Source organism: Vidua chalybeata, chromosome 6 (genome assembly GCF_026979565.1).
Source record: "Vidua chalybeata isolate OUT-0048 chromosome 6, bVidCha1 merged haplotype, whole genome shotgun sequence".
In the NCBI taxonomy this organism is placed as follows: Eukaryota; Metazoa; Chordata; class Aves; order Passeriformes; family Viduidae; genus Vidua; species Vidua chalybeata.
The window spans coordinates 59,330,918-59,475,096 of NC_071535.1; the positions used below are offsets into that span (position 1 = coordinate 59,330,918).

The following is a 144,179-nucleotide window of genomic DNA, read 5'->3' on the forward strand; positions in this document are numbered from 1 at the left end:
TAGTACTTAAGGGTAGGACAACAGCATCAATTGCAGGCATGTTTCACAAACAATTTCAAATTAATACAAATTGAGGCATTTCCTCCAAGCAATGTGTACATTCATAAACAGGCATGTGTCTACATAGTTCCTGTGCTTCTCTACAGCTACAAACAACAGCACAGTTCAGAAATTCACCTTTCTGGCATGCAAAAAGCTTGTGTTTCAACATGTAGAATTCCAACTTTCAGAAAGCAAATTTATGATTAATCTGAGAATACATGCACAAGATATATATCTGTATTAAATCAACTAGGCTTCTATTAGAAAGATTTACCTTAAAAATTTAATTAAAATGCTGATTCGTAAGGGATTTCCCCCAGATTAGTCAATAGGAATGAAAAACATCCAAAGCAGTAGTTCTTGTTCACTTACACTTCTGATATCATTACACAGGAGGGGAATGGCTACTGACTACATCAAACTTAATTTTTTTCCTCATAACTTATGGTAGAACATACCTTGAACTTAATGCTTTGCTTTCCTGTGTCTGTGTGTATTTCTCACAGGCTTTCACCTAAATTACCAAATGATCCAGGCTCATTTACTATTTGTATATTTGTCATTTTGCTTACAACAATGCAGAAGACCAGGATGTCTCTTCCTGCTTGATTAGAAGAGGATCAAATTATATTCTCATTTCTCTTCAAATACCTCACCTTGGCAGAAGTAACTTGAACAGATACGGAATGGTAAACAGTGAATTAATATCTAATTCCAGAGCAAAATTACGTATGCATTTGACAGAAAGAACATAAAATAACAGTAAAAAAGGAAAATAATTTTTAAATGTTTCTTTTTGTTAAAGATTACAGTTGTTAAAAGGTATTTTAGGGATTTAACGAAAATCTTCATAATGGGACAAATGAAATAACTAAGAATAAAAAGTAGATTTATATCCCAAATTATGAGGCCAAGAAGAAAACATGCCTGAGTGAATATCAATAAAGAGAGAAGAGGTAAAGTGCATCAAAAGTTTGATTCTTTTGAATTTATATACTCTATTTACATTGGGAGAAATTACCATATTTTATTTAATTAAAATATATTTCAAAAGATCAACAGAATGAAATACCAAAATTTTTCCTTAAGTTCTCTACAATGCAGTAATAAGCTAAAACCTCAGAAATTTAGTTAGAAAAAGTAGCCAAAATTAAAATTTTGATGGTAACTTTTCTTAAATGTTTGCACTATTTTACCAAGACTCATTTCTGTGTTTGAAGTATTTCTTTTCAGTTTTAAAATTAGATCCAGTCCCTCCTACTACAAACTTGCTGTAGAAGTTCTAGTTGAAATAAACAATTATTAAGTGAAATTAGCTTTAGAACAGCAGGAGTATGAAGAAAGAACTATTTCATTACCTGTAAATACCTTACATTGCAAAAGAAAAAAAAAACCAAAACAACAAAACAAAAAACAAGGGAGGTATTAATGTACTTTATTCCAAATAAGGTACAATTCAATGCACTTTTAAGTGCTGTAATATGATCACACATTTGGCAGATATGGCGTAAGATTTCCTAAGTTAATGTAATGTTTCCAGCTCTTGATAGCTAGGATAATTTCATTATTCTGCTGGTTCAACCTGTTGTGTGGCAAAAAATGCTGCTGCTTATTCCTAGTCTAATTCAGCCCTCAGGTGCTCAGAAAGGCAGGATAGCAAACAGTATCAATAGTAAATATTTTAATATTACAAATATGTCACTTGTTTGCAGAACACTTGGAGCCCAATACAGGGACAAGCTGCTGGGGCAAAAGACACAAAATCTTTGGAGCTTTACACTTTCTTAAACTTCTTAGCTGACAAAAGTTGATAAAAATGAAGACACCTATACCCTTATCTTCTATTCCCCTTTCCAAAACAATTTTTTTTTTTCTTTATATACAGTTCTAAACCACTTTTTTCTCCCACTGGACAAACTTTTCTGCTGGCCTCTGTTTAACTCTTATTTTGTCCAATACCTGCTCTTAATATCCACTACATAAAGTGCATTTGTATCATTACATGGGTTGAGCACAGTAGCTTTACAAATATTCAAAGAATAGATTAAAAAACTTACTGAGCTTTGTAACATGGCTTTTTGTTAAAAAAAAAAAAAATAAAGCAGATTATAGAGAAAGCCTCTCACCAGGGAACCCAGAAGAGGCCCTGTGGTGTTTCCACACCCAGTCAATTAAAGGATTACTACTATTAAAACACAAGTCTTTCTTTGGGACTGTAGGTTTAAGCGCATTATCCGAAATTGGTAGGGATCATCTTTGCTTGTAAAATGCCAGTAGCTTTACTGACAGCAAATTTTGAGTTAGGCATCTTGGAGAGCAGCACAAAAAGCCTCAGTGGCTTCTATAATAAACCAAACCAGACCTCATACCAGCTTCTACTAGAGCAGAAATATAATTCCTGTATTTTGAGTTGTCTTTTGATAGGATCGTTTATCAGCAAAAAAAACCCCTTCCATTTTCTCTTCAATGACTAAGGACTCGTGTCCTAACTGGAAAATAGATCTCATTTGTTGTGTGTAAGGCAATTGTTCCTTAAAAAAGAAGCATTTATTTGACTATCAAAACTATGTGGGCACAGTACAAAATACGGGTTGGTTTTGTGGTTTTTTTTTTTTGTTTTTTTTTTTTTTTTTTTTTTTCAGGTTTGATTTTACAAAGATCCAATACTGACACTAATTAAAGACCAGCAAGGTGTCCACTGTTTTTGTACTACAGAGTGGCGTAAGTGCTTTGGTAGCTAGAGGTCAATAGGCTGGAAAAAAATCAACCAGGTTTGTTAAGAACAGAACAAATAATGTGTGTATTGCAGAGTGTGATTTTAGGGCTGCATGGCTGTTGTCATCACTGAGGACTGGAAAAGGCAGAAAATAGGGGACACATTAGGACAGATTTTTATATAGAAAACATGTAAAAGATCAGTAACAGATGACACCTCAGGCCCAGCCTCTGCCCTAGGTGACATTAACCCAATCCACAACAACACTTTTGGGCTCAGTTTGACAACTGTGGCTCACAGATTGGCCAACCACAAACCAAAATTGCCCTGAAAGATGGTGCAATTTCTGTCTACAGCCACCTCTGGATTAAGTGCTGTTTTAGGGCTCTCACAGCCTTAATTTACTTAAGCACTATTGCAAAAGGTAACAAATATGGTTGGCATTTGGCCTCTAACTGTCTGCTATTCATTATTTCCTCACAAAGGTCAGAACTGAGGCTCTAAACCTAAAAACAGCTGCAAGCAAAACATTTTTTGGGGGTAGGAAGCTTCAGAGACAGGTTCTACAAGCTTTATCTGAATGAATGGGTCCTGCACTGCCTCTTGATTTCACCAGCTTGAGCAGAGACACTCAGCAATAGGTTGTCCTAAAGATACTCCCATGATATCGAGAAGGCAACAGGAAAGCAAAACAAAACATACTAAAACAAAGAGATCCACTTTGGGCAAAGAAATCAAGGGTCGAGAATTATTCATGAACATACCTCTCTCTCTGTTAAATGTGGTTCAGTAGCTGGCAGGATCAAAAGTAGCTGTGAGCTGGATAGGATATGCCTGCATTTTGAAAAGAAAAGGAAAAAAAAAAAAGAGCAGATGGATGAAACAAAGTATTTAAGCAGCTTACGTTACAGTAATACTAAAATTTTTCACTTGATGAGCAAATACTGGATTAGTTATGAGTCCTGCCATGGCAGGTGGCACCTACAGTTTTGACTAGCATAGAAAACATTTAACTATACCTGAAAAGCTTAGATAAAATAAAAAAGTCATTTACAAAGGCTGGGACATATTTAGAGCCACCTTTAACTACAGAAGTTAAAAAAAATGGGATGCATGTAGGCTTAACATTATTAAAAATTAGAATGATTTGATCAGAAAGGTATTGATTTTATATACAGAGGGGAAATATCTTAATGTTTATTATTAAACATAAGTTCTTCTTAGGATATATTTTATCATCCTTTATCCCATAGCAAGGTTCTTCTACTTGTGCTTTTGAAGTCCTTTTATCTTGATTACAGAATGTAGGAGCACACAGCAGGCTCCTTGCTCCAGAAATACACAATTTTAATGGAGTCTAAAGCAGTTAAAGTTCTCCAGTAAAGCTCACTGAAGAGAATTTTAATTTTGATGGAGGCTAAAGCAGTTAAAGTTCTCTAGTAAAGCTCACTGAAGAGAATTTTAATTTTAATGGAGGCTAAAGCAGTTAAAGTTCTCTAGTAAAGCTCACTGAAGAGAAGGAGATGTAAGGCAAGAGGTGGGGATTTAAAATTCTTCAATGACACACATAGTCCTAATACCTTTAATTTTCCTGATCAGCCTCAGACAGACAAGATCTAATAACATTCAGGAGAGTCCCTGGTCCTCATCATGCTGGACACAGTTGCTCATGCAAAAGACACAGGATCAAAGATTTCTGTGATGAGGAAATCTCACACCTTTACTAATGGCACAATTTTGGAACCTTTTCATCTAAAAATCGAAGAGTTCCTTACATGACTTGCCAATCTGCACGGGCAAAGCTCAGCAGTTAGGAAAGCACTACAATACCATATTGTTATTTCACCTAACCTGGGCTGAGTTCTGAATAAATGTCTTTGGTTTTGTCAGCAGTCTCATTTGTCAGCCACAGAAACAGGGTGGGCCATGAGGATATCCTGTGATGCTGACCTTGGCCAGGCCATCTGAAGCCCCCCAATCACCACTCAACCTTTTTCCTGATTTGTTCTCTCTGAAGTCATACACACACACAACCTGCTTTTCTTGGTTAAGGAATTGTTAAGAAGAATCTGAAAACCTCCCTGTAAAACAAAAATTGATGAAATAAACTGTATCTTCCTCTGCTAGTGCAAAATTAACCCCGAGGGTTTTCAGTGGCAAGAATTCTCCAGTTAAGCACTTGTCAGAGGTGCCTGGGCTCCACCACACAAAACTTTATGCCATGCACACTAATATAATCTCTGGGACAAAATGGTTTATGGTCACTTCTGGCTGTTACAAATCAGGTAAATTGCCTCAGGGTAACAAAGATATTTCCCACAGCATCCCTTCAGGCACTGTCAGAAACAAGGAGCAATGCAATGTCACTGTCTAGAAAGAAAGAATTTGTTTCTAACTTGGTGTCTCACTGACCCACGAGCACTGTTTCTGCTGCTTTTATCCAGCTTGCTCATGTTCCTGGCAAAAAGGCAATCTAAAATGATTTCTAACTTCTCTTCTCCACCCCCTGGAGCAGTACTCACTTTATCTGAAAAATTAGCTTATCATTAGATCTGTGGCAAATTCCCTCACAGATGGTCTTTCTTTAGCTTTTCAATGCCTTAATTGGATCTTTATTTTGTGGTGATCAAGCTTAATAAAGGTCCATTTCACAAGACATCCTTCTTACTGTTATCACATTGTCTACAAATTTTGTTTTCAATCCCAAATGTTCTTCCTGGAATGTTTCTTTCAATATTTTAAATTTATATCCAAACGCTTTCTAATGCAGTTGTGCATACTCTCAGAATACAATTAAATCTTTGCAGATCATTAACAGACTGCATTTGTTAGTGATTAAACACCTGGGAACGTTTATAGTCAGCCTTTATCCCACCATTTTTATTGCAGTGGTTTCCTTAATTTCTACTTTTTATACTAACTTTTCATCCACTACTTACCCGCACATTTCAATTTCAAATTAATTTTTTTCTGGGTTTTGTCACAATTATAAGTTATCATTATTAGTAGTTATACACTTGCAAATTAAATACATCAAAATTTGCTTTGCCATATTAGTGATTAAACAAAATTAGTTTCTATGATCATTTTGCCCAGATTAACAGAAATCTCAACTACATTGCTTAAGAGAATTTCAACGCAATTCCCTCTTCGAAATTAAATCAGAAGGGAAAGGTTAGGTTTACTGCATCTGGGAATAAATTTCTTGGATTATGCTGTCATTGGATGGAAAAATAAGTATGTACTTAGGAATCACAGAATCACAGGATGAGGAAGATTGGAAGGAACCACTGTGGGGCATCTGGTCCAATCTCCCTGCTCAAGCAGGGTAAAACCTAAACCAACAGAATCTAGGAAGTTGCCTTTAGCTTATTTGGGAAATTTACTTCAATACATTGCTATTTTGTGGTAGTATATGTGCTTCAAACAAAAATACTGCTATTTTCTGTAATAATGTGATCTCCTTGTGATCCCTAGGACAACATGGTTTCCTTCTCCCAGCTTGAAATGAAGATAATAAGAAATCTTTCACAGCAATCTAGGGCTATTAATGATTCCTTCCAGAAGCCTCCCACATTATCACATCCAAAGCTGTGTAACATACTAAATTCTAATAGGATTAACTGGGTATCAACTGTAACCTGAACTAATGAACACCTAATGAAGTAGCCCAGAGCCCCTGTGATACATAAGTAGATAATTAGATCAGTTTCCCTTCCACTTGCTCATCACCCAAATATTTTGCCTCTTACAAAATTGTGGGATTTCACAGGCAAGCAGAAAATGAGGAGAGGGACCTAGAAATCTGCATATTATATAAAAACTACATAGGCTGCTTATATTTCTTTGGAAATACTATTAGCTGCCTATCTTAATCATTGGATACTTCTAGATCCTCAAAAATATAACCCTAATTCTCTTTCTCAGATGAGATGTATGCCAGAATCTTCAAAAGGGCTTCATTCAGTATTGTTGCATCCAATGCTGATTTTAAGTGTCCTGCAATGCAATGGAAATCAGCACTCTGAGACAGGAAATTGCATTAGATGGACTGCTATGGATGAGACACAGCTGCAGCACTCTCCTGGTGAGTTTTAGTCCACAATACTGTAATGGATAAGTTTTATTTAAGGAGCATTACTGTAGTGTATTTAATAAAGCCATGTTTGAGTTCAGTGTTGGTTGAATTTAGTGCTGTTTGGTAGTAGCCAGGAATTCTCCCATGCTTTGTAAAGTATTATGAGGTTAGCACTGTTTATTATTATTATTATTATTATTATTATTATTATTATTATTATTATTATTATTATTACTATTGTACATAGTCAAACTGCAGCTGAATTCAGAGGGCCCAATTAAGGAGCAACGAGAGGAGAATGAAACAGCACTGGGGATTTTCAGTTAATACCACACATTAAATACCACAGGGGGAAATTTAAAGCTGCTTGCTGGAGACACATAAAAGGGCAATAAGGATTGGCACTGCAGATGCCAGATAGTCAGCAGTGCAAGCAAATAAGCAAATAAGGTGCGGTCTAGAAAGTTAAAGAAAATAATCCCACAGCACAAGAGAGGGAACAATGAAACATCAGCATAACAAGAGGAAAAATATTTTCAAAGATACACATGTTGCAAGCCAGTATTTGTTGAGACTAGAAGGAAGATGACTGGAGCTGTCAAGACACGAAATGATAAGGGCCCGAGTGAGAGTTCTGGTCATGTGAATGGAAAACAAAGGCTGAATCAGACTGAGACTGAGCAGAAAGGAGAAAAAGAAAGAAAAATTAACAGGCAATGAAGTCTGGTGTGGAATAACGTGCATGATCATGTATGCACTGCCCTGAGAGCGTGGCATTTCAGGTAAGAACATTTTGGATCCAGTTCTCATTGGACTGGCAGCTTCAGCTTCCTAATCAGATACCTTTGGCAAAGCCAGGCTGAGAATAAAGATGAGGTGCTGGAAGGAGGCTGTGCAGCTGGTGCTGCAGGCACAAGATATCTCCTCAAGCATTTCCTAAGAAAGTCTTTGATGCCACAGTCCTGCTAGAAATATACTCTTCATATTTCCCTTTTCTTTCTGTAGGTCCTTCCTGTATTGCTGACTAAAGTACATGCACCACTACGGGATGGAGAGTTCCAGTGCTTTATTGCAATCTTCCTCTAGACCATTCCTGGTATGATGTGCATTAAATCTTTTCAATCAGCTTAAAAAAATATATATTTCTGAGGTGTTTTTTTTTTCCTTGGACAAATAATTTCATATTTGATACAACTAAACAAAGCTTAATAATTTTATTTTAAAAAATAAATTATTTATAGAAGACAATTATTCTACATTTAATTTTCAGAAGTCCATTCTTTCTTCTTTTCTGACTAGAAAACTGTGTGCAGTTCAAAACAGTACTTTAATTCTTGACCCACTCTCAAATGACTCAGTGTTGTCCCATGGATTCATAAGAACATGTTAAAACTTGGAAGAATGAAAACCTTCATGTTAAAAAAACAGCCACTCCAAAGACTATATGTCATTAAAGACACCACCATTCTTCTGAAAGGAGAGATCTTTGACATTTTTCATCCAAAAAAAAAAAAAAAACCCAAACATAAAATCAGTCCAGGGTCATTTGTAAAACCTGACTGAGGCTGAATGCATTGGGATCAATTTTTCCCAGATTCTCCTGCATTAAGAAATGTGAAGGTACATCCCTGTTTCCTTTGCATCTTTACTGCTGGTGACCCTAAACTCATGTTTTGAGATGACTTTCACATATAACATCCCTACAGAAACTGTGCAAGGATTATATTGACTTATGTGACAGTGTCCCAGTCTTCGAAAGATTGCTGGGATAGGTTTGGCAATCATAAAGCTTGTTGTTAATGAGGAATTAGAGGCTGTGATATTTTAAAAGGGAGGTGAGCCCCAAACTGTTATTCATCAGCCAACCAGCTGGACAGGCAGTGGTGAGATAAATTTTTTAAGCAAAAAACAGGTTGCAGCACATTCTGAGTCAAGAATTTATGGAGCAGTTGTGCAATTTGGTTATACAGTAAACAGTCAACAGAAAATAAAAACAGAAGAGAGAAATATATAAAACCACTGAAACAGAGTGGCTCTTTAATTTTGTTATGTTTAAATGTTTTGTTCCTGAAATTTATAGCGTTATGCTCCCCACTTATAAAAATATAATGCGCAAAAGTGAAAGGAAAAAGGCATAACCTAAACCTAAACTAGCCAGGATTGTTTTACACAAATGTATCTAATTAAAAAAAAAAAAATCTGAGTTTTGTTGACTGCTCAAAATTTTGAAAAAAAAAAATGAAATCAAAATTTCAACCTGCCAAACACTACAGCAAAGGGAATTTAGAAGTCACAGCACAAAATTGAGCTGCTGGCAGTAGCTGCCACCAGCACTAAGACACTTTGGTGCTTTAGTAGCAGACTGAGCTATTTTTTTTTTTTCACTATGAAACACAATGGAATTGACATCATGTTGAACACACAAAATCCCCAGCATTTGGAGGGACAGGCTTCCAAGGACTGCGACATTTTGCAGCAGCCGCCTCCTCGTGACAGGAGCGAGCGTGCAAAGCCAGGAGCAGGTCTGATACAATTCAGATACACTGCACAGGACAGGCATTTCATTTAATCTGCTGACAATTACTGCTAAAGCTGCTTTTGTGCAGTGGGCTTTAATTCCTGGGCTGTGAAGTCATGAACTGGTGCTCAGTGGAGCAGAAAGGTGAGCAGCATCCTGCTCAGTGACAAAGAGGGCATTTTATGGATGGCTCCATAAGCTGGGGGCTGTGTCCCCAACAAAGGGCTCTGATTCCCAGCCACATTCCCTCCCAACACACCCCAATCCCCAGCTGGAAAGTAACCTCACACAAACAATGGTTAAGCCTCTGACTTGTGGCTTGAAGCGATTTCTTTGTCAGACTTTTGTCTGTGGACATAATTAGTTGTTGGCCAGGGAATTTCTTGGCACGGCCCATAGCCTAACACTTTTAAAACCAGCACGGATTTCCACCCATAGGGAAAAGGGGTCCAAAATACTTTATTGTGAGAAGCCATTAAATTGGGGTTATAATTAACTGGAGACAAAGTGTTGCTCGAAGGTATCGGTGCCATTTCTGGGGCACTCACAAGGGAGCTCTATAAAAACAGAAAAGAGGAAGTAGAGATGTTAACTATTTATTTGTACCTAACACCCCATTTAGCAAGGTTGCTCTAAGCCCTAGATTTGCACAATGATCTGTGGCACTGAGCCATGCCTGGTACCTGGAAAAGCTTGGTGACTTTCCTAGGCTTGCAGAAAGAGGAAAAGGAAGAGGGACACCTTCCACTGTCCCAGGCTGCTCCAAGCCTCAGTGTCCAGCCTGGCCTTGGACACTTCCAGGGATCCAGGAGCAGCCACAGCTGCTCTGGGCACCCTGTGCCAGGGCCTGCCCACTCTCACTGGGGAGAATTTCTTCCTAATGTCTCATCTAAACCCATTTCTTTCAGTTTGAAGCCATTTCACCTTGTCCTGTTCCCACAGTTCCCGACATGTACGTGTGATGCCAGCTGCACCCATTGGTAGTAAAACCACATTAGTCACTGATAAATACATCCAGGTGAGAAGGGAATCAAATTGGAAATACTGAAAGTAGTCAACCAAGGAGCATAGGATATGACCAGATTTCAAGCATAAGATCTATAGCTAATTATTATGGCAAAACCGAAATAATTTTATGATGATTCATATTTTTAACTTTAAGTAAAAAAAAAAAAAAGCTGGAATAATACCCTTTTAGTGAAATGTTTTAAAATAATGCCATAGAACTGTTTTTCAGTAAATATTACTAATCAGCACTACATGTGCCAATATTCAAGATCTGCATCTGGCAGTAAAATCAGATGTAGAAGCTGACTACGAAACTTCTGATTGCACAAATCCAATGAAGAAGCTGCTGTCCACATTTCTCAAGATAAAATCAGATATTAAAAAAATGCAAACATAGAGCATTCAGCATAACAAAGTTTCATATAAAATGCTTACATTCACAAAGTATTAAAAGCAATTCAATACTTCCCTCCAATCACTAGACTAGAAAAGATTGAACATTCCCAAAGAGTTAAAAGAATTCACATTATTCTGATAGAATAGAATTTTTTTATTCTGATAGACAGAATTTTATATCAGAATTTTTTTATTCTGATAGACAGAATTTTTAAAAATTACAATGTAAATAATACTTAATCAACCTTTAAAATAAAAATCATCAAAAAGCAAAAGCAAGGTCATTAATTTTTGAATCATATTTGAATAAGTATGAAAAACAGAGACAAGGGAACATCTTCAGCAGTTTGGAATCCAGCATCCATAAAATACACAATCCATACTTACAGCAATGATTACATTTGGCTTTATTTAAAGTAGATAACACTTGGTATAAAAATGCTACAGAATCCAGCTGAATATTTAATTATAAAAAAGTAATGGAATTATTTATCTTTAAAAAAAACATCAAAGTCAGAAAAGTTGTTTACTCTTTATAGGATAAATGGTTTATATGTTAAATAGTGTACATACTAGATAACTGAGTTTCAGTTCTTATTTTATTCATAGCCTTTAAAAATATGCTTCAATATTACAGTAAATATGAACTGCATGATTCATAGGAAATTATCTGAATTGCTAAAAAATATTGTGTAACTATTTCTAAGGTTTGGCCATCCCCAATCAGATGACAACACAACTTGGCTCTATTATTTTACCCTTAGTTTGAATGCCTGTACTTTCAAAGATGAAGAACTGACTCAAGGAAGTTACCCCAAAATTCAGACAAGAACAACTTGAAGGCAGTTTTATGAAACTATTAATTCTTCAAATACTGGTTCATGGGATTTTCAGAACAAAAAAAAAAACCCTCTTATCTTCCCAAAGAAGAAAATAATTGACATTTTCACGTGACAACGGACAACACCTGCTACTGTCTATTGTCCACTTATTTGAGTCAGCTCCTGAGAGTACTGATTCAGAAAGAAAAATCCACTCCAAATATAATCTGCATCAGGTTTGAAGCAGCATTCAATGTGATTGCTGTATTTGAGAATAAACCCTGCAATTTCCCCTCAGTCAAGAAGCATTTCCAGGCTCTTTTGGAAGGAGAGACTGGAAATTGGTCAGGGAATTGATAGTGGCTAGTAATGAAGTTTTTACCCTAGTGGAGAGACCAATGAGTTTTATAATTCATTGTAGTACAAATCTTGATAATTGTGAAAGAAACAGGGTCTCAGCAAGTTAATTTCTCTCAACTTTATTAGTTTACATGGCGATTTACCTGACAAAGGAGAACATGAGAAGAAATGCCTAAGGCAGTTCACAAGATGGTAAAATTCCAAACAGGTAATGGTCCAGATTTACAGGTGGAAGTAAATTGAATAAATCTACCATAATTCTTCATGGCTTCAAACATTATTCATTCACTAACCATTAATATTAGAATAGCATTTTAAATGAGACGTCATGAATGAAAATATTTACATAGGGATATCTTTAGTTGTATGTTACTAAAATTATAGTCAGACTGAAGGAGACTAAAAACCAAGAGAAGCTTGAATTTTATGCTTTTTCACTAAGAAAAGTGAAGCAGTATGTAGAAGATAAGACTAAAAAATTCATCAGATTCAATTCTCAAAACAATATTTTTAGGCAATTACAGCCTTGGCTTCATCTGTTGATCCAAATCATCCTGCAAGTTTATACTGACAAGTAAAGCTTGTATTTATTTGCATTTCAAACAACTAAAAATTAGCTCAAGATGCTCTATTTATCTGGATCCTTACATACAGATTTTAGTACAGGGCTATTTTGGCCTTCAGAACACAACTCCCTGTTGAAAATGTTACACAGGAAGTTGGAAGCTCTGTCAGATGAATTTGCCAAGGAACAGAGATAATATTAGAAGCACTTTTAAACTTTAGCTCAATGCTTTTGTTCAAGTGAGTTAAGTGAAAATGAATGTGGGCACAGGAATAGTGAGGTTTGGGCTGCCAAGTTCTCCTGCTGAGAACCAGGGGAGGATGTCCTTTCAAAACGTTTGGCTTGCAGATGCACAAACACAAATTGCATCAGTTCACACTTGGTTCAGGTTTTGAAGATTTGTCTCCCACACAATAACACTGTTGGAATGAGGAGCTGGATCCTGAGGCACAGTCCTACAGGAAAATGGGTATTCTGTGCCTGCAATATATGAAATATCTGAATTGTTTCCCACCACACAAGTGCTGGGTTTGTGCTTCATAGGCACACATGTTCTGTAATGGGGTTGGTATAAAAATACTGCACAACTTATATGAGTTTATCACGTGGATTTCAACAACAGAGGTCACATAACTCATAAAAAGTCAATTTATATTAAGAGGATGTAAGTCACAATGCCAGCAATCATTTTATATGTGGGAATTATGGCACTCCTCTAACTCCAAATGATTAGATGGTATCTAATAAAACAGCAAGGCAGTCAGAATTGCTCATACAGATGACACAATACTGGTCCAACAGCCCAGATGACAGGGTCTGAACTGAGAACACTTTGGGGACAGAGATTCTGGGAGATCAAACTGCCTTCCAGCTTGATGAAGAGACAGCCCTGTGTGATCTGCAAAGTGTGCTTCGTGCAAAGATTGCATTCCAGATCCACAGCTGTACACAAACACCAACCCTCTCCTAGTTCAGACAGAGGTCAGTATTGATTACAGCTCCTAAAACAGCACTTCTGCAATAATATTGGTATTTTTTGCCTGCAAAAATTGTTTTGCTTTTACTGTGAGTGATTTAAACATCCCCCCAAATCCTTCTGCCTACTTACCTCCAGACTATGATGACACCATTTTAACCATTTCATTTTGATGATCTGTTGAGCCAATTACACTTTATAAATCTCAAGAACCTGCTTAAGCACACTCCTGCCGTTTTTTAAATAAACAAAAGAAGGCTCAAACCCAACATTTATCGATTAGTTATAAAACAAGGTTTATTGCAGCTACTTATAATTAGCATGAATAATTTTTTATTGCAGCATAAATATTAGGATGCTTTGATTTTTTCTATCTAATTCCTAGTGGGAAAAAAAAAAAAGACAGAAAAGTTAGCAAAAGACCCTACAATAATAAAGCAAAAACTGTGTCACCTCAGTCATCCTTTACCCCCTCATTCTCCTCTTCCCCAAGTCCTGCTCTGGTTCTCTCACCCCTTCTCTTTATTCACCTGCAAACCACTGAGGAAAAAGGTTGGCTTTTGTTCTGAAAAAAACCCCACTTTATCAGCAGCCCAGTTTGCCCAAAGTACATTGATTGATGCAAATCACTCTGAGTGAGTGGCCTTTAAATCACGTTCTCTACAGAAAATTGAATTAATTCTCTCATTCCATTCAGGTTTTCAAGAGAAACACAGATTTTATTTTTATTTTTTATTGATTTTATTGATATTTTTTTTTTTTTTTTTTTTATTTTATTTTTAGGTGTTCTACACCTAACACAGCTAATATTTTACAGTAGATATTAAAAATAGGCACTTTGGTTTAGAACACTTTATTATAAACCTGAAGAAAGGAAAAAATATAATCAAATGATAAACCAGACTATAGTTAGGGGGGGGGAAAAGGAGGAAAAAGCAAAATAACCTGTATTTACACTAACAATGGTGAAAATTATAACAGATGGACTCTGAATAACAGTGCTGTTAATCCCAGAATTTTTTTCGTTCAGAAACGTTCCTTGGCAGCAGAGCAGCAATGAAACACTTAGGTAGAAAATACATAATTTCTGAATATCCGAGCAATTGATTTTAGGTGAGCATTAAACGACAACTGCCAGCAAAGCTGTTCACAGAGAGGCTCCCAATTCTCCTTTGAGCAGCCGGCACAGAGCCCGCGTCAGCGGCTACACCTGTGGAGCTCTGCCCTCTCCTGGTGCAGCCAGCAAACACTGAAAAAATAACACTGCAAACACACTGAAATAAAATAACACTGCAAACACACCGGAAAAATAACACTGCAAACACACCGAAATAAAATAACACTGCAAACACACCGGAAAAATAACACTGCAAACACACTGAAATAAATAACACTGCAAACACTCCGGAAAAATAACACTGCAAACACACCAAAATAAAATAACACTGCAAAGACACTGAAAAATAACACTGCAAACACACTGAAATAAAATAACACTGCAAACACACCAGAAAAATAACACTGCAAACACACTGGAATAAAATAACACTGCAAACACACTGAATAAAATAACACTGCAAACACACTGAAATAAAATAACACTGCAAACACACCGGAAAAATAACACTGCAAACACACTGAAATAAAATAACACTGCAAACACACCAGAAAAATAACACTGCAAACACACCTAAATAAAATAACACTGCAAACACACCGAAATAAAATAACACTGCAAACACACTGAAATAAATAACACTGCAAAGACACCGGAAAAATAACACTGCAAACACACCAGAATAAAATAACACTGCAAACACACTGAAATAAAATAACACTGTAAAAACACTGGAAAAATAACACTGCAAACACACCAAAATAAAATAACACTGCAAACACACTGAAATAAAATAACACTGCAAACACACCAAAATAAAATAACACTGCAAACACACTGAAAAATAACACTGCAAACACACCGAAATAAAATAACACTGCAAACACACTGAAATAAAATAACACTGCAAACACACCAAAATAAAATAACACTGCAAACACACTGAAAAATAACACTGCAAACACACCGAAATAAAATAACACTGCAAACACACCGGAAAAATAACACTGCAAACGCACCGGAAAAATAACACTGCAAACACACTGAAATAAAATAACACTGCAAACACACTGAAAAAATAACACTGCAAACACACTGGAAAAATAACACTGCAAACGCACCGGAAAAATAACACTGCAAACACACTGAAATAAAATAACACTGCAAACACACTGAAATAAATAACACTGCAAACACACCGGAATAAGATAACACTGCAAACACACTGAAATAAAATAACACTGCAAACACACCAGAAAAATAACACTGCAAACACACCTAAATAAAATAACACTGCAAAGACACCGGAAAAATAACACTGCAAACACACTGAAATAAAATAACACTGCAAACACACTGAAATAAAATAACACTGCAAACACACTGAAATAAATAACACTGCAAACACACCGGAAAAATAACACTGCAAACACACCAAAATAAAATAACACTGCAAACACACTGAAATAAAATAACACTGCAAACACACCAAAATAAAATAACACTGCAAACACACTGAAATAAAATAACACTGCAAACACACCAAAATAAAATAACACTGCAAACACACCAAAAACATAACACTGCAAACACACCAAAAAAAATCAATTATTGTGCAGCAACACCAAAGCAGCCAGACTGACCACAGGGGGAGAACACGTGCACTGAGCTGTCTTACATTCACTCCTCTGCCTTCTCACCTATCACTTGCTCAGTGCTGGTGGATAGAAAAGGATCTTTCCAAATGCAAGAGAAATTAAATCATTTATTTACGCAATAAAATAAAATGCAAATTTGGTTTTGCTCTCACTTCATTTGTAGAAAGGTCTTAATCAATGCTTACCTTTATAATTGCTAAATATTTTTTTCTCTTAATCCAAGCTAAGTTTCTCTGTATAAATATTTAGATAATGAGATAGTTTTGAGAGACATGCTCAGATCTGAGTGGTATCTCCTGATTAGGTGAGTTTAAAATCTGACATTTCATTTAATTTGGTATTTTCTTTTATCCCAGCACTATGATACTGCCTTGTCACGTTCGTTCTTTTAACTACTTCTTGTACCCATTTGACAAACTCTAGGCTTGCTACCCAAAAGTACAAACATACAAATATAAAAATGTTCCTCATGAGTCAAAAATCTTAAGAAAATTCGCCAAAAACATCCCTTGTGGCTTCTGTGATATCTTTTCCACCTTCAGCACCAGAACCAGCGTGTGTGGAGAAGGAAGAACTGCAGATTGTTTTGCACAGTTGGGTCCTGGGAAGCTCAGAATCTGCTTTAACAAACTGCATGAAACTCTTGGATAAGCACTTCAGGCGTTTTTAGGACATTTCTGCAGAGTGAACAATGGTAAGGGACACTTGACAAAACATCACAGAATGACAAGAAAGCTCTTACTTTAATTTTTTTTTTTCTATAAGAAAAGAATTCCTTATTTTCTGCTCCTGATTCCCTGAAAGTAACCCTACAAAGGGATCATTTTTGTGATCCAGTGATCCAAAGGTTGCAGCTGAATTCACAACCTCAACACGATTTTACAATAAAATAAACATCTGGCCCCCACTAAAAAGTTTGCTTTCCAAGCAATAATACCTGGAAAAGTGAAGAGAGATTAGAACAAACAGATGTTCTTGTGGGCACCAAAGAACAAATTTCTTCCAATTTGTAATGCAAGTACTCTAGTAAAAGGCTTATAAACAACAAAAGAGCTCTTCACAGAGAGACTTAGCCCAAAGTGCTGGTAGAATCAAAAACTCCAAGTCTGTAGACCCCAGGAAAGGATCAGCATAGTCTAGAAAGGAAAATTTTTCTTAAAAAAAAAAAAAAATTGTCAAGTAGAGGGTCAAGAATCTTTTCCAGGCAAATAGCAAAACTATTGCTCTGAGAGGAAAATGTATATTTATACATATATATTCACAAGCTACACAAAAGTTCTACTGCAGTCAATAATAGTTTTAGAAGCACTGATGTAACAATGTGTTATAAAATACTAGAATATTGTAACCAAATATTAGGATATTCTAGTTTCCTGATAGTAAGTTTATAATTACTTCAGTTCCCATTGAAATTCCAAAAGGGTGATTTTCTTATTCTGGAGACAGAAGAATTGGTTTGACATTTAATTTGCATTTATCATGCCAATTTACAGGATTCCAGAACGATTCCACACTAATTATTCATCTACCTAATATCTTCCTTTTCTAACTTTGTTACCTTGGCCATCACTGCCTGGAACACCCCGAGTATCCTGCACTGCTGTTCTTACAGATACACTCCCAAAGAGTTTGGACCAAACCACTCTGTTTCAATAAAAATACAGGCACAGAAAAGGTGAGAGGACATTCTCATCTCTTTGTGACTGCGCTGCTAGGAGGAGACTCTGCGATGAAGGGAGCAGCAGCCACCAACTTTAAAACATGTAACCCTTACTTGAAAAAGGCCCAAACACATCTTGGGAGCAAGCAAGCTCCTAAACCTGGCAGAAAGAAAATCCTGAGATCCAAGAGCTGCCATCTCCTGGCACCTGCTTCACCTGGTAAAGTCACAGGTGGATCTGAAATGTGCTGTCAAAATTCTCAGCAGCAAACCCTGCTCTTTGTGCTGTCATGCTCCTTTCTAGATGCTTGGTGGCACTTGTGGCATCCTGCCACAACGCTGTCAGGCAGGTTCAGATCCACCAACCCTGCTCCCTGGGCTCCCAGCTGGCCTGACTGGCAGGCTGGAAGCAGGATCTTGGCGTTTGCTCTGCCTAATTGCTGTTTCACACGTGTGTGAAATGGTCACTGGCACCCAAAACATCCCAGACACACACACGGCCTGACCATCTACCCTAAAAACTACAACAGTGTAGCTCAAACACCACTCCACAGGGTTTTTTATTCCATTTCCATGGCTCATACATGGGCCATGTTTCTGCTTGGAAGTGTTTAAGTCTGTTGCATAATAAAACATTCAGCATCTCTGACACATTATGTCTGAATATAACCTGTGTTCCAATGCACTCCGCTGCCATTCTGAACACTCACTAACATTCATCATTCACTTTGAGGATAAAGACTGTTCTGTTTTACTATTGTCTGTCTTCCAAGTGAATAGATAGAATGTAATAGGTATTTTTTGGTCCATTTCCCCCATTAATATACTTCTTTCTCCTATAGCTGTACTATTAAAACATCATTTTACTGTGCTACCTGCTACTTTACCATAAAATCAGCCTATGCTTCTACTGGCTTGGAGACTTGGCAGATACAGCACCTCCAGCTAAAAAGAAACCTGCCAAAAAGAAAGGAAGAAGGAGGCATTTTCTCCTCTTCAATCAGGAAGATTCTTTTGCTGTATGCATTGAAGCAATAACTGTACAGGTGATAACAGCCTCAGTCTCTCTCCTTGGCAGAGCTTTCCTTCACCCTTTCTCCAGTTCCAGACAATGCTTCTATCACTGTACAAAACCTCTTCAGTAGACAAGATATTCTCTTCCTATTAGAGACTTTTCTCCAGCTTTTTTTTTATCACCCCCTCTCACTTCTTTGCCCTCAGCAGCTCACTACCTGTTCTGTTCAGGGAAGATCCAGAAACCTCCCTTTGATTTAGAGCTCTTCAGCACAGGATATCATAATGAATCACAGCTACCTGAGTCTATTCCACAGGGAAAAAAAAACCCAAAAAACCTGCTACTGCTTCAGTCTGGGAAAACCTCAGAAAAAAACACTGCTCCTTCCAGCTGACTTCTCCTATTAAGGGTCTCTAACAGCCCTTTTCTACTCACAGAAGGTGCAGCTCTCTGCACTTGATTTCCTGGGAAGAATCTAGGCTTTACCAAGAGACCTGAAAGTCAGAAGGGACTTTCTGTCAGTCTTTTGTCAGAAAGAAATGCAGCAATTTGAGATCTGAAATTCTGATGTGGATGTGGCTACATCTGTGCTCTTCAGCAAGTTGAAGTGCTTCTAACCTCCACTTGTTCTCTTTTTAACAATAAGCAATAGCACACATAGTGATGGTTAGTGGTCACTGCTGATTATTTAGTCACAGCATAGCTCTGGACCTGCATTGTTTGCTTTAACTCACTGCCTTCAAAATGGGTTGTAAATCCAATCAGAATTAAAAGGGAAAGAAAAAAGATCCTTCAGGTTTTCAGGTAAAAACTCATCTTTACAAAAAGTGTGACATAGCCATAACTGTGGCAAAAGGCTCCAACACTTCTTGAGTGAGTGAAAATTAAAAGTTTTTATTGAAGTGTTTTAAACAATCTTTTCATAGCTATAGTCTAATTTGTTCATTTTATGCTTCTTATGACAAAAAAAAAAGACATAATCACTCTGCCTTTGGGGGTTAACAGAACCCTTGTGACTACTTGTAACCATGGAAATATGAAAAGCTACTCAGAGCCCAACATCAAACTCACAGAGGTGCTGAGAGACAGAAAATAGATATATGATGAATTTGCTACACATGAAAGCCCATTGAATCCGTCCCACCTGCATTAACAACATAAAAAAACCAGAATCACAAAGCCTTTTAATTGCTTAAAAGCATATGGCATTTACCACAGCTTCTCACAGGAAATGAAGGGAAATGCCTTTAAAGGTTTGTTTTTAAAGCACTGAGTGCTCTGAACTAGTTTAAAAGCAGAGACAAGTAAGAGGTAGAAAGGGTTACTATGTGAACAGCAAGAGTAACAATATGCATGAAAAGACTGAAAAAGGCCCCTTTGAAGAAGCAGGGTTTTCATGGATTGCAGTTATGGAGATTATGCAACCCGTGGCCAGTGACATCTGAGTTAGTCTGCACCAAGCACCATCATTGGTGCTTTCTCATCCTGTGCTGGCAGCCCGAATTTAACACACACTGAAACACCTCAGACAAGCAAACACTCACCTGATGATTTATTGACCTATCTGCCCTATAATAATAAGCCATGTGCATATTTGAGTGCCTTCCCTGTGACAGCCCAAGCCACAAAACACTGTTTCGACCAGCCACAACTCCAGACCTCAAACACAGCCATCCTCAGAACCAGACACCTTGGGATAAAAAGGAAAACACACGCATTCCTTGCAGTAATAAGCAAGACATGACCAACAATAGAAAAACAAACAAACAAACAAACAAACAAAAAAAAAAAAACCAAACCCACCCCCCCCCAAAAAAAAAAAAAAAAGCCCACAAAAAAAACCCACAAAAAACCACAAAACCTCTTCAATAATTTGTCTCAGCAAATTGCACCTACTTGGAAGAATATAATAATGAATAGAACAGGAAAAAACCCTACAACCTATGTGCACACTGTGTACATTACCTGGGTGCAGGGTGACCCAAAGAGCCAAAATTTGCCAGCACAATCAAGCAGGTACTCTCTCACTCCTGTAGCTTTGGCACCATTGGACAAGCTGCTCAGACCTCACTGTGTGACCACTTCCTTCTCTTTAGCCCACTGATAACTACAGCATCAGAACTGTCTTCCAGGACTAATTGTAGGTCAAAAGTGAGACATTCTGGGTCCCTGCCAGCTGAACAAAATACACACTTACTGTCTCTCACAGCTATGATTTGTTCATCATGCCACCATCTATTTTCCCCATTTGCCACAGTTGTTTTTCAGGTCTCCACTAAATTTTTAATTTAATTTTTAAAACTAATTTTAAATTTCAGGATCAGGTTAATGCCATGAAAAATTAAGATACCACCTGGAGAACATTTTCTTGCAATTTCTTTGTCATTTTATTTGTAGTTTCAGAGCTACCTTGCATACCTTTGCAGATATGCTGAGTTAGGGTGCATTAATTACACAAACCCACAGATTATTAAAATCCAAATGGATTCCACAGGGTTACATGAGATATGGAGAATGCATTTCTAGTGTGCCAAGAGAATCTTGGCTACCCTTTATATTTCCAATGAGTGTGTGATTTCTTTTTTTAGTCATATTTGGGAACTCAATACTCATGAGAAATACCAAATGCAACAGGTAGAAATGTCTGAATACAGGCCAAGTAATAGAAGAGTGTGGTTTTTTTTATTAATGCAAAATCTTCACATTGGCCAATAAATGTAATTACTGATTAACTTACATTATTATTTGTGGTGTTTTAGCCTTTTACCCTCTGAGCCTCAAGCTAGTACCTAAAATCACAAACAAAAAGATAATGTGAAAAAAGAATTAGGTGTACCACAACAGAACCAGCAAAAAGAGCAACAATTTTCATTTTTATCTTGTATTTCAGTGGAGAATCTTGAGAGACTTTAAAAATATTAAACTTTGTTTTATGCCACCAACATAATTAAGTATGACACAGCATAAGGATTATGGAAGCAAACCTAAGGAAACTTAAAGTAATTGTCTGTCCCAAGCTGCTACTTCCACCTTGGGGTTTGAATTAATTAAAAGATCAAGTGTAAAACAACAGTAGAAAACCACATACCTAAAAGGATTACCCTCCTGAGAAGGCAGGAAAGAATTTTAACATAGATTTTCCTTCCCATGGAAGGGAGAGAGCTGTAGGTATCACACCAAGGCTGGGCTCTCTGGCCGAGCAGCCTGCAGGAGGAGAATGTGAGAAAGCACAGCACAGGGTTTTATTTTGTTGGGTGTTGCACGTTTGTCTGTTATTAAGTTGTTAAGACTCCCCTGTAATCTCATGCATCGTTTCTCCATCTCTGTTTCAACCATTGGGTCATAGGACATAAAGCTTCTAAATACACAACTTCCTGGAAGCACATCCAAGGAAGCAACGAAATGGACAGGGAAATAAACACGGTAAGTGCATACTCAGAGTATCTTAAATTTCATTGGCATTATGTGAAAATCACTGAGGTAATACTGGACGAGAAGTGCGACTGCCCACCAGCATTTCTTATTTTAAAAACTGCATTGTTTTTTGGTCATTAAAATGCTCTGATTAGCATATCCTAGAGAAATCTGTAGCGCTCAGAGCAAGGCATAATCATCTGCTTAGACTGTGTCACCTGCCCTGCCCTGGGCTCCCGGGGCAGCCTCACAGCCCCTCATTTATCTGGCAAAAATGAATGTTTTAGTCATGCTCCCTCCACTCCCTCTGACTCCATGGTCAAGCTGCTGCATCACACTTTCAAGAAACATCAGCAGGACTGACTTAAGAACAGTCTATGGTCCAGACTAGTCCTTCCACGCCCTTCTTGTCTCCAAACACACGTTCATGGTGAGGGGATAGGTCTGTGTCATGTTTAAGATAAACAGTGTAAGAGGTCGCTTTGATGATCATCTTTTTGCTCACCACACTGAGAACCACTGGGGTTTTTTTTCAGAAGTGAAAAAAAAAAAAAAAAAAAAAAAAAAGCTCACAAAGCATAGAATAATACATTATATGAGCCAAAATCGTTCTATAAAGGACCTAATTTTCATTTTTGTGGTCACATATGGAAATATAAACATCACATTGATATCAAAGAAGTGCAAGAATAGTTCACACTTGTGCCACGCCCAGTGACGTGCACGTAATTAATGAGCAGATTCCTGAAGCCATGGGGTGGGTGTGGAGAGGGTGGGGCCGGTGTCAGATGTGGGAGGGAGATTTGTAGCTTTACTTCGAGCTCAGACTGTTCGGGCAACTGCGGGAGAAACGAGTGGTGGATGCAAGTCCAGCCTGAAAGCAGAGCTGAAGGAGTCCCATGGTGCAGAACCTCCCGGCCACCACTCGTGGGGAACGAGGGGGAGGTCAAGTCCCCTTATTTTCCTTTGTTAAATCCCTCCCTTCAAACCCAAGGGATTGCAGCAGCAGTCTGGGTGAGACTACATTTAGTGTGACATTGGTCCTTTAGCTTCTTTCATGACTATTTTGTCTTTTGATTAGAGCTGACTGGGATTTAAAATCCACAAACATGGAAAAGACTTTTCTTTTTGCATGAATAGATAAACGAAGTCCTAGGACTTTATGGCAAGAGGCAAACTAATTGATAATGGTTGGATTTTGGAATTAGGTTGGAACTTGGCATTCATTTCATCCTTCCACGTTGTAAATATTTCCAAGTGAATTTAAATCATGCATGTAGCTCATCTTTGAATAGAATTATTAATACATACCATCTTTTCTGTTATTTGTGCTAGTTGCTGAAATTTATCCAAAACATATGTTACTATGGATTCCTTTTCATTGCCTTTTGCAGTCATCAAAATGGCACATCCACTTTATGACATATGCTGTATATCTATTTTTTGATCACATCGCCACAAAACATCCCTTTAATGCTGTTGATACACTGACTATTTTTTAACATGAAATGGACAGAAAATGTCCACGGGGAAAACCAAGACACTAAGATGAAATATGAGTGACTGAGCACAAATATGAGAATAGGTTTTGCAGGATTATGTTAAGTATTCTTTAGATTTTAAAGATGTCAGCTAACGTAAAACTCTAATGTACCAGCTGCCGTCCAAATAGATCACAAAATGAAAGTCCTCATGCTGAGCAGGGCTTAAAATAGAGCAGCTGATGAGTAAGACACTCTCTCTTATATAAACTTCACATTTCATGCACTAAGGCATTTCATTGTCAGATATTCGTGGGGTTGCTATTTTCCATGAAAAAAATCTGCAGCGGAACAAAAGCATCAAACTGTTTCACTTCTCAGGCTCCAAGATTGTTATTTTCATGCCACACAGAAACTCCCTTCTAGTCTGCTTTGTGATTCATGTGTTTGGCTGAATAACTTTCCTGGAACTCAGAACAAGAGGGAAACCTTCCCTAAGTACTTCCTGTCTTTCTACATGTACTAATAACAAGACAGAGTCCTCCCACCTTTCCCATTTACAACACTCCAGGCACACCTACTGGTTGATATAAGTCTCGGAATTAGTTTGCTTTTGCTCTGGTTTTTAAATAGCAGCTTTTTCTCTAGCAACAAAACTGGTTTTTGTCTAACATTAGTATGTACCAAAGCAGTATTAATAGATTGCTTAATTAATAGACAATGGAGAAGTCATAGCTTAGCATCAAACATGAAAGATTCGTTGCTCTTTCCCTCTTTCCTGTCTACAGCCACTCGTGGCTTTGAAAGCATCGTAATCTTAGAACCCTGGACAGAAAGATGTAATGCTGAGAGGAAGAACAACCTATGTCATGTGTTTAACCCTGAGAGCTTGCAGGCCTCACTGCAGGCATGAAACCAATGCTGAATTTTGACTGTGTAAGAATGAAGTAAAAACTCCAGAATAAGGTCTAGTATATTTACAAGATGAAACACCAAAAAAAAAAAAAATCAAGTCACTTTCCCACTGCGCTATTACAGCCTGTCAACCTGGAAATCCATCCTCCCACCATGGATTGTTAAGCTCCTATTACAGTTATGAAAAGAGAATCAAGCCTGTAACTTTTACAGTTTGCAAAGCTTCTTTTCAAAATGTGCCCTAAGCCTCACAAATTCCTTGTGAAAGTAAAATTTTTTGTGCAACTGATATGGAAAGCCAAGTGGAGGTGCTGAGTGACTCCCCAAACTCTTTAGAAGGCTGCCATGAGTTGCTCCAGTTCTAACTGTGGTTTAATATGTAGGTGTAATCCAACTCATTAATCTCCAGGCCTGTTTTTCTAATCTGCAAAAGGGAGGATACTATACTTATTTAATTAATACAGTGTGTGACTGTTTAGTTTAAAAAATACTATTTGAATGATATTTACAATCCCAGCTATACTTTCCTGTTCAACTGTTTCTGCTTCTTATTTACCCTTTAGAACAAGCAAATTGAAGCTGGTTGAAATCCATTCTCTGTTCATTTCAGCACCAACAGCAAAAGTTTTGGTGTTTAATAGAACTTAGAAAATGTTAAGACCTCTACCAAGAAAAGGCAGCAAAACCCTACCCTGAATCTAAGTGTCCTCAGTAAATCCTGAAGAAACATTGTCAGCAATTTTTAAGTGTGTCTTTGGCCCAATTCTCTTCCAACAAAATGGCTTCTGGAATTCTTTATTATTTTTTGTGAAGGGAGGGAAGAGTCTCACACCAGCTAACTCTGGGTTTGTATGTGATGCGTTGAAAAAATGCAAGCAATAAATATGGTGTTGACTCAGAATTACTCCAAGAATGAATACTGATTTCTTATCAACAAAAATGATAAAACTCTAGGAAACATTTTAACAGAATCCCAGGGAAAACAAAACAAAACAAAAACTCTGTTATTTGAAAAGGCTGTGGCCTTTTAGAATTTTCAACTTAAAATATTTTATTCACTAAAATTTTCTTAACATATTTACAGCTTACCATGTCTTCTTCAAGTTCAGACTTCCAGACTCTGAAATACAAACTCAATTCCGTATATTTTTAATGAAGTAAAAACTCTGCAGTGCTTTAACCTTCATTGAGGTCAAATCCAGATAAAGATAGAAATTCTTTGTCCTGAACCTTCTGTAGAGATTGAAAATATATTGCAAAGAAGCACTTAGAATTTCTTAATTCCCTGGCTTTAGCCTGATTTTCCTCCTCAGATTCTTCTTCCTGTTCCTGCGATGCTCCAGGCAGTGCATTGCCAACTCCTGGGAATTCCCATTGAGTCTCTGAATATTAATTTGTGTTCTCAGAGACCACAGGGCTGAAATCAATGGGCAGGATAAGAATCTTCTTTTGCCTGAAACAAGCCTTTAGCCCTTTAAATTATTATAAAGGCCAGGAGGAAGAAGAATGGGTTTTAAAAAGCTCAGAAGGAAGCAGGCACATGAAAAAGTCAACATTTATTGATTTTTATTTATGAAATTAATGGTCAAATGTAGAAACACTGTGGTAGGAGGTACACCCTTTAAAGCAGCAAGTGTTTATACAAACAAAAGCAGGAAAACCTAATTTTCCCATGGCTTAGGTTTTGTAATAACTCACAAATTTGATGAACTGGGAAAAGAATGAGCCTGCAATAGCTTATTTTGATAAAACCTTTATTTTGAAGAGGTCTGAGCCAGCCACACAGGAGCTGTGACAGACTACAGTCAACAGGTCACCGCTGTGTGATTTCTTGCATCAGTCTGCAAACAATCCAAGCCATTGCTTGCAGTTTCTTCTGCCCTCACAACTGGGTTGAAGCAAGGCACCAACTCTGTGTAACAGGGTCAGAAACAGGGCTCAGTAATCTCTGGGGTTTTTAATGTACAGACAGAACAAGAAATCCAGAGATTCAAATTAAGGCTCGATAATGTTCTGTGAGCTTTGACTTCTCCTGCTGTAGGTAAGAGCGTAGCTTGTGTGTCTAGAGAGAAACGGAGAAAGAGGTTGGATAAAAGGGTAAGACAGGTTAATTAATCATTATTAATCAGTATTTCCATGGCTGGAAACCTATAAACAAACAGCAGCTGGTTAAAATGCTCTAAAGCAGTTGGATCCACAGCTAGGTGCTAAAATAGATATCCTATCTTGCACATATTTTGGAAGACATTAAAAACAATAAACACATATCATTCAATCTCCAAACCATTTCACAAAATTTCACCCTCCAAAGACTCAGAGATCTGTGTTCTCTGTGTCATGAACTGGGGTCATGAAGCATGGTTGAGAGAAAACAAAACTAAAACATCAAAGAACTAATTTGGCTGGTTACTTCTGAACATCTGTGGGTGTTCCAGAGATATAACAAGACTGCTTGAAGGCAAACCCTGCCCAATAAAATCCAAACAAAACAAAAAAAAAAAAAACAAAAAACTATCAGTTTTTGGGTTATCAGCTGAGAAACCAGATTCTTTTTTCTGCAGGGAAACAGTTATCTAGATTTAAAAACTTGCAGATTCTGAAGAGAAACCACTGGTATGGCCTTATCATACCTTAGGTAGGCTGCATTTAATGGGGATCATATCTGCCACTCTTCTTGACACAAAGTCAAAATCCTAAGACCTGGAAAGTTTTTGCAGCATTCAGATGTGATTACAGTAATCAGTTGGAACATGAGCTACTTTTTCCACTATTCTATTAATAAACCACAATTTTCAGTACAATTGCCACATAGCACACCCTCTTCCTGCTTTTAAATTGTCATTGTAAGCCAAACACGAGTGTAAATGTTGGTGTTTAAACATGATGTAACTATTAACATATTAACATAGCTAAGGAGGCAGATTTACTACGTTCTGCCTAAGATCTAATTTACTACATTCTTAGAAAGAAAAAGCATAAAATCTGAAAATTAATCATGTGAGAGTTGTCTAGATGGGGAAATGCTTCTGATCTTGTACCAGACACAGCTGTGCACAGTGCCCTGAGCTGAGCACACAACTGAGCTGGTCTGCCCAGCAGCTCCCACGATTTGTGGGGTGCTCTACTTCATGTGCTCCCTCAAGTACCTTGCAAGGAGAAAATGCTCTACCTTTGGTCAAGCCTCACCTCTCCTCTTTGCCTTTTGTCTCTTGAAAGGTGCGGTAGAAGGGTGGTGCAAATTTTTTTTTGGTGTCAGGAGCGGAACTCAGGTCTTGTCAAATTTAAAATTGTCGTTTCTTAGCTCCTCACCTTTAGAATTTCAAGGTATAAGATGCCTGATTCACCTACAGATAGAAACTGCCTGCACTGACCTGACAATCAAGTCACAGAACAGGACTGATGTACATCATCATATGGTGAAATTCAGAATTTGATTAACCAGATGCTATTATTTTCTTTAATATCTCATGAATAGAAACTACGGTGTAAAAACAGCTCCAAACAATCGCTCACTGGGAAATCTGACATATGGCCTGCTAAGCTGCTCTCCTACAGAAATAGCAAAAGATCATTACTCTTGGCATCACTCCCTACAACAGGCACTGGGCTCATTAAAACAGACACTATGCGATTGACTCCATAAGGAAGATTATTTCTACAGATGGGTAGAAACAATGAGCAAAACTACAAAGGCCGAGTTGAAAGAAGTAGTCAAGGAGACTTCTCCACCTCCATAACTTCTGTGCACTGAAACAAATCAAAGCAGCACCATTTTGCTGGAAATAAAGAGGATGCATCTTCTCCTCTCTCTTCACGGTACACATTTCCACACTGCTAATGTACAGTTGTGGTAAGCACATTTCTCTCTCTCTCAGGATTTTTTATTGAAGTGCACAGAGAGAAATGAAAGAGAAAACAATTTCTATTTCTGCTCCTTGTTTTTCTCTTGTAGAATGTGTTTAGAGAATTGTTTACCCAGAGTGAATGTGTAGTTAAACCATAGTGGATTGTTTGGGCCTGATGGCCAATCAGATCCACCTGTGTCTAGACTCTAGAAAACAAAGTCACGAGTTGTGAGGAGTGAGATATGATAGTTAGAGAAAGTAGCATGCAGTACTTAGTATCCTCTTTTATATGGCATATTAATGTATTATAACATAATTATAATAAAGAAATCATTCAGCCTTCTGAAATGGAGTTAGACATCATCATTCTTCCCACTGCGTTCGCCGACATCTACAACATACAGTGTTTCATTTAACTCGTTCTTCTGGAGGGTTTCTCCCGAGTAGGAGTACCCTGATGTGAGCAGAGAGTTTGTATCCAGCAGGGGCCACTTGTTGCCTGTGTTTAGTCCCCACTCAGTGAGGTGGAAACGAGCTGTCAATGCTGTCCCGGGCTGAGCCCACGTCCTGCGATGGTGGATTGGGATAACCACAACCACGCCGTGCCGCAACCCTGCTGCAACCCACACTTTCCCCGTGATGTTACCCTAGGAGACGTAAACCAAACCTCTGGGACGTGGCATCACAGGACAGGAAATGTTAAGACAATTAGGATGTGGCAATGAGAATCCGATGCAGCGATCACGCAATCACGTTTAGCAAGTGTTTGCATTTGAAAGCAGCTCCGCCGCGATTATGTCCTTGCAACACATCCCCTCTACGCTGCTGCGTGGATTGTCTAAATTTAGACTATGGTGCGGTGGACGGCTTTGCCACATTGCACCGCTGGCCTTGTGCACACAGCTGAGGCCGTGAGCAGCTCGGGCGCTGTGTGCCCGCGCTGGGCGGCGATGGAGCATCGGGGACAGGGACAGCATCAACGCCACGGCCCGCCGAGCCAAGCTGGAGGCCGAGGGCTCGGAGGTGTGCCACGGCACCGCCGCCCTGGCAGGGAGCTGCGGCCCACGCACAGCCCAGAGCAGCGCCGGGAAGCGGCGGGCTGAGGGACACGGCGGCGGGGCGGGCGGAGGGCGCAGGGCCCGCTGCGCTGAGGCGCAGAGAGGCTGAGCCGAAAGGTGGACGGGAGGTCCTGAAGCGACGCGCGGAATAAATAAATAAGACTCCACAACCCGGGGTAGTTATGAAGTGGGTGTGTATGTCAGCGCCCGGCACAAGTGAGAGAGCTCTCCAAAAACTTGTGCCACGAGCCTCAGTCTGACCCACACTTTTATTCAGAAAGGCGTTCCTTATGCAGTACATTGCACAACTTTGTCATGCATATTCAACCCCTGGCCCCGCCTGTCCTCATGCTAAGTAAGTCCACGCCCTTCTGGGCACGCCTGGTCTGCTGTGGTGGTCGCACGGGGGTCTCTCGGTGGTCCTGAGGCTGAAGATTTTGGTCTTCCTCATGATTGAACTTTTGAACTTTTCCTCTCTGCGCGTGCGCTTTTGGTCCTTTGGTGCTGTCTGAGTACGTCTGTCAGTCTTGATAGGCTTGGAACCAGAGGAGCTTCTTTATCTGGGTTCTTTGCCTCTTGTATTGTTCTTTATGCAAGAAGCTTCAGAAATTTGCATTTTCCTATGCCCTTTGTGCCAGGCAGAGCTTTCTTAAGTAAAAGGTTAAAATTCAACACATAACTCTACAAGCTAGATTATAAATGCTTAATTCATTTTGTTAACCTAACTCTGAAAATCTCTGTTTCGGTCCCACCACGGCACGGGCTCCCCGAGGCACCGGGGCGGCGTCCAGGGCCGCGCCCGGGCCCCGCCGCCGAGGGAAGGAGGGAAGGAGACGAGGCGCGGGCACGGCGGCCACGCTGGGGCAGCGCCGCCATGACCTTCACACCTCGGCGCGTGACGTCACGGCCGCGGCTGACGTCACGCGGCGGTGACGCAGCAGCTCGGGCGAGCCCCGGCGGAGGGGCGGGGAGCGGGCGGTACCGGGGCAAGCGGCGCTGGGCGAGGCCGAGCCCTCCCCGCCGCCCCGGGCACACCCGTCCCGAACACCTCGCCGAGCCGGCCGCCACCGCCACATCCGGGTCCCGGCGGCGCCCCCACCGCCGCCAGCCGAGGGGCGGGACCAGGGCCCGCAGCCGCGGTTCCGATTGGCCGGTGCCGCGGGGCCGCTCGGGGATTTGCCGGCGCTCGGGGGGGCGGGCGTTGCCCGCTCGGCGGCCGCCCATTGGGCGAGGCGGGCGCGGAGCCGCTCTGCCGTTGGCGGGCGGGCGCGTCCGGTGCGGGGCCGGGGGAGGGTGCCATTGGCTGGAAAGTAGGTTAGTGGTGCGCCGTCGGGTGGCAAGCCAGGCGGAAAGTAGGTCAGGGACGGGGGCTGCCTGCGCCGGGCGTGCGGCGCTGCCGGGGGGCCGCGACCCCCGCCCGCCCTCCCTTCGGCCGGGCGCGGCGCGGCGAGGGGCGCGCGGAGCCGCGGTGAGCGCCAGCGGGCGGCGGGCGGGGGGCGCGGGGGGAGCGCGGCCCCGGCGGAGCCGCCGCCCCCGGGGGCCGCGGGAGTCCCGGGAGGGGCCGGGGGGCGGTGCGGGGGGGCCCGGAGCGGGAGATGGCGGCGGCGGGACCCCCCCCCCTCCCCCCGGCGGCGGTGCCGCGCCGTGTCTCCGGGAGCCGGGACCGCGGCGGGGGCCCCGTTACGGAGCGGCCGCGGGGCGGGCTGGCCCGGCGGTGTGGCAGCAGCGCGGGGGACGGGGCGGGCAGGCGGGCCCGGACCCGCGGGCAGAGCCGGGCCGGGGTCCCGCGGAGGGCAGGGGCGGTCGTGGGGGGTGGGGGCGTGCCGGGCTGTGCCCCCTCCCCGCTGCGAGTCGGCCCCAGGGACGGGGAGGCTGGGGCGGCGCTCACAGAGGGGACGGTGCCCCTTCCCCGGCCGCGGGAGCGGGCCTGCCCGAGCGGGGCCCCGGGGTCTCCGCCGGCCGCTCCGGGATCGGGGAGGCCCCGTGTGGAAGGCAGAGGGATGGCGGTGCTCGGGAATCCCCCCCGGTTGTGTGGCGCGGCGGCCGGTCCCGCCTGCGGGCAGGTGCCGGCCCCGCGGCCGGGGGCTCCTGGCGACCGCACGGAGCATCCCGGGCACCTGCCGGGGCTGTTGGCGTGGGGATCCCCCCTCAGCCCGGGCAGCCCTCCCGCTGCCCTGGCGGACACCTGTGTGCGCCTTGCCTGTGGCGAGGGGAAGGAACGGAACACACCGGGAGCACCGAGGCGGCTTCCCGAGATCGGGATTTTGCGCTTGGGGAGGCAAGGGAATCACTTTGCATTTTTAATTGCTGAGGTTTCTGTTACTCCAGTGCCTCGATTATAACAGTTTTGGGAAGATTTTCGTGCTTGAAAAACAACGGTGAAGGAACAAGTGGGTGTGTTTTCTTGCCTTGGAAGCAAGTATGCCTACTGGAATTTTAAAGCATTTCCTTAATGTGTGAGGTAGAAAGGGTCAGCTGCAGAGTGTGATCTAATCTCTTTTCAAAATTCAGTCTTTAAGTATATATTTTTTTTTGATTCTGGAACTTCAACATTCAAAATATTACGTTTCTTTTTTTAACATGCTCGTATTAAAAGTACCTGTCCTGCCTGTTTATCTTTTCCTTTATCAAAAGGGCTTTTCAAATGTGAGTGACTGATAATACACGGGCTGCAGCTAAGTCTGTAAGGGAGAAAAGAAGGAGTGTTTGTTCCAATTAAGTATTAATTCCGGCTAACTGTCTCTGTAAATGGTCTTGCAGGAGGCTGAGGTTAAACTCTGCCCTCTTCATAATGTATGTTTTGTATCCTCCAGGAATATGCAAATGTAAATAGCAATAGCTCTTTGAAGCATCAGGAACTACAGACCTCTCTCTGGTTACTCTAAACCACAGCTGCTTATTAAGGAGAAAGGCTTTACTCCTCCTGACCTCTGTGGGTTTGTGCTTCTCATGACCATTCGTGGGTTTTTACCCCTGCTTGTAGAAATTGAGCGTGCAAAATAACCTACAGCCACATCATTTCATTGGGGTTTGATGCTGTTCTATCCCAAACTCTCCTCCACACTGTGCATTTCCATTGTCTCTTTGGATGCCAGCTGTGGTGTGTGGGGCTGTGAAGGATCAAGCTCTGTAAAAGAAGTTCTTTGGGAGAGCTGACAGGAGAGAAGCACCACGGAGAACGTGAAGAAAGCTGCTTGGTTTGGGCGTGGGGAAGCTCAGGTGGCTGGAGCTGGGATTCCACAAAGCCAGAGCTGGAATTGGGGGCTGCTGCCACGTTCCTGTCACCACGTGCTCCCGAGAGACCCGCTGTGTTTGGGGACCATTGCTAGGGATGTATTAGGAATGATGCATTAGTAATGTTTGTGGGGGGGGCTTTAAAGGAGATTTGTTTTTCTCCTTCAAATACCTGCTCTCAAGGATTCTTTTGGGCAACCAGGAGTAAGAAGAGAGAGCATTCATTGGGTTTATTTGGTGGAGCTTGGAGCTGCACACAGTCCTTTGAAGCTGTGCGGGACTGATGGCAAAGCTGAGACCTGTGAGAGCTGCAGCCCTTGAGCTGCAGGTGAGGAAGGCAGATTTTCCAAGGGAGTTGATGTCAAGGATGCTGGAAATACCAGGAGACATGCAGGTTATTTAGTTTACATGAGTACAGAAGTGCTGCTTCCATGCTCAAATGTAACATTTTAAGCTGTTTTCAGCATGGGGCCCATTGCCTGTCTTGTTATACTTTGACAGGAGCTACAGGAAAACCTGAAGGAATACATTATTGTCAAGTGAAACAAAGTAAATTTGGTGCATTCTGTAGTGACATTCAGTTCTGTAACCTGCATGCTTTTCATTCTTAACCTTTACCATCAGTTTTGTCCATAGTTCTGTTTCTAAAAAAGGGCAGAAAAGTAATAAAAGGCAGCTGCTTGTATCCCCAAGTGTTAGGAAGTTCTCTGAAGTTAGTTGTCTTCAATAAAAACTGTATAAAGGCATGTCATAAGTAAATGACTGCAAAGAGAAGCCCAAAATAAATACATCTTTTTAATCTTGTGTAGCTTTTTGGTTCTCACTAAGTTTACAGAATGCAATATTTAAGCTTTCTCTATTTGCTTTGATACAGTAAACATGTTTTGAAACTTTAATTTTTGGCTGTCATCATATTTTGAGAGCTTCAGCCTGAAATAATTGATTTTGATAAATGCAGTCGCTGACTGGATGATGCTGACTGGAACTCAGTTACCAACTTTTGAGATTTGGTTATTGAACATTCTGCCTGATCAACGCACAGCAATGACGGTCTGTGTTTTGGAGGTGCTTGAAGATGCAGATGAGGTGGTTGATGGCATTTTCAAACCTGGTGAAAGAGCTTTCAGTGTATCTGCAGTGTTGCTGTAGGTAGATTTTGGGCACTAGATTGGTGATGGATGAAGCAAAGCAACGGAGTGCCCTGCCTGTGGGGTGTGTGTATAGATCTGTATGGGTGTGGTGGTCTTGCACTGCAGTAGGAAATATGTTCCAGCTTTCGTCAGATCAAATCCAGACTGATGCTCAGATGTTACACAGTTGAAACTCAAGACATTGAAGCAGAAAAATCATGCACTTGAAAAATCAGAAGGGTTTTCTCCCTAAGAGTTGGTGTATTGGGTTATTTAGAAAGCCTATTTAAGTCTTGAGGATTTTTTGTGAGGAAGAAATCTCAGTTGTGATTATCCAGTTGGTTTTATTTGTATTTAGTGACTCTGAACATTGTCAGATAACCTGTGATGTCTGTTAAATTGAGCTGCACATTGAACGGGGTGGGTGTCGAGGTAACTCACTGCCATTAACTGCATATGGCACCTGCCTTTTTTACCTCAATTTGTTGGAAATATGCAGTAAGGCTACTTATCCGAGGCCCAGACTTCATCTCCTTGGAAACCTGATCTTTCACCAGATGTTGAGAAATGTAATTTCTTTTTTAATCCATTCTGCAGAAGAACGCAGATCAAAACAGCATCTTCAGGCTTTGTTAGTTTGGAATATTAATTACCTAAAAAAATAATCTGACATTTCAGTCTCTGCCCCAAAGAAGACTGATAGTTTCTGTTGTGTTTGGTATTATTTCAAATTTATTTTAGCTGATGCTCAAGTTCTTGGTTTATAGTTTGATTTGATTCAAGAACTGCCTGATAATGGATTCTTCATGAGTAAAGTACAGGATTGTTTGAGAACCCAGGTCACGCTTTCTCCTTTGCAGCTGCAAAAAGATATTTCTTAGGCAGCACATTGAGAATTTGTAACCTTTTCATTCTGCTGCCATTTGAGAAGCTGTTATTCAATGTCTGCTGTGTCAGATACACTTCTGGGTCAGCTGCTGATGTCAGAGCAGCTTGTGGCCCTGTGCTGGAGCTATGCTGGAGTTTACTAGGTTGGCCTTGTGCAGGAATGGTGCCAGTAGGCTACTCAGGAGAGCAGGAGATCTCCTTGGCAGCAGTTTGGAGGGGAGAGCTAACCAGCCAGTCTCTTGGGACCCAAGGTGTTGATGTTTTCTGCTGACTTTCAAGGGGCCCATTCACGAGTCCAAGCAGCTGAGGCAGATGGTTGTGGGTTTTGGGGTGGTTTTGGCTGGGTTTTCCTTGCAGGTGTTGGTGAGCTCTGATTTCCACAGGTACAAGGCAGTTTAATGGCACCTGGGGAGAGTAGCAGACACATTGCTAAATCCTAAACAATTGTTCCCTGTGTGGCTGGGATGGAAAGCCATCTTCCCATGGGAAAGATGTTTGGTGATTCCTAGGCAGCATCTTTTGGCACCATGTCTCTGAAATCACTTTGCTAGGGAGGTACTTTATAGCAATTCTTAGGTGCTCATTCAATTGCAGCCTTAATTCTGCGTCAGCTAAAAAATAAGTGAATGGAATCCATGTATTTTAAAGATTGGATGTATTCTTGATATAGGACTACTCAGGAAACTCTAAAATTTTTATTATCCATTTGGGATTGATGTAGGATTTCAAGGGTGAAAGAAAAAGGCCACCAGAGAACTCAGAAATTACTATTATTCTTGATCTCAAGTTCTTTTTATCTTGGCAACTTCCTTAAAGTACCTTTACCTTTTATAATTTGCCTGACCAAAATGGACAAAATCAAAAAAGACTGGTAGAAATTGTTAAATAATGCTGTACTGCAGAATATTTGTCAGGTGAAGTGAGAAGGAAAAGTTACTTCCTAGAAAAAACAGGAGAAAATAAAGCTAATAAACTTTTATTTTAACTTTCTTCCTCTTTCTTTTCTCTTTTGTAAGAATGTTTTTTTTCTGTCTTCAAAACTGTTATTTTATAGTTTCCTTGAACTGGTTTGGTTGGGTTTTCTTTTCCTTAACTTGTTATGAATGGATTTCTTTGTTGTCTGTGGATTTTCTTGGAGCATTATAAAAAATTAGGACTTCAGTTCCAATTTGAAGCAAAATAATCTATTAAAATAACAAAACTTTCATCATTTGTGTTGTGCATATGCACTGTAGTCGTTGAGAGCGGCAGCAAGTTGGTTTTGGTTTGAGTGCTACTGATATTTTTATCTTTCACTCAAGGACCTCTGATAATTGTATTTTAAATCTCCTTGAGTTTTGGGCTTTCTGCAGCACTTTGGCTACTGGCTTATTAGTTTTCATATAACCTTGGAAAATAATATTTATTTTCCCATAGACTTGAATGGCCTGGTCATTTTTCAGGGATAGAATCTGTGGTCTAGAATAGATTGCAAAAAAAAATCAGGTGTTTGTTTTGGAGGTTTATATTTTTTTAACCTGGTCTTGACCACGTTGTGGTTTCCAGTTTGAAGTTCTAGAATTGTTGACTAAGAAGCAGGAGGCCTGTTTATTCCTCTGTTCCCTTTCCCAATGTGCTTTGTTGCCAAGGCATTTCATGTAATCTTGGCATTTGCAAATTGGCTTTTTTATTGATGAAATTAATTCAGTGAGTTAGTGGAAAAAAGTCAATATCAACACTGTGCCCTCAACATACTTAAGAATGTTTTTGTGCTATAGCCAGGACATGGCCCAAGTTTCATAAATCCAGAAACTTAACATATGTTTGTGATCTTAGAAGGCTCTGATACCTGGAATAGCTTTTTTTCCTTATCAATCTGATAAAGCCCCAGAATATTAGGTAAATTTGCTGCCCTAGAGTAACATTTTACTGTGGTTTTAATCTATACGGAATTTAATATGGTTTGGAAGTTTCTATTACAAATACTGTTGTTTTCTTCCTGTTTTTATAGAGTTTTTTTTTTTTCTTATTTGAAAATTTATTTTCACTGCAATGACCAAACCAGCCTCTGAATATTGTAGTTTATTTTAGAAACCTGTCAAGTCAGGTTCAGCGACTTCTTAGAGGGGCTTGTCACATAAAACATTAGAATTGCTGGAAATGTGCTGTAATTAAAGAACAATCTGTTCAAAATGTTGTCAAATGCTTTCTATGCAGTTTGGGTCCAAATTCTAGAAGTACTTGAAGTTATTTGTACTTTAGAAACACAAGGCCTGCAACTGGATATTTCTATTTTAAATAGAAAGTCAGATAAAGAGTTTATGCTAGTTTGGGTTCATGTTGGGATTTTCTGTTCTACTTCAGTTAGAAATTTTAGGACGTTTATGTAAATACATTTTTCTCCATCTGAGACATGTGCAACTTGGTCAGCTTGTCTGGCCAGGAGGCAGTCTGAAGAAAGATGGGTATTTCCCTATTACAGCATTTTAAAATCTAGTTCAGTCTGTTTAAGATATCCCAGCTGGCAATAATGCGATCTCAATGACTGTACTTGGCATTATTTCTTGAATGAGGTAATTCCTGTCCTCATTTATCTGACTTGACCATGAGACTCTTCCATAGAAAATGCCTTCTTTATTTTCCTAGCTGGAGTGGCTCTTCATTTGTCTTACTCTAATGTTTTTGTCATTATCAAGAGTAAGATGATGAGGGGGAAAAGCCCAACAGAGGAGAAGATTACTGCAGTCAACTACTGGAGAAACTGTTTCTACATTCCCATTCCTGGTGGGGATTATCAACTCACCTTTTTAGAGCAAATTTTAACAATTGGATACAGCTGATGCCATTGTGCAGCTTTTCTGACTGTCCTTTCTCTGTGTGTTCCTCCCAAGAATTCTGGTCTGACGGATGGATTTTTGCAGATTTTCAAGGAACACGTGGGAAACATGCCACTGTTCATGGCAGGATCATCAGGGCTCTGCTCTGGTACCTTGACAGGACAAAATCCTGTGTTGAGTGCCCAGCAGTTTGGTTTATAATGACACATGAGTCCTTTGCATCATCTGTGGACAGCTGGATGAGTTTGGACAGCAGTTTTGATGATCATTGGAACTGGGTTGCCATTGACAGTGAAGCCTCCATCAGTGCTCCAATCCCTTCCTGGCTGAGAATTTCCATCTGTATATTCCGTCCCTCTGCTCCATGGTGGCATTTATGTTTGGGCAAAGATCCAGCCCTGGGCAATCTGCTGCTTCTCAAAGCTGAGTATTTGCCCCAGAAGAGTGATTTGAGATTGCTGATGCCATACAACTTGTGGCTTCATAAACATTTCTGCTTTTGTGGGTTAGGAAACAGCTCACAAAGTGAGTATTCCTGAAGGAGAGGTGGGAGAGGCAAGAAGTGTGAAGAGTGCTGTTTTAAATGTGTTACACTGCAACCTTCATGTGGAAGAAGAGATTTTGTGACAGAGTATTTTTGGATTAAGCTGTGTTGGGTCATTTCTTTCATAAATCTGCATAAAAATTTGATGAAAAAATCTGGCTTTGGCACTGAAACCCAGAAGCCAGAAAATAAGCAACTTTTTACTTTTGTCTCTGGAGCTATACAGTAGAGCTTTCCAGTATTTATTGTGCCATTTGTTAAAAAATCTCTTTTATAACAAGGAAGAGTAACTCAGGCAGACCTCTGACTCTTTTCCCTTTCCCCTCACTGGCCCATGTGCCTCTGGGTTTCCAGATGGACAAATATAGAAGTGTTTCAGATACGCAAATCTCTCAGGAGCTCATTCACCACTGTCACCTGACTTTGCTAGAGCTGAACACTTATGTGTCCAAGTTGTTGTCAAACTGATAATTTATGTAAAATTGGCAGAGACCCAGCAATGGCTCCAGTTAAACTTGCCAGGAAGTCTGGAGGAAATGGAATATAGGAAAGAGACTGAGGGGAAGAAGATTTTTTTTTTCCGAGACAATACATGGTTTGAACTCCATTAATCGTGCACACCTCTGCTACCTTTGAGATGGGGACATGTCTGTTTAAAAAAAAAAAAACCAAAAAAAACCCTGAATTGCTGTTCAAGAATGATTCTCAAACTTGGCATAGATCTCATCTTGCTGCCAGTTGATTTAAATATTCTGTTTTCAAGAAGCAAAGCTTTCTAAAACCTACCCAGGCTTCCATTCGGAGAAATATTGGCACCATAGTTTGTTCTTGATGTTCTTATCAAATAGCTGTTCAGGAGAATCGTTCTTATGTTCAGTGGCATGAAAAAAACTTTCTTAAGACTGTAATGTGCCCTTATTAAAGAGATTTACTAAAAATTTTGAACTTTATTTGGAATATAAATGGAACGTAAGACAAAGTTTAACTCAGCAGACAACAGGAGAATTCATGCCTTCTACTTAAAGTGAATTGACTTATTTTTTCCCTAGAACATATGAACACTAATAGAGACCAAATAGTTGTACACCTTGGAAAGAAGCAGAACAAAAAAAAATCTCCCATGTAATAAAAAAGTGAGCAAAAAGTGCCCTATTGGTATCTCATTAGAGACCCAGGTAGTGTTGTAGCATACTGATGATCATTGTTCAACATTTTAAGATTCTTAAAGTTCCTTTAAGTGCTTAAATTAGTATTGCAGAGTTCTTGCTGCTTTTTAGACAAAATGAACGTGCCTTTTAGAACAGGATTTGCTCAGGCAAGTGCTTAAGCCTCCATGGATTCATTCATAGTGTGCTGTAACACTTGTGTAATCTACTTTCTTTGGCACACATTTCGGGTGCATACTTCTTATTTTTTAAAACAAATATTTGGTTGCTCATCTGACTCGTCCTCTACTTTTAGGATATTTCTGTGGCTTGCTATTTTCCCGAAGCCCTGAACATACTGGAATGATGGTGTCCCTTGACAAACCTGGAAAAGTACTGCTTTCTGTTATTTGTCAATGAAACCTATTTTTCCATTTTTCTGTTGAATCTTGTTTGGTGACTTTGGAAAGCCTGGCAATTGGTGTCTTAGCTGGACTCTGACTTTATTTGCAGACACAAACACTCAAGAATTCACCCTTGGAGTTGCCCGTGTGTGGCTTTCTGTCCTTTTGTCTCAGTTCTGTGAGCGCTTTGTTTGCTCTTGCGTGTGTGCGTGCGTGTTTCGTGGCGGTGACGATGTTTTGGAGTGATGCTGTGTTGGCAACCAGGTCACAGAATAATACTGGGGCAGGTTCTCAGGTTTGCCTGGAGGAGTGGCTGGCAAGTGTATTTCAAAGACTTTCAGGAAGCAGAAAAAGAAACTTCCCTGACCTTTCAACACCTTGAAGACCCTTGATGCAGAAACATTAGGGATAGGTTCAGCAAACTTTGATTGCCCTTTCTAGCAAACCTCATTGCATGTTGCAGTGAAGGGTTAGATTTTCCCCTCCAAATACAGCTCAGCATATCCCCTTTAACTCCTCCCTATGACGGAATTTGGCCGAGTCTTTGTTTGGCAGCAGCGGGTGAGTTTCTCTTCAATCATTCCTCACGGTGTAGTTCTGTATTTTCCACGCACCCTTCCAGAAAGTGTACTCATCCCAATCATTTCCACATGTGAGCTTTTCCTTGTTTTCCACCCTTCAAAGGGCTGGTCACTTTGTTCCTGGTGGCTCCTTGTGTTGTGCCCTGCTTTTATCTTCATAGTTTTCACATTCTCACTGCTCAGGCTGTAGGCATCATTCATCTCAGTGCAGTTAGATTTGACTGTTCCATGTGCCATCCCAACACAGAGCAGTGTTTCTTAACCCTAACTGGGGTAACATTCATCCAGGTTCTGTCTTGACTGTGCTGCTCTTGGTGGGAGATGGATTTCACTTGGGTGTTGATTAAACAGCCTTCTAGAAAAGGAGCAAATTTATCCAAAGTAAAATAAATAAATTTCAGAGTATTTACTGAATGCTTCTATTACCCTGCAGGCTTTGTGGGTACTTGTGCTGTAATCTGCCTTTGAGAGTTGACCTGTGTGCTCCCACATTGAGGTGTGTGTTTGCAAAGGAAGTTAAATGGACACTCACTGGTGAGCCCATCATCTCTCCCCTCCACTCTACAATGCTGGTATCTGTTTGACTTCTGAATCACCTTACTGTCATTACTCAGACTTTTAGCTTTTTAAAAAAATTCTTTACATGGTTAGGTTTCATCTGCTTTGTATCTCTGAACCGTTCACTGTGGGGTTAGGTAAGCACCAGTGCTGTACAGGAGTACCCAGCTGAATGCTGAAGCCAGGAGGTTAAAAGCTCTTGCAGTTAGAAAGGGTGAAAAGGTTAGATTTTCAACTTCTCAACTAATGAAATAGTGTGAATTCTGTCTTCTGAATCTCCCAAAGAGGAGTGTACGCTGCACTGTAAAAATTCACCTAGCCCTGTATTAAATAAACTATGGAACTGATTCATAGTTACTGTGTGTGAGCTGAGTAAGGATTAGTCAGTAGCAGTGATTCTGGCAATTTCCACTTGGCTTGCTTGAGAAATCCGTGTGCTCTTTCTAACTAGCAGCTGAGTGCTGTTCTGTATGTCACACTTCCAAGAGGAAGTGACTGAGGGTAGAAGGACTTTATTGACTGTCAGTTCCCAGGGCAACATTAGAGAGGTGCACAAAAGAATCTGTGCCTTGGTAAACAAGGATATCAAGCTGGACTCAAAGGTAGGTTGTTCTATGTAGGATGTTAATTATGTCATGACTTTAATGGTTTCTCAGACTTGATAAAGTGTGGATAGAAAACTGAAAGGAGTTCAAGGAATTAACTATTTTGCACACATAAATTTAAAGTGTCAGATGAAAGGAACACAACTAAACTCACTTAAAGGAGGAAGAAGCAATTCACTGGATTAATCCTTCAGTCAGTGAGCTGAAAACGTTATCAGGTAGGAGAAAATGAAATGAGGTTTAATAGCAGATAGGTGACTTAGTGAAATTCGGGCTAGAAAAGTCGGAAGTTAGGAGCAAGAAGAACTAAGCTTCAGAGCAGAAAAGGTGGGAGGCGGGTAGAGGATTCTTACAACACATCAATTCTTCCAGGATATCTTTATAAAGTAAACTTTGACCTGAATTACAGCATATCAGTGTGTCCTATAAAATAGTAGATGAGGTTGCCTCCTGTTGCAGCAGAGGAGAGCAGAACGCAGGATTGTACAGGGGAACAGATATGAATGAATCTGGTATCAGTGTTGAGATAAAACTTGCCTGCTTATCTGTACTCTGTGTTTGAGTAGAAGGAAGTGCAAGGACATACAGCTTTTACCAGGCTGAGCAGGACAGGGAGGGCCAGAGAGACCTGGAGCAGAGAGAGGGGGACTACAGAGACTCTTGCAGCAAAACAAGTCAAAAGGTTAAAAATACCACAGGGGGATCTCACACTGTTATTCTCTAAAGCATACATAAAATGTAATACTCATGAGTTTTGTTCAGTAAAACTAAAATGCAAAGCAAACACCAGTTTTGTCTGTAATCTTAATAATTAAACACATTAAAATATACCACTTTTTTTATTTTGGAATAAGAATATCAATACCAGTGACAGAATATTAATACCAGTGATTTGCTGTAAGGTGAAATTTTGAGCAATGATACTGGAGGGAGACAAAAGTGGGACAGAAACCTGAGGAGCTGATACTCATATTTAGGGAAACAAAGATGGAGTGATTTAACACGAAGGTAATGAAAGTGCCTTTACATTTGTCAGTTTAGTTGCTCAGGGTAAATATTTTGTGTTTAGTCAGTTACTTCAGAATTTAGAGAATATAAATTTAAGCTTGTACCTTTAGGGACAACAAATAAATTCAATACATGTGGAAGAGAAGATAGAACCTTTGAAGAGAGCTGAAGGGACTTGAACAGATAAAAAAAGCATTTCAGTTGAGCACCAGATGAGTGACTGAAGAAAACATACATACAAAAAGTATATGTATTTCTCCATTAAAGTCAGGGCAGATTAGTACATGAGATTGAAGTGAACATTTCAGAAAAGTAGGACTCATAAAAAAAGCCAGAACTCTTTGTATCTATTGTTTAGTCCATGATCCTTTGAAATATGTGATTCTTTTCTGTTCTAAGCATGTTTGTCTGCTTGGGTTTTTCCCCGTGTGTAATCAAAGGTCAAAGGTTGGGCTTGATGATCTTGGAGGTCTTTTCCAACCTTAATGATTCTATGATCAGTAGCACTTTGCCTGCTTTAGTGGCTCTTTGGCCTCTTTTAAAAAGATAATTGAGAGGTTTTTTTAATGATAGGAAAGATCTGGCACTGTAGGAGAGGTTTGAGGTGAGTGGGTGAGAGGTTTGAGGTATGGACTGAAGTGCTTGGCAGGTGAGGCTCAGGTCTGCCATTCTGGTGTTCGTTTTGGGTGGTTTGTGCCTGCTGACTTTTATGGGGTTCCTTGCTCAGTGCTGTTGTTTTTGGGTGCTGCAGAGGAGTTCAGCTGGATTTGAAATTCCACTTAGGAAAGCAGACACCGAGCATATAAACCTGGCTTCCTGTATTAGACTGGGATTTTTTCTGATAAGCTAAGCTTTTACAAACTGCTTTGCTAAACTTGTAATATCTACTGATTCACTTCAGATGTTCCACCTGGTGCTGAGTGGTGGTAAGGTGATAATTGCAGGTGAGTTTTTTGGAAGGGAAGGGTTTTTTGAGGATGTTGTATATTTCACACTTTCCCTGTGAGTATGCCATGTATATTGTACTTGGAAATAGAAGTTTCTCTGAATACTTAGAAATGGAGATCATGTTCTTTTACTGATAACAAATGAAGGCAAGAGAGACCATTGTGTGCCATAAAGAAGACCCAGTTGCTGTAGAGTCGTGTCTCTAGCAGGGCTGTGAGTTGCTCCTGATGAAGAGTAGGATTAGGGCTCACAGTTATTTTGAGCTCAGGGACTTCACAGGCCACATGTGGTGGTAACCCACAGCAGAATCCCTTTCCATGAGCTGGTCCTACCTCTCTGTGCAAACCACATGAGCTTCTTAGGCCTCCTGTTACCTTGCAGAGAGTTTCCACAGCCTTTCCACCTCATGTGGAGGGCTGTGTTGTTTTGAGCCTTTCAGCCAAGCTTTGTTTGATGTCCCCATGATGTTTGATGAGTTTGTAGATCTTGGTCCTGCCGGTTTTCTAAGCTGAAGAGGACCAGTTTATTTCATTGTTCCTTAAGCAGAATTCATTGTTTCTATTGTTCTACTGAGTGAAAGTAGAAAGTTTTCCATTTTCTAATAAATTTAATTGCTGGGGATTTGTTGGATGATATCCAAGCCATCCTCTGTTCAGGAGCTGTAAATAATTACGAGCATTTGTAAGTGGTAACTAAGGGACTGCATTATTAATATTTGGCACAAGTCTGGTACTTGCAGAAATAAAATCATCTAAACCATCTAAGCTTTTTTGAGGAGGAATGTGAACTGTCTAGTGATCCTTCCTAGGTCCACTGGGATCAGACTGCGTAGGTCGTGGAATGTTCTCTTTTGGAATTAAAACAATGGGTTGGAGAAACTTCTGGTTGCAACTGTTAGTCAGATGTCCCTTTGCTCTGTGTTGCATCCCTTCTTGATTAGGTGGGGAAGGAGGTTGTTGTGTGGATGGATCTTTGAGTTAAGGATGAGAAATAGTTAAAAAAAAAAATCAAGCATGCAGCCTTCCATTTTCCAAAGAGTCCTTTTTTGGGGTTGGGTGGCTGTGGTTTGTTGTGTTGGGTTTTTTCTGAACAGGTTTTCTTTCTCAGTTGCCCATGTTTGGTCTTGGCAGGATTTTTTATCCTCTATCTTTTTTTTTTTTTTTTTTAATGTGTGTGTCTATTACACACTGTTCTTCCCAACTTGCATTTCTGTTATTTTTAATTTTTGTAAAGGTTGAGATGGCTGCTTAGCAATAAGGATCCCATTAAGTGAACTGGTGGTGTTCCCTGATCATTCTTCTGCCTTTATAAAGGCTGTCATGATTTGGGAACTTGAGTCTTTGTTCCAAATACAGCAGCAATTTTAAAACTTCTTCAGTTTCAGTTGTAATGTAAAAGTACACATTCAAACTTGACTGTTGATTTAAATTAGAAATCATGGGTTTAAAAGCCTGTCTGGAAAAGGCAGGTCTGAGGCTTGTATCCAGCTGTATCTCTGGCTGCTGAATGTCACAGGTTTGGAAATGTGTGGTTCTCAGCATCAGCGTGGATGTACAGAGGCACAAAACAGGAATATGTTGTATCAGCCATTTCTCTGAAGGGCTGTCCTATTGCTGTAGGCCTTCCTCAAGAAAATAAAGCTCACACTCCCACTGCAGTAGTGACTGCAGAGTGGATGGAAATACTCCTCTGCTGTGTCTGTGTATTCATAACTTGCCATTCACAAAAGAGCAGAGAAAATGTCACAGTGCAGATGTGGATCAGTGGAAAGGTTTCAGCACACCTTGTCTTGCTCAAATCAAGGAGGGATTTGTATGTTGAAAACAAATCCTGTGGGAGTGCTGAAAATACTTGAAAGTGCAGAAAGGCTGTAACAGGGATATTTTAACTGCTTACTGTAGTTGGATGGGACATTTCTTCCCTTCCCCTTCTCTGGCATGTCTCCTCCCCTTGCTTTGAGCTGCTTCTAGGTATCATCTGCCCTTTCAGCAAGGCACTTGAGGTTTCTGAGCCCCCAGAAGACTGTGCTTTCTCTGAAGTTATTGTTCAGCCTGATGAATTCAACACACTGTACAGGCAGACTCTGAGGACTTCATAAAAGTCTCTGCTGGAGTACTGGAAGGGAAATCTGGGGGAAGAGTGTCAAGAGACTAAAAAAGGAAGTAAAGCCATCCCTTTGGCACTAAGGTGTTCTACCAGCTGTTCTGTGAAACTTTGCTGTGAGGTTTACAGTATCTCATGCTTATCCTGAGCTAGACAAATACAACTTTTTCCAAGCCATATTCTGATGGTTTTCCCCTAAACTTTCACTTGATTTACTCCAAGTCTTACTTTGGATGCTGTAATTACAAAGCCTCAAAACCAAAACCTCTCAAAATGCTGGCTTTAGTGAGGTCCATGTTGTAGGGTGTTTGGGGCTCACCTTGAACATGTGTCACATTGCACAGACATTCCATTTTATCCAAGAAAGAGAAGAAAGCATAAAAAGTAGCTAGTGCTGCAGTAGAAGCCAAGAGCATTCACTTAAGTGTTCATATGGTGCAGTGAGACCTCTAACTTTAATGTCCTGCTGAAGGACCTCTTTGGGTTGGCATTGTGGTTTCCCTGTCCTGCCATCCCTTGCCTCGATCCGTAGCACTCCCAAGCACTGCTCTGGCTGGACAGGGAGTTGTCAGCTACAGCAATTCTGCTCCTAATGTGCTGTGTCAATATTAGTGCTGGCCCGGGGGGCCTTGGGAGCTTGCCCTACTTCTCAGTGTTCTCTGTGGCTGCGCTTCCAACTGCTTTGTGTGGCTCTCTGAGAAGGGCAGAGTGTGGGATAATGCCCCAGTGTGAGCTGTCGTGGCTTGGAAGGGCTGCCTTTCTCAGCCTTAGCAGCAAATCCCTCCTTCAAAAACCTGGATTTCAGGTATGGGTGGTGGTGTTACCTCTGGAGTGTTGGATTATGTCCTTTTCTGACCCAGAGATGGGAAAACTGAGAGGCGTTTTAAAAACTTTTATTCTATTTTCAGTCTCATGAGAAGGGTGAGACAATACAGATGTTATAATTCATACCATCACAATCAGAAGCCAACTCTTTCCTAATTACATTACATTATAAGTGTCTTGGCATATCAGCTTTTTGCCAGCTTACTTACAAATCTATATCCCACACAGGAGCATCAACCGAGACTTGAAAATGACATGTGTATCTTTTTCTGAAGTGTTTCTTTATGTGTTCTCCATAAAACGCTTTAGGAAGTGCTAAATTGTTGCAGTGTCAGGGTTTCCCTAGTTTGATTTGGATTTAACTGGCAAATAGTGTGACTTCAGGAAAGGAAGCTGCTGAGTTTATTTATGTCAGTGTTTATTGTTGTTCCACCAACAGAGGGACTCCAGTTGCCAGGTGCAAGTGTGGTGAGAGGGTTTTCTTAAAACTGGAAATTTGTCAATAATTTAGAGTTGCAAATTTCTGTTTCCACACAAACTTTAATGTATACAGTAGCTATGCCATCATTGTACATTCTCTGGATTTTTTTTTTTAACCAGATTCTGACTTGTACACTTAACAAAAAGCTGTGATGCCCTCTTATCCAAAAAGCACTGGTAGTGCAGGAGAACAAAAATTAAGTTGAGCCTCTAAGATAGTGTGAAGGAAGAAATGTGGACATTCACATGGATGTGATGCATTTGTATTTGACAGCTGATTTTTTGTGACGTCAAAAAGAGCTTGTAAAAAACCAGTGGGGAAAAATGATCCTGTTGAGGATATGTGAGCTAGAGGAAATGATGGAGAGGCAGCTAGAATGAGGAATACTCCAGCTTGGTTCCAGGCAGGGTGAGAGTTTCTTCCTTTTCCCAGGGCTTACTTTAGGATGGAAGGGAAAGTGACAGCCTGTTGGCTTTGCTTTGTCAGCCTAGCAGAGTGCTGAGAGCAGGGGTGGCTTCTTCCAGCCAGAGATGAAATCTAGCAGGACCAGAGGGAATATGCAAAAACTGGAAATGAAAGTATCAGCTATAAATAGAACCACCTGTCTTTGCTCCTTCTGGTGATATTTCTGCCCTCTTGTTCCAATGCTTTGTTCCCCGAAGATATAAAGTATTTAGCTGCAGTTTGGCAATAGATCTCTGAATGAAAGGTCTTGCACATGCCAAATGTGTTTGGGTTTGTTGTAGTATTAATATGACTGAAAAACAGCTCTGTGCAATGTCTTTAAAACTATTTGGACCAAGTGGTTCAACTCAAAAGAAAACTAGGATTTTCACCTTAATAGATGCACCTCAGAGGCTAAAAGAAATGACTAGTGGTTCAATCTGTTTAGCTGAAAAACAGCTAATTTCCCATAATGAATAAACTTTAAAAGCCACATGAGAAAATATTACTTGGATAGTATTATTCATGCCATGGCTTGAATGTATTGTCTGGTTTGGATGCCTACCATGCTGCAGTAAGAGGAGGGAGGAAAATGAGGACCTGACAAAAGCCCAGAAGGACTTGGTGGCTGGAAGCTGGAGTAACTAATGGAGTACTAAGGTAGTGCTGCACCAGTGAGAAGAGTGACTTAAGTTAAAGCTTCTGCTCACTTGAAATGTTAAAGTCAAGTGATCCTGTAACAGGAGGTATTAAAGTACACGCAGTAGTTCTGAGCTTGAGGAAGAAGCCCTGGAAGGGGTTCCATGGTGTGCCAAGCCTGTGGTCACAGGGTAAAACTCTACTTTTGACATAAATGAGGAAGTGTTTTGCTAGGCTGCTGTTTCGTTTTAAAGGCACATTTCTTTGAACTTCCGAGAGGATTTTGCTTTCCTGCCACTGAAAGACAACTTTTGAGATTATGAACTACAGGAAAAATATCTGCTGGGTTGTGAGGATCCATGAGCTTCACTGAGCTGTAATAAGGAAATTAAATTTGCCCAGATCATATCACAGTAATAGTAATACTTACAGTGTACAGTTGGGCTTTATTCATCATCTCTAGATTAGATGTGCATTTAAACAATATGAAAGTTACTTGTTCTGTTTGGCTAATTGAAGTCTTTAAGGCAGCTATCTAAAACATCTGTCTGCTGTAAACTGGTGCTCATAATTCAGGAGTTGGATGAAATCTTGAAACAAAAAGCTGCATCTTTTGCACTGCAAGTGCAAAAAAGGAGCCATTCCCAGCCATGAGTTAGAGGCACTGCTTGTAAATTCCCAGAGTTTGTATAACATGGGGAGTGAGTTAAGTAGCTTACCTACTTGTTCTCTTGTATGTTGCTCCTGCTCCAGAAATGTCAGTCCAGGTTGTGTACAGTCCTCTTACAGAGAAATTTCTAATCTTCTAAAAATTTTGGCTTTGAAGTCAACTCTACAGTGCATCTTCTGTTGCTGACAGATCAGAAGTAATGTGTACAACTTGGGAGACTTCACAGAACCGCTGCCTCCTCAGCTGAGAAGGTTTTTGTTGTTCTGTGGGTTTGGATGTGTGTTTCTGATCAAAGCATGCTGAAAGTACATAAGCTATTAAAGATATCATCTTTGATTAGGTTTTTCCTTGAAGCCCATTAATGTTGGATAATTGATTTACCCACATGGTAGGATGGATTTTCCTGTCTTTCACACACCCTGCTCTGCCTCCCACCCTCTCCAAATCCCTTGGCTGGCTCGGAGTTGGTGAGCAAGGACTGCATCCAGTGGTTGTGAAACAGTAGGTCCCTCACACCTTAGAGGCTGGACCTGGCTTGGAAACTTAGGACTTCAGCTAAGTTTAGATTGTAGTAATTGAGGGGGTAGATTTCCTTTGTTGAGCCTGGGTCTGTTTCTTTTAACTCTGTCAATACTAAAAGAACAATTGGTTTTGATGTCAAATGAGCAGATTGAAATAACTGGCCCAAAGGACTTAAAGTTTCTGTTGTCTTTTAATTTTAAATCTTCTCATTCTCCCCAGTCTTGAAAATACAATACCTTGTTTCTTCTCACACATATACAAAATCTTCTGAAGGATTGGAATAAATAAATATTAAATATCACATCCTAACATAGATTTTGTGAACTTAATTTTCCAACATTTAACATTAGTGAACCCTATTTTTAATGTTACTTTGTTCCATAACTTATATTACAGAAATTCTGGGATGCTGTGCTGAACAATGTTTCTGAAGCATTGTTTTAAAGCACGTTGGCTTGGGTGTCTTGGGTTTAAATAATTAAAACACTTCTGACATTGGGCTCAGTCCTTTTTCTACAAGCAGCTGGATTTCTCAGGACGACTGATTTTCATTCCATTTTATGGAATAATGGCTGTATCCCTTTCCAGTGAAGTCAATCTGGATGTTTTAGAACAGCAGGACCTGTTGAAATCCTAAGACATCCAAAGGAGTGTGCTGATTGAGAGAGGATCTTTCATTGACAGATAGACCTGGGAGTAATTCTGAATTTAACTTTTTGTTCTCTTTGTAGGAGATCAGCTGTTAGCTTACAGGTGCTGTGTGGCAGCTACACTTTCCTGGTAAAACCCTCCTTAATGTATCCCTGTTGACATTTGAGGTGAAATATGAACATGTGTTCCTAGAATATCTGTGGTGATCTCAGTGTGTCTGTAAAATGTCATGAGGCACCCAGTAACACACAGAGTGTGCAGAGCTCTTGAGGCAGAATTCAGTGGTTCCTGCTCTCAGTGGAGACACCTGAAGTGCTGGTTCAGTCTCATTCCGTGTGCTGGGGCTGAGTTTAGGAATTCTGCAGCACTGGGAGCTATACCCAGAATCTGCTGATGTGAGGACCAGTACTTCTTGGTTCCAGCAGCCTTTAGAGAGGCTACAGTTTGTTTCATGTGTAGAGGTTTCATAAATCCCTTCAAGCCTGGCCTTCCAAGAAGGGCAGGTCCCTTTCTGTTTTCCCTGTTGGAAGCAGTTTCTTGGAACCTGAGGAGTGCATGTGCTGGCAGACTGATTATTGAAGCAGGCCAAATTCCTTTGGTAACAGCAGCGTGTTAGCACTGACTTCCAAGAGTGTGCATCACCACCTTTTCACAAGGCCTTGATTGGTTCCCTTGTGATGTTTCCTTTTGATGGCTGCCCAGAATGAAATAGGCAAACAGGGCAGCATAAGCTCACTTCAAAGAATGAGAGCTCAAAGAGTCTCATCTTGGCCCACGAGGAGCTTACACTAGATCAAGCTTTCAGTAATGGTTGCAAACTGGCAAGCTTTGTTGAAACCCTCTTGCAGCTGGGATTCAGTGGGTAGGTAGAGAAGAGAGGCACACACTTTTGAGATGTGAGGGGAAATGGAATCTCCTGTGGCTGAGGGTCAGCTGGATAATCAGGATGCTGGTCCTGATGATGTCTCCAGTGGCCGTTCTGTACAATTTTAAGCTGGACCTTGAGCAGGTATATCCCAGTCCCCTGTTAAGGAGGGAAATACTTCATGCATAGCACAGCTGGTCTAAACAGGTTTGATTCCTGGAGGTGACATGGATTGGCTTTGGTTTTGATCCATTTTTCCTTTTCTGCTTTGAAGGTGATCCATACTTCTATCCACAAGGCCTTCCCATGTGACTACACCACCTTGAAACACATTTGTCTGCTTCACTGAGGAAAGAGCATGAGCTAGGATTTTTGGAGGCTGTTTAATTCTGTTGGGTTCTCCTTCCAGAACCAGTTGGTTTTCCTTTCCTTCTGTGCTGTCTGAAACTTTATACTTAGAGCTGCAGACAAATGCAAACCGGGGAGGAGTGTCTGAGACACCACAAGAGTGTGCTACCAAGCAGGGGAATCTCTCAAGACCAGAGAAAAGGGTCACCAAAAATCTTAGAAAGAACCTGAGGAAGTTAGCAAAGAGAAATAGAAAAGCCAAGTCCTGCACCTGGAGAGGAAAAAAACCCATGTCTCAGTTACAGATAAGGGACTGAACAGCTGGAAAAGAGCTTGGCAGAAAAGATGTTGATGGTTCATGAGCTGCCAAGGGCGCCCTTGCAGCAAAGAAGGCCAAGAGCCTCCTGGATTGCATCAGGAGTTGTGCTGCCAGCAGGCTGGGGGAAGTGATCCTTCCCATTTACTGAGTGCTGCTCAGACACTTCTGTGTTCTGGGTCTTGTTTTGAGCTCCCCGTGCAAGAGGAAGTTATTTCAGTTAGCACTTATTCTTGGTTTTGAGGCAACGAGACATCCTTTGTTAAAGTAGCTGGAAGTAAAGGTTGCAGGTATTTTCCCTCATAAACAAGGAGAGATGGGAGACAAGACCCCTCTTGATCTGGAATTCTCAGTGTTCTGTGAGCAAGCTAAAATGCATTGTTGTGTGTCTCCATCACCACTGTGAGAGTCAGGAAAGCTGTGAGGTGAGGCCATGATGTGACCTGTTCTGCCTTTTCTCAGAGACTCTGCTGATGATCAGATGCTTTTGGTGTGGGAGTGTAACTGAACAGATTGATCTACTGAGAAACTGCATGTGGCGTTTTTTCTTCTTTTTATTGGAGACATTTTCCCCTCCATGTCAAAATTGCTTATCTTGAAGCTTGGTGGCTGGTTAAAATTCATGGGCTGCCTCCCTCCAGCCTGCTGCTTTTTGCTTAGGAAAGATGGGGAGCAGCTTTTGGAAGAGGGGGGTCTCTTGGGCAGCTGAGGGCTGTGCCTCTGCCCTCCACAGAGCAGGACATCACCCTGCCCTGTTGTGAGAGGCTGCAGGAGGCTGGAGCAGCCCTGGGTGGGTGGTCAGGGTCCAAGCACGAGCTGCTGATGTCAGGAGGAGTTCCAAAACTCAGATGTGAATCACAGGCTGCCAGGGCTGGTGAGCGTGCTGAGGACTTGGTGGTAAAAGGGTGACCTCAACAAACAAACCAGGGTAAAATCCCTTCTTTGCACCAGAGAGTGTGGTGAGAGACATCTTCATGTGAGAGGAAACCACAGGGCTTTTTGTCTTCTGGAAGTGCAGAGTACTTGGAAGTGGTGTTAGGGAGCCATTTAAACCAAACAGTATCAATATATTGGGAAGATAGGAAGTATTCTGACTTAGGTATTCCTTGAGTACCGAGGGCAAAGGAAACCACCCTGCTTTACTTCAAAGATCTTCCTGTGATTCCTATGGAGTATTCCATAATAAAGGCTCTGATGTAGGAGCTGCTTGTGACTTGCAGCATTGAGCCCATGGATGCTGGTCTGCATCTTGAAATCGTCCCAGGGACACTTGGAGTCCTTGTGCTGCCGAGCTGAAATCTCCCCACCATCAAGTGCAAGTGTGTTGGGAGCCTCCAGCAGCAGCAAAGTGCTGCTAGGGAAGATGAAGAACCTCTTCTTCTGTTTTGTACCAGCTTGTGCTGTGGCACTTAACTCCAGCAGTGGAATACTGCTGTGGAGGGAAGTAGATGGTTTCCTTTCTGGGGCTGTTTTTGGTTCAGTCATTACCCATAGGGACAATCAGTATCTTTTCAATGACTTCTTCAGGAAACCACACCACGGTTTTCCTCTGTCATTGCGAAACTGCGCTTCTGAGATACAAGACACTCATGATTCATAAAGTTATGAATTGCATTTCTTTCAGAATAAATCCATGCGTGCCTCGGACATGGCTGCCTCTCGCCTGGGGGAGCCAGAGCTGATGGGGCTTGTGTAAAAGAGGTCCTGACTCTGGGTGGGTGCTTGGCTCGTGGAGTTGACCTACTTGAGCTGTGACCTTGATTTGCTCAGAGGTGTTTGTGTACTCGTGATCAGCTTTGCTGCATGATTAAGCTGGTCACGTGTCATCTCACTTTTTTTTTTTTTTTTTAAGGGACGAACAGTAAGATTTATTTTTGCTGTCTCATTAGCCTTGTTTCAGGGGATCAGAGGAAGAGGAAATGCAAGGAAAGGGAATCCCAAGGAAGTAGTCCCAAACAGGCTGTAGAGACAAACTGTCATGGATACAGTGACAAAATATAATTTGATTCTCCTCTGCAGGGGAATTCAATCAGGAAGTAGACTCCATGACATTTTTTTCAAGTAGGTCCTTAGAGTACTTTGGCAACAAGTTTGGCATCATAAATGGAAGATTTGAACTTGGCTTATAAATATGGGTAACTTTTGTGTTCTTCCTCAGAGAGAATTCTTTTTAGGCATTGAACATCCAGCAGATGGAGGCTGAAAAGACAGAAAATACTCAATTTCCTAGAATTTTAAGAAAGCCTTGAGAAAAAACATTTCTCCAAACTGTTCACTGTTTAGTGGGGCGTGCTGATTTTTGCTCTGATCATTGAGTTGACATCTTCTTAACTTTAAAACTCATTTCAAGAGACATGCATAGTTCTTAATTCCTGTAATGCTAAAATGTAGGACTGGGTGAGCATTTGGGGCATGGTAGAGAAAGGGCTGACTGAAAATTAAATTGAGAATTCTGCTCTTTATGTATTTTTTTTCTGCTCAAGTGGTCAAGACACTTAAAATAACTGCTTTGAAACTATCAAATATAGACAGGTATAAAATAGCAGAGCTGAATGGATACTTGATTTATTTTTTTTTTTTCTATAAAACTGATATAATATTTTTGTTTGAGATGAACAATTTGGTTTTTGCATTAGTGCATGGTGACTTGTGTGGTGTTCTGGTTCTGAAATGCTTACTGTTGCAGGCATTCTTAAAGAGAGAGGACTGTGGTAAAAATAACAAACCCTTTTTCCTCCACCCCCTTTTTTCTTTGTTCATTCCAGCTCATCCCAGCCTTCTGTCTGAGGTCATCATAGGTGGTCCATGAATTACCTAATGCAGTAAAATGTGAGTTCAGCCAGCACCCTCACATAGAGAGGTGTTCAGAAACTAAGTTTAGCTATAGCTAATTTCTGCACATCAACTGAGACTGAAGATAATGGGTTTGGGTCTGAACCAAGCACAGAGAAATGGCCAGTGACTGGTTTTACTGGTAAATTGAGATGCAGCAACCTCATCCACCACAGTAACACCATTGAGTCTGTAGCTGTTGGGCTGCTGGGGCTAAGAGAGACAAAGCAGACAGCTGGGAAAACAGGGAGACAGTAGGGCCTGACCTACAAAGAGCTATGGGTGTGAATGAAAGCAAAACAAATGTGGTTATGGATTCAATAGCATTTCATAATTTAACTGAAATTTGTACTGATTTAGCTTTGGTCAGTTCTGGTGCCAGCTGGCCTCTTCATGTGCCTCTACCAGTATGTCCACCCATTCTCAAGAATGGAAAAGGGGTTGGGTTATTGGGAAAGGACCACAGAGAAGTTGTTGGGTGAGATGGACAATGAGCTCTCAGCAGCAATTTGGATGCTCTGCTGCTGGAACAACAGTGATCCTTTCTTCAGTAGTTTGTGGTACCAAGGCAGTGACTTGCCTGACCTTCCAGGACCAGAAATTTAGATAATTTAAGCTTGTGAAATTCTGAATTTGCTGTTCTGGCAGAGCTGAAGGAAATGATAACAAACAACTTTACATTATTTTTTGGCTAATAACTCATAACATGTCTACATACATGCTTCAGCAGAATTGGTTATGGTGTGATCATGTTGACAGGATGTTTGACTTGTAAACTTCTGAGAGTGTCATGGGAGCTGCTTGTTCTGTGTTCTTGGGAAGTTCTACTGCTGTCACAGGTTGGGAAGGCAGTCAGGATGCTCAAAGGTGGATCAGCCAGAAAACTGTGTGTCTAATGGACTTTGGAAGTTTCCTTGCAGGAGGAAAATGTCAAACAGTTTCTAAATCTTCCACAGTAGGTTTTGCTGAAAAATTTGTTTTGTGACAGCAGTGTGGAAGGGAAGGGCATCCACATGTTTGTAGCATACTTGGGAGACACATTTGAGGGCTTGAGTTGTAGTATGGGGTGTGCATTTTGTATAAAACTTGAAGCCTGCAGAATAGAACCATGTTTAACCCCTGTCCTTCAAAGATGCCAGCTGCTGCTACAGGGGAAAACAAAACAGTGAGCCAAGCCCAAACTTAGGACCACCCTTAGAGTAAGGCAGTCAGGACTGAAGGGTAAGTCTGTGTGACAGCAATTTAACTCATTCTGGCAGCATCTGGCAGCAAATGTGCTCATGATTGTTATTTTGAGATCATTGTGAGCAGAGGGGGTTTGTGCAAAGACCAGAGGATGGTAAAAAGGGCCCAAAAGGAGGTGGTGCCAGAGATTCCTTCTGCCCAAAGCTTGGTCCATTGGAGATGCACATCCCAACAACTAACCCTTTGGATGGATGGATAAAGTTTCTACACTTTGTAAGGAAATGAGTATTTGATCCCTGAGTTGGAAACATCTATTGATTTTGTAAACTGTGTCTAAACCAATTGTTTTTAAGGTGTTTTTTAAGCTTGCTGGCTTTCCTTCCCATTCAGGTTTCTGAAAGTATTTGACCAACTGAACATGAGGCATGGAAGAGTTCTAAGGTTATCAGCTGCTTTGGGCTGAGCATCATCATCTTTGCCCAGGAGGATTTAGGCTTCCAAGACAGGCCTTCAGGTAAAGCCTCTTCTCTTTCACAGTTGATGCTATTTAGCAGGGAACTTTTCACAGGCTTTCTTCCAACAGTGTAATTATTTGCAGTCTAGAGGATTAAATAGTGAAGATTTGAATTACTTGCAGCCTAGAGGATTAAAAAGCCAATTAGATTAATTTGTACCTTTAACTAGACTTCTTTGACCACCATTGGGTTATATTATTTTTGTTTGTGGAGTCTTCTGTGCAGAGGTGTTTATTTCTATGGAAATGTTCTGTATTCACTGGAAATAGAACTTTGTGAGCTCTTGTGTGATCTTCAAATGCAGAGACACACTAAAACAAGTGTTCCCTGACAGAATTATTCCTGTTAGGAAAAAGCAATTGGCTGGCCAGGTAACATAAGAGTAAACCTGGTTTAGTTCAAGATCATTCTGACAAATCTTTAAAAACAATTGTGTTACATAATTTGTTTCAGAATGGTCATGGTTTGTGTGCAATACTCCATACAGCAGTAACTGGAAAGGGAGAAATTACCTGTTATTTTTATAGCAGTAGGAAAAAACCAGAAACTGATTGTTGCTGTTTTTTAAAGAATGCTAAGTTTGAGATAACTTTTTTGCTTAAAAATATTTAAGTGTCTGCTTACATTAATGCAGTGGTTTTCTGGTTGGGGGGTTGTTTTTTATTTCTTCCCTGATGTTAGACAGTCCAATGGCAGACCAAAGGATGGACATATCTTCTACAATTAGTGACTTTATGTCACCAGACCCTGCTGACTTGATCTCCAGTTCCCTTAGCACTTCAGGAATGGACTGTAATAGGAAAAGAAAGGGAAGCTCAACTGATTATCAGTAAGTTGGATTTCTCTTGATTTAGCACTGCTAAAAGGAGGTGGTAACACAACAATACAGTGGGAAGACTATAGAAATATTTATAGCAGTTTTTAAATAACCTCTTTTTTACAACCTGCTTTTAAGGTTTTAATAAAGAAGAGAGCTACTATGTACTGAGAGCCAAGTTCATTATTGAATAGTAATAATAATAAAGCTGTCATCTCAGTGCAGCTAGAATTGATGAATTGATGGCTGTCAAATGGGGTAAGTCTGAGGAGTAAAACTTCTGGCTGGTGGGAGAATGGAATTAGTACTGATGAAATGTACTGTGTGAAGGTTGGTTATATTGACCATTTACATAGGAAATACAATGTCTGACTAACAGAAGGGGAAGAGAATAAATTTATTGAAAAGTGGAAGCAAAACTAGGAGTACTTCCTTTTCTCCACCTATTTTTTCCTATTTAGTCACTTCCTATCAATGTGCTGCCAACCTTTACCTGATGAAGCTATTTTGGTCTCTCATTTGAATATGAATCTAAATAGTCTCTGGTTTGAGGTATTAGAGCTGTATTTCTTTTAATCAGCTGGTTTAATCTTGTTTAATCTCAACTGTAGAAGGAAACCCACCACCTCTGCTTTAGAACAGTGAAGGGCACAGCAGAGTTTGCCAAACTCCCAGACCTGTAATGTCTCCTGCACTGGGAACAGCAAGAGCAAGCTTCTTACTACAAGTGTCTTTGCAAGCCTCCTCTGCATTGTAACTTTACAAAGTGTGGCTGCAGGGGAATTTGTGAGTGGCCACATCCATTATTCATCCAGCCACAGAGCCCATTTTTATGTAACTTAGCATAGATTTTATTGCTGAGGGCCTTTGGATTGTTGGCAGCTCTTTTTACAAGGAGGAGGAGAATTTTTAATCCATGCTGAGCATCACAATTAAAAATTAGATTGTTTTTAGGAGAACTTGGGCATGAAACTTGAAATACCTCTCTGAATTCCTTTTGTCTCCCTGAAAAGCACATGTGTCCCCCTAGTTGAATTGGCTGCTACAAAACTGAGTGAACAGCCTCAATCCTTCCTCAAACTTCCTCTTCTCGAGAAAGGATTTCTCCATTTTTATTCCTCTGGATAGGATAGGAAGCATTACTCAAGTCCTCTTTTCCAAAAGACAGCTTGTTCTTGTAAGGTATAATTCTGCCCTTTAGATTTTGTGTGCATTTTTTAAGATGTGTGAAAACTCTGTTTCCTTGAATCCATAGTAAAATAAGTTTATTTATTTTTGTAGTCATACACTACATACCCCTACATATGGTGTAGTCATACCATAGTTCATTTTGTGTTGCAAAGTAAATGGTGGCCACTAAATGTTCCTCTTGGAAAGCAGAACTTAGGGGAAACTACCTTGATCCCTCCTTATATGTGTATATTTAGGAAAATGTTTTGAAATGCTACCATTCAACTTCTGCTACCTGTTACTGATTTTATCACATAAATCATCCAAGTGCCCAGTTTGATGCTTCCTGTGCCAGTGAAGCCAGGGAATAAGGGAGGCAGAACCAGTGTTTTAGGGTGGTTCTTTGATCACCTCTTGAGTACAAGCAAGAGGAGTCATCAGCTGCAATTTCAGCTCTCTACAACACCTTTTTAGTTCTTAGTGCTGCAACTCCTCCAGGAAAATCCCTGCCCAGCTTGTTTGCTGTCACTTCAGCAAGGGCTGGTCAAATGCTGTTGTCCAAGGCTTCATGCACAGGACTCTGAACAGTAAATTTCTTTGCTTGGGAGTCATGCTTTCAATTGCAATGATGAGAAAACAAACTACCTATTGCATTTGTAACTTACCTTGTACCTCTTCTAGATTTGGCTTTCTGGGGGGTTTTTACACACAAATATCCCAGAGCTAAAGGTGGTGTCACAAGGGCTGTTAAATTGTGAGCATCAGAGTCAGTGGCTAAGACAATAACTCAGGTGTGCAGACTGGGAGATGAAGAAAACATTTAGCATTATTATGATATTATTTTAAAACTAATCACAAAGATAATTGATCTAAGAGTGCAGTGAACCATACATGAAAGGCTACCATGTTTATTTTTAAGAAGGCTCGTGTCCAGTGTTGAACAGGAATAACTAGTATGTTACTGGCTGAGATGAGAAGGCTTTTTCATAAGGCTTTTATAAAACATAGCCTCTTATCATGGTAAAGCTCAGTGGTATTTCAGGTCACTTTACAGTCTTGAAGTGATGCCAGCAGTTAGTTTGCATGTAGACATTCTGTTTAATTTCCTTGTGATATGATAAAGTCTATATAAAGTTCAGCTTGGGATTTAGTCTAAAGCAAAATGTGCATCTATCCTGCTGGGCAAGAATCAAAAACTGAGAAACTTGGGATACTTTATTTTTGTTTTTATGTTTTATTTCTGGCCTTAGAGTCCTCTGAAATCCCATTTATCTAACCACAAGGACAACACGCTTAAAGCACAGATCTTTCCTTTCTGAAGATGAAACAATATCTCAATGATTTGCATAACATAATTTAGGTTAGTTATTTTATTAGTTTCTCACATTAAGTGTAATGAACTATGCTCTCTTTTCTTAAAAAGCAGAATTATTCTTTCAGAAAGTAGATTAATTTGAACCAGCTTGTTTCTTTAGAAAACGCTCACTGCTATTGTCCTGTTTTCATTGTGCTTTTCATTTCAAATAGAATATGAACTAGCTTGAGAATTTCGGCAGAAAATGTAAGACATTGTTCTTATTTCCTATATATGGTGTACTTTATTTTCTTTCTTTTCAGACTCGATGGCTTTCCTTTTGAGTAAGTATAAATATTTTAGTAATTGGTTTCACTTGAAAAAGATGCCCAGTGTTTCTTCCCTGTCTTTTGCTACCATAGACTTAAAATTCACAGGTAGAAATTAAACCAGAATGAGCAGGCCTAGGAATGTCCATGTTAGCACAGTTGTACAGATTTATGTAAACCAAAACATTCTCTTCCTAATTATTTTGTCTAAAAATAGATGTGTAGTCATGAGCATTTAGTTTTTTTTTTTTTACCAAGTACAGCTATGAAAACTTACACTCTCCTCTCCTGCTTAGTTGTGCACATGTGGCTACAATATTAAATGTAATGAGGGGGTTTATTTCTATTCTTCATGCCTCTCCTCCTTACTTCTCTTCTTCCTGTTGAAACAAAAGCAAACATTGTATCTACACTGAAAGTTGCACTAATTTCCAGTGTGCCTGGTTCGTTTCACACTTTTATTCTCTCCTTGCATTTGGCCATTTCCAGTGGTGTGTTGATTTAGGTTATTACCATTTTCTACCCCAAAATCAACTACTATAAGGCAAACTGAGCTATGGAACATACAGGCATCTGCACAAGGCTGTTTTTTTTCCCCCTTCTGTAGTTAACTGAAAAACATTTTTGTAACAGATGATATCTTTGAACTGCAGCATGTTTTACTGTCAAACACATCAAACTGTGCCATTTAGTGAGTTCTGAAGGAGACACAACTAATTTAAGAAAATGTTTTAATGTTACAAAAACCACACAGCTTCCTTAGTCCTTCCAGGTTGTTGGTTTTATACTCCCATTTTTGTATTTGTGATTTAGAGATGGCAGGAATACTTGATTCTGACTTTATGGTAGTTGGATAACAGTTCTGCCAGTCCTGCTGGATTTGTGATGTGCTGCTTTGTTCTGTTTCTGCAGGGAAGGTATGGATACAGATAAAGATGACCAGCATGGAAGGTACTGTTGATACAGTCACTGAAATCTCAGTTCCACAGTTCTGACACAGGATCCTGCCTGTGGATGCCTGTGGTCCCAAATTATTGCTTTGCTGGGATGAAGCAATAATCTAAACAATCTTAGTTTAAACAACATGGAAACAGACAAGCTAAAACACCCCCAAGTCTGAGGCACAATGTTATAAATACTGACCTTTGCTGTAGAAAGGTTAAATAAACATTCAAATTCTAAAAAAAAAAAGATCTTAATGAGGATCAGTAGGATGCAGTTAGAGTTGGGTTGAGTGCTTTCAACACTGTAACTTTGTGATGTCATTTCTCTACAGATTGGAGTATGCAGACCAACAAGGCAGGATAAAAAATGCAAGGTAATGTTCTAAACAAACATTTAAAAGATTTGTCTCCTGCTTTTTGCCATGTATGAATTATTTGTGCATGTTTCTTCTGAAAATATATTTTTCTAGCTTTGGCCTTCCCTGATTTTTCCATATCTTTGCACTGTTCACATTTTTCATTAAGTTTGCATAGAGTGAAACAACTAATTTGATAAGTAACTTGGTTCTAGTCACCTCATTGCTGTTAAATTGAAGCCAGATATGTTTCTGGTAATGTGACATTTTTCATCTTTCTTCTTTCAGACTCAATAGTGGGTTGTAAAAGTGTTAGCAGTGACTCTTAATATGGGAAAATATAAACCTGACCAACACTTGGGTGTGTTTCCTGACAAACCAGAAGCTCATGCTGTGACTTTTCCTGTTGCTTATAACCATTCTTTACCCAAATAATTCACATCAAATGTCTGAAGAGTGTCTGCTGTCCTTTCCATAAGGATAACAGTATTGTAAAATGCAGGCGAACCCAGTGGGAAGAAATTATGATGTTTGGCTCCAGTTCAGAAGGCTGAATGATTTCTTTATTATAACTATGCTGTAATACATTAATATACTATAAAAAGGAAGATACTAAAACTACAAACCTACTTTCTCTACCTACCATATCTAACTCACAACTCGTGACCCTCTCTGAGAACCCAGCCACGGGTGGGTTGGATTGGCCACCAGGCTCAAACAATCCTCACCAGAATCCAACCAAGCAATCACCCCAGGTAAACAATTCTCCAAGCACATTCCACATGGGAAAAACAAGGAGCAGAAATAGAAATTGTTTTCTCTTTCTTCTCTCTGTGCACCTCTATGAAAAATCCAGAGAGAGAGGGAAATGTGCTGCCACATAACAGGGTAGCTCACTCACCCCGAGGAGGTTGCTCTGGGCATGGTTCCATGTGCCTGACGTGCCCTGCTGTGTGTGTGTGTGCAGGGAGGCTCACAGTCAGATCGAGAAGAGGCGCAGGGATAAGATGAACAGCTTCATAGACGAGCTGGCCTCGCTGGTGCCCACGTGCAACGCCATGTCCCGCAAGCTGGACAAGCTCACCGTGCTCAGGATGGCTGTCCAGCACATGAAAACACTTCGTGGTGAGTTGCCTGGGGCTGCAGGGCCACTCCAAGTGGCATTTCCCCAAAGCCACGCCTTTCCTCTCCCTTTTTTTTGCTAAAAAGGAGTAAATTCATTCATTTTGGGAGGACTCTTCCTTCTCTTAGCATCTGATGCTCAGTGTTCATTCACACCTTGCTAGTTCATGGTCCAGTAAATACCCTGCCATGACTGGGGGAGCTTGGGGATGAGAAAATAACAGCTTTCCATCATCTTGACCTATTGATCACTACTGCCAGACTCCACAGCACCAAGGCAGCTGGGGCAGGTGAGGAGAGGGATCAAAAGGCTTGAGAGCAGTGCACAGTTAATTCTGGTGCAACCCTGAGCACTGCTCTAAGCAGGCAATGTACCAAGTTGTTAGCTAGAGAGGCTAGATTTTAGGTATGATATTCCCCCAGGACTTCTAAGGTTTTGTGTTTGTACCTTTAGCTCTGTGTGGAAAAAATAGAGAGTACTTTGAAAACTTAATTTTGGTCTTTTTGATGAGTTTCTGTTGCAAGCACTTAAGGGAAACACACAGCTTTGGAAGAGTTGAGGTTGTGAGAAATTGCTGTGTGTTCCTAAAGCTTCATATGGGTGAATCAGTGCTTGGGTACAATTGGTGCTGATGTTAAAAGCTTTAAGCCTTCAAGAAATTCACTACTGAGAAAAAAAAAAAAGGGATGCAGCTAATGGTAAAAAAGATCCTGATGATTGTCCTCATTTCTAGAAGGACTGGAGCCTTCAGTCATATTTAGCCTTGCATTTTTGGAAGGCTTAACTTTCCTGCTGCTGTCATTTGATGAGGTTAATACTTCATAACACTTCAGTGGTTACTAATTTGACTCTCCTCTGCCTTTATGAAGGGAATAGAATGAAAATAATTACTCCTTAACAAATAGCTGCCTCATTTGTTGCCAGTTTTGGGGTTTTGGCATTGTAAGATGATGTCATTGTAATGCTGGGTTTTATCTTTGGTTTGGAATGAGAGAATTGATTTGTAAGTTCCTAAGTGATGATTTGTTTACATGAGCTTGTCATGTTTTACTGAGTTATAAGGAGAAGAAATAGTTTGAATGTTTTTATTCTTTCATATCTTATTTTTATAATTTCTAATTCTGAGACTAGGCCATAAATCAAGGGCAGCCTTTGGGTTCAGTAATATGTCAAGGAATACTTTTATATCTTGGAGGCATTTAATTTGCATTTCTGCCTCATGCAGTACTTGTGTCTTGGCAAAAAAAGCTTCATCCTTTTTTAAGTTAATACCAACAGAGCTCATGCTGATAGTAAAACAAAATCAAAAAAGTTCATTTTAAAGAACTCCTGCAATGAACAACAGTCTAAGAAGGAGCCAAAGGAAAATTGCTCATTTAAGTGTGTAATGTTAATGATATGGGAATTGTTTGTTTGTTTTCTTTAGGTGCTACAAATCCATATACAGAAGCAAACTACAAGCCTGCTTTTCTATCAGATGATGAATTAAAACATCTTATTCTCAGGGTATGTTCCAACTTTTAATTAAGAGATATTCATATCTGTGACTATAGCCCTCCCAAAGCCCAGCACCAGTATTTTTCTACCTTGTGTATCACCTTAAAAATGTTTTGATTATGGAGGATCATTAAGAAATCTGGAGCCTGCTTCACAGAGTCAGTGAGTTTAATGATGACTAGTATTTCTTAATTTAAGCAGAAAGATTGAAGAGGGGGGATTTAGATGGGAACCATCAGAATCTTCAGTTATTACATGTACAAACCAAAGTCACATGAATTGTTTTCTTGCAGACTTGCTGCCCTGGGTTACCTTGCCAGGATTTTCAGTGTCCAATGATACAATGAGCACCTTTTGATTGAGGTCACTGATGTAACATGACTCAGTGTGTTTGGCTGCCTGCTTTAATAGTGTGGAGAGCTTCTCTCATCACTCAGTTCAGCTCTTCTAGTGGCTGTGTAATTGTTGAAGCACTGCAGTGTCCAGATGCAGCATATGCAGAATTTAATTTCTGCAGCATTGTGACTCTGAAGATACATAACTGGGGCCTATTCCTGCATGCTTGTGTGTGACTAAAAGAGAGGACTTTGCAAATAGGAATTAGTTGCCTCCAGGCACAGAAATAAATATCCAGGTTATGGTTGGTTTCTAAAAGAGGAGCTTTTTTAAGTACAGTTAAAATAACATTTTAATTTGAAGGAATTATTAAACATAATCATAATATTATTGGACAAGACATGGGTTCTTTCTTCTCATAAAATTTATTTTACATTCTGGGCACAATGCCCAGAATCGTGCCAAAAATGTTTGCAGATGCAAAAAAAACCCTTCATTGTAATTTCACATTTTTTCCTGTTGACTCAGTTACCTCTAAATGTTAAGACAGCTCTCCTAGTGTAGAAATTCTACTCTACACAAAGTGCTTTTAAAGGTTATAATGATGCAATGTGGATGTATAACTTGGGATTTGACTTTTCCCCCTCCCGATTAGGCAGCAGATGGATTCCTTTTTGTTGTGGGCTGTGACAGAGGAAAGATACTGTTTGTTTCAGAATCTGTCTTCAAGATTCTCAACTACAGTCAGGTATTCTTTTTCATTTTAAGTACATCAGGTCTTAAAAGATTTGAGAGCTTTTTGATGGTTATGCCTTTAACTAGGGGGTAGGCATGAGAAGAGTCTGTCCTGAAAGCTGAGAGGTGTTGCAAAGAGAGAGAGAGAGCTTTTCTCTGCCATGTCATTAGAGAATATTGTTTCTGGTTTCCATTCAAAGCAAGGAGGTGAAAAGGAACTAAATTTAATGCATTCTGCTCAAGGATTTACCCTCAAGGCTTGCAAAAGCATTACCTAATTGGGAGTGCAAGCAAATATTGACACATCAGTCTGGGGTTCTTCCAGTAGCATCACATGGATTTTTGAACAGTCAACCTGTTCTGGTTTTGCTTGCATGCTTACTGATGGAAACTGGAAAGCAGTTATACCAAAGTCAGGTTTTTAACATATGCTCAACATAAGGCTTAACTTGGACCATGTATTGTGTAAATAATCTTCATTCTTTCTGTCATCTGCACTCCTCATCAAATTTAAACCTGTATTAGCTTCAAAAGTTTTCCTCAGCCAGCCTTTAGTTAGGTATATACTAAATTCATGTGTAAATAATGAAAGAGAACATTTGCAATTAGGATTTTATTTTCATTCAAATGTGTGGTAGAAGAAGCAAGACTGAGTAAAAACCAGAATATTTGGTGGGGGGAAATTGAGCATGCCAATTCTGCAAAACTCTTACTAAAAATGATGACAGAAATTACTGTGTAATGTAGTCATAACTTCAATACACAGAGAAAACTTTCCATCAAATCATAGAATTATAAAATAGCTTGTTTGGAAGGGACCCTTTAAAGGTCATCCAGTCCAAACCCCCTGCAATGAGGCTGGATCTGGATATTTGGTATTCCTTGGTTGCACCTATGTGTAAAAGGATTGTTCATACTGCATGCTAAAACAAAGAAAACATACTGAGCCATTATTTTACTTTTTGACTGAATGTTCAATCTCTACAGAATGATTTGATTGGTCAAAGTTTATTTGATTATCTCCACCCTAAAGACATTGCCAAAGTGAAGGAGCAGCTCTCTTCTTCTGACACCGCGCCACGAGAAAGACTTATAGATGCAAAAAGTGAGTGTTACACCTCTGGGAAAAATGTCATCTAGAGTCACTGCTGCTGGGGCTTTGCCTCGTGTCACAAGTGGGGATGCTGTCTGGATTGTCTCATGCCAAGGAAGTTGTAGCTTAAAGACAGTAAGAAAGAGAAAAAGAAAAAAAAATAGTGTGAAACAGGTTCCTGGAAGCTGTTGGGTTTGGCATGCACTGTGGCACAGAGGCATTACTGGAACTGGCTTCACCTGTGAGGTGTCCTCTCTCTTCCAGGCATCAAAGCTTTAAGTTTTTCCATTAGAACATCTGAAGCATTTGTTCTAATCCATCATTCTGTATCAATCCATAATCCATCCATTCTGTGGTCAGAATACACTCATTATCTTGGTAGTCCTTAGCTGTCAGCCAAGATAGAGGATTCATTTTATTTATCTGCTTGTTTTTTGCTTACTGCCATCAATGACCCAGCCTTTCTCTTTCAGCCTTTCTCTCAGAAGGTTTTTAACTTTGCACTCATTTCTTGCCATGTCCCTTAGCTCTGTTCTACTCTGGTATTTTAAAGTAGTTCTGAATGTCTGCTGCTTTTGGGGTGAGTGGGTGTTTAATTCCCTCTTATAAGAGGAGTCTGCACTGCTTAAGTGGAAGGTGGTATCTCACAACTGCAGATTTCCAGGTCATTAAGTCTCATGCTTGTCAGGAGCAGAAATCTCCTGGATCTCAGCTCACAGAAGCCACCAGCTCAACTTCAGAAACTGAAGCTGAGAGAGATCATTTGAGGGCAGGGAGCCTGGAGGCTTCAGCAGAATCAGCTGAAGTTTTTTTCTGGCTCCTGGTTTCATTGGTTGTCAAGCATGAATATCCAGTGCTGCCTCCTGGTTTTTTGTTGGTTTTGTTTTTTTTTTTTTTTTTGTATGGCTCTGACAAAGTTAGGGCAAAAATAAATACTATGAATTACAGTCTTCCCATCTGCTATGATAGACGGATTGGTAGAATTTCAAGAACTCGTACTGGTGAAGAGTATGAGGATGTATGCACGTATTTATTTTTGTCTTGGCATGAGTAACTCAGCACAGCTTGTACTCACACCACGGTGCAGCAGTTTGGAGGGCATGTGGTGCAGGGCAGCCTGACCTCCTGGACATCACCTCACTCCAGTGGAATTGTAAGGGAGGCACACTTTCCACTAAAATACTAGAATTGCTGGAATTCCTCCTTATGTTAAAAGTCCACAAGGCCTGAGAAGTTTTTGTTCACGTTGACAGCTGCTTGATTTTACATATCCCCATGCAGACATGGTTGGAGCAGATGGTAGGCTGTGGAAAAGTTGCTGTGTGATTTAAATCCTGCACCAGCCTTTGGAGCACTGGCCTTGCTGATACCTGTGCTCCTGATGATGCCATGGAAGCATTCCATGTCTTCCCAGAGCCCTGGTGGAACCAGCACTCTGCTGGTGGCTCAGAGTGATGTCTTTTGGTTGGTTTTCCCACAGAAAAGAATCCTCTGTGAGAATATGATAAAGGTCAGAATTTATTCTTAGGGCATGTCCATGTACACTTATTTCTGCAAGGCAGGAGAGACTTCTGAGACATAACTGGAAGTCTTGGGGATTTGCAGTTCCTGAGTGGGTCCCTGCTACCTTTTTTCCTCCATCTCTCCCTGGAGTGTCACTGGGGCTCTTCTGCTCTCTATGCACATGTGTTTCCTGGGAGGGTGTTGTGATAGAGAAGTGCCAGTCTGAGTGACTGTTTATGGAATTCTGCTCTGGTTGTGGAAAAGTAATGACTCTATTTTTAATGAATCAGAGACATTGCAGTGTTTATCACAGGACTTGTGTGGATTTGTCCAGTCTCTTGCTGATCTTTGCACTCAGAACCCCACGCTCTCGAGCTCGCCTCAGTGTTCTAGCAGCAGAAAGCAGAGTCAGAAGTTGCAGTGTTGGTACTGATGCCTTAAGCAGCTGGAACAGAGGCTAGACAGAGTTAAGGGGAATAAAAAGGGTATTTATTGAAGAGCCTTCAAAGGCCACACCCTGGCAGTACCAGAGCCACAGTTGTGGCTCTTCCCAGATGGCTCCAAGATAGAAGCAAAAGAGGGCTTGGTCACAAGATCTCACTTTTTTATAAGTTTTGGTCCATTAGCATATTGGAGCTAATTGTCCAGTTACAGCCTCAGCCCATGAAGTCCCATCCTTCACGTTTTTTGTCTCTTCAGTCCCCGTTGTTTATGCTCTTGGGCCTGAGATCCAGGTTGGCTGTCCTTGGGTCCCCGGCTAGAAATTGTTTTGTCTCCCTACTCTGTGAAGAGAGCTCACCATCCCCTAATATGAAACCCAGACTCACACCTTCCTATCCCCGTATATGAAAACCCACATCTTACTATCCCCTTATGTGAGACCCAGACCCACACACCAAAGCAGCACAAAATCAAAAAAAAAAAAAGAAAAAATAAAAAGCTAAACCCCAAGGTATCAGTCTGGTCAGCTGGGTCCTGCACCGTCACACACATCAAAACCCCAGAAGCAGGAGATGCAGGGCCCAGTGAGGTTGAAGCAGTGTGGGGTGGGCTCTCTGGGGTGGTTCCCTCTGCAGCTGACCCTCCCTCCCTCGCTGTTTGCCAGCCGGACTCCCGGTCAAGACGGACATCGCGCCCGGGCCCTCGCGGCTCTGCTCCGGAGCACGGCGCTCCTTCTTCTGCAGGATGAAGTGCAACAGGCCCTCCGTCAAGGTAGAAGACAAGGATTTCCCTTCAACCTGCTCCAAGAAGAAAGGTAACCATCATGCCTTTATTGCCAGGGCTGTCGGGGTTTTTTTTTAATGCCGCTCGTTCGCAGTGGTTGAATTTTTTACATTTATTGACGTTTCTTATTAATATTCTGAGCAATGTGTAGGTCTGTTACTTCTTCAAACTCCCTCTCGCCCCCTCCAGTATCTCTTACACACCTGTATTAGCATTTAAAGCCAAATACTCCACTCTGCTTGCTTGAAACTTTTTCAGGCAGCTTGTGCCAACAGCTCTGAGGGGTTATTGCATCATCTTCAGATATTGGTCCATCTTGACCACCTGGCCAATGTCTCCAGTAAAGGGGAGCTGTTCCTTGGTCTCTGCCCAGTGATGTGTGGATGGATATCCAACTCAAAAAAATGAGTGTAATTCTAAGTTCATCTGTGGGTTTGGTATATTCTGAGTACTGGAAACATGGCATTCCTACACCTGGAATATTTGCTTGTAGCATTAGCAGTGTTGGTAGTATTTTCTCCTCTGCAGGCTATTATTCTAGGCATGTTGGAATATATATTTATCCCAAATGTGAAGATTTCTTCTTTGACTAGTGTGAATGATACATTTGGTGTTAGTTGAAGTGAAAAGACAAACAGCAAGAGAGCAGAATAATTTTGGTGCGTTCTTTGGCTACAGCAGCTGCCCCAACTCCCTGTGAGGTTCAGGCTCAGCTTCAGCCTTGGATCCTGCTTTTGTGCTCACTGCTGAGGAAGCCAGTTTGTGTAGTTGGCATAAGCCTTTTACTCCACCTGCCTCTGAAAGTCATCTTCCTTGGAGTTTTCAGGCCTGCTCAGAGCTGAGGAATTCTTTTGGGTACTGACTTTTACTGGCCATTGCAGATCTTCATCACCCCTATGTACAGCTGTCCCCTGTACACCCCAGACACAGTATGTTCTGCCAAACATGGGTTTTGTAGGAGCCTGAGGTTAAGATGAAAGAGGCATCTTATTTATTAATCCACAAATTTCTTCATACATTCCTTTGGGTTATTTGCCTCTGTTGCTGAAATAATAAAATGTGATGCAATTTCTGCTCAAAATTACCGAAAGCAACCTTGGCCTGAGCTATGTGATGTTTCAGCATAAACAGTAGTTTTGCCAAGATAAATTGTTCATTGGATTATCTCAGATTAGCTGCATTACAGCAGGAGCGCTGAAAAATCCCTTAGAATCACAGAGTCATTAAGGCTGGAAAAGTTCTCCAAGATCATTGACTCCCAGCCTTTGACCAAACATCCCCCTGTCAGCCAGACTGTGGCACTGGGTGTTGTCACTTCTTGAACACCTCCAGAGATGGGGACTCCACCCTCCCTGGGCAGCCCCTTCCGATGCTTAGCAATTCTTTCTGTGAAGAAATTCCTCCTGGTGTCCAACCTGAACATCCCCTGATGCAGCTTGAGGCTGTGTCCTCTCATCCTGTCACTGCTTGCCTGGCAGGAGAGGCCGATCCCCACCTGGCTCCACCCTCCTGTCTGGCAGCTTAGAGTGGTGAGGTCTCACCTGAGCCTCCTTTTCTCCAGGCTGAACACCCCCAGCCCCTCCTTAGTGAAGAATATCCTAAACTTCCTTAATAAGAGAGGAGGTGCGTTATTAGCAGAACTGAGTTGAAGTTCTCCAAAAGTGTACCCACGACCTAACTGCTTTCTTGGGTTTTTGTTGGTTTGTTTTTGTTTTGTTTTGTTTTTTGTTTTCTTTTCACAGCAGACCGCAAAAGCTTTTGCACTATTCATAGCACAGGCTACTTAAAAAGCTGGCCTCCAACAAAGATGGGCCTGGATGAAGATAACGAGCCAGATAACGAGGGCTGTAATTTGAGTTGCCTCGTTGCCATCGGGAGGCTCCATCCCCACGTGGTCCCGCAGCCGGCGAACGGCGAGATCCGGGTGAAGCCCACGGAATACGTGTCCCGGCACGCCATCGACGGCAAGTTCGTCTTTGTCGATCAGAGGTGAGAATTCCCCTAGCAGCTTCCACTGTCCAGCACTGCCTCACCAACAGCTTGCCTTGCAGCAGTGTAAATCCCACTGGGAAAAGAAATTGCTGCCCTTTTTAGCTTTTTTTTTACTTGGCTTTTGAGGTGGAGCGCAAAGCTGTTAGTTCAGTGTGGCTGATTAAATTTTTAAAAAAAATCCCCCAAACTTCCAAAAACGTGGCAGAATAAATGCCAGGATCTTCTCTGCCAGTTCATTAGGGGGGTTATGTATGTGTGTCATCTTCAGAAGAAAATGTTTTGAAATTGGACCCCAACTGCTCCCTCTGTTACTTGAAACCTCTTGCAAACACCAGGCAGTTAAGAGACTGCAGAGGCTGGGTTAGGCTTTGCTAGCATGTACACTTACATAACTGTTTACTAGGACATGTTCTGCTGGGTTAATGCTTCTCTCTCTGTGACCCTTTGTGTTTGCAAGAAGGAAAGCTTTTCATAAGGGTTATCTCTTGGAAACGGTTTGAGAACTTATGCCCATGTGGTATCTGCTTTCAAATGTCAATTTATTATCTTAAAGGCTAATTCATTCCTTTTCCAAAAGAAAGGGCTTGAATTTTCTTCAGTAGCTGGCACATGTGACCTGAATCTTCTTTGAAAATTACTGGGTCGTCAAGGGAAAAGTAGGAGGTTGAAGGATGTTAATGGAGAGGTCGTGCTGGGTTGGTTGGAGAGGGGTTGTTTGGTTCCATTCCTTGTCAAGAGGGATTGAGACTGCCCAGATGAGGCTGTTCCAGTTTCCCTGTGGCTTTGGCTCAGCTGCTTGAGACTCAGAAAAGCCCAAGCTCCAAACTCTGACAGAATCTGCCTGCTGGAATTGCTTTCAGGGGAGACTCAGCTGATCCTTAGTGCCCTTTGAGAGAAAGTAGAGGATAGTCATGGGGGGAAGTGAAGTGCAGAAAATATGGGGGGTTTTATGTTATTTATCTGTTTTGGAGTGGTTGGGTTTGTGGGTTTTGGTTAGGTTGGGTGTTTTTGGTTTTAATTTGATAGAAAGCTTTTGAAAATACCAACTCCTGAGTGCTCAGAGCTGGTGCTCACTCTGGGAGCTGTGGGAGCATTTGTAGATTTCTGTTGCTCAGAAAATGCCATTCTGTCTTCTTTACAGACAAGTTTTATTTTCAAAAGACCAGACTTACTCCCCTGATGTGTAGTTTGAAGGCATTTCTAAAATAATGAGACTCAGAAGATGTTGACCCATTGGATTTAAACACATATGCTTTTATTGAATTGCTTTCCAGCTGTTGTTTACAGTCCCTGGGATGTCTATGCTACTTCAAAGGACTTTTTGAAAGGGAATTTATTTAGAAGAAAGCCTCATCTGTAGGCCTGAAGCTGACATCCAATGATCCTTGCTTTGCCTAGAGAATATTTAGGCACCTGTAAAAGTTGAAAACAATTTATTTCCAAGCCAGGTTGTTTTGTTCATATAGACTTGCACTGTTCATTTATCACTTGCCCAAGGAACTCAGGAAAGAAACACTTCCTAAACTCCCTGTGACCCTTTCTGTCTTCATGGATTTCATGGTCCCTGGAGAAGCACAGCTATGGATTAGGTACCAATTAGCTGGGCTGCCACAGCCAGGGAGCTGCTTAACAATGTTCTCTGTTGGAATGGCAGCTACACTGAGCAGAGTTTTAAAAGAGAATCATCTCTCCTCTTACTTATTCAGGCCTTTTAATTGGTTTGCATGCTGAATTTGAGAGTAAAATTAAGTTTATCTATGCAGATGTCATCAGATACAGCTTCAGGATTCAGAGCTGCCTTGTTAAGTGGGAGAAGCGAGCTGAGGAAAAAAGTAAATACAGGATGAAATTCCAGAAGGACACAAACAATTTCCTTCCTTGCACATGGTCAGATACTGAATGCACCCAGTCTGTTGATGTCTGTAATCTGGTGCAGATTCTCCTTTCCACAGCACCTGTTCATCCTGCTGTGAAAAGAAAAGGGTTGGCAAATAACCTGTAGCTGCTCATGCTGGTTGTTCCCCATCTATGTGAGGTATCCCACCACAGCAGTGCTGCTAAAAGCCTTGGAAAAATACTGGAATAAGCTTGACTGGGTTTCCAGCTCTTCCATTTTAAAGATAGGCTTGGTTTTGCTGCTTTGTGGTGCTTTTAGAGATTGTTTTGATGAGTTTTCTTGCAGTTTTAAGTGTCCTGGCATAAGGCTCACCCTACAAAAGTCAGTTTGAATTCTTGTTTCCTTCTCCAAGGCTGAGGGTGTCAATCTCCCTGTCAAGGAGGACTTGAGGTGTCCTCAACTGGTGCTGAATTCTCTTGTGTTTGGGAACGTACAAAAATGCCTCACATTGAAATACTAAGGATTTTGTGCATCAGCTTTTTTCCTTCTGTTCTTATTCATAATTATTAATATGTACTAATGTCTGCATTTTATAATGTTTAATTTGGGCTTTTTTGAGATTAAAGAAGAGGTGTTGACCTACCTGGGTTTGTTCCTTATTGCCCTCCATGCCAATTTGAATTGGAATGGTTTGAAATTGTGACATTTATTTCAGATTCTTCAAGGAACCATCACTTCTCCCAAAGTAATTTTCTTCTAAGAAACACAAAATTCTCTTCTAAGAAAATTCTCTTCTAAGAAAATTCTCTTCTAAGAAAATTTTCTTCTAGGAAAATTCTTCTAAGAATTCTAAGAATTTTCTTCTAAGTACAAAATCCAAGTTGATTTTGGTGTGGTGTTGTTCTGTCCCACTCCTGAGTTCTCCAATCCTTTCATGTCAGTTGTGCAGTGGCACTTTGTGCAGAAAGCTTCGTGTTACCTTGTGGCTGCTACAAGGCAGCTTTTTTCAGGCTTAAATTCCCAAAATTACAGCAAATCTTCAAAGCTATTTAGAAAGTCTTACATCTCCTCTGGTGATGGTAGGTCAAATGTAATACCTGAGGGCTCTGGGTGTTAGGTACTTTTTTAATTACCTGAGAATTAAAAATAGTATTCTTAAGGAATTTTTTTTACCTTCTAAGCTGAAAATTCCTTTCTGCATTTACTTGAGCCTTACCCAGCCTTAGTGTGAGCTTTAGGAATCTCTGACTAATACTTCAGCTTGAAAAGATTTATTTTTTTCCTTTATTTTCTTCCTCTCCCTGCCTTCCCCAGGGCAACAGCTATCCTGGCATACTTACCCCAGGAACTTCTAGGTACTTCGTGTTATGAATATTTTCATCAAGATGATATAGCACATCTTGCAGAATGTCACAGACAAGGTACAGTTCTTAATCATTCAGGAAAGAAATTTTGTTCAAAATATTGGGAACAGTTGTTGTGCATTAAGGAAACCAAACAGACTTGAAAAGATTTGGGTATTGCTGTTTGCAAATGCTGTAGGCAAGAGCATTGTGCTGTATGTGCCAAACACTGAGATTATCTTAGACTTGCATGGATTTGTAGGGAATATTTGAGGTTCAGGATGGGTCAGGGGGATGAGGGAGAAATAGCATTTTTCCTGAGGGATGTGGGGAGGAATTAACTGGGTTTTCCCTGATAAGAGCTCTATTTATGTTGTGGTGCCTGCTGGACACAAATGACTTGCTTTCTGCCTGTCTTCAGTTTTGCAGACAAGAGAAAAAATTACAACTAATTGCTACAAGTTTAAAATAAAAGATGGCTCTTTTATTACGTTGCGGAGTCGCTGGTTCAGTTTCATGAACCCTTGGACCAAAGAAGTAGAATACATTGTCTCCACAAACACAGTCGTTTCGTAAGTGCTTTTCCCTCAGCAGGTGCCTGGGAATGCCCATTGCTTTGCCTTTTTCTCATGTGAGATTTGACCTAAATATGTGCACACCTTCTGTGTGACAACTGGTGTGTTCTCCAGACAACACCCCAAGGAAAAGTGGTTTAGTTTAAAAATTGCAGTGATTTAATTTCTGGTTGTTAAAGCTTGCAGAAAATGAAATATTTTCTTTCTTTGGGAAAAGCTGGGATTTGGTCTTTGTAGGAACTTAAGGGACATGCATTTCTTTGCCTTGGCAGGTATTTCCCCCACCCTTTTCCTTTCTCTTGGGGTGACTTCTCAGCAGAATAGTTGCTGTTGAGGAGTTCTGTGCTGAGAAATTGTTGGGGTCCTGCACTGCACACTTTGAGGTGGTTGATTTCTGTTGTTTATCCAGCCCTGCTGTCAGTCACAGGGGTGACACTGCTGAGACTCTGGCAGCATAACTTGGGTCCTAATCACTGGTAGGGTTTTCTACCTGTAGGGTTTTCTGTCCCTGATTTTTCTCATCCTTGCACTCCACAGCACCACGGTCCTGGACAGCGGGGACGCGGCCTTTCCCCAGCTGGCAGCGTCCCCACACAGCATGGACAGCGTGCTCCAGGCTGGAGAAGGTAACTCCTGTGCTCAGGCATCACTGGCTCTCCTGCCTTGGGAGCAGCTCATCCTGCCTGCACACATTTGCTGCCCTTCTGCACTGACATTTGTTAATATCCTAAGGAAAATGAGGTTTAGCTTTGGGTCTGAGCCACACCTGCTGAGGGTTGCTGTTGTTAAATATGCATTTCCAGAAGCATTATCCATTCTGGATAAGCAATGCTGAGGCCTTTCCTGCCCTCTCAGTGTGGGATTTACTCTGCTTGGAGTATATCAGCCTCTTTCCAGGTGCTCCTCCCAAGTGTAGTCCTTTGGGAGTGCAAGTGGAGGTGTTCTTTCCAGCCTCCCAGGTGCTGTGCAAGTGTGAAATCACATTACAGTAACAGCTCCTAACTGGTCAGACCTCACTTTTCCCTTCACCTTTAGATTCCTGCAGTTACCTGCAGGGGCTTTATTTGCAGTCATCAGGTACCTTGGGTTTATCTCATATTGAATAGAATATGCACTGGCAAGTTCTTCACACCAAGCAGACAACAAACATGTTTGGAGAAGAAAGAGCCTGTTTGGGCACAGAGTAGGGCAGGTCTGAAAAGGCCATGCTGGACCAGCTCTGGACAAAAGGTAGCACCAGATGCTCAATTCTGAAAGAGAACAGCCAGATTCTAAGAGCTGGGGTCTGTCCTGTCCCTGCTGGGACATCTGAGACCCAGCACAGCTCAGTGCAAGCCAGAGTTTTCATCCATTTGAAGTCACTCACCAGTTGGTGGAACTGTCAATAAATCCTGTTCAGAAGATCCTGCAGCCACTCAAAGCCTAAACACAGTTGCCCTGTGGAGGAAGTTTGCAAGCTTTTCTCTGACCTTAAAATTTCTGCTCATTTCAGGTGGCCCCAAAAGGACTCATCCCACTGTGCCTGGAATTCCAGGTGGAACAAGAGCTGGGGCAGGTAAAATAGGGAGGATGATTGCTGAAGAAATCATGGAGATTCACAGGTGAGAGAAAATGGTGTGAAGTTATGCTGTTTTATTACTGTTCTTTAAGAGGAGTTAGACTTCCTTAATTTCCTCTGAAAGAACAATTAATTCAAGCTGAATAAGGAATGATCCCACTGTACTTCTGAGACAGCTACAGATTCCTGTTCAGCATCCCTGAGGCAGTCAGCCCCCACAGGGAAAGCATGAAGTTCCAACCTTCCAGCTTCCTGCTGCAAAAGACTGTAAAGAAATGTATTGGCATTTCTTTGCAGTGGTGATGATGATGGCCTGTTTACCAGAAACAGGAGTTTAAAAGAGCAGCTACCTAGAAACAAATCCATCCCAGACTGTTCTTTTCCCAGTGACTTGAGGCTGTGAGTGGCACAACCTCCAAATGCCAAAGCTATTGACTGTGTGCCAAAACAGCAATGTTTGTTTTTGTGCACTCCATTCGCTCAGATGCTTTTGGAGTTGTTAGATGTGCATGATGAGCTTTGCAGTTCCCCTGCAGCTCCTGGAGCAAGGACACAATGCTGGGGCCTTCCCATGGCAGTCAGGATGTGGGGCTGGGTCAAGCACAGGGTCACTATGGGACTGTGGGGATCCACAGCTGCTTCTTGTGTTCTCACCTGTGTGAGCAGCTGCTTTCCACGGGTACCACTTCATTTCTGTTGGCTAAAAATCCCCTGCTCCTCACTGATTTCCTCTTGGGAGCTGTGTTCCCTTTCCTATAAAAGGGGTCTCACCCAGCAGATGTTTGGTGGTAGCAATTTAAGCAGACTGAGCTGCAGTCCAGGAACACATTCAGTCTGTTTCCCATTGTTTTGTTCTTGCTGCAGGCAGGAGACTCCCTCTGTCCTCACTTCAGGCAGCAGCAGACCTGTCCCTAAGGCTTCATTCCTCTCTGTAGGAATAGGAAAAAAGGGAAAGAGGAAAAGAAAAACATGGTTGAATCATTACTTTGAAGCTTAACCATCTCTTTTAGTAGCTGTAAAACATTTAATTAGCCCAAGTGAGTGTAGTAGTGCAGTTACCACCCATGTTTGCATTTCAGTTCGGACCCTGGGTTAGTTCCAGTCCTTTTTCAGCATCTGTTACTATTTTCCAAAGCTGCCTTCTGTTCAGCTTTCCCAGGGGAACTCTGCCAAGGAGAAGAATCCCATTTCCATTGCTTTTCTCTGTAACTACCCCTCCTCCCTTTAGTCTGGAGATTCATTGGTCCTGTAGTCAATACCTGATTCATTATTAACGATGTTTGATCAAGCTATGGAAAATGGAAGTGAACAATGTGGCTTTGAGCAGTTACAAACAATCCAGTGTCCAGTGGACTTCTGTAGCAGGAGCTCACTGGAGGAGTCTGGGTTACTGTGACTGAGGCAGCTGGAACTCTTAGCTGGTGGAAATTGAAGTAAAATACTCAAAAATGAGGCTTTCCTTGGCAGCCCTTAGGGACCCCTTAGGACCTTTTCCTTCTGACTCTGTGAAGGCTGTCCAGGAAGAAAACAGGGAGCAGGTAAAGCTTGCAGATCAAGCAGGCTGGATTTACACAGGACCATTGGTCTGGCTGCAAATAACAGCATTGCTGCTCCTGCTGGTGTGAGGAACACTGAAAAGGGGAGATTACAAAAATGAAGCCTCATTCTTTTTAGCACCTTATGGGACTTGATACTGAGGTCAGCATTTAAAACTCCAGGTCTCTGAGTTGCTTGTAAATGCATGCCCTGCTTTATGCATGTTTTAGGATAAGAGGATCATCACCTTCCAGCTGTGGCTCAAGTCCCCTGAACATCACCAGCACCCCCCCACCCGACACATCCTCGCCAGGAGGGAAGAAGGTAAGAACAAGCATCCCCACAGGCAGGGCAGGGGATGTGGGACTGTGCTCAGGAAACAGCTCCTGGCTGCTGGGCTGGCAAAGGGGCTGAGCTAAAGCACTGAGGTGGTCACACCCCTTGTACAGCACTGCCTGAAGGGCAGCCAGCAGTAAATCCCAAACTCCAGCAGTGTTTGACACTCACCTGCCCTTTAGGTTGGATGTTTTCAGCAGAGCTGCAAGGAACAGCTCTCCTCACATCCCTCCAAAAACTCTCTGACACCCCGTGCTGGTGAACGCTGGCAGTGCTGGCACTGAGCTCTGGCTGTGCTCCAGTGAATCCCACCAGTGTTCCTGGGCTCAAACCAGCACAACTGGGTGCTTGCCTGGGCACTCAGAGGTTATTTTCAAGTCAAGGCCGTGCACCTGCCCTGCTCTGAGATTGCTTGAGTAGCACTCAGGTGCCATTACCAGCACTGAGCTACCTGAACTCTTGTCCTGGCTCCTTCCAGCCATTCTAAATGCTTATGGAAGTTTTATCCTAAGCAAGAACACTTACCCAGATCCTTATGCACTGCTTCAGACTTACTTAACCTTTTTTGCTCAGAAATGATGACTTGCTTGTAAGAATTGCTTGTACTGGAACAGACAGTAAATGTTTCTGTCTATGCCCAGCTCTCTTTGTTCTTGAAATAAAACTCCAGGTTGGAACAGAGTTACAATTCTGATAATAGTTATTCTTTCTTCTTCTGCCCTACAGTATTCAACATATCCACAGAACAGGGGCTGCTGGCATGGTATAAAGGAAAATGCAGGTGGAGAATTGGGGGTTTTCAGTACCCCCTTGATATTTCTCCTTATTTTGAAGATTGTTTGTTATAAACCACAGGGTTATTTTGAGAAGTCCATCTACCCTATATTGAAAATTCCAGTATAGGACAGTTTAAGACTTAATGCACCATTTCATGCTGCTTTAGAGCTTCTGTTTTGTCTTTCAAGATCTTGAATGGTGGCACTCCAGACATTTCTTCAGCTGGGCTGCTGTCTGGGCAAATCCAGGATAATTCTGGGTACCCGTATTCCGACAACTCCTCTATCCTGGGTAAGTGAAGTCACACATGAACACCCTCAGTACCAGCTGAACACACATGCACACTGCAACACGACAGTTGGTTTTAGCAGTAATTTGCTTTCACCATCTGCAGGCTCCAGCTGAGGCACAAAGCACTCCAAAGAGGCACCTGGCAGCCTGTTTTATAAACTTAATACTGGAATTTCCTTAGGTAGTGCTTGGAGGCCTCTTTTCCTGGGTTGGTGTGAAGTAGCTCAGCTGCTCCCCAGATGCTGCTACAGCGTTGTGCGTGCACTCTGGCACTCAGGTCGTCCCTGTGGGGTGTGTCCCTTGCTGAGGAGTGACCCAGCGTCCCTCCTCTGCCACCCAGCTGTCCCTGGCCCCAGCTGAGCCATTGCAGCACGCTGGCAGCGAGGGGAGCAGCCCCCTGAGGTGCCGGCCGTGCTGTGTTCCTGCAGGGGAGAACTCCCACATCGGCATGGACATGATCGACACGGAGCAGGGCTCCAGCAGCCCCAGCAACGACGAGGCGGCCATGGCGGTCATCATGAGCCTGCTGGAGGCCGACGCGGGGCTCGGCGGCCCCGTGGACTTCAGCGACCTGCCCTGGCCCCTGTGAGTGACCCAGCACCAGCGTCCAAGTGCATTTACTGGTGGAGCTCTGCAGCCTGTGAAACTCGTGGGACTGAGAGGCTTTTATGTGGGAACTTCATAAAAGCGGTGTCAGAATGCAACTCATCCTACCATGTGTAACTTCAGACAAAGTGGAATAACCTGCTACAGTGTTCTGTGTTGATTTGGTTAGCTGTGTATAGCTTGCAATACTTGTATATTTTGGATTCTGTTGTTTGAAATTTTTTTTAAATCACTGTGCAACTCACTGGCATCAGTGGTAGCTTTTATATGCAAATGACCATTTCAGATGTATGGTGTGTTTTTACACTGCAAAACGGTCCCCATGTGGATATTTCTTATACTAATTGTACCATAAAGCTGTTTATTCTTTCTTGTAAGAATCCTTTACTATAAATATTGTTAAAGTGTAATGTATTAGACAGTTAAATATTTTTAAAATAAATGTTTCCCTTGTTCTAAGATGGAGCATTTACTTTGATAAATAAATTTGATAAAACCCTGCTGAAGGTGCATGCTAGAAGCACTTGGTATTTATCATTTCTTTAGCCTTGGGGGAAAAGGGAGGAAAGCCAGTGCCTTACCTACACTTACACGACTTTGTCACGACAATATTCCCAGAGAAGTTACTGTTACTTACTCCTAGATCCAGGTTTAGCCTGAGAAAAGCACAAGAGGTAGGTGTGTTGAAATAGTCTGATTTATCTTAAAGAAATACTTGTTTTTCACTTAATATTGACCATCCTTCCCCTGAGGAAAGAAAAGCAACTAATTGCAAAATTCATAATCTGCAGATAATTCAAGCCCATTAAAATAATGGAAACTTTATTTGCATGAAAAACTTGTTTACAATCATTAATAAATGAAGAATGAATCATTTGCATTTTCCTATTTCATGACACTTATGAAAAATGTATTAAATAAATATTTGTGAACAGCTTAAGGTAAGGCAAAATTTAAGATAAAGCCCCTGTCCGTTGTTCACAATTTTTGAACATGGCTCACGCTGCAAACAAGTGAAAAAATTCACTAAAGAACTTGAACAAGATGTTACATGGGTTATTGAATCACGTCCTCAATCCAAAAACCCAAGAGTAAGTAGTTTTGTGCTCAACCATATACAATAACTTTAAAAGGGTCAATCTATTCAGAGCAAAACTATGTACAGTTAATACCTTTGATAGAAGCACTTTGTTAGTATTGTGCAATACATTTATAAAAAATGGCTTCAAATTCCATTTCTCAACCATTTGTAAAGTGCTACTATCAATTCCCACTCTGCTTCCTAACCCCGTGCCACGACAGCGCTGCGGGGCCGCGGAGCGGGGCCAGGCCAGCTCACGAGTCACCAACGTCACAAACCTACTGGTAAACACAGACACGAACGTCACCGAGCCCAGCAGCCGGAGCCGCGCTCCTCCCAGAGCAACCAGGCACCCCCCGGGGCCGTGCCAGGTCCTAAACACCGGAACACAATGGAGAAACTGGCATTGCAGTGTGGTATGAGCTGGGCACAGTCACTGTAGGAGCATGCTTGTGGTGGGGCAGCGCGATCAGAGCGGGGGGTTCTGGCCCTCGGCCTCCAGCTCGCTGCTGCCAGGGGCGGGGTGCATGGGCAGGATGTCCAGCTCGTCCACCTGCGGCGTGGGGTGCATCACCACCAGCTGGTCCTGCGGGATGTCTGCTGCTGCCGCCGCCAGGTTGGTGATGGATTTGCTCTTCACGCACTGGAAGTCAACGTGCCGGCTCTTCCCCTCCTCCTTCTCCCACGACATGCGGATGAACGGCCTCTGCACGTAGTTGTAGATCACCTCCGGCCTCCCGCCCGGCCGCTTCTTCACCTTCTCCTTGTACGTGGGGTAACCTGGCAAAGGCAGGAGCACAGCAACATTGGCACTGACTGTACAGAGCACAGCAACATCAGCACTGACTGCACAGAGCACAGCAACATCGGCACTGACTGCACAGAGCACAGCAACATCGGCACTGACTGTACAGAGCACAGCAACATCGGCACTGACTGTACAGAGCACAACATCTGTACTGACTGTACAGAGCACAGCAACATCAGCCCTGACTGTACAGAGCACAGCAACATCTGCACTGACTGTACAGAGCACAGCAACATCGGCACTGACTGTACAGAGCACAGCAACATCAGCACTGACTGTACAGAGCACAGCAACATCAGCACTGACTGTACAGAGCACAGCAACATCAGCCCTGACTGTACAGAGCACAGCAACATCAGCCCTGACTGTACAGAGCACAACATCAGCACTGACTGCACAGAGCACAGCAACATCAGCACTGACTGTACAGAGCACAGCAACATCTGCACTGACTGTACAGAGCACAGCAACATCGGCCCTGCCCTACAGAGCACAGCAACATCTGCACTGACTGCACAGAGCACAGCAACATCAGCCCTGACTGTACAGAGCACAGCAACATCTGCACTGACTGTACAGAGCACAGCAACATCAGCACTGACTGTACAGAGCACAGCAACATCAGCCCTGACTGTACAGAGCACAACATCTGCACTGACTGCACAGAGCACAGCACCCACTGGCACTGCCAGTGCAGATGGTTGTGCTGTGTTTGAGTCACCTCTCCCTGTGCCCCAACAGTAATGTCCATTTTACACATTACTGTAGGGCAGCAGCAGTTTGGTGCCACAGCTGTTCCTTGTCAAACCAAGAAATGCCAGCAGAAATAATCTGCTATTTAGCCAGCATTACAGGCAGGGCCAGTTCTTGTTTAGCTAGAGAAGGCTGCCACCTTGTTCAGCTGAAATCAGTTATTTTAGAGCTCACCAGTTAAAAGCATTTGCTTTTTCTTGGCAAATTACAAACGTAACTATGACAACTTGGTGAGTGAATGATAGAAATCCTGCTAATTATAAAGGCTGGATTCTAAAATATCTGGGTCAGCAATCACAAGAAAAATATAATGCAAAGAAACCCAGTTCTTACATTCATGATAAAAATCAGATTACTCAGTGAGATATTACAGAGCAGCCTCCTAACTTACATTAAAGTATTTATTTGCACTTCACTGATCCACTGGACAGTTTTGTACTTCCTGAAAGAAAATGTCTGCCTGCCACTTAACATGACATTTTTCATTTCACACCCTTGAAAGGATACCAGCCCAAGAACACAATATCCAAAGCTGTACAAATGCCTTGTTACTTCAAACAAAGCACAGAGAAGATTTTGTGTGGAAAGTCAAGGGCACAGGGCATGAGATGCAAGTCATGAAGGCAGTAGAAAGTACCTAAGGTGCCTGCACAGAGCCCAGCAGCCAGACACAGCTTGGACACCAGTCTGGAGCCCATAGTCAGGTGTTCTAGCTGGGTACCATTCCCTCTGGCCATTCTGTCACCCAGCCTCAGCAGGAAAGACAACACTGACCCCTTGCTTTTCCATCTACAGAGAAAGCCATACAGCAGAGAAGTGTTGTGGGAATCCAGGGCATCCCTCTGGCTGCCCTGGAAGGTCTGGAACTGTGGCAGGGGGTCAGAAGCCCCCCCTGTACCGAGCCCTGAGAGACACTGTCTCTGATCTCTGTCCATGGAAAAGAGTTTTCAGTCTTACAGGATGAATTACAAGCTCTGAGTGTTTGATATAAGTAGCAATTGGTGTGGCACGGATGCAAAAGTAGAATTTTAGGATTCTAGATAAGGGGTTCAAAGGGGACAAGATGGAGGAAATTGGGCGTGCCTTGTCCTTTTTCTTCTTCCTCATGCCCTCCATGTTTCACTGTGGTGTTGGCATTTTTCTATTGGTTTGGGCTGGGCACACACTGTTCAACATGGGTGATGGATATTGGCACGTTATTGTAAATGTAACACATTTCTAGTCTAGAATGTTTGTAACATCACACTGAGGGGCAGAGCCCCACACACTGTCCTGCAGGACAGACCTGCTGCAGGTCAGAGAGAAAATATTGTAGATAAGAAAGAATAAACAACCTTGAAAACCAGCACAGATGAATTACAAATCCTTCTTTGGCAGCAGGGCTGAAAGACAGAGACTTCTACAATCTCGGGAGCATTTAAATATCTCAGATCCCAACAAAGTGCAGCAGATCCTGAAGGCCAAAGAGGGAGAGCACAAGCAAAGCTTCCCTTACCTTCAATGCCCAGTCGGATCTTCTTGAGCCCCCTTTCCTTCAGAACTGATTTGGCCACGTCTCTGTTTTCAATGTATTTGAAGAATCTATACAACTTTGTGCTGTAAATAACTAAAAATACATTTTAATGAGAAAAAATTCCCTGTATGCAAATATTAACCTTCTAGCCTTAAAACACAAAAGTTTATCTTTTCCACTGTTTTGCTTTACTCCAGTATTTTTATTTCAGAAGAGGGGGAGAAACTCAAGAACTCTAGAGAAAAACACTGAAGATACTGGGGAATGGGTTGGGTGCACATCTTGCAGGACAAGATGTACATGGACAGTACAGTCCATTTACAGGTGCTTAAACTCATCATCCACACAACTAAAATACTCCAAAAATAGTAGCACTTGTTTTTTTCTCAAAAAAAACTCTAGTTGTTCTCCCACAGTAATGACTCCTACCCATTTCCTTCCTCAAGCTCTTTCTACAGAAGTATTTTCTTCCCCCTCACTGGCTGACAATACCTTAATAATAAAAATTAGCTTCTCTTTTTAATTACATTTGAACATAACAAGTAACATATGCTTCTGTGAAACAAAATATTATTAAGCAGAGCTACTCAAACTAAGAGGTTTATTTCTGTACAACAACTTTAAATCAGCACATTCACTGCTACCTCTACCACGGCTTAGTGGGAACAATGAGGATAAACTTACTTTGTGAATACTCCTCTCCCATTTGGGGGGGATACTCTTCATCCCAGTCAACAACATCATCATCTGTCAGCACAACAATGTGGCACTCCCTCTCCCCACTTTGGGCACTGGCTACCATCAATGGGAGAATCATTTCTTCCAGGTAAAACTCAAATTGCTTGCGAGCACCATCATTTGACAATTCATGCATGAGAGCACCTAGAAGAAGATTTTAAGCATAGGCACATTTGAGAGCTTGGTAAAGAGATGAAGGCAGCAATAAGAAAGAGTAGATCTGTTTATCTGGTAGTATTACTGCAGACAGGTGTAAAAACACTTCATCTATGAGCTTATGTAACTTCAGACCTTGTTTGAGTATTTACAGCCTGTCCTGCATATACCAACATAGTGTTGGGCAGACTTTGAGACCTCTTTTGCATTTTACTACTTCTAAATATTTGGTAATTGTGCAAGGCTGCTCCTGGTTTTCCTAAAAGAAACATCATTTAAGCCAGTTGCTGGGAGAACAGAGCACACAACTCTTGTTTCATAAGCAGCAGCTTAAAACCAAAGCTTCTCAAAGCCCTGAGGGCAGGAGCTGCTAAATCCCTGTAAGGACAGAGAGCTCGGGCATGGGACAGGCTGGGTGGCCCTGCCAGGGAAGGCACTGGGGTCCTGCACAGCATTCCCAGCAGGAATGCCATGGGCTGGCCCTGCACTGCACACACAGGGAGAGCACAGCAACCAGAGGCACAGGCCCAGGCTTGGGCTGTGCTCAGGAGTGAGGGAGCTGGAGAGAACAGCACGTGCTGGGAACCCTGGAGCAGCCCACTCCACCAGCAAAGCTGTGCCACTGCCACCAGGGAGACAGCCCCATTCTCCTAAGCGAGATGAAAAATTATCCTCTCTGTCCTCTGCAAAAAAAGGTACCACTGAATGTTACTGTATCTGTCCTGCAAATGCAGCCATAGAGCTAAGTATTCCACAGGGCGACCACAGCACAGAATTAGATGCTGAAATATCAGACATTATTTTTCAAAGAACATAAATCCATTGGTTTTAGGGCTTTATTACATAAGAGATAAAAAGGGATGGATTTTATTCATGTAGTGCCAGCCATCTTCTTTATCTCAATAAAGGACATGATTTAGAATTAACACACATGCACTTAAGTCAATTTGTATAATTCAAATTATTAAACTCTGTACTTACTAAGATCTCTGCATTTTATAGTACTATACTCAAAGGAGATACAGAGATAGTCACATGCTTCCCTCAGTTCAGGAATAGATATCCCATCAGGACAGCGGATCACCCCAGTCTTGTAGTAATCCTGCAGGATGCACCAAGAAAAAACACAATGCACAACCTCCACCAACAGAAACATTTCATCATTTCATTCATGAGACCCTCTCCACAAAGAAAGCCCCCAAAATGTAAGAAAGAAACAAATGTTAAACTTTGTGAATATTCCTGTCCTCAAATTTATCCGTTTTCAGAGCAGCAAGTTCTGGTTAAAATTGTTATTTAAGTAACAACTTTTAATACTGATAATTTTGCTGCCTTTTATCTGTACTTCACTGAGCTCTTCCCATTCCAAGGCTGCTGACAAAGCAGTCCAGCACCTCTGCTTCTTTGTGTGGATATTAAATAAGGAGCCATTTCCATCTCAGACTGAAGTCTGCTTTACTCCTGTTAGCTGCGTGAAGTTCACTTCCAGTATTCTGTTTCACCTAATTTCAGCCCTAGAAGGGCAGAATGTACTTGAATTTGGTGAACTAAATGCATAGGAAAAGGTGAACAGATTGCTGGCAGCAGTAATTTTTGGTTTCTTTCATGTGTACTTTCTCTCTCCCTGACTGTCACATATTCATGTCTAGGAAAAGGGGGTTCATATCAAGCATCTTACTCCTTCTACTAAACAGTATGAAGAGCAGTATCTATGCCATCCACAAAATCTAGATATGCAAGTTGGGTTAAACCAAGATGTTTTACTTCTTGATAGTGCTTGTCCTAACAGTATTTGCCTCTAAAAACTCACCAGAATAGCACGAAACACAGTGGAACCAATTCCTTCAGCAACTTCATACTCTCCTTTTTCATTGGGCCGTGTAAAGTTGTGTTCTCTGCCTGATCCAAACATCCTGCTCAAGAAAGACAGAAATTTGGGTTAGAATTCCTCACTATGGTTTTCTTGTTTGAAAATAAGCAAAATAAAATGCAACAAATTGTACAGAAACTGCAGGGGGAAAGCAGTGCATTCTGTTCAGTTGGGATTATGTTTTTCACTTCATGATCTGACGTGTCTTTTCTGACCACTCTACGAGAAATAATATTTAGAAAAACGCAGTCTAACAGGATACAGGCTTAAGGCAAATAACACATTCTTATTATAGTTACTTTTACCTCCCAAGCTGTTCCTGCTTAGTGTCCTGAGGACTGACATTGAGGGGAAGTGGGTTTATAAATAACCTGCATTTTAGAGCAGTATTTCCATATCTTTATTAACCTACTTTTCAATTAGCAGAGGATAAAATAACCTGGTTCCTTGAAACAATAGCAAAGGAAGAATAACTCAGCATCACACATGCACAAAAAATCCAGTGCACTAGGCAGCATCACTTACTCTAAGGCTGGGCATGGAAAAAGAAACTTTCATTGGTTTTTTTCAGCTGATACACACTTCCAGTGTGTCTGGATATTTACATGTATGCATGTATTGTATAATATGCAAGTGCTTTAAATCAATTATTTAATTCTATTGATTCTTACTTCCATTTATTTCTTTTGACAGTTTAGACAGAGAAGTATTTCTTGCCTTCTCTGTGACTCACCCAACATTTCACAAAACAGGGATCCAAGGTACTATTTATCCCACACTGCAGTGATTTAAACAGAGCAGAAATAGTTTAATCACATTTATTACCTGTACTGTGGCAAAGAGATTTATATACATGTATTTTAAATATGATTATACCCTTGTGTGCTGAGAAATAGCTGTATTTTAATGAAAAAGCCAAATCCAAAGTGACACAGACAAACCTTTCTTTTCTTTCTTGATGCAAGATTTTAAGTGGTGCCCTCTGCATTTGGACAAGGGAAAACCAACCAGAATTTGAGCAAGTCAAGTATTGAATCTCTTCCCACCAAGCAAACATGTTAAGTATGTTGCTCATTATAGTTTTCTACAGAAAACATTACACACATATTGCAGACTTGCATTCAAGTGTTGATCATTTTGAGCATTCAGCCTCTCTGCTGAGTGGCTCAGGGCTGTTATACTGATTATTTGACATTTCAGAAGATAAATAGGCTGATCTTGAACATTGTCAGGGTAGGCCCACTAAGCAAAATAAATTCCTTCAAGATTTTCCTCCTTGCTGTTTTGAAAGAGACTATCTACACTCACTATGCCACTTCGTTTTATGAAGCACCTAGCTTTAAAAATGAGGAAGAGTGAGGCAGACTGAACATAGGAGCAATGCCCAGGAAGACAGAAAGAAATGGGAACATCATGGTTCCCATTGGTAATTCCCAAATGGTAATTTATTTATCAGCTGTCATCTCTAGGTAAGAGACATCTCTTGGCTTCCCTGCAAAACCAGAGAACTTGCATTTGATTTTTACCTAAAGGCATTTAGAAATTGGTAACATCAGCAAGATCAGCTGCAGCAATAGGAGTCCAACAGCTATTCAAACATTTTGAATACCCACAAAGGATTAATGGCTCTCTGTAACAGTTAGGGACTAAGGAAAAAAAAAAACAAAACCAAAAAAAGATACAAACCTGCCCAACATTGTGTTAGGTTGCGCAGTGAAGATGGAAGGATCTACAACAAATCTGGTGTTGTCCACGATGAGCGTTACTCGCTCGGAGGTTCTGACGTTGCGAGCTCCCTCTTTGCCATTTTCATACACGAACACCATTTCCCCACCAGCCTTGCAGCTGCCATCGGAGCTGGACTGGCTGCTGTTCCTGCTGCTGGTGCCCATGCTGACAACAGAACCATTGGGGGACGTCTTCTGGGGCCGGGGGCTGCTGGGCCGAGATGAACTGTGATCCTTCTCGCGATCTTCGGTGGTGACGAGGTGGAAGGAGAATAAACAGGAAATTAAATCGGAGATTTACAGGAGTCCTATGTAGTCTGCGTCCTTCCGGGCACAAAACACATCCATTTGAGAAGTTAAGTACAAATTATTTTGGTTAAATCTATTCTGGTCGAAAAAACCTTCAAAAATAACTGCCCATTTATGAGATTCCAAAGTCTGTATCACCTAGACATCAAATCCACCTCACCTTCCCCAGAAGTCTTTACAAAGAAAATTTATTACTCTAGTACTGAAAAAGGAACTCAACACAGAAGCTATTGCATCACAGTTGGTGCTACAGCTCAAAGAAACAAACCATATTTTGTCACTTAAAAAAAAATCCCTATTTCCTCTATTTCCAAATACCTAGACCCTACAGAGTAAAGGGAATGTATTCAGTCAATTATCTTATAAAAATTAGATTGCTCTTGTGATTTGAACTAAATCAGAGCATCATGTAGGAATACACACTGCAGACTGGAAAATAAAAAGTTACAGCCTATCAAAGAAGGGTATTCCCAGCCAGGGCATATGTAAGAAATCTGTATGTTGTGCCATCAACACTAACACTTTTTATTCTATTCCTTTAACAAAATAGTACTCAAATTTGGAGAATTTTAATCCTGAAATGGCAGAGATCTGCACACACCAGAATGATACTGTCTTGTTGGTGAAGTGACATTCCTGATGCATGGAGTGAGCTGAGATTCTGCTCTTTCGTGGGACGAGTCACGAGACCTGTCACTGGATCTGCGCCTGTCCCTTGATCTCTCGTGTCCACCGCTCGCACCATGGAGGCTCATTTTGGTGTAGTCTATTCCTTTAGCAACACGGGATGAGGTGCTGAAAGCAGAAATAAGTCACATGTTCAGCATTTCAAAGTTTCAGAGACATTACACATCTAAATTTTCAAGGCATTCACACTCCATGGAGATGTTCCCAAGATTAGGATTATCCAGCTCCATTTTCTTTGTTGCACTCATGTTTGTATTTACAATTACTTGGAACATTAAGTAGGCAGCAGGAATTATCTGTTTGCTGCTGTGTGATTTACAGAGACAGCACCTGATCAGCAGAGCCTGCCTGTGAAGATGCATTCACACAAATCTCTTTCAGAATGGGTAGGTCAAATACAAACAAGCACTTTTTTTTTTATTCTTACTGTTAAATTAAATGATCTCATCAAAGAATGAAATTAGAAGTTAGGGATCTTTTTTTTTTTTTCCAATGCAACCTATTTTGGTAAAACCTTCTGAGGCCACAGGCTGACTTTACACTTTTCCTGCAACTTGCCCTTTGCAAAGGTAGTCAGTCTTAAATGAGGGACACACCAGCCAAGAGTTTGCTTCTGCACATTCTGTTTTAAATTTTCACTTATTCTTAAAAAGAACAATAGAAAGGCACTACAACCCAGACATGAACTATACTATCAAAGCCACGACCTACCAGACTGTCAGTAACAAGCAGGATATTTGTTCCAAACCAGCAAATTTAATAGTTTAAGATGCTTTAGACTGTGATTAAGTTACATTACTGAACTTAAGATATCAATTACGTTTTGCAATTATTAAACCAACTAACAAAACTAGTCAGTTTTGAGATCCCACAACTCCCCGAAACTATCTAAAAATTAAAAATCAACGTGCAACAGCTATCATTGAATTTGCCAAAAGTCCTTATATCTTCTATTTATACTCTTTAAAAGAGACAAATTTATGTCTGGACAGCACAGACATGTCTGTGTCCTTGCAGCCCACTGGAATTCCTAAAGCAGCTTTTTGCTGATTACCTTTCAAGTGTGGGCATGACAACACTCCTTATTTATGGGTTTAACTGAAGAAATTCCCAAAGCCTCAGGTAGTGGATAACCCAGACAGACTCCTGCACAGCTACAAGGTCTGCCAGACAAAGCAGAGTCATGATTTCCCAGAGGAACCTCAATGCCCCACTTGCTTGCAACCTGTACATCCCATAACTCCTACCCAGAGACCTGAAATCATGACTGCAGGAATGCTGTAAGAGAACACAGAGAGGCAAGAATGATGGCCTGGCTAAGACAAGCATAACAAATAGAAAAGCATTCACTGGACAAGCAGATTGAGCAGTGTCCTCTTTTTAGGTTGCTTAGAAGTGATGATAAAAAAAAAAAAAAAAATCAAGGCTTTCCACTAGCATGAGATGTTGCAATTTCAGGCTTCAGAGACTGATAAGAAGAGGAACTCAACTGAGAGCAAAGAGGCTGTGACAGATGAGTGTTTAGCACAAGGCAAGGAGTCAGAAATGTACCTCTCACTTCAGCACACGAGCTTCTCCCTGCCCTGCCAGAATGAGGGCAGGATCTCCTGTTGACAAAGCACAAGTTTGGTGCAGAGGGAATCTACTGCAATCCTGTTTCCTGCCAAGCTTAAAATATGCTGCAGTAAGAAATGCATCTTTGGGATGTGGAGTCAGCCAAAGGTCTATTGAATAAGGGAAAAGAACTGCAAGCCTTGCTTCTGGCTGAAAACGCTCAGATTTACAGTCCAAGAATAATGATTGAAGCACTTCTATTAAAAGGAAATTTCCTGAGGACTTACAATGCCGTTCTGAAGGTATTAAAATTTATAACATTTCAGCACAGCTAACAAGTCTCCTTACTGGTTTTACCTCTCTATTAGAGAAAGGCAAATTCTTTATTTTTAAAGTGAAACATGCAAAAGTTTGCAAGTGTGAGATCTGCAAACCTCAAAAAAAAACCCAAAAAAACAACATCAACAGTTTAGGAAAACCTTTGTACCTTTCCTTTGAGACAGATATACACATATATAATGTAACCACTTTAATAGATACAAAATACGCCCATAAATTATTAGACACATGGATTACAGTCTCAAATTCAAGACCAAAGTCTAGCCCAAGTTTAAACATGACAATATTCATTACTACTACAACTAAACTTCCAAAAAACAGTGAAATTTTTTTTTAAAGAAGCTCTGTATCTCATCTGTGCATTTATATTTGCAAGCTATGGTATAATCAAGGGTGCCACAAAAGGGGGTGTGTGTGTGTGGAGTACTCAAACACCTACATAGCAGTCTGGTGACAAAACATCTCTGCAAATCCCAATAAAGCCTCATGTGACCAGGCCTCTGTTGAAGCACAGCTTTGATCCTAGACCTGATAACATTTCCAACCATGCTGTGAGAAAACAGAGTTTTGCAGGTGTCACATTTTATAGTATCAAAATGCATGACTCACTGTTTCTCAGGAGCTAAAGAGCTCTATTTGCTTTAAATAGGGGAAACACGCTAGAAAATGAAACTGAACCACTGTAATGGGATGTAGGCTTATCACACATTTTGGCAGAGCAAACACTTCTCTTTAACAGAGAAGGCAATTAAAATGTGATTCTTAATCCAGAAAACCATCTAAAAGCCCCATTACCCTCCAAGCAGTGATTCAGAGTTCCCAGTGAAGCAGGGCAAACCCTAGTTAATAATCTCTTCCAGGAGCTGATAAGAACAGGTGCTACAGGAAGCGACACTGACTCAGCTGGCACCACGCTTCCTCCTGAGCCGTGCCCCAAGGAAGGGCCATGGCAGGCACAGCTGTACCTCCCTGAATGGCAACTGGGGCCACTTCTGCTTTGCTGCCAGCAGCCAGCAAGCCTGGAGGAGGGGGGCAGTGCTCAGAGATTATCTATCCTGCTCCTGCTGCCATCCCTGCCGAGCCGGGGCCATCAATTCAGCCCAGCACACTGGAGAGAGGCAGAGGCTGCCAGCTGGAAGAGGACACGATCCTTGAATAGTAAATCAACTGTTTCTGAAACAGACAGATTAGTAAATAATTTCAAAGGGCTGTTCAAATTGCAGCTGGCCACAGCACTCATTTACTTACTCCTATGTTGTACTTTCCTCCTTTAATGTACAGATTGATGATAACTGTGAGACCGATGCATCATCTATTAGCCACAAGACACAAGCCAAAATTGCAAGATTTTTGAGAATTCAAGCAGTATGGCTCGAGAAAGCAACTGGCTGAATCACGAATCTTCATTCATCTTAGTAACAGCCATCTAAAACGTCAGCCTTAAATCTCATCACTGTTGAGTCACAATTCACAAAAAATAGTTCTTTGATCTGTTGGATGTGTAGTTGACAAACTTGAAGTTCCATGTATTCAACAGTATGAGCACTCAGATCAATGCCACCCCTTAAATACAACTTTGCTCTACAATGAACAAGAAAACTAACGTGAGCTTAAATCTGAACAAAGAGAAAATACAGAGGTGGAGCTCAGCATGTCAGAAGAGACAGGCATTGGCCTTACCCTGTGGTACCTGACTAGGAAAGTTGTGTCCTGAGCTGCTTTATTGTTACTCTGAAAAAGGAGCTCATTTGTGGCCTGTACATATGAAAGGAGACATGTGACTTTTCTTTTCCTGTACAGAGGCTTTAGAAGAAGTTGCAAGTGTTCAAAGAAAAAGGAAGACATCAGAACTACCAAGTCATTTTGATTCATTTGATAGAAGGACTTAGTCACCTCCTCTTCTCCCTCTCTAACATGAAGCCAGTGGGGCCAGGAGGTTGTTTCTGCAGGGAGTGCACAAAGCCTTCACTGCTCACCAGCAATGTGAGGGACTAAGTACAAACCTGGCCCAGTGAGGAAGGCAAGACAAACTGGCATTCACTGGGAGTTCCACAGCCATGCTGTTGCAGCTTCCTACCAATCTACTGACCAAAGCAGAGTTGCCCCATTTGAAGAACAGGCAAACAGGAATTCCTGTGGTCCACAGAAGCACCAAGCAGACCAGACACACCACCAGGACTCCTCTAACAGCAGTGGAACACTGCAAGTTCCAAGTGCCAGGAAGCCATGGCTGCCATGCTGTATTCACCCAAAATCTCAGCCACAGCACCCAGTGGAGCCTCCACAGAGCCTTACTTCAAGCCTCCAAGAAAGAGATCTGAAGCTACAAGGACCACCTCACCCTGAAAAGAAGTGTTTGCAAAGTCAGCTTTCAGTGGATTCCTCAGCTGATGACCACCAGCTGCACTCTGGGCTGTGGAAGCCATAAGGCACAGCACCAACCTGTAAGCAGAATTTTCTCCTGTGTGCTGAAGGACACATTGCATTTAATTTAAAAGCGTAAGAGAGGAAAAAGAACAAAGAAAACACTGTTTAAACCCTCATCCCTTCATTCACTAAAGCTGGAAAAAGCCCCGTATATGTAAGGCCACCTAGTACCCAGAAGTTTATGAAAGGGAAGAACATCTTGCGTTATCAATTACTTTCCTACACAGGGAAAAAAAAGAAACATCTTCCTGCCCTCCCCCCCCAAACAAACCCAAACCAAAACAACCAAACAAGCTCATGAATATTCATGTATTTTGGCAATACTCACAAATTCAATACTCATTTTTCCCTGGTTTCAAAGGAACACTGGAACATGTGCACTACACCCATTCAAGAACTTTAAGTCAGTCATAGAAATTATTTTCCCCCTCAGACAGGGATCAAGGAAGCTCTGTCCTTGTAAGAGAATGAGGCATTTTCTTTAAAAGCAGTTGCCTCATGAAGAAAACCAAATAAGCTCAAGGTTTTATTTAAGCAAATCTATTTAATATGATGTGAAGGAGGGAAAAAAAGTACCATCAAAATGGCAACTTGTCATACTGGTAATGCTTCCTATTTTTGTAGTTAAGGGAAGAGCTGTTTTTAAAAAATGTAAATGCTCTTCAATTTAATGATGCTTTGGAGTCATCTGTGCAAGGAGAGCTTCAATTTGTCTTTATACATAACAACAGATTGCTTTGAATATATTACTAATTATTAGAAGAAGTCATTAGACTGAATTAATCCTACTGCCAAAACAATTAGCATGTATTCCAACATAAAAACTCCATGGGCATCCTACTGAATACTGCCAATAAATATACTTGTTTTATACAACCAGCTCATGTCTACACAGAATTATGCTGCTTAACCAATATACTTATTACTCCCAAACCCACCCTGAAACCTTAAATAAATAAAAAGAACGCAGCAGTGGAAAATTAACCAAGACTTTCACCCTTTTCCCCCCATGTATCTTCTGAAACTTATATTAACTGGCCTTAAAATATAAACTTAGATCCACCCTTTGCTAGGGTGATTCCCATAATCGACACTTGTAGAACTGGGCTATAGAGCTTTATCTATGCACTAAGTTACAGCTGCCATGCTCCGAGGCTTTAGAAGAAATCCTTCTGCTCATCCTGCCAGGACTTACACAACGACAGCGCTTATGCCCCTCTTCCTCCCCGTCAAGCCTGTTCTTTGTCAGCAGCAGACATTTCAATTGACCTGTGCACACAAAGGACAGTACTTCGCCTTTTCCTCATTCTTCTCCTGAATAATGCCCACACGTTATTCCTGTTAACAAATACGCACCTTCCTCTCGTGTCTATCAGGGAGGAAACACAGAAGCATGGGAACAATTTCGGAATCAGAGCACAAAGGAATTCTGCTCCTTCCAAAAAGGCAGCTTTGAAAGCCAGATCAGCATCCTTTGGCATAACTTGTTAACTTCAGCATGTTTGATATTTCCATCATTTCTTCAGTAGTTCACGGCACCGTCAGCGAGCCTCACTTTTCCCTCCATCATCTTTCCCCTGCAGGATAAGCGCCCGCGGCTCTCCAGCGCACGGAGCGCAGCCCGCTGGCTGCGGAGCGGGCTTCTGGCGGAGCCTGACTCAGCCGTGCGTGCTGCGCGGCTGACGTGTGACCCCGCGGCTCCCGCGGGCCCGCAGCCATTGGGCCCGCGCTGACGGGCGGGGAGGCAGCGCCGGCTGCCGCAGCTATTTCGGTCCCGCCGCCGCCCGGGCTCCGGCACAGGCGCACCGCCGGGACAAGGGTACGGCCACTGCCCCGGCACGGCCCTCGCTGCGCCGTGATCAGCCCCGACAGCAAAGCCGCGCGAGTTCCAGGGCACGGTCCGACTGCTCCCGTAACGTCTGCCCGGATTAATTTTAAAATGAATGCACCTGACACCGACTTCATAAGCAAGTACAGCAAGAGCCTGTTGAGAACAAGACAGCAAAACAGAATCACAGAATAATGAGGTTGGAAGAGACCTCTAAGATCATCAAGTCCAACCTATGCCCTAACACCTCAACTAGACTATAGCACCAAGTGCCATGTCCAGTCTTTTTTTTAAACACATCCAGAGATGGTGATTCTACCACCTCCCTGGGAAGACAATTCCAGTACTTTATTATTCTTTCGGTGAAAAATTTCTTCCTAATATCCAACCTGTACCTTCCCTGACGTAGCTTGAGGCTGTGTCCCCTTGTTCTGTCAGTGCTGCCCGGTGGAAGAGACCGACCCCACCTGTCCACAGCCTCCCTTCAGGGAGTTGTGGAGAGCAATGAGGTCACCTCTGAGCCTCCTCTTCTCCAGGCTAAACAACCCCAGCTCCTTCAAACGTTCCTCTCAGGGCTTGTGTTCCAAGCCCCTCACCAGCCTCGTTGCCCTCCTCTGGACGCGCTCAAGCATCTCAATGTCCTTCCTAAACTGAGGGGCCCAGAACTGGACACAGCACTCAAGATGTGCCCTCACCAGCGCCGAGTACAGGGGAAAACCTCTGTTCTTTAACTACAAGCACCCCTTTTCCAGCAAGTTTAAGCTAGGGAAAAATTACTCTTCTTTGTAATGACTTAAACATTGCTAGTATATAATTACATCAATCAGTACATTTACTGATCAGAAATCATTGTGCATTTTCACATCAATAGATCATCAAGGCAAGCCCACTAAGCACAAAAAGCAACAAAGCAAATTAATACACGAGTCGGTAAAATTTTCTAAAGATTTTTTGGCGGGAGGATAACTAGGCACTATGAGACAGCTTTCTTTAAATTATTCTTTTTAGAGTGTCTGCAGGCTGTTTTAAGGAGTCACAATACACTGGAGGAATAGCTTAAAAGTAAGTCCTACAATAAATAACAATCAAGATGTCGTAGGGTGGAAATTAAAACATGATGCAAGCTGAAGAAATGAGGAGGATTGTTCAGCAAATGACTGCTGTAATAAAGAGGGAAGTCAGTAGGAAAAACAAGAGACTTGTGATTAGAAAGGCAGGAGAACATCGGCACTCCAGGCTGAAGAGTCAGCTCTTTACACATGGAAGGAAAATTTCTGCTCATACAATTTCAATTACCCAAACCAGTGAATTCTCTCCTGGTTTTAGGGTCTTGTGATGGTTCACACAAGCACCCTCCCCATGCCCCAGGGGAAGAATAACCACCAACCTTGTAAGCCCTTTCTTCCCTTCAATATAAACCAAGGAAGACATAGCTATAATAAGCTGCATGAAAAGCATGCTGGAAAAACCTCTCTCAGGCACTTTTTGCCCCTAACAGAACAGTCCCTCAGCAGCAAGAGAAAGTACCCTGTTTCCCTAAATGGAGTCTCTTCTCCACAGCAGAATTAGGATGTGTTTTCTTCTTTATTCCCACATCAGGTAGAAAAAACATGCCATGGATGGCTTGGCTCCCAAATCCCACAAAACCACCTCTCAGGACAGCACACGCACCCATCAAATCTTACAAGACGCAGTCCAGAAGCCACACTTGACTTGGGGCTCCCTGTGAGGAACCCCTCAGAAAGAATTCTCACTGCTTAATTTGGGGGCTGCCACAGGATCTTCCTTCAGCTCAAAGCAGAAACTCTGTCAACACTTTCCACCCTCAAAATTCTTTAATATTCACATAATTCTGGTCTTCAGTGGGTTCTCTCAGCCGTGAGTAATGTACTTCTTAGTAATGCAGTTCCATTTCAGGAAAGGATCTCATGAGCGGAGTGTTCAGTTGCCAAAGGGATTTCTTAAAGCAGCAAGGACTTAACCTTTAGGAGGGAACACATTCACACCTTATGACTTCTACCAAGCTCCCAAACACAAGACTTTCATAAAAGAACATTGGTTGCCTTTATTTATATACCAATTTCTGCTGCATTTTCAACATGGATGTTGAATAAAAATCAAACTAAAACTCAGAGTAATATTATCCTCCTTAGAAGTGGAAAGGGTCTCCATTTATTAAAAAAACAGCTTTAGAAGTTCAAATTCAAAAGAACTGGGACCAAACACAAACTATGTAGCCATTACAGTTTCCATTCTCAGAGGTACAAACAATGAGGAGTTGTCCATAAAAAAATTCTAGTTCTGAGTATACTCACTTCTACAGTGCTTTGTGTCCCAATTAAATGTGCCAAAGTCCACCAGAAATAGTATCTGATAACATTTGGGAAAGGCAATTTGGGTGCTGAAGAGGTTCAGGAGGATTTAGTGTGTGCTTTTGCCCTGGAAGTTGCTAGGTTTCCCTTCTCAGCAGTGTCAATAAGCTGTCATTGCAGACATAAAGGATGTCAAAAAGGAAATCAAAACCTCAGTCCTCACAACTCTGATCACTCACTATACACTGGATACCTTCCAGAAGATTAACAGACTGGTGTTTTTGAAAGTTATCACTGAGTGCAGCCCATTTTTCTGAATTCCAGCACCAGCTCTTCCCAGCCCATCTCAGTTTCTCCTGAGGGCTTTCCATCCTGGTGCCTACAAAGCCTGAATGAGGAGATTTTGATCTGCCAGTACCAGGCTGCAATTAGGCATGTTTGCAGTGACTGAAAGCACGGGATGCACAGTATGACCTGAGCCCCTGGCAAAACAGGGACTCATTATTTTCATGCCATGCCTTGGGCAGGCCTGCCCCATGCTGCAAAATGTTCAACTGCAGAAATCACAGGAGGAGAAATAAAGCCTGTCCCACAGTGGAAAACAGATTATACATTCTTATATCCTTCCACAGATGAGAAAGGAACTCTTCTGTTCGTGTATGCTTCATGTACTTTACAAAATGCTGAGACGCGTGGTCCTTCCATTCACAACCCATGAATGCACCCTCCCAGCAGGCAGAAACAATACTGGGGGGAAAAAAACTCCCAGCATTTAGCATCTGCACAACAACTTCTCATCTATGGACAAGATTTAGAAAGCAACTGAAGATTTTCAAAGATCCAAGAGTCATGGCAACAAAATCAAAGCAGAGTCACATTTTGTTCATAAATGCAGTAGCGCAGGCAAGACTTTGGATCTAATAATATCTAAACAGAATGAACAAATAAGAAACTGTCAAAAGGGACTAAAACAGAAGCAGACTTAGAAAAATCCAGGACAAATCTTGAAGAGGCAAATTTAAGCCAAAGGTTTTCACTACAACTCTAGAAAAAGCTCTCAGTGCAAGAGAATTCAAGTTTTCCAACAACAACCAAAACTCCAACACTATAGAGAAATTATATGTAATTTAAAACTAATAACTAATGAAACTAGTTAAAAAAAAATAGTATCTGATGAAAAATTGAATAAAAAGTATGGAACTGCAACACCTAATAATGAAAATATGAATTCAGAGACCATTTATTTAAACCTTCACCACTGTTAATTCAACATATGGTTCCTGAACATTTTCTTCCATCTTATTCAGGTACTTAAATAAAAAGCATCTGCAAGAATTTTCTGTAATAGCTTAGACTAACAAGACTGTTTGCATGATTATTTAGTCATCTTTAACACCATATAAATTAATCCTGACAGGCTCAGCAGATTTATACCAGGAATCATATGCATTATATTTTTAGTCCTTATTTTCCACATCTCTCCCTTCTGAATTTTCCCTCCTATTGCCCATCTCAAACAAGTAAGAAACAGGAGGAGAGAAAACAACAGCACAACTTGGCAGGTTTATAAAACTGGACACTCACTAAACTAGAAAGAACAGGATATAATGCTGATCTATACAAGGATTCAATCCATTCCCCTTTGGACAGTTCTGCCCCATGTCCTCGGCCCCAAACAGACCCGTGGCTTTCCTTGCTGCCACACAAGCCCTACACACAGGGCTGCTCACAGCCCTAGATTATGTTTTCTATGAGTCAAGAAAATTATCTAAGCGATTTTAAGAATGTTAAGGCCGGAGGATTAAACACTCCAAAGCACCAAGAAGTGACAAGCTAAGAATCTATCTCCTATATTACTTCTTTGTTGAGATTATTTATTACAAAGCTCTTATTTCACCATTATGTTTTCCAAACCAGAAATACTCTCTTTCTCAATCATAACAAGGAGTATTTTGAGTAAGACAAACAAGACTGGGGTACTCAAACATTTTAACATAACAGTTCTAGTTGTATTATTACAACTTATGCTTCCAAATGCATTTTTTCCCCTCATACTGTATTTTTCACAGAGACTTTCACTTGTCTGGAGGAAAAAGTGTCAAGTCAGAAACAACAGTAATATGTCCATATTCAGCCACACAAAATCCAATTACTTTGTTCAGGCTTTTGAATAAAGTACCCCATTTTCCAATAATTAGATTCTCTGAAGTAATCCAGTATCTCAAAGGAATAAGGTAACAAAATATTTATCCTTATTTATCCCTTATTCCATTACAACGTCAAACTATTATTTAGATTACCATTCTCAAAGATTTCCTAAAACACTTTATTTGGGGAAAAAAAAATTAAATGATCAGATGTTAACTTGAGTACTATATCCCTAGCATACAGTTTCCATTAAAATGCTGTTCAGCATTGGAAACAAATTATGTTTTGCCAGAAATATGGCCAATAGCTGCAATTATCTTTGAGGCATAGATTTCCTACCTTTTGATGTGTGACCCTTGAATTCAGATTGCATGAAATAACCAACAGCAGCTTTTTTGAAAAGCACAGGCCATGGACGTCCTTGAGTTAACTCCTGTCTGCATCAAATAATCTTTGCAGAAAGCTGCACAGCTTTTTATTGAAACATTTCCCCAACACAGATAATCCACCCCAGACAACACACGGTCAGACATGTGTCCTGTTCCTCTGGGTTGGACTTACCCAGCTGCAGCTCTCAGCTACCACACTTTATTTCAAACTTGCCTGCTGACTACAGCTCATCACCATAACTTCTGTGACTAATCCAGAAGTCATTCTTCAACCTTTGGGTTCTCCCTGTCTCAGAAGATACTCAGTAGCTTCTGGACCTTCAGGGCAGATGCTGATTAGAGGCAATTCTGAACTGCTGACACCAGACTTGCAGTAACTCCTCTGCCCACCCAAGAGCCCTCTCGACCACATGATGTTGCTGGAGGCTTGTGCTCCCCAGTCTCCCTGCAGTGGCAGTGCCATGTCCTTGACAGGTGACAAACATGGCTGTGCCCTTGGCAGGAGACAAACCAGGCCTGTGTCCTTGGCTCCCTGCTGAATTCGGTCACACGGAGCACCCCGGTGTTTGCAGGTGTCAGACCCCTCAGAGAGCAGCTGCTAACGAGCCCCTTTCAGTTCCTAACAGCCCCATCACCCGTCACCATCAGTTTTAGGTTCTATTCCAGATCCCTGGTCATGGGAGGTTCAGAGCTGAACCGCCTGGACTGGGCTCGGCAGGGAACTGCCCAGCCCTCACTCCCACACAAAGCCCTGTCCTACCCACACTGCTCACTGCCGAGGCTGTGCCATACTGGAACCCTAAAAACAGAGCAGCATCAGCTGCCCCCCAGACACCAGCACCTGAACAAAAACATCAGCTACATAAAGCTATACCCACAAACCTACCCTGAATAAAAACATCAGCTGCATAAAGCTACACCCCACAAACCTACCCTGAATAATATAAAGCTACACCCCCAAACCTACCCTGAATAAAAACATCAGCTGCATAAAGCTACACCCCCAAACCTACCCTGAATAAAAACATCAGCTGCATAAAGCTACACCCCACAAACCTACCCTGAATAAAAACATCAGCTGTATAAAGCTACACCCCACAAACCTACCCTGAATAAAAACATCAGCTGTATAAAGCTACACCCCCAAACCTACCCTGAATAAAAACATCAGCTGTATAAAGCTACACCCCACAAACCTACCCCGACCTGCAGCACCAGCCACCCTCCTCGGGTCTGCCTTAACCACTCCATTATTTACAGCACAGGCCTCTAATTACATGGGTCTCCCTATGAGCCTTTTAATTACTGCTGCATTCTTCTGTCCTGCCCTCTTGAATTTCTCACAATCATTCGGGAATTAATGGCAGGAAAATAACCCACAGTATTAATTGCCTAGAGAATACTTTGGACAACACTTGAGTCCAGTTCTGCACCTATACAAGCAAAATGTGAAGTGAGTAGCTGGTATTGAATATGGTCCTTAGCTCTTTCCCTATCATCTTGCCAGTAGGAAAGCTTGAATAACTAACAATTTTAGTTCGTTTACAGAGACGTTTCAGTTATATTTAGCACTTCTAAAAGGGCAAAGTACTTGAAAGATACACACTTATTTGGATGCTTAAATATCTTTCTAGCAATATGTTTCTTATACATTTGCAAGGTGACTAAATGCTTTGCTTAGTTCATTTTTGAATACTGTACACTGGAAAAACACTAATTAATTTCATCATTTTGTCAAATCAAGAAGCATTTAAAAAAAACATTCTTATTGTGAGGGATGCAGGCAAAAGCAAGATATGACACACAGCTTAACAAAGAAAGTGCTACGCAGAGTGATACTGGCATGCAAGCAACTATTAATTCTCACCATGGACTAGTTGCACATATTTTAGGGATGTAACACCCAGCAAGCACTCTCAAAAAATCATATATTTAATCACTCAACCAGTGTTTGATATGCACACAAGGCATTTAGGTTTGTTTTTTTTTGTTGTTGTTGTTTTTTTTTTCCTTTTTTAAAAAAGGACTAAAATGCAACCCATGGCAAAACAAATCTAAGCACAGATTGGGGAAGCTGACAAATCAGGTCAGAAAACATCTTTTAAAATAATTAAGAAGCATTCCTTTGAAGAAGAATTGTAACGTTTATGACAGGACTTGCCACAACCAGATACAGTAGCCTTTAGGATGGACTTTGGGTGTAGTTTTTGAGATGCAATGGATGGGACACAGCACCTACCTTGAATGTTTACAAAGTTTACGAGGTCTATTATGCAATTTCCGATCCCAATTCTCTGGATCACTGGAGTTACTGTCATAAGGATGAGGCCGTCCTGCCATTCCACTGCCAGCTTCCTCACACTACTGCTCTGAAAAGCACACATGCAGCACTCACAACCTACATTAAGAGAGCAGTGTTTACCTTTAAGTAATGCCACACAGGAAAAAAAAAAGTCAGACATGCAGAATTTAGTGTTGTTAGGTTTTGATTTTTTAAATGCAGATTACAGAAAAACAGGATACGCTGAAGCAGAAATTGCATGACAATAGTATTTTACACATTTTGCTGATACCTGCACTAAAAAGAGTATTTTGTTATAAAAAATATAGGTCTATAAATGGTGGCAGGCAAATTAAATTTTGCAACAGTTAAATTCACTGTGCCCAAACAGAAAAGTCACTGGTTATAAAACACAAGACAAACATATCATGATTTTCTTTCAAATGTATAAAGTTAATTCAAAGGAGGATCCCAAGTGGAGAACAGAGACCAACAGTTTTACAATTGGAATGGCTGACCAAGAGGAAAACAGAATTAACATTTATATCCAAGTCCTCACTACAAAATGCAATCAACAGCAATCCTTAGAAACACTCCATGTGGTCCAGTTTCACTGGCTTTTGCAGAGAAGTCACAAAACCTTTAATAAAATAGATATAATAACTACCCTTCCTTAAATAGGGTCTGATGTCATGTTGAACTCCCTTTAGAATTCTCTCACAGCTCAAATCACTCTGTGACTGTCAGCAGAGACAGCCAATCTCCAAAGACTGGTGTTCAATCATACCTCTAAGTGACACTTGTAGCAACAGAGTTGGACAATTCAGCACGATCTGGTTACAAAAATGATAAAGCAGCCACAAGTGAGCAGCTGATGATTGCACAACATCTGGAAAAAAATTGAATTACAGACAGATAAACCTTCCAAGTAATGGCAAATCTATTATGTTTCTTTACAATTTTAAGCTACATATTGTAGAAACATTGTCTCTCTACCTCACCCCACCCTTAATAGACTTGTATTATATTCAGTGAAACTTATCTTATGTGGAAGTGAGTCCCAAAGCAACTGAGACCTCTTTAAAACAAAGTTACTTCTCAAATAAACTGTCCTTTAAGTCGTGGAAAATTGAATAGCTCTCCTGGCAAATTTAGATTCTCCTAGCTAAATTTAGACCCCAAAGTTTTTATTACAGGGGAAGAAGAGAACAAGCTTCTTAAAAATGTTGGTTGCATCCAAGTTTTGCCTTCGTGTTCAGTTTTACCCAAGCAAACAGGTTTAATACAAAGTATACAGTCCCCACCACAGGGTTGGGTCTTTTTCCTGTTACAGTTTCTATAATGAAATGCACTTTGATTGGAACACTTATGGTCAGGCGTCCATATAGAGTCAGGAAAAGGAAAAAACATTTCATTTAAAATTACAGGAAATACTCAACTTTCTGATTAAAAAAAAAAAAATGTCCTGATAAGCATTTCATTGTGTATTACCTGGAAAGTCAGGTTAGCAAACCACAATCAGTGTGTGAGGACATTACACAGAGAAGGTTATAGGATTTACACACTTTTATCAGGAGAAACAAGGAGAAACCTACAACCTGTGTGAGAACAGAAGAAGTATTATTAAGGAGACTAGGGGTTTCTAAATCCAGGAGCAGACCTTCCCAACAGAGGTGCAATACCAGCCACACAAGCCACACAAGAATAAAACCACTTTGTATCCTGAGTTGAAACAAACTGTGTTCTTTAGATTGAGCCTCTCCTCTCCAGCCAGGTACACAGCGAGCCTTGCTGCCCTCAGCAACAGCAGCGTGTGAACACAGAGCCAGGAGCAGCAATGGCCAGGGACACCAGAGAGCCAGGAGCAGCAATGGCCCAGGGACACCAGAGAGCCAGGAGCAGCAATGGCCCAGGGACACCAGAGAGCCAGGAGCAGCAATGGCCCAGGGACACCAGAGAGCCAGGAGCAGCAATGGCCCAGGGACACCAGAGAGCCAGGAGCAGCAATGGCCCAGGGACACCACAGAGCCAGGAGCAGCAATGGCCCAGGGACACCAGAGAGCCAGGAGCAGCAATGGCCCAGGGACACCAGAGAGCCAGGAGCAGCAATGGCCCAGGGACACCAGAGAGCCAGGAGCAGCAATGGCCCAGGGACACCACAGCTCCCACCGTGCCATCACTCAGCTCCCTCCTCTCCTGGGCCCTGCTTCCACTCCAGGCTTTGCCAAAGCACCACAGCAGCTCAGGGCTCATGGAGCACCACAGCTTTGTTTACAAGCTTTCATTTCTTTCCACAAACCCTCTCTTCCCTTTAAAACCATCTGAGAGCTTTATAGACACCTCACCTCTCAGGTACACACCAAAGCAGGTCCCTTAGGACAAAGAGGCACTCAGCACCCAGTTCTGATTCTTTGCATAGAGGCCAATATTTGAATTTAGCTTTTGTACTCAAAAGATGTGCAAAAGCAGTTGTTTTTATGAGAACTGCAGCTGAAAGGCCAATTTAAAGCCACTTCCTGAAATTGTCTCACACTCTCTGCCTCCTCCCCACCTTTCTTACAATGAAAATTCAACAGGAAGATGCAGGTCCACACACACTTCAAGGAAAAAGCCTGTTCAGAGCAGGATCAGCTCCTCTGTGTGCTTTGCTCTGCAGCTCCATGCTGAAGCCCTCACAAACAACACGAGATGCCACAGAAGGACAGAAACAAACAAATGGAACTGTTTCCCATGAACAACAGCATTCCCTTCTCCCAGCTCATAGGGAACCCCAGCAGTGTCACTGATGAAGTGCCAGGCTGGCACCCAACTGAGAATCAGGGCACAGCTATGAAAAGAAGGGAAACAATCCCAAGTGTCCAAAGCTACATCTTGTGAAACTTCTTGTTTAGTTCCAAGCATGTCACACTATGAACAGTCTTCCCTCCATCCTCCACTCCACTGGATCTCAACAATTAACACTACTCTAAAAAACAATTTGCTGTAACACAGCCAAATTTTTCTCCTTGACCACAGCTGATAGTGCTTTTGTGCAGTTTATAAATAAATGTACTTCTCAATTTTAAGTTTTAACAAACCTTTAGACTAAAACTATAAACAAAGAACTCTTTTGTTTTGCTCTGTCAGAAAGTTTCTTTTTTCAATTAGAAAATGCTGCATAAACTCTATGAAGTAACTAACCAGTCATCCTGATTAATTTTTAAACACTTCTGCAAACCCACTTTTTCCTGCAGCAGAAAATAATGTTTCAGTTGTGGTTTGGTTTTTGGTTTTTTTTTTTGTTTTGTTTTGTTTGTTTGTTTGTTTTTTTTTCATGGATTCACACAGCAGGCAATAAACAAAGCATGTTTTGAGGAACATTCTAACCTTGTGTATAGGAAAAAAAGAAAAACAAAACAAAACAAAAAAATCCCTGCAAGAGTACCTGGCCCCAAATACTACTCTAAGCCTTCCATGAAAACAAGGAACTAGATCTGAAATGTTGTTGAAGGTAAAAAGGCACTGGGAGCACATGAAATAAAGAATCAAATCCAAATACCCTCAGCAGATCACACAACACTGGCATATTGGCCAAAGTGGTTGACATTCTGATTAGCTAATTAGTAATTCTCCAGGTGTAAAGAATGATTTCATACCCTTCTGCAGAAAGCAAATACTCCAGAGAATCATCACAGGGAATAATAGGAAATCAGGAAGCAGACTTTAATTTTCAAAGCTTTCATCAGAGACAGCTAGAACACTTCAGATTTGCTAACATCAACTTGAAGCCAGAATCATCACTAATTTATGAGAGTTGTAGGCTACTGAAATACAAGGGAATTGTAAAGACCCAGTGGGTTTGAGAAGTTAAAAGTCAACGTGGTAGAGCCACCCCAGACATTGCAAAATACAGTAATTAATGTGTTTACAGCACTACTTAAGGAGCTCATGAAAGGATGTATCATACGCCAATTTGTGATAGATGTTGGACAGATTATTTTAAATAATACTTAAAGCATATTCATCAGGTCTGTGCCATGACCAAATGGAATGCATAAAGGTTGCTGAACACATCAAGCAAGATTCAGACATCAGGTGCTGCACAGAGGTGGACGTGCAGTTCCCTGAGGTGCAGGACTTGCATTTTTCAAGGCACTGCAGGCCAGCAGGGGGTATAAAATGCTCTCTGGATATCTTTCAGCAAAGAAGTAAAGCTAATCAAAACCAACATCAATGCATTTCAAGCCAGCTAGTCACACTTTAATTGCTGAGAATACCTGTAGGCTGCAAAAATCTGGAGTCTTACTAAAAATTATGATTACTATACCCTGCAATTTTGAGGCAGAGGGCCAAGATGTCTTCTGGCCACCAACTCATCAGGTAGAACAAAGATCTGATGTCTCCTGCTGTCAGTACTGAGGACAACATTCAAATAACTAATATGTAACATTCCAGGCTTCTACTCAGCTCTGAGCTTTGGTCAGAAGCATTTCCAAAAGTAGGACAGGTTTCAGAAGTTCCTCTGCTCTAACCTGCTCCCTCAGCAGAGTGCACTGGAAAGGCAACCCAGGATAATCAGGAAGCTCCAACACACAAGTCACCAGCAAGGACAAAACCTGGCATTAGTTGTGACAAACTCCAAGAGTCAGATTAAATATTTAGACTTTCTGTAAGGGGTGACAGTCTGATGTTCACTGCCTCTAGTCATCAAAGCACAAAAGCAGCAGCAACAAAAAGGAACTTCCAAGTCAGATTTACTGGGAATGCAAGCACGGTGACATTACACCCTAATTAAGAAATACAGTTCAAAGGACACATGCTCATAATGCAAACACCACATACCATGGAAATCCATACCTGTCAAGTGAGTTTCTTGCAAACTAGTGCAGACATCAGTCACAATTCAGCCACATAAAATAGCTTTATAAACCATCATCACTGAAATGTGATCAAACTGACACTGATTAAAGCACAGCTCAGAGACATCCTTTGCAATACAGGCTCAACATTAACATAGCAGGTCAGGATTGAATCTCATCTTAATAAGCAAGTGGGAGAAAAAAAAGGGAAAAAAAACCTGAGCAGTCACAGGAAGCTGATGGTATTCCTACCCACAGCAGCATAAACAACAGATATCTAGTGACTAGCCTGCAACCTTTAACTTTTTAATTCCTAAAGGGAACACAATCATAGAACAGATATTTGACATTGGAAGCCTAAAAAACAAGAGGCAGATGACTGCCAGCCCCAGCTCAATCAGGGCTCATTGTGTAAAACCTGCCCAGCTCCACCTGTAAAAAGCCCAGTGAATGGAGCAACTTCTCCCTCCAAAAGCAGAGTCCTGGCTCTCAGTGCAGGAAAAGGGAGCAGAGCCCAGCTCCGTGCCACTGCCACTGGTGGCCTTCTAACACACAGAGAGAGGCAGGCACAGGGCTCCATCCCACCCGGCACCAGGGATGAGATGCAGGGCACCAGAGCAGCAAGCACATTTACTGAAGGAACAAGCAAGGTCTGTACCCATGGCTGTACCCAGCAGTGACAACGCATCTCAGTGAGCAAGGAAATTCATACACGCAGTTTTTCATGTCCGAAATGGAGTCTAAATTAGCTTTTATACATATTTTAAAGAGATACATACTTTCATTGATAAGCAACAGCACCAGGCCAAGATTTAAGCAACATTGCTAAAGAAAAGCTGTGCTGAAAGGAACTGAGACAGAATGAGGTTCTGATTTTTGTGTATGAATACAGGACAAAGCAGCCCCAGCCTGAAGCACACAAGCTGCAAAAACACACAGTTTATAACATAGTGACAGAAAACCCAACAGTGATGACATCTGTTACTAATTTAACACACAATGTCATCCACACATCAGCTGTTCACCATTTTCAAATGCAATTGTGCCTAAAAGGAAAAGTGGGCTTCAAGAAGGAATTTCATGTGGGATGTGAAAGCTGCTTTAGCTTGTTGTCTTTCTTAACCCCCGGGTTCCCTGGCATTAACACACAAACACAAACATGCTGAAAACACTTCCCAGAGCAGCCTCAAACAGCACCATCTGCACAGAGGGCAACGACAAGCACAGGCAGGATGCATGATGAGGTTTGGAGACAGAAATGGTACAAATCCAGGGGTAATACTCAAAGGCTTTTGGCAATCTGGGTCTTAATAGGAAAAGAAAATAAAATCTCTGATGTTTTGCAAGAGACTCAGTCCAAGACACACTTACAGACCTGCCAAACACAGTGCAACAGTCTTCCTTAACTACAGGGCAATGGAAAAAAAAAAAAAAAAAAGGGAAAAAATCATCCAGTTCCTTTTGACTGTACTTGTGTTCACTATAGAAATCCCAGGTATCTAACTCCAGCTGATGCAGAGACACATGTTTCAGCTCAGAAAAAAGATAACGAGTGTGCACAACCAGGTTATGAACTTTGAATAGTGAGGCTGATAATCTGAATTGTTTCTCTGGGACACTGGCTTTCTCTGGCAAACCTAGGAAGGAAAGAAAGCATCTTCCAGGGAAAGGATCAACAAAGCTGAAGCAACAACAGAGCTAAGTACTCTTTAAATCAATCACTGAAGGTGATCCGTGAAGAATATAGGCAAACACAAGCAAGGAGAACAACATCAACAGTCAAAAGGCTACTGAGAAGACAGATTTTAGGCATTTATTCGAATTTGTAAGAGGCAGCCAGCAACAAAGAACAAAAAGACACAAGTCTCAAGCACTCCTTTGGACAAAGAAGCTAAACAAGTGACAGCAACAAACCTGGGAGAGGTCTATGATGGAGCTCGATCCAAATTCTGAAAGAAAAGGGTTCTAAAGTGACACGCTGAATGGGACCAGAGATAAAGAAGGAAAAGATGCAGACACGGTAGCTACAGACAAAAGTGAACGTAAAGAAAAAAACTAATGACAGGCAACTGCAACAAGTAATTGTACTGTGACAGATTTATCATGTAAACAGCTGATATTTTCTACAAATAAAACATGGCAACATGGGAAAAAAAAAATTATAGAAATACTGAACTCATTATGAAATCATCTGAGTGGGCAAATGACTGCTCAGGCATTACACGACGGCCGTCAGGCAACACCAGTGTCTCTGTACAGGCCTCACAGCGACTGCAGGTGCTACCAATAAACAACACGAGACGAAAGCCAGGCATCGCAGCCGTGCCCAGCCTGCTCGCACTCGCAGGCACGGCGGCAGGCGCACGCAGATCTGTCCGCGGGGCTCTGGGGCTGAGAATACCGCCGGCAGCAGACGGGGAGCTCCCGGAGCCCCCTCCCCAGGAGACATTCCCAACCCACCTGGACGCGCCTCCGGTGCCACCTGCTCCGCCTGGCCCCGCCGCCGCGCGGGGCTGCGACTACGGGGATCTGCGGCGATCCCTCCCGATCCTAAAGGCTCCGCAGCAGGGGAAGCGGCACCCGGGGTGCCGGGCTGAAGGGTGCCAGAGGCCCGCGAGCCGCACCCGGCCGCCCGCACTCACCGGCTCCGGCGCGGCCGCCTCCCGCCGCCGCTCCGCCAGGCCCGGCACCGCCGCCACCTCTCGCGAGAGCCGCCCCCGCGCCGCGGAGGAGGCGGTGGCAGCGCCCGCATCTCGCGAGACTGGCGGGGCGGGGCGGGGCGCGCGCGGGACGCCGTTGCCAGGGAGCGGCCGGGGGGGGGGCTCCCTGAGGGGAAGGGGGGGGGTGGGGGAGAAACCTGCAGCCTGCGAATGAAAACCCGACGGGAGAATACCACGGGTGAAATGAATTAACAAAACCGAAATCGCAGCAAGTCACGGAGAAACAAGATACGCGCCCCGCGCAACCCTCCGCCGAGAGCGGGGGCGGCCGGTCTGAGGGGCCGGGGCGGTGCTGGAGAGCGAGCGCCGCCCGACGGCCATGGGGAACGGCGGGGCGGGGGAGCCGGGATCCCGCCTGAGGAGCCGGGATTTCCTCCGGGGAGCCGGGATCTCCTCTGCCGAACCAGGATCCCGCCTGAGGAGCCGGGATCTCCTCCGGGGAGCCGGGATCTCCTCTGCCGAACCAGGATCCCTCCTGAGGAGACAGGATCTCCTCTGCGGAACCGGGATCCCGCCTGAGGAGCCGGGATCTCCTCTGCGGAACCGGGATCACCCCTGAGGAGCGGGGATCTCCTCTGAGGAGCTGGGATCACCCCTGAGGAGACAGGATCTCCTCTGAGGAGCTGGGATCACCCCTGAGGAGCCGGGCTCCCCCTGTGGAGCCGGGATTTCCCCTCAGGAGCTGGGATCTCCCTTGTAGACCCGGGCTTCCCCTGAAAAGCGGGGATCTCTGTGGAGCCGGGCTCTCCCTGTGGAGCCGGCATTTCCCCTGAAGGGCTGCGCTGAGGGGATGATAGCGGGCCAGCTGCCATATAATAAAGTTTAGGTGATTTGACGTCTCTGTTATCTCAGCTTTCATCCTCAAACTGACTTCCGATTTAAATTACAACTCTATGTATAGCCCTAGAGGAAACACAGAGTCTGTGCAATCTGCAGTCTGTTTAGGAATACAATTAGTAGACGTGGCTGTCATTCCATAATACCGCAGCAGAACCATCCTGCCCCGCAATTCAGGCACCCTCAGTGTACTGAAGTGTCACAGGGGCCACTAAACCCTTCCCACTCCCCATGGGACAGAGGAGGGAGAATAACCCAATAGTGAGCCCCAGATAGATTCACATTTAAAGAAAACATTTGTCTTTTCTCCAAAATATTCTCTGATGCATCATTATTAAATGCAAGCAGGGTTTGACTTCCATACCAGGGGAAAGGACTTTAGAAATCCTTATGCACATTGGAGACAGGAGGAGAAGAGGGGGCAAGAGAGCGAGGACTTGTGCCTTTGCTATATCCAAATACCCCATAAAGGATGGCAGCCTTGCTACAACAGGCAGCAAACCATGAATCTGTTAAATGAATTCTCTTTTCTATCCTTTAACAATGACCAGAGAGACAAACCACACAGTTCTAGAAAGCCAGCAGCAGAACAATGAGGGGCAAGCAGCTGCCACAAAAGCTGTCAGAATGTGCAAACAAGGCACGGAGTCAGATGCCACACGCCCAGTGGTGAACCAAGCAACACCAAACACCAGCAATTGCAGCAGGTGAGGTCAGGAGCATCTTAGAAAGCCAAATCAGTCAAATAACCAGCAGGAGGTTTTACCTACAGATCTCACAATCTGTCTTGTTTCTGTTTGACTTCTTGTGATTTTGGCTTTGCTAAATTTTCACTAGCTTGTTGAGTTTGTTTTTTTTTTTTTTTTTTTCATGTGCTACTGCTTAGCTTCCCCTGAGGATCAATATTGATGTTTTTTTGTTTTTTTTTTTTTTTCAATAAGTCACCAGTGAGAGACACGATTGATTTTCACTGAGAATTCTATAAAAAACAGGTGTGTACAGTCAATATGCACCTGCACAGGATAGGCCAAAAAAGCCCTTAAAGATTTTAAAGGTGTTCCTTCCCCTCTCCTCGACCCTGGTGAGGCCACATCTGGACTGGTTATTTGATATACCTTTATTGTGCCTCTTTTATTTCTTTTCTGACTGCTGTTGTTACAATTTATTATGATGAGATTTATTATCATATATAAGTGTTTCAGTGGCCCTATAATTTCTCACCATCCTCTTTCTGGTCCCCTCAATCTATGAAAGAGAGATGGCCAAAACTGCACATTTTTCCAGGTGAAGATGAATATTTCCATTTTTTGGCATTAAAATGTTTTTGATAACATCCTCTGCCCCACACCGAACCTTTTGCTGTTTTAACTGTTGCTACAATGATCAGAGGTTTAAGATGAAAAGCCATAACAAATCCACTTTCTAGATAATTAGTAAGTAATTATATTAATATTACATCTTATTTTTAATGGCTATTACCTAGCACTAATTAATCTGCCACTGTGTTGTCTTTAGTCCTGAAAAGTCATACTGTAAGCGTACAGAAATTTTAAATATTTGTGTAATCATCATTCATCTATTGGCTAGCTGAAGATTAGGAGGAATTGTTGTTTGGAAAATAGAATTTTTTGTTTAGATCAAAATGAAACAGGTTATGATTTTGGCACTTGAAGATTATACAGTTTTTGCATGTATCATTATTGTAAGGGGACATAAATAGGTTTGTGCTAGGTAAATACCTTTTGTTTAACCACCATTGTGATTTTGTATGCAGGAAGAATGGAAAGGAAAATAAAAATTACTCTCATCATTACTTTTGGGCTTATTTTGCTGTCATAAAATTAAATAGCTTAATAGTCTTACCCCAAATGCTAAATTATATCCAAACAGTCACAGGCCAGTCAGTTCTTATGCTTTAACATAATGTCCAAGAGCTTTTGGTCCACTTTATTTGGTAATATATAAGTGAGACATAGGTACAAAAATGCAATTTTCTTTATTGAAGTTAGCACAGATGCCTGATTAAAGAATAAATAGAAAGTGCACCTTAAGGCCTCGATCCTACAACCAGAGAGTTGGCACAGAACCCTTGTGCCATCTGCTCCCAGCATCAGGGCCTTTGCTTTGCTACAAGGATGGCCGAGAGGGTGGCCTGCAGGTCTCTGGTTACAAACACATCTCTAGCCCTCAGCAGGTTGCATCTATATTTGTGGGGAGTTAGGAGGGGTTTGTGAGGCTCCCCAAGGCGTGCCAGACATCAAACAAACAAATGAGAGCCAGCATGGGAACATCCATGCAGCCACTTGGGCTCAGAGCAGCAATTCGTCTGGGTCTGAGCTCTGCCAGTGGCAAATGTGGAGGCACCCACCAGTATTCCTGCTGGGAACACCTTCCTATCATCACAAGTGACTGAGGCTCCTGAGCACATATGTGCATTACAAAAGTAATTTTGTATTTGCTGCTTTTTAAAATCATTGCCATAATTGATTTTTCCCTATACAATTCTTTCTGAGTCCTGCTTGGAGGTTGAATGTATTCCAGCTAATGGGTCCTCTCCCAGGTTGATTTCTGCACACTAATGGTTCTCCTTCTGGAGGTCTGGAAAAGTGAGATGCCAATCCTACAATAAATTGCGTATGGAAATGAGTAATTTTATTCATGAGAGCCACTGGTCTCACAAATAAATTACACATGAGGCCTAGCACAACATACAGAAGTTCAAAGACAGATAATTTATAGGGAAAAATGAGGGACAAAAAGTATATATCACAAGATTTTTGTTTCAGTTGTAATTGTCTGGTGTAGAATCATTTCCCAGCTCTATAGTTAGGGCCATGCTTACATATGTTCTACCATCTCTGCTCCCACTGTTTCTGCAGTTAATTACAGGGTTTCATCTTTTGGAGGAGGGGAAGCTAATCAAACCTTCCCTTCATTTCTGTATTTTGCAAAATTCTTCGGAATTTGTTTTAATTTTATCCCTTTGTACTTTAATCTTAAGCTTTGCTTTCCTATTACTTTTCTGTTTGCAGTCTTTAATCCTAAATTATTATCATGCAGCTTTTGCTATGTAATTAATGTTCATCTGATTTTAGGCCTTCTTCTGAAAATAGATGTGGGTTTAATTTATGTATTTCCATTAGTACAAAGTTAAACAAAGTTTAACCCTAGGCCACTTTCTCGAGACAGTCTCCCCTGCATTTATTCCTTCCTGGTTAACAGTACAAGCAGGCCTGGTGATTACACACAAATACTGCCCATGTAAGAGTTGTAGAACTGGCCTTCAGTGGTTTTCCAGCTTTCTTACTGATTTGAGTTTCTTTTTCCTTTTATGCTGGCAATTTTAAGATACATCAGCCGAAGTGCACCCAGCAGTGGTCCTGGGCAGACTGTAAATACATTCTATAATTTAGTTGTGAAATGTCTCACTCAGAGGGGCTACAGCCTTGAACAGAGCCTTTAATCCTTACTGCAGCTGGAATAAATACGAATGAAATGCCCTACTTGATCAATGCTACACAGACATGTGCTCACGTGGACAGACACAACGCTCTGGCTGCCCTCACTACGGCTTTGTTTTAAAGAGAACATCCATGTAAGCCTTGTCCAGATCCACGGATTTCTTCTGCACTGCTGCCCGCAGGTGCTCCGGGAGCAGCCTCCGGCCCAGCACAAGGTCGTCCTTGCTCCGAGGCCTCTGGGTGCGAGCGTCCTCCAGGGCACTGTGCACGTCCTGCAGCTTCATCTGCAGCCAGTCCTGCCTCTCCACCGTGTGCCGATGCTCGCCCAGGTTATGCATCAACTGCATCTCACTCACAGACCTTCTCCTGCAGCAAAGAAAAGCAAAGACAGAGGCCCATGGGAGCCCTTCTTGTGTTCCAGAACTTGGCTCAAAGGCCCAGGTTTGGGAACTTTTGTAAGGAATCACAATACATAGCTGTAGGAGCTGCCTGGCTGATCTGTAGGGCATAGAATGACATCTGGAGAAGAGAGGGAGGGTGGGTGGTCATTTGTTATTGGTAATGGATATATCAGTGAGAAGGCATCACAAGTGGGACGTAGTTCAGTTTTGTGGCAATATTGTTCCTATAATTTAGTTCAGCTATTGTAGAGGAGCTTAGGGCTTTTATAATATTAGGTAAGTGATCAATGAATCTATGGCATTTATTCAGTGGTAGTTTTCTGTGATCACTAGAGATAAGGAAGCATGATTCCCTGTGGATTTGTGTCTCAGCTGGTGGATGTTAGTGCCTAAGTGTGAGTTACAGCTAGATTCTCTCAGTACAACAGATGTTCACCTGTGTAGACCCCCAAGACATGGAGCTTATCCAATTTGAATAATAAGAGAAGACTTACATGATTTTTATCCCTCTACTCAGCTGCCTATTTAAAAAAAAAATATATATATATATATACTCAGAGTGTCTGAGATCTCTACAGCTATTTCTAGAGAACAGAGTTTGGCCAGCTTGGCCAAAGGGTTCAAAAGCAGGGACAGAACTCACACACACATGCAAAGACAAAGCACCACGTTCTCAAGAGCAGCAAAAGCCATCTAGTGTGAGACAATGTACTTACACCATTGGTCTTCCATCAGAGGTTGTAAAAAAGCACATGGCACATAAAATTATTGCAGCCTGGGCCAGGTTTCTTATAGAAGTCATTTTGTCTACAAAGGTAGAAATGAATACATGTAAAGTCTGTAATTCAAGTTATTTCTGTTTGTTCCAAACACATTTAAATTAGAAAAAAAGTTGAAAACATCAGACAAGAGTTTTTGAAAATTCTTTTTTGTGAAACAAGTTAAAGCAAGGAATGCAAATGAAGGATTTACTTCTAATAGTAATTTTGTGAGCAACTTATTGTTACTTCCTGGGCAACTCCATTAATTTTGGTCAGCTTTAGCTGCCTTGCATTATCATTGTCACCATCATCATCATCATCATCTAGGTACCTATCTCTTGCATAATTAGGTGAAAAGCACCACAGTCTTCCAATATTATTATTATTGTCATCACCATCATCATTATGACATTGTAGCCTTCAAGTCCAGTGAAATACTTGTGTATAGCTATTCAAATGAAAAAAAAATATAGAATAAAACTTTCTCTATTTCTCTATTTCTTTTGCATATTCTTTAGAATGAAGAGGCTGACTTTCCCTGACAATTTTGCATAAAGGCATAACCTACTGAGTTATCCCAGTCCCTGTTGAGTTACAGAAGAAAAATCAGAATGAAGCCCCTCATTTTATCAGGGATAATCCTGCATTTCCCCTCTGATTTTTACATCATCATCAGAACTGCCATTTGGAATATATTTAGAAAATATTTACCACCGATGATGCTACAACAGGCAAAAACAACACAGTTCCAATACCAGTTTCTAGTCTGGATTTTCAGTATTGGCAGGCAGAAAAGGCATCTTTTTGTTACCATTTAAGAAATTTGATACAGAGTAACTGAAACCTAAGAGATACAAAACTCCACAGTGCCATTTTTTGCCATAGTTTCTGCGGCTTTGCTCTAGGTCAGAAAAGCATTTATAACACGGTCTCTTACATGACCATATCAATGAGGTCCTAGCAGTCCATCCAACCCAGGATTATAAATTCAGGACTTGAATTCACTTCAAGATATTTCTCGTTCACTGCCTCTGACTTTTTCATTTAATAAATTTAGTTCAGATAACAGAACAGTTTGATCTTACTAATATTCACTTTTTAAGATAGTCTGAAAAGAAACTAACACAAAAATGGGTAAAGAATCAATGATAAATTATTCTAGTAAGTCTTCCAGAGAACTTGCAAAAAAGAAGAGTATACTTACCAGATAGAATGTTTAAGAGATTTCTGGCTTGGGTATGTCAGCAGATGACTGTCTCTTGATGTCAAGTATATTTAAAGACCACTGAATTGGTTTAGTGGACCCCTTAAATGTAACTTTAAAATAGAGCTTCTAAGTAACTTGGAAGCCCTTTTATTGTCTCAGTTGATGTCACTGTCACACACACCCTCCTGACCCTCATGTACCCACCCTCAGATGCTTTCGTTGATTTGACATTTCATTTACAGGGTAAAGAGGCCTCAACAGAAAGTCAGTCCTGGGCAGCTGTGGGGAAGTTTGACTTTTAAATTCAGAATTGTGCCCAAGATAACGTCAGCTCAGAAGCTGTTGGAAGAATTTGCAAAGAAAACTTTGAGTTGTTAAATGCAGGCAGGTAAAACTTAAATGAGACAGTAAGGTTAGTGATGTACAAGTGAAAGATTACAACTAAACATTTTTACAAAATACTGAAAAGATAATACTTATAATACTTGTGGGAAATAAGAATAGTCTCTCCAGGTCAAATATAAAGTTTATTTACTAGTAAGGAGCAGAGGCCCCAAGAATGATAAAGGATCAAGTTTTTAATGAGAAGTTGGTGCCACTGAAAAGTTGCTGAAATGGTGTTAGACCCTCACTGCTCTGTTTTACCTATATCTGTAAATAACCCTGAGTACCCCAAATGTGCTAAGTAGAATGAAGGCATTTGAAGCAGCTGAGATAAAAACTAGTACTTTATAAATTTTGGGAAAGAAATATAGAATTCTGCCCGCTTTCTAAGACGTGAAATGTGTAAATCAGCAGTATTTTCCCATATTCATGAAGAAAGATTATTTTTGCTGCAAGATATTTTTCCTGTGTTAGATATTTCTTTTGACTTCCAGTGTATTTCTCCCCCCAAAACCCAAGCAAGCATCCACAAACAAAAAACAGTTTGCAACTGTACATTGTAACCCAGAATTTGTAAGACATTATTGCTTTTACCATGAATGCTTCTTGCTTATGTTGTAGTTCTGTTGTATCTCATAAAGAGTTGTAAAATTACGTGGGGAAAGGGAGGGAAGAACCAGAAACTCCAAAAAGCTCTAGAGAACTCATGGTTCCCTCAGTTCATAGACTTGTGAGTAAACTGAGAATTAATGAAGCAGTTGACTTGTACAAGTTCAGGAAAAAAAAGTAAAGCCAGCTTCCAGCATTATATCGTCAGCTGGCAATATCCTTCCCTTAAATGCAGCATGCAGGGGTTCATGGGAATATATTTTATTAGGAGATTTGGATCTCCTGGAAACACCAGGATATTAACCTGAAGGCTAAAACATGACTAAACTGTTAAAAAAGGATATTCCTAGGTATAATGTGACTAAAAATGTACAGTGGAATGGCATAGCAGGCAAGGATTTTAATCTCCACACAGTTGGCAATGGAAAGCTCCCTTTTTTTAGATTTTACTGTAACGTATGCAAAACCTTTAATGAAACTCTCAAGGTAATTTTTTTACAGGGGCCTGGGATTCATATGGAACCTTTAGCATGTGATAGCAAAGGCTGAAGTAAAGGACAAGTGTTAGAAAATTTAGTGTAATTTTTATTCAAAGATAGTGATGGGTCATACCTGAAATTTCAAACAAAGATGGTTTAACTTGATACCTTGAAAAAGATGCAGCTCATTTCAAGAGAGAGAAGACACAAAAATAAAAATATTCAGTATGTGCCCATTATTTGTAAACAAATAGACCCTGTGATGGTAATTAAAGAAATTTTGCATGGCAGCTCAAAATGGGCATTGCTTTACATGCAGAAAAAATAACTTACTTGATTTGGATTATTCTCCCTCATATCCAGAAAGTATGTTATTTGAAAATACAGCTGTTAATAAGTTACCCAATGTCATCCCTGTTTGCTAAACTTGGCATATCAAAAGTGAGAATGACAGACAATGGACCAAATGAATGTAGTTTTTTTTAACTACATACTGTAATTGTTTGCACTTTTGTTTGGACACAGTATGTCCAGTGTTTAATGAGGAGCTGAAAATGGTTTTGAGGACTTTCAATGTTTCAGTCAGAGGATGATTCATGTTCAGATTCAAATTTTTCCCTGTCTTAAGCATCCTTTTAAAAATTCAGGGCACTACTGAACTGATCCCAGGAAACCAGGGCTAACAACTGCTGAGCTGCTGTTCAGTAAGAGGCTTAAGACTACCCAAATTTATAGACATTACCACAGAAAAAGAAACAACAGATAGAAAAATCAAATAATATCTCTTTCAGTTGAAAGGTATTTCATGATATTTTGTAGCTATAGGACTGTGCACGTAAATACAAAGGCAAAGTATGGATGAAAAAAATCTGCAGGTTCTTAAGAACTTTTCATGCCTATAAATGAGACCTGACCTATGGAAGACAATTTTTGCTCCCCTTGGAGTAAGAAGAGGGAAAACACAGTGGATTTTGAGTTTCCAAAGGGACCATGGGAACCTGTTTTGGCTGAAATACAAAAATATTTAGAAGATTTTAGTTCACGTGTGTGACTATTTCTTCATGCACAACAGCAAACTTTCTCAGGCTAGATCTAAGCTTGAGTAGGGTGTTCTCTGCTACCTTCACATCAACTCACAGAATGCTGTATGGAAGTGAGACAAAATAATGATACATTCTCAAAAGTTTATTACAGGAAAGGCTTCTCCATGCCAGGAGACATTACAGACACCAGGCAGGGGCATGGCACTTCTGAGGATGAGGGAGAGGCCTGAAAAACCAAAGATGCTGGAGCCACAGTGTGGAAGGGAAGAGCTGACCACAGCCTTTTCCTCTGACAAGAGTTTTTCTTGATCAGCCAGCAACCTACCCTTCCCTGACCTTCCCTTATAGATGGTACAGATACCTGAACCAATTGGGCATGAAGAAATCTGTGTTGCTTTGTTTGCAGCTGGTGTGCCACTGACGTTGAATTTGTGCCATTGGATGTAATCAGACTCCAGGGCTGAAAACAAGGGGAAAGCAATGAGACAGATTTTACAGCCAGGTAGGTGAACAATGACCATATTCCAAAAATCCTGAATTATTTTTAAACTTCTTTTTGTGTATTCTATTCATTTTGTCATGGGAAAATATTATACCAGATCTTGAAATTAAACCCATCCTGTGCTACGTCACTGGAATACGGTTAAAGGACACAAAACTTTCCAGAATTGTACTGTTCAGTGATTAAAACACATTTTCAAAAATTAATGATGTAATCTGGTCTATTAATATTCCTACAGAATTCTCCATTCTGTAGATTTAAGGCTTCAATGCTGCAGTGAGATTCCTGCAGTTCTATTTCCAACAGCAGGCTTTTCCCACACTGCTTGTTCCAGAGGATAGTTCCAGATAAAATGCTTTCTAACTGCAGCTATGGCTTAAAGAATATTAGTAGGTCACTGAGCAGGGGAACAAAGTAATTGATGACACACTGGATGATTGGTGAGACAACTTTCTAAATGTGTCCAAGGAATGTTTGTGTCTTGACACAATGAAGAGCCAAAGTGACAGTCAGTAAACTCCTTAGGACTTCATTTGATTGACAAGATTTGTGGCTTTTCAAATACCACAGCAGCATGTCTGGTAATTTATGTAAGCAATGTTGGGCATCTTCAGGTGGGTTTTGGGTTCATGCAGCCAGATGAAGCTTCAAGCCTATGACAGTTTCCAAGTGGATAAAAAAACAGCACAAGGATTTCTCAAAAGATCACCTATCACAGTTCTAGTTTGTGTCCAGTCTTCATACAAATTGGTTTTAGCAGCTACTGGCAACGGTGCATTTGGATATAATTGCTTACCAGTACATCTGTTCTCCAGTTACATAAAATCTTTCACTTGAAAATCAGAGTATTCCCAAATCTCCCTGTTTACTTTCTGATGAAAGCATATACTGATGATGCTTTTTTTCTAGGCTGTGGACATTTAAACAAAGATGGATTAAATGCAAACATCACTGAGAGAAAGATCAGAGAGAGAACAGAAGCTGGTAGATTTTGGTCCCACTCACCTGACTTTAAGTTCACTTGCTTACCTGGAGAGATGGACTGAACACTGTCATGATAACTGTGACCCAGATTATTTCTAGAGTTAAATAATTAAATGGAACACATACAATGAATGGACACTTCCTTTTGCCCTCAGTGTAACTCAGCCATGTCCAGTTTATTGCAGAATTTCCCTATTGACCTCTCATGGGCATGGCAGGCTTTGCTGGTGGGATCAGGAATGCACGAGTGCTCGCTCTCTGCATGCCACCCTGCAGGATGGCTGCCTAGAATGTCACATTGCATTACATGGCTCTTTTGAAGACCAGATGGAGGCTCCTGCTTACCTCATCTCTCTCTCATGAGAAGAATCTGAAGCTTGGTGAGGCAGCCCAGAGCAGCCTGGAGGAATGCTAAAATGGCTGTCAAGGGAAGCCATGAAGGACAGCTACCTTTGAGTCTCTACATATTTCACTGGTCAGTAATAAAAATGCTGTTGTGCATCCTGAACAATAAGAAAATCCATAATTAGTTTCAACAAGTACATCTTGGCACATTTTTAAAGTACTGTTAGTGAATTGTACACTAAATATGTAAGTATTTATAGAATTGTCAGTGAAAGTCTAGGTTTTGATTTGGATTTTAGAGTTCTGGTAAGTTATTTTACAGTCAGTAATCAATAAATATTAGCCCTCATGAAACTGAAACACCATGCTGTCAATGCTCTGCTGAACTCAATGCTATAATGAACAACACAGTGCTTTATGACCTTTTCCAGTAGACAGGAAGCTGGTACAATACTCAAAAGTGCTGTTGGATCATTGGATTTTAGGGATAATACCAAACTGGATTATGCACATGCAGATTCACACACATCTATAGTCATATATAGGCCAGAATATTTCCAGGCCCTTGCTGGCCCTGAGGGCTTTGTGCAGGCCAGAGTTCCCTTCCAGTGCCACGCAGGGCACTCGCAGCTCTAATGAGGCTTCAGGTTCTTCTGTGTCATCCCTGAAACCACCATGGCACACAAGGACAGCACTTCTTGGAGCACAAGTAACCCCAGAGGGAAATGCATCTAATATTGGAACAGGGATGAGTCTAAAATCCACTCCCATTCCTTGGACAGTCTCAAGCACTTCACTCAAGGCTTCGGGATTCAGGAAGTAAAAAATCTGTAAAAATTCTTCTTAAGTAAAAATCTGCACACACAATCACATACATGAAGATTCTATAAAATCAGCATTTTAAAAGCATTTAGGACATCTACTGAAAAAGGCTTGAATAGTTAAATATTACGAACAGCAGATACCTGCAAGTGTCAGATTTGACCTACCAAAGCCAGTGTAAGAATGATTGTGCCAGCTCTGCATAAAAGAACCATGAAGACTCAGGATGATACAGGATAAAACAGAGAAGGACTGCAGTTTTTATGCAGGTAGCCATGTATTTTTCTATCCTTTCTCCTGAAAAGATAGCTCAAGTTCATATTCCCCTATTTTTGCAGCCACTGCAGATGAGCAGATAGCACCCAAGCAAGCAGTCTGGAGCCTGATGAAATCTCATGGGAATGACAAATGCAATTTGCAAAAGAAGGATGACATTTCAGACCTTTCCTGCAATCCAGTGACTATCCTGAAAAAATCTCAGTCCACACAGTCTGCTGAAATACTCATAAATATACAGAACTGGCATAAATAATTGTTTGGGTTTTGAAAGAAAATACTATGCTAAGTCTGTGTAAACATGCAAGGAGATGCAGTCCCTCTAGTAATGGTGATACTAAGAATGAAAAATATGTTGTATTTAATACAAAGCTTTTCATTATTTGAGCTATAAATTACAGCAAATAAAATGCTTTATGTTATATATTAAGGACCTTGTCCCAGAAATAAACCCCTTTAAATGAAAACTTCTAGGTGAATGCTTATCAAATATTAACTCCATAGATACACACGTTGACCTGAAGTTTCTTCATGATAATCTCTTAATGTCCTTTTACATATATTTATATTATTTTCTAGAGGGATAACACAATTTCCTGCTTTATTTAATACAGCCTTTTCACTAAATTATTGGCTGGACTATTAATATTTATCAAAATCAAATTCCTGAACTAATAATTTTCCTTGGTTTAAATCCATGCATATTATTTTCATTATATATATTTTTAAGTCTTCCTGTGTTGATCAGAAATTTTCTCAAAACTATTTTTTTTCCCTAGCATCTCCTGAAATATCAGTACTAGCATGAAAATCTAACAGTAATTCTCACAATCCAGTTCACCAAGAAGTATAGCACCTTATATGAATGCTATACAGACTATCTCAATTTAATATTTTTCATTAACTGTTTTTTCTTTGCTCAGCCTCCATGGAAATCTGTTTGTAGGTTGTGTCTCCTTCCATATGACATTTAGGCTCTCCATCTTAATTTTCTCTGCTTTTTATAAGGAGCCTAGATCACCACTTGCATGCACTGCACATTGTCATTTTAATCTCTGCAGTTTGGACTAGGTAAAAAAAAATCAAAATTTGCGTAGCTTGCACTGAGCATGAATGACAAACTAGAATGATCAGTAATTGAGGACCTAACCCTGAATTTCTGCCCTCATTTTCTATTATTCTGGTTTTTTTTTCACTGTGATCTCCCTGTTTCATGGGATAGACTAGTGAGGGTAAGAATTTACCAATTCTGCCCAAGCAATCATTAATTTTCCATGGTTCCTAGTCATTCTTAAAATGGTGAACCCTATAGAATCCAGTCCTTAAATTATTTTTTTCTGGGTAAACCCCTCTTAGGAGCAGGTTTTTCACCATTACCCAGATAATTTTCCTCCTATTGTCTCCTCTGCACTTTTATCACTACCCATTACCTAAACAAATGGCTCATTCTCAACATTTGAGAAAATATAACAATTACTATAGAGACACAAATATTTATATCTAAAAAGCAGAATCCATAAGAAGCAGTCCAAGCCTATACAATCCTTCTATAAGTTGTTCCTTCTCTTCTTGTAATTTGTACCATTTTGCGTGACTTCAAGATTGAGAACTCTGAGTACAGATTGAAGTTTTTCATTAATTCTGCACAATTATCATCCTGTAGCAGTAACAATGGGCTTCAGACTTTTGCAGTGATCCTACAAATGCATCTTAGAAACAGAGAATCATGTGAAGGAAGGATCCTAAGCCATCTTCCCTAGCTGCCTTGTGAAATTACAGACCAGAATAATTTAGGCAATTGCTGTATTAGTTTTCCCAAGATTAGTGTCCCTTCTCCTCTTTCCTATATCAGGAAACCTAAAAGGGATCTTTGTGTATGTCTGTAATACAAATGACCTGAAAACCCAAGGCATGGTCAGAAGCTGATAGGAAATGGGGCATGCTAATGTGCCAACAGATGCTGAGGTGGGAGTGCATCCTGGACCCCTGAATCCCTTTGCATCTGAGAGCTCTGTAGACATTTGTGATGCATAAATTCACCTGGGGCACAGAGAAGGTGGCGTGAGCTGAATGTTGTTCTGTGCTGTAACTGCAGGAGCAGAGTCTATAAATAACCCAACCCAGTTACCTTTTCCAGAACTTGGGGGATGGCTGATCCCCAAAATAGATGAATTACATAACTCTCTTCTCTAAACATCCTCATTCACTCTGCACATCGGGTTCTTTGCACACCACTTTAAAATTAGTGCATCCCTCTGGTTTATGCTCAGCACTTGCTGGAGCAGCTGTTAGGTTGACATCAACTCAGAGGAGCAAATGCTAATTTTCAGCATCCGAGGATCTGGGCTTTGGTTGCAGTTATTTATGAAAGAACATTTAAAAAGAACAGCAGGTCTGAAATGTATAACTCTGGCTCTAAAGTGCAACTGGGTAGGGTCAAAAAGGCATATTTTTGATGCACTAGGCTGGATGCACATGGTTGAGTTACATGAGGGGGAACAATATCCAAGCAGAAAGGTGCACCTTTGCAAGGATGGCCTTGAACTAAAGGTTGCATGAGAAGCCAGAGAAGTGGTTTTTTTTCCCTCTGGAAATCATTAGTATTTAGCAAGCATCATACAGTTAAAAGGAAGATTTCATTCTGGAGCTCTGAAATCTGTCCTTAAAGGAGCCACTGGACCTAGAATATGCTGAGTGAAAAAGCTGTTCTTGGATCAAATCCTAACTCTCTAAAACTCTTAGGACCTTCCACAGTGGAGCTGTGTGTTGGAAGTACTTGCAAAGAGAACACCCCCGAGTCCTTAATGCTCACAAAGGTGTGTCCAGTCCCTGTCTCCTCAGGCTGAGCTGTCAGGGTGGCCCAGCACCCTGATTAATGTAAGGAGAGGACAGTGCATTGGAATGACAGATCTGTGGACATGCTCAAATATGACCTCATCACATTGAGGACATACTTAGAGAGCAGGATCCTTCTGGAAAGGGTGCCCTACAGCTGTGTTGTCACTAATGCCACAACAGGTCTCTTGCTCGTGATAATTCTCATCAAACAAAACCAGGAAAAGCTTAGTGCACAAATCTCAAAGCTGAAATCTACCTGCAAAAATAGGAAATATCACCCAAGGATCCCTGCATCACTCCTGTGGGTGGAGATACCTTTCCATGGCATCATGGAAAGTTGTGGAGACCAAAAGCTGACCTGGTTTGGTGTGAGAAGTGGTGTTCCAGCCATGGGGCTGCCCATCTATTGCTGCTCTGTTATGTAACATGCACCAGCTTTGGCACAAGGGATCTGGCACCTGCAAGAGGCACAGATTTCCCACTCTGCCAGGGCTGCAACCTCATCTTGTCTTCCCTGTATTGATCTTCACAGAGGAGTTACACAAAATTTGCAGGCTGGATTTTTAAGCTTCTTGGGTGTTACTAGGTTTTCACTTTACGTGTGTCTGTGTTTTGCGCTCTCCAGACACTTATTTTCATTCCATTAGCCTTCACTATTTTTCCATCTCTGTTGGGGTTCTCTCTGGGATTTTTATTCCTAATTTATAATCAGCCCTCTGGCACACTACATACCATATTTCTGAAGAAATATGAATAGTTATTATTCTGCTTAGTTTATAACTCCGCTCTTTTGAAGCATGATGTAAAAGCTCTTTGCAAACCTATGAACACTGATTGGAATGATTGTAATTTTTTGGATTTCTGGAGAGTCTCACACTGACAGCTGTTATTTCTGGTGCCAATCCCACCTCCATGTAATAAAACACTTCTCTGTATTATCTCACTGCACAAGTATGATAAATACTTTGTCACAGGCATTTACTTGCATCCTAGTCCTCCAGTGATGGTGAGACACAGGTGTTAGCTCAGCTTCTGTGCCTGCATTGTAAATAGCATTAGACTAACTAGGTGATGATATCACATCAATATTTTGCATTTCCACAGAAATATCTCACATTTCTCTTTTTTTGAGTATGGACTGTGAAAAAATGCAAAGGGCGTTTCAAATGTATCAGTGTTTAGGAGAGACCACAGTCCATGTAACATCTTTAAAAGAGGAGCCTTTCAACTATCTCATGTTTCCAGAAACACTTAAATACTCAAATGTCCTGTAGCACAAGTGCCTGCTCACAGCAGGCACTGACAATTAATTAATCTGACGATTAATTCAGACCCAGCATGCTTTATTCAGTTGGGTCTTGAAAATCTGCAAAGAAAAAAAATCCTGGAAGCTCTCTGGGCAACCTGGTCAATTACCTTTGAGGGAAACACTTTTTTTCCTTAGTCAGAATCTCCCATACTTCAGGCAGCAGTGCTCTTTCCTGCCAGTCCTTGCCCAGCCATTACTATGGCAAGGTGAGAATCTTGCACTAGTCCAGCCCAAGCTGTGACTGTACAGGAACACTGAAAATGTTTGACCTGCAGTTTCTGGGCTTATCCTTCTTGAAGCAAAGGGAAAAAACATGTGAAAGACATGCAAACAACTCAGATCACAGTTTCCACTGTGTCTCTGAAGCAATTTTTTTTTTTTTTAAGGATTCTAGGCTGAGGTAGTTACATAGCAGCTTTCAATTAAAAGTAAAAAAAAAACAAGGGGGGAAATAAAGCAAATATCATGTTTAAAGATATATAGAGTGAGGTTGATTGAAAATAATAAAGTTTTAGCTGTACAAAGGAAACTGAACTAGTAATTTTAAATGCCATTTAATTATAAGCCAAGTGATGTAGTAACTAGGGGAAGAAACGAGTTATGTAAAGTAGGTAGAGGATCTTCAGTATTTAGTTTTGTTTACACTAAGCAAAACACTGAATAGAAATAGCCTCTGTTCCAGGGGACAGTTTGTATCTCTCTTTGAAAGAGGCTCTTTGGGTGATCTGGTGTGTTATACAACACTAAGATTTATTTAGGTACGTTGGTTGCCCGAATAATTAAAATGGAATAACCAACATAAACAAAGAAGTTCCTGCCTCACTCATCTCTCAGAATTATTTGAAAACTGGTAGATAGAGAAGATAGATCTTTAGTATGACCTGATTTAGAAATTCACATCACATGTCAAGAGATACCATCCACCGGTGCATGAGTTTCCCAAAAGGATTCTGTCCCCTCACTTTCTGTTTTCATCAGAAAAGGAATCCAGATGTGAGAAAAAATATTTCTGCGAAAGTATTTAGGTAAAGAACACTTGTGCATTTAAACAGTTTTTCCATCAATGTGTTTTACCTCATTTAGAATTTTTATCATATATTACTTCGGCTGCAAGTTGGCTTCAGCAAGTTTCATAGAAAACTATTGCAGCTCAAGGAGTTTCAGCAAGCACTGGCAAAACATTCGAATACAAAAGCTTTTGAAAATCTGATGCATTTGCAGCATCTCAAAAACAAGTGTTCCATTAGAATTAAAATGATGCCATTAGTCATGAATATTTGCAATCAAGGGCCGATCTGCTGAGGTGGAGGTATCACAGAGGTCATTTTTTGCCTGCCATGCACTTCTTGCCTCATCTTATCATTACATCTTTACATCTAATTGATTTTTCCAGATACCTGTTTCAGAACCAGAAAAACAAAGCAAAAGTACAAAAGATTATGCGGGAGGAGGTGTAGTTTGAATTTATCACACCAAATCTCACACGCAACAAGGAGAAGCAGCCTTTTGTAATGCTCCTCTCTTTGCTCAGTGTATGCACACGGTGCCTGAAATGTTGGATAATTAAACTTGCTGACCCAAAACAACTGTGACAACACTTCCAAGAGTTCAGTGGCAGTGGCTTCCTTCAGTGTAAATTCAATGGACCAAATTTTCCTGGGTGGTTCTTGAAACAAGACTGCCAGGGTGTTGGGGTTTTTTATTGGTACAGTTTCAAACAGATTCTCATGTGAAGTTCCTCTGAGAGCACTGCTCCCACAAGCCAAACATTCTAGCTGGAAAATGTTCTCTGTGGCAGTGATCTCAGAAGGAGAATCTGGCCTACAGATCAAATTCCCCAGCTCCCAGTTTTCTGTTTTGAGAGGCAAGCAGGCATTCCCTAGTAAAGACAGTTCTTTACATGCTGTAGAGGCAGGGGTGCACAGCAGGAAGCTCAGCCTTGGCAAAGGAAGTCTTTTATTAAATCCTGATATCTGATGTGAGTGTATTGACATCATCAATGGACTCGCTGTGTTCCAAACAACACAAATTTAAATTAATAAAAGGTCTATAAATTGTTTCCCTGAGGAGCTGGTGACATTTTAGGGGGAACATGGGTTTCTAAGAGACTCCCTCTAACTCATATAGATATAAGTTCTGGAACTTAGAGTTTAACTGATGTTTGACCTAGGGACCTTCTTTTCTATGGCTGTTTCTTTTGCTGACATCCACAATAAAAGATACAGTAGTCCCATGTACTACCAGCAAGGACAAGGGTTTACTTGCTGGGGAAATGAGGAAGAATGGTAAGAATCCTGAGGGGAAATTGCTTATCAGCTTTACATGGATATTCTTCAATTCTTGAATTTATTAGAAAGATATTTTTCTATTACTGCTGCCCTCTCCTGGGCACGGGGGACCAGCAGGTGCACAATGAATGGGTTTGCTTCTGCTACTGAAACTAGTAATATTGGATTCCTTATTCGTGTCATTGAGAAACAAATCTCTCACACTTGTGAGAAGAAAACAGATAGCCAAAAACCCTATTCCTAAGAAAAAGAAAAAAAAAAAGAATCTGAACAATTTGCTGTTCAAATAATACAGAATATAGAATTATAGAATCATAGTATGGATTGGGTTGGAGGGGACTTTTAAAGGTCTCTAATCCAGGAGCCCAGCCAAGTACAGTGACACTTTCCACTATCCCACGTTGCTCTGTGCCCCATCCAACCTGGCCCTGAACACTTCCAGGGATGGGGCAGCACCAGCTTCTCTGGGCAACCTGTGCCAGTGCCTCACACCCTCACGGGAAGGAATTTCTTCCTAATATTGTCACCAGAGGACACAAGGAAAAATGACACACCACAGCTATGGTCACGATGAAGACTCTAATTTATTTCCTCTGGCTCCAATCATTTATAGTTCTCAAAAGGTGCCAGTGGATTGGAGGGTGAACGTGTCACCTCTCCAACGACACTGGACAAACCACCAGTACATCAAATTTCCCTGCCTCTATGAAAGATTGCAAAACAACAGGTTATTTACAGAAAGTTGTGTGAGAAAGTTCTCCACAAGAATGTAAACTCAGAAGGCTTTAGAAAACTCTTAAAAATCAGGGTGACATAATATCCAATCCAAACCTGCCCTTTTTCAGTTTGAAGCCATTCCCCTGTGGCCTGTAAATACTCTTTCCCCATCTTTCTTGCAGGCTCCCTTCAGGTACTGGCAGGCTGCAAGGAGATCACCCCAAAGCCTTCTCTTCTCCAGACTGAACAATCCAAATTCTCTTAGCCTTTCCTCTTAGGAGAGATGCTCCATCTCTCTTGGAGGCCTCTCTCTGGGCTGGCTCCAGCAGGTCCATGTCCCTGCATGACCCCAGGGCTGGATGCAGCCCTGCAGCTGGGGTCACCTCGCTCAGCCTGCTGCCCACGCTGCTTTTGGTGCAGCCCAGGTGTGACAGAACCTTTCCACAGTCACTGTGATAACAAAGAGAAACTGGGCCAAGTTCACCCTGCGGGAATCCTGATGAAGTCAATGAGCTGTGGTTGCACAAAGGCTCAATCTGGACTGCGATGTAGCTAATTTCTTGTTCAGCTGAAGGGTTGACAGGTGAACTCCTATGGATTTAGAAAGAATGCTTTAGGATGTTACCACCTTCCTGGTAGGTCACTACCACAAATATTGAGCTGCACGAACCAGGCATAGGAGCATTTCTAATCAGCTGCAGAGCAAAGACTGACAGATTCCCAGACAGAAAAAAAAAACCAGCAGAACCTGGGCCTATATGAAAAATTTTGTAAGTATTTGAGAGAAATCAGGTGTAAGAAGCAAGATGTAGTGGTAGTGATTCACACAGTACCTTACTTACACAATAAGTGTGATTGTTCTTACATCAGTATTCTGATGCAGTAGTGAAGTCTTAACCTCAGAAATCAGCAATCTCCAAAGATCTGTTCAGTCTGGAAACAGACTGCCAAACTGTTCCTAATTCAGAGCTCTCACTTGGATTTTGTGAAAATATAACTTTTAATACCTTTAAAGCATGCAATTGACAAGCTTTTGAAAATGTTTTTCCTCCACTTTCTTAGAACTTGAGCTATATAATTTGATCCAATGTAGAAGACTTGAGTGCCACTGATCTATATTAAAGTAATTTTCCCACTCTCTTCTTAGTTCCTCCTTAGTTCCAATATAAAAACCATCCTCTAAACCCCAAGGCATACAGAAAAAAAAATATCCTGACAGTTTTTTGTTTCCCAATGAGAACAAAATTTCAGTTGCATATCTTTGTGCTGGTTTCAGCTGGGGTAGAGTTAATTTTCTGTGCAGTGCCTGGCGTGGGGCTGTGTTTGGATTTGTGCTGAACACAGGGCTGATCACACAGAGATGTTTTTGTTGTTGTTGCTGCACAGAGCCAAGGCCTTCTCTGCTTTGTGTGAACCCCACTGGTGAGGGAGCTGGGGGTGCCTGGGAGGGGACACAGACAGGACAGGGGACCCCAGCTGACCACAGGGACATTCCAGACCATGAGAGCTCATGCTCAGTGTATAAAGTGGGGGGAGAATGAGGAAAAGGAAGACATTTGGAGTGATGGGGTTTGTCCTTCCCAAGTCACCTTTACTCAGGACAGAGTCTTGCTCTCCTGGAGAAGGCTGAACTCCTGCCTGCCCTTAGGAAGCAGGGAATTAATTCCCTGTTTTGCTTTGCTTGTATTCATGGCTGTTTCTTTCCTCATTAAAATGTCCTTATCTCAGCCCATGAGTTTTGTAGCTTTTACCCTTCTGATTTCCACCCCCAATCCCACTGGTGTGGGAGTAAGGAGCTGTATGGGGCTGGGCAGCCAGCTGGGATTAAGCCATGACAAACTTTTATGTTGATTTCCCTGTGGAGAGCCACATATATCCTCAAGGATATAATTTGATCCTTAGAAAATCACGAAATGTCCTGGGTTGGAATAGACCTTAAAGATCATCCAGTTCTCTCCTGTCTGCCATGGGCAGGGACACCTTCCTGTGGCTGCTCAGAGCTCCATCCAGCCTGGCCTTGAACATTTCCAGGGATTAGACAGCACCAACTTCTCTGGGCAGCCTGTGCCAGTGCCTCACCACTCTCCCAGGAAGGAATTTCTTTGTAATATTTAATCTAAACCCACTCTCTTCCAGTTTGAAGCCATTCCCCCTTGCTCTTGAAATAGTCCCTTCCAATCTGTCTTGTACTGGAGATCACTTTCAGTGATCTTCTGGTATCCTTAGACCTGAAATTATCCTTCAAACCTGGAATTATCCTTCAAGTAAATTTCAACTGCCATCCCAGAAAAGGCTTAAATCTCCTGCAACACTCAAAGGTAATTTTGTTCTCTGCTAGAATTACGAGGAGTGGGAACAAGTGCATGTTGTGACATTTTGTCCGGCGACGTTTGCTCCTAGCACAGGAAGTTAAATCCAGTTTAGCCATGTATTGAGCTACATCTTCAATCCTCTGCAGGTGCTGTGTGCAGGTCACACGATTTCCAGGCATAAAACCTAAAAGAAAAAGAAATCCATGACCACTTAGGTCTTATCCTCCTTAGCAAACACTTAGGAAGCACTAGAAGTACAAAGCATAAGTATTTTAATAATCAAATTAAGACCTTTCCTACCTTAGGATTACTACATTACTTTGTGCTGGCAGAAAAGGAGATATTGACATCCCAGAGAATGGAAACAAGAGGCTCAATAATTCATCCCCCTGGTTTACAGGAATCTTCAAAACCACTGAGAATTGCTGCATCAGTATCAGTGGGAATACTGAATTTGTAAAGCAGACTGTAATGCCATGAAATTTATATCTAAGACATCTCTGCACAGATAGTTGAAGCTACAAAAGCAATTAAAGCTTAATGAAATAATCCAGCTGCTTAATAAAAGAGGCATGATGAAGGCCTGGTGGCACGAGCTTCACCATGGCGTGGCAGCTAAGGAAAAACAGCTCTCTTCAGATGTTCTTATTGCTGCCTGTATGGCTTGAGCCAATCATTTCTAGCTGGTGTGAATGACCAAGCTGAAATGACCCTTTCTCTGGCTGGATAGGTGTAGGCAATTGGCTAATTGCAAATCTCAAACAGCATTGCAATTGCTGGAGAGCGTTTGTCAGTTTGGGAATATTTATTAAAAGCATATTGAACATAATTCTGAAAGCCCCTAGAATTCTGAAGGAAAACGCAATGACCTAAGGGATTGGTAGGGGTTTATGCTACAGTTTTTGTTATTTGCCTCTAGATGGTGCTCTCACGTTGAGGTGAAACAGCTTTTGATCACAACTCTCAAAATTAATGAATAATAGCTAAACATTTCTCTCACAGTCAAAATTGTCAACATTTTCAAAAGAGCAAGGAAAAAAACTTGCTGGAATGCATTTGAGCGTGCCATATGGTAGTTTCAGATAACTGATGTCCCTCAGATGGCTTAAGGAAGGGATTTTAACACTAGGAAAATCAGCATTAAGCAACACAATACTTAATAAAAAGGTAAAAATTCTAAAAAAAAAAAAAAATTAAAGCATTTGTCAAATAATACCTTTGTGGTTAAATAACATCATTCCAAGTCGGTGATCATCCAGCATTACAAACTGGAAAACAAAGGCAAAGGCATTTAGCAGTGAAGCTCAATGTTTTACTGTAAGGACAAACCCCATGTTCCCTGTGTGGTTTGTGCATATTTCTACTCAACATTCTTCTTCACATGATGCAATTATGCCAGAAAGTAGAGGTGATTTATGGGTCTCAGAGATTTCTCACCATGTCCATTGTGCTTGAGGCAGGAGGCAAGTTTTTACATCATCTGTAAATTATGTGAATTCTTCTGGACCCTTTTCTATTTTCAACAAGCAAGTCACCTGACTGGTGCACATTCCTTTCCAGGTGTCCTTCACCAGTAAGAGACTCTCTTGGTCCCACCATTTGCTTCCTAATTCCTCTGCCACGTGTAGCAGTGACACACACAGGGGCATTTTGCTTAACAATGAAACAGAGGAAGATTTTGGAGGCAAGCACTGTGCTGCTGATAAGTCTGAAATCTAAATTTACTCTTATGGTGTGAGTAGTTTTGCCTATTTTTTTGTAATTACTTAATATCCATCCTAAACTTTTTTTTTTGTTCTCTCAGCCCTGTAGAGACAATTATGCAGGGTTCCTCTGGTTCCTTTCCTTGCAGGTTTCATCTGGTTCCTTTCCTTCTAGGCTCACATTGAGACACACCATTCTTTATTCCTTTGCTTCTTTTCCTTGAGTTTAAGCTGCTGTTCATACCAGCTGCTCCAGTCCTAGGTAAAATGGAACACCCAATTGCTCATGATGAAGACCAGGATGTGGCTGTCACTGTTCCCACACATAAAGAATCTATTTATTTTCAGGCAGCACAAGATCAGAGCTGTAAATTATACAAAGCTGGCATTTACTCTGCCCTTTACCTTTAATGCAGAAATGCACAAATGCATTGAACAAAAGCAACAGACACTCCAGTCTGTGCTGACCCTGGTTAATAAAGAAAAGAAAGCTGAAACTTGGAGATTGTGAGAAATTCTAGAAAATACTGTATGAAATGTTGTTTCCTTTATGAGAAATCCAGGCTCAGGAGCTGCTCTTCTTACTCAACATGACACTGCTGGTGAATAAAGCTGTACAGAAAGAATGCTCAAGAATATTTGTTCCCTATGGCTCTAGGATTGAAATTTTTTCCTGCCTGACCTGACATTAGGAATAATTTAACTTCTGTTCTCTAGGATCTGCTCCACTAGCCACTTTTCCAACCAATCACTTTACAGAAAATCGCGGAGCCATTGTAGGATATCCTGAGCTGGATCAAGTTCAACCTCTGGAGTTTTGCCTACAATTATTCAAAACACTAAATCACCTCAGCATAGTAGAATTGTAAAGGCATTCCCAGCAAAGTCCCAGACAAAGTTCTGGTGCAAGAAAAAGCTTTATGCTTCTTACAAAGATAAAAGACATCACAAATCAACACACCAAATCTTTTTCATCTTTCAGAATTCAAACTCATCAGGAAATCAGTGCACACAGAATTGTGAAAATCTATGCTCCAATATTAATATGCAGTAATGTTTTTGATGTTGGAGCAGCTGAATTCCTTGTTTGAAAAGAAAAATCAAATGGAAGGTACAAGTCTGTTGAAACATTTCCACCCCTCATACAGTCTTATCTGTAGAATTACAGATCTAATTAACTAAGAAGTATTTTTTTTTTATAAAACTTCACTAGGAATGCAGGGTACAGATTAGATTTTTTTTAACAGGAATGTCTTTAGCACGCAATGTATTACAGTATCCTCCATAACAGAAATGTTATTTATCTTTCAGAAATGGTTCAATAGCTTTCTCTACATGTAAAGCTGATAAAAAGTGGCAGATACCACTTATACACAGACATTGTGCAGAGGGAGAGAACAGGGAGAAGGGGAGCAGAGGTGAGAGTGAAATGACAGAAGACTGACTGTGCAGCTGCCCTTGCACTCTATCCAGGCTGGCAGGTACAGAGCTGTAATCCCCTCCTGTGGCAAAGGTGTGGAGCAAGCACAGAGCTCACACAGACAGGAGGGGATTAATGACTTGCAGGTTTAAATTGCAGCAAACACGGGGTCTGTGCACCTCTGCCACACATGGGCAGAAAGCATTAATGAGCAAACCTCAGCTGGAGCTGCTCCTCCAGCTCCTTGCCTTGAGGGATCACATTGTGCAAAATGTGCACCTTTCTCTAGGTCAGGGCACTGTGGTTCCTGTTGCCAGGGGCAGTTTCTGGTGGTTAACTGCTGTTAGGCTAATGATGTGGTTTGAAGGCAGTGGGAGAGAAGGAGCTGAGGCCTGTAAACCATGTCAAGAGTTGTATGAACATGCTTTATGACATGCATAGTCATTTTCTGAGTCAGCTGTGTGAATTGAAAGACATTTCTTTCCTCCTTTCTAAGAATGAGCTTCATCGTTTCCCTGAAAAGTGTAACCTTAGTTTAGCAGGTCTCTGACAAATATTCCTGCATCCATTCCAGTGGATTCTGTTTTCTAGGGTCAGTACATAGTACAGAGCATCTTTGATTGTCATAAACATTGAGTTTTTCATCAGTAACAATCCCACATGTACACTTTGCTCTGCTTGTGGGTAGCTGATCATGAATATGGCCATGATATTCCCTTATGTCTTTGGCTTTATTAAGTATATAACTTCTTGTCCACAATAAATTGGATGGAGCAAAATTAATTAAAGGAAACTGACATTTCAGCTACTTTTCTGCTCTGTGGACAAAACCTGCCCAGCACTGTCACTGTTTGCTGGGAGACAGTAAATGTTTTCAAGAAGAGTCACCTTTCAGACTGAGGCAAACAAAAAATACACGTCTTGTGTGAGAGGACACAAGGTCAGTTTTGATTCGCAGAGCAGAACCAACTCAAATGCCCCATTATCTCTACAAAAGAGTCCTTAAACTACTATAATTCTTGAAAAAGTATGCTACACAAAATTCTTTCTTCTAAATGCAGCTTCCCTCCAAGGCTGTAGGACTTTCAGCTGCAGCCTTTGCATGTTTTCAGCTTTTCAGGATTCATGGCTATTTGCTGAAGTCTTTAGATAAACCTAATGCTACAATATTTTTATATGTATGTAGAACAGAGTCAGATTCAGTTTGGCTTAGAAAGAAGAGCAGCAACTGTGGGTTTAGCAGCCTGAATCTTTTTCTTCCCAGGCTGCTTAGCCTTTAGCTGTGAAATTTTCTGTACCTCAGCTTCACCACCAGTAAAACTGAAATATGAACCTCGTGTTGTTGAGTCCAAGGAGCCAAATATACTAGGAAGGATAAAGATTTGCAAGCAGGTATGAGCTGGCCATTGCAATGAAGTACACTCTCCTCAACCCCTGATGCTGTCTCAGCCTTGAGGAGTCCAGCCCATCCCTGCAATGTGAGCAAACCAGCACACTCAGGAAAGGAATTTCATGCTTTTTCACTTGTCTCCTAGTTAGTATTCACTCTTTACCATTTAATGGGCAGAGATGGCAAGTGGGACTGTACATAAACATGAACACACACCCATCTGTGACTGTGGCCTTGTTTGTATCAGCCAGTGCCACAGCAGAAAGGGATCTGTGAGCAAAAATGCTCATTCTGATTTCACTTTATGTGTCTTGGGAACCTGAAAGTCACATGCCTGAAAGTCACTTGCCAGTCAGCCTCCAAGTTATGAAATTATGTCTGCAGCTCTTATTAAGAAAATGGGCTTGCAGGCATCAGAAAGCAAAGAACTGAGTTCTAGCACACTGTGAGCAAATCTTAGTGAAGTTCCAAACATGCAGTTGGCTCCTGGGTTACCTTCAGTTCAGACTCTGCCACACAGCTTTGGATGTGGCATATAAGATCCTTTCTGACTCAGTTTTGATATTTATCTTTTTCTTCCTGGCTAAAGCAATCAGCTTACTCTTATTTTCTAACATTTCAAGCCTGCCAGGAAAACAAGGATCTGAGTCCTCCCTAACACTGTCACTTCTTCCCTCACAGAAGGGCTTAAACACAGAGGAAACATTCTGTGAACCAAAAACTGCCTTATCCTCATAGAACAACTAGAAATACCTAAAAAAAAACCAAGTTCCAGCAACTCTATGGGCTCTGTTATTGTTTAGAGCTTCCTGTATCAATTGCTCTCCCCAGAGCACTCTGTGGCAAAGTTACATTTGTACACCTTCCTTCTGTACCTGGCAACACTGAGAAACACTCTCTAAGTTTTCTTCCTCACAGCTACAAGCAACTTCTCCGTATTTCCCTCAGAAATACAGGAGTGACTGTGCTGATTCCATCACACAAGCATTAGCAAGAAAAACCATTCTGACTCATGATATTTTCCTAAGGTCTCCATGGATTTTACAAGAAAATTAGATCAGCTATTTTATTGAGCTTTTTCTTTTGTTTCTTAAGAATTACTAAAGAAATGTTTTCCTTTTAGAGAACTCCACTCTGCAGTGATGAATTTTCTTCTGTGCTTTGTAAGATATTTCTATCAACAAAATGATCTCTTTCATATTTACCAAAGTGTGCCAAGTAAAAACTTTCTGAGGCATCTGTCACACTCAAAGAACAAGATTCTCTCTTTCAAGGCAGTAGTGCTTTATTTAACATCAGCAGCCATCTGGAGTATTCCAACGACAATTTTACTCTTTCAATTCAAATTATCACTATCACAATCAGTTTCAAAACACAGCATTTTCATTTCACTCAGGTGAGCCATTACTGTTAAAGTTTTAAAAGAAGACATCAGAGTAAATATGATCCAGATGGGAGTTTTCTAAGTTTTTACAAATGGGGGAATCAGTATAAATGCTTCTCTAATGTGTTTTAAAATGTCAGTGGGAACAAATGAATATTTTATTACTTGAAAGATGAACACTTCAGCATTCAGCTGGGATTTTATAAGCATCCAAAAACAAATCTTCCACCACTGCCTAGGCAGTAGAAAGAAGGGGTAGAAAGCACAGGCACTGAATTCCAGAAGCACCATATTGCCCATCATGAGGAAACCACAATCAGAAAGGGTTCAGGACCTGCAAATGAAGTGGGTTTATAAACAACACAGGACTGTAGAGAAAGCTCTGCAGTAACCAGCCTCCAGTATGTAAGAATCTATGAAATTCAGACAGGCACAGCTCTGAAATAACAAAACATCCCAGAGAAACTGAGGATAGCAGCTCGGGGAAGGACAGAGGATGCTGATGGGTGTGGTGAGATTATTCCAGAGACTGGAGCAAATGAAGTTGTGAGGGTTGGTCATTTGGGTAACCTGGGAAATGCTGCCAAGTGAGGCTGACTCAGTACTAAAGAGCAGAGCTGCACTAATCAAACCCAGCAACCTGCAGTATAAAAGCTCCTAATGCACCAGGACTAACAAAAAGGGTGATCACAGCCAGACCCAGCAAGGCAGCACTTCTAAAATGAATGCCCTGCAACTGGGAAAACCCTTGTAGAACTTCAAAACCAAATGCATTTGATGAAGAAATAAGCTGTGGCCCTAAACATTAATTGTAAGCAAGATTAGCCTGCCCAAAAATAGCATAACAATAACAACAATTCACCTTTGGAGCCATTCACCTTTGACTGAATGGCAACATGGAGCACTCAAGAACTACTGTGATGGCTGGGATAAAGAGCAAGCTGTCCCAAAAGGAGATTAAAGGGCTCCATGAAAGAGAAGATGGGTAAAACTGCATGTTGCATATGATAGGTGAATGCCAAAATGAAAAAAAACCCTAACCAACACACATTTTTCAGCCTCATGAAGCTGCAGTCATCTAACAGAATCTCAAAGTCTTCTGCATTAGAGCAGAGTTAAAAATAAATTCTATCATGTTGAAAAGATGGTCTCACGTGTTTAAATAAGAGAAGAAGAATAAACACTGCCTTTCTCTTTATATCTTTGTACAACCCTGGGTACATGAGACTAGAAATAGGGTTTCATAACTGTTCTGGACAACAAAATTAGTCAAAAATTTTAGAAAGAACTGACACATAGGAATGAAAATGTAAAAAAACACATGAGGGAAAAGCCAAGGAGACTGTTTCAGAAGTCTTGAAGGTGTGCACTGTGGTGGAGCTCAGAGTTCCTGCCCACTGACTGCACAGACAGAGAAGCTACAGAGTGCTGCAGTCTCACATCTGTACTGGTGAGCCCAAAGGCATTCCCAGACCATCCATCTACACATGGATGGGAATACTGAGGATCAGCCAAACCCTCCAGCAGTCTGGTCAGTGGGGAAAGCCTAGTGCTGCTCCAGTATGACTAAACTCTTGTTACCTGATTTTTTTTTTTCAGATTCTGTCATATTGAAGAGAAAACGTGACTTTGTCCGCAGCACAGGCTTTCGGGTGTTCAGCTCTTGATTGTTTCTGCTGCAGCATTTACAATTAAAAGACAGACAAAAGTTTTTTTCAGACTTCCAGAAATAAAGGTGCTCCTTTGAGTTAAAAACTGTGAGGAGAGATAATTAGGCCAGCATCCTTCAGAAGGCGTGTGTGGCCTGTGTGTGCTGCAGAGTCTGAGCTATCAGATAGCCCAGCCAGCTGTGCTAACCCTGGGCACTGCACTCAGACTAATTAGCTGGGCGATGAGAGATGGGGCTTCTTCAGCTTGCCAGGTACAGAACATATTGCAGCTTAAGCTGCTCTGCTCTGCTCTGCTCTGCTCTGCTCCCCCCTGAGTCTTTCCCCTGCTGGAGCCTGCCCGGGGTTCTCTGTGCGCTGCAGCCAGACCCTGAGCAGGCACGCCAGGGACAGGGACAGGGACAGAGACAGGGACAGGGACAGGGACAGGGACAGGGACAGGGACAGGCACAGGGACAGGGACAGGGACAGGACAGGGACAGGGACAGGGACAGGGACAGGGACAGGCACAGGGACAGGGACAGGGACAGGGACAGTCCTGGAGTGGGCAAAAGGCTCTGAGAGGGAGGATGAGAGGAGCACATCTCTGCCTGGGCCTCAGACTGGAGGCACAGTTCCATTTAGTGACATTCCCAAGGGGAAGAAGAGGACATTGCTCTGCCTTTGGCTCCCCACTCAGCTGGCTGATGGTGCCCTAACTGTGACAAGCGTTTGACCTTGGCAAAAAAGCCACCAGGTCAGTGCTGCTGCCATGCTCTGAGAACTGTCTGCAGCCTTATCTTCCTCCCATCAGGGAGGCAACAGACAGAAGCATTTCATGCTTCACCATGGAACTTAACCAGAGATCACAAACCCTGAAGTGTCTTCACTGCCACTCTGATTTCTGCCTGGTGTCACCACTGACAGCCAGAGCTGTGTTGCTCTATCCTGACATAGTTTGTTTCTCTATTTTTCTGAGCTTTCTTGTTTCATAATGCTCGGATTGAGAATTCATTTCAATATCTCTGTAATACATTTTGTCCTAAATTAGTGCTGCATGCTCTTACCTGCATTGTAACATAGGGCTTAGAAATTCCAGAGCCCACGGTGGTGTGGCTGTACACGAGCCTGTGCTCACAGAAGCTCATCAGAACTCACCACCTACACACCGAGGCACAGAACAAAACAAAACACTCAGGCACTGTGCTTGCAGTGTGTCTAGTTAATTCCCAAACAACTACAACTCCTTTACCATGCATTAACATTTACAGAAACAATAGATGGGGTCAGTGTAAATCAGAGTAGCAGAAGGAGGGGGGGGTTGCAGCCAGAGAAAACAGATTTTTGAAGTTGGTCAAGCCCTGGGGTCGCTTCTGCTTTCAGTGGGGGGTCAGAACAGACCAGGTTCCTTCCAACTAAATTTTCTCCGTGATTTTAAAAGATTCCAAGAGGTTGTAGCACCCAATTTAGTAATACAAAGAGAAGATTAGGGGATGAAGAAATAGGAATGAGACCTGGAGGAAAGGAAAGAAAACCTTCAGCCTTTTTAAGACAATATGCAGACTTGATTTATTTCACATTCTATCTATAAAATGGACTGTTGCCCTTCAGGTAAAGTCAGTGAATCCTAGTGCTACAGCTTTCATTTCCATGAAACTCCAAGAAATATGAAGATGTTTAGCTAATGGTAATAGTTAAGCTAAATGCAGCTGATCTCATGTCACGGAAATCAGGATTTGACAGAAAAAACTCAAGTACAAAATAATATTTTATGCCATAATAGTTTTGGAAAAAAAGCTGTCCTGAGTTAAGCAGCAATAAAGAAAAAGAAAAAAAAATAAATTCCAGTATGGCCAAAGACCAGAGATCCTGACCCACTGTCAAATAAGAGCAGCTATTAAAGTGTCTCGCAGAAGAAATGCCCAGTTTGATTTCTTCTGCTGCTGAGCCTCAAAGCTCACCAAATCGATCTGAATGAGGTTACAGAAGTGTTCCCTTGCAGGCGTCTGCCTGCCTCGGCTCCTGATTGCAAACCCTGCCTCTCTAAGCAATGCATTCAACTTTAATCCCACTGGCTGGTCCTGCCAAGAACAGAGATAAATGTAATTGACACCCCAAAGAGCAGAAAGGTGTTTCTCTCCTTAGGAGAGTGGGATTGGTTTTCTCCCCTAGGGGAATCCTAGTTAGAAGGAGAGAAGCATTTTCTAATCCACTTTCTGCCCTCATCCACATCCCTGCTCTGAAGAATTTGTTATATAGAGCCCAACAGCGCAGTAAGAGGTTCCAGAAGACTGGCATTCTGGGTGCCTGCTGGCAAGGTCACTCTCATGGACAATGGGACAAAGAATTAGCACTAAAGCCACTCATCAACCCGACTGAGGACTGAAATCAGGTCTGTCAACACCGCTGTTGGCACCTTAATCGCCAGATTACTGGATATTTAGGCTGCTCCAAAATGAGATCACAGCTCAGACTTACTGCTGAGTCCTTCTGTTGGAGTAAGGACCATTGCATTTAGGCTGATATTTTAGGCGGGGGATCTTTGGATGCTGGTATATAACCATTGAATTGGTGCTCAAACAGTGACCCTGTTTAGGCTCAGGCTGTAGTAGACAACCTCTGTGTATTCTTCGTGGGCAAACCAGGCATTTTTCTAACTCCAGCACGTGGAGTTTGCTGGGTTGTTGTGCATTTGCAAGTGATAGCTGCAGTGAAAGCACGTTAGATTTGACCCTTCTGGGAAGTGCCACAGCTACTGTGGGTGAAATAGAGATATTTGGAGTTCACTTAAGTTAACAAAGTTTGTTACAGCATTTGGGACTTCTGAACACCCTGCTGTCTGCTTAGAACTGAATGCTGGGCTCAGAAACACTTGACAGATGCCCAGTATGTCCTTAAATTCTGTCCCAAAAGGCTGTATCCTCGGGATCCAAGACCTGATTACTCGGCCTTAGTTATCAAGCCCCATTGGAGGTTGCAGCAATGTTGTAGTGACATTTCAGCTGCTCTTAAATCACAGACTGTAAATTCAAGTGTCTTAAAAAAATAATTTCAGGCAGTGAGTGTTACAACAGTTCACTTGGCAGAGTTTAAATTTACTGTGTGGCCAAGAATATTATTTTCTGTTCTAATAGGGATAATTCTAAGGTGAATTTAAGCAGCTCTCTAATAGTGGTTCAGCTGTGTGTAACCTATCTGAACGTAGCATCTTATCAGGGGTGTCTCGACATCGGTGGCATCTTGCAACCATGCCCCATAAACAGAGTACATTGCTCAACTATTGTAGATCTGCTCAGTGATATTAGTGAAGATAATGACTGCCAAATGAGCCAATGTTTTCTTTTCTCAATGCTACCCTAAGTGTGGCCAATAGCAGAGGCTTAAGGAAGCAGAGTGTAAGAAACAAAGACAGGGTGTTGCTCTCCCTGATATTCAACTTCTGTCTTCCAGTGCATGTCATCAACAAATATCTGAAAACTGCAAATGGCAGGTTGATGGCTCTAAATCAATGTCAAATATTTATCGGAACTGCAGTAGCATCTTAAACCATGTGTGGTCCCTGCTCTGTACAACCAGTGGCATAAAGTAAAATGCAGACAAAATAATATGCCACATATGAGTTAATTACAGATACTAATCCTGTTTGTGGGCCTTCACTATTTTAATTTGCTCTTGCTGACTTGTGGGTCTCTTTAAATAAATAAGTTACTTAGATGAAGTTCCACAGTTTCTGAGTGTGGTCTTTCTCCTACTGCTACGACTATTTTACTAATTTTAAATTTCAAATCACATCCCAGGTTATATCACTCAATGGCTCACATGAGATTCTAGATAATAAATAAAGTAAATCAAGAAAAAAGAAAAAAAGAAAAAAAAAATCTCAAAATGGTTCCTGGGACTGGGCCTAAGAGCCAGAAGGTAAGCACACACCAGACTGATCCTTTCTTCTTTGGGCTCCTATATCTGCTGCAGATTTTTAGGGCCAGTTTCCAGGCCCTGGCCAGAGATGCTGGCAGAGTAACCCCTCCACAGGCGCCGTAGGAATCACTTCAGCACAACCCTTGCTTTATCATGATGTAGTTCCCTAAGGTAGGGTTTGCATTTTTCCATACTTCAACGTGTGTTACAAGCAGGTGCCTTCAGCAGGGGTCTTGTTCTCATTCACCTTTGAAGCTGACATTTGCCATGAGTCTGAGGCTCTTTCTTAAAGCTGTTTGTGCTATGGCAGCCTGGAAACCTTGGTGAAGAATAACAAAAGTCTGTTCTACAGACTACAGCAATTGAGTGTTGACAGTGCAGCTATGAGAGAAGTTGTATTTTTTCCTTATCCATTCAAGGATTCACACTCAAAATAAAATAAAGCTTACATGATTCTCCATTTCCATATCTGTTGGGTTTTCTAAACACCTTCTCTGTCTCAGTCCAAAAAGTCAAAGGCACATCACAAATTATTTCAAGTCAAGTGCCATTTTTACAACTCCATTTGCTGTTGATGGCTAGTCTTCAGCTCTTCCTCATCCACCTACACATCTTTGTGTTTGAAATCCTTCCCTGCCCTACTTTCTGTTGCCTTTCCCCCTCTCTTTCTTTAATTACTTTTCTTTCTTGGCTTTTTATCTACTTGTTTTTGCCATGTCGAGCTATCTTTCCAAGTTCAGAAAACAGAAAAACACAGAAAACTCTGCAAGAGATTTGTCTTTAACTTTCTCCTCACCACAACCAGGATCAGCAGTTCCTTGTATCACCTGAGTAAAACCAATTAATATAACATTTTTTGAAATTACTCTAGGGTGGAAAGCATGGGGCAATTAGAAACAGCAATTAGTTCAAGGCTGTGGAGAAGTAACGTTCCTGATGACAAAGGAACAGCTCTCTGAGGTAGGGTTTGCACAGACAGTAGAATTTCATGAGCAAACTGGTGGCCAGCAGTCACAATACACCTTTTCTGCACTCAAAGGGCACCCAGTCTGTCCCTGGGGTCAGCTGAACAAGCAGGAGTTTCTCTTCACCCACTTTTCATTCAATGCAGGCTACAAAAAATAAGTGATCCCAATTCTCTACTCTCTTTCTCCTTTGCTGGTGTCTCAGCTTCTGGATTGCTCAGCATCCACAGGAGGCTTCTCAGCAGTCTCTGGGGTCACTGTGCCAGCCCTGACACGAAGGTAACTTATCACTGTGACATGGATCAATATCTTCAGAACCTGGCTTCACCCACCCCTCATCTGATCAAGGCACACATAGCTCTGTCCCAGTTCTTCCAGCACTGCTACCCATCCTCAAGAGCACGGTCACTGTGGGGATGGAGAGCCCAGGCGACAGAACAGTGCCCTGTTCTCACTTGTGCATCTCCCTTTGGTGAGGAGAGCCCTCTTCACTGACTGCTTCAGGCTTCTTATCTGCCCCTGTCACAT

The 144,179-nt window shown here is 41.5% G+C and overlaps 4 protein-coding genes across 19 annotated transcripts; 1 reads left to right on the forward strand and 3 right to left on the reverse strand.

The window, feature by feature from the left end:
• The first annotated feature begins 30,976 nt into the window (after positions 1-30,976).
• On the forward strand, positions 30,977-79,692 carry BMAL1 (basic helix-loop-helix ARNT like 1). Of its 9 annotated transcripts, none has more exons than XM_053944404.1 (19): positions 30,977-30,995; positions 55,776-55,899; positions 56,582-56,729; positions 59,505-59,525; positions 60,423-60,461; positions 60,787-60,828; positions 61,778-61,935; positions 63,360-63,439; positions 64,422-64,514; positions 65,489-65,606; positions 68,203-68,352; positions 70,064-70,310; positions 73,465-73,571; positions 73,915-74,065; positions 74,606-74,694; positions 75,561-75,669; positions 77,393-77,486; positions 78,464-78,566; positions 78,995-79,692. In XM_053944404.1, exons 3-19 carry the CDS (start codon positions 56,590-56,592, stop codon positions 79,153-79,155), a joined length of 1,902 nt encoding a protein of 633 aa, XP_053800379.1. In that variant the 5' UTR covers positions 30,977-30,995; positions 55,776-55,899; positions 56,582-56,589; the 3' UTR covers positions 79,156-79,692. The 9 variants fall into 9 exon arrangements, with proteins under 9 accessions (XP_053800379.1, XP_053800378.1, XP_053800377.1 ...); XM_053944403.1 differs by lacking the exon at positions 30,977-30,995 and adding an exon at positions 31,025-31,111; XM_053944402.1 differs by lacking the exon at positions 30,977-30,995 and adding an exon at positions 54,134-54,197.
• Positions 79,693-79,977: 285 nt separating this feature from the next.
• Positions 79,978-109,646, reverse strand: BTBD10 (BTB domain containing 10). 7 transcript variants are annotated; one of them, XM_053944415.1, is made up of 10 exons: positions 109,391-109,566; positions 102,880-102,981; positions 102,051-102,180; positions 88,729-88,922; positions 87,778-88,063; positions 86,032-86,134; positions 85,203-85,323; positions 84,012-84,209; positions 83,310-83,420; positions 79,978-81,033 (listed from the first exon to the last, which is right to left on the reverse strand). In XM_053944415.1, the coding sequence occupies exons 3-10, from the start codon at positions 102,149-102,151 to the stop codon at positions 80,723-80,725; spliced, it is 1,425 nt and encodes a 474-aa protein (XP_053800390.1). In that variant the 5' UTR covers positions 102,152-102,180; positions 102,880-102,981; positions 109,391-109,566; the 3' UTR covers positions 79,978-80,722. The 7 variants fall into 7 exon arrangements, with proteins under 7 accessions (XP_053800390.1, XP_053800388.1, XP_053800391.1 ...); XM_053944413.1 differs by having other exon boundaries at positions 102,051-102,209; XM_053944416.1 differs by lacking the exon at positions 102,880-102,981 and having other exon boundaries at positions 102,051-102,175.
• Positions 109,647-109,758: 112 nt separating this feature from the next.
• On the reverse strand, positions 109,759-110,737 carry LOC128789012 (collagen alpha-5(IV) chain-like). 2 transcript variants are annotated; one of them, XM_053944422.1, is made up of 2 exons: positions 110,284-110,737; positions 109,759-110,183 (listed from the first exon to the last, which is right to left on the reverse strand). In XM_053944422.1, exons 1-2 carry the CDS (start codon positions 110,507-110,509, stop codon positions 109,864-109,866), a joined length of 546 nt encoding a protein of 181 aa, XP_053800397.1. In that variant the 5' UTR covers positions 110,510-110,737; the 3' UTR covers positions 109,759-109,863. The 2 variants fall into 2 exon arrangements, with proteins under 2 accessions (XP_053800397.1, XP_053800395.1); XM_053944420.1 differs by having other exon boundaries at positions 109,759-110,223; positions 110,284-110,736.
• Positions 110,738-113,857: 3,120 nt separating this feature from the next.
• Positions 113,858-115,204, reverse strand: PTH (parathyroid hormone). Its single transcript, XM_053944423.1, has 2 exons — positions 115,066-115,204; positions 113,858-114,314 (listed from the first exon to the last, which is right to left on the reverse strand). Exons 1-2 carry the CDS (start codon positions 115,149-115,151, stop codon positions 114,053-114,055), a joined length of 348 nt encoding a protein of 115 aa, XP_053800398.1. The 5' UTR covers positions 115,152-115,204; the 3' UTR covers positions 113,858-114,052.
• Positions 115,205-144,179: the final 28,975 nt, after the last annotated feature.

Bases quoted from the DNA above. Each gene is read 5' to 3' on its own strand.
- BMAL1 (XM_053944404.1), top strand. From the start codon at position 56,590: ATGGCAGACCAAAGGATGGACATATCTTCTACAATTAGTGACTTTATG. The intron at 59,526-60,422 runs GTAAGTATAAAT...CTGTTTCTGCAG, and splicing joins CTCGATGGCTTTCCTTTTGA to GGAAGGTATGGATACAGATA. The intron at 74,066-74,605 runs GTAAGTGCTTTT...TGCACTCCACAG, and splicing joins TCCACAAACACAGTCGTTTC to CACCACGGTCCTGGACAGCG.
- LOC128789012 (XM_053944420.1), bottom strand. From the start codon at position 110,462: ATGGCAGCTGGCCCGCTATCATCCCCTCAGCGCAGCCCTTCAGGGGAA. The intron at 110,224-110,283 runs GTGATCCCAGCT...AGCTCCTCAGAG, and splicing joins GGGAGCCCGGCTCCTCAGGG to GAGATCCCCGCTCCTCAGGG.
- BTBD10 (XM_053944412.1), bottom strand. From the start codon at position 94,615: ATGCCAAAGGATGCTGATCTGGCTTTCAAAGCTGCCTTTTTGGAAGGA. The intron at 88,064-88,728 runs GTGTGTGCAGAT...TCACCACCGAAG, and splicing joins AACAAGACAGTATCATTCTG to ATCGCGAGAAGGATCACAGT. The intron at 85,324-86,031 runs GTGAGTTTTTAG...TGCATCCTGCAG, and splicing joins CTGTGTTTCGTGCTATTCTG to GATTACTACAAGACTGGGGT.
- PTH (XM_053944423.1), bottom strand. From the start codon at position 115,151: ATGACTTCTATAAGAAACCTGGCCCAGGCTGCAATAATTTTATGTGCC. The intron at 114,315-115,065 runs GTAAGTACATTG...TCTTTGCTGCAG, and splicing joins TCTGATGGAAGACCAATGGT to GAGAAGGTCTGTGAGTGAGA.